Source organism: Gymnoscopelus braueri (genome assembly GCF_963280865.1).
Source record: "Gymnoscopelus braueri genome assembly, chromosome: 11".
In the NCBI taxonomy this organism is placed as follows: Eukaryota; Metazoa; Chordata; class Actinopteri; order Myctophiformes; family Myctophidae; genus Gymnoscopelus; species Gymnoscopelus braueri.
This window is the reverse complement of record NC_137613.1, coordinates 51600505-51744683: the sequence shown is the minus strand read 5'-3', so window position 1 is coordinate 51744683 and position 144179 is coordinate 51600505. Positions and strand designations below refer to the sequence as shown.

The 144179-nt window shown below is 40.7% G+C and overlaps 2 protein-coding genes across 5 annotated transcripts; one reads left to right on the top strand and one right to left on the bottom strand.

The window, feature by feature from the left end:
• Positions 1-5964: 5964 nt before the first annotated feature.
• On the top strand, positions 5965-7584 carry LOC308095711 (beta-1,4 N-acetylgalactosaminyltransferase 1-like; the record flags this gene model as incomplete). The annotated part of the gene is made up of 1 exon (XM_080442750.1): positions 5965-7584. The coding sequence occupies one exon, from the start codon at positions 5965-5967 to the stop codon at positions 7582-7584; it is 1620 nt and encodes a 539-aa protein (XP_080298876.1).
• A 15842-nt stretch (positions 7585-23426) lies between these two features.
• phactr4a (phosphatase and actin regulator 4a) lies at positions 23427-118744 on the bottom strand. Of its 4 annotated transcripts, XM_080442827.1 has the most exons (17): positions 118455-118744; positions 96814-96850; positions 59819-59989; positions 59583-59663; positions 57744-58619; positions 56831-57115; positions 52470-52868; positions 45489-45626; positions 42451-42818; positions 39545-39783; positions 38529-38806; positions 35757-35919; positions 35023-35078; positions 31226-31287; positions 29813-29950; positions 26790-26866; positions 23427-24501 (listed from the first exon to the last, which is right to left on the bottom strand). In XM_080442827.1, the coding sequence occupies exons 2-17, from the start codon at positions 96824-96826 to the stop codon at positions 24486-24488; spliced, it is 3360 nt and encodes a 1119-aa protein (XP_080298953.1). In that variant the 5' UTR covers positions 96827-96850; positions 118455-118744; the 3' UTR covers positions 23427-24485. The 4 variants fall into 4 exon arrangements, with proteins under 4 accessions (XP_080298953.1, XP_080298952.1, XP_080298951.1 ...); XM_080442826.1 differs by lacking the exons at positions 96814-96850; positions 118455-118744 and adding an exon at positions 93972-94098; XM_080442825.1 differs by lacking the exons at positions 96814-96850; positions 118455-118744 and adding an exon at positions 81856-82214.
• Between the last annotated feature and the right edge of the window lie 25435 nt (positions 118745-144179).

Below are 144179 nucleotides of genomic sequence, written 5' to 3'. Positions count from 1 at the left end.
CTCTAATGCCGGACTTTTACTTATAACAGAGTATTTCTACTTTGCAGTAGCGCTAATTTTATGTAAAAAAATAAAAATAAAACTGTTGTACTTCTTCCATGGCACGGCATGCCTTCACTTAGTTCTTGTCGTAGAAAAAAGAGCCAAAATAAATTTGAAAAAAGCGAGGGGGAAAAAAAAGGGAGAAACCGATTAATCTACAGCACATATACTTTAATAGATGTGATGGATTCTCTCTTGTGCTTTTAGAAAATCTTTAACCATCTGTTTTTTATGGATTCTGGATTCTCTTCAGTGCTTTTTCTCAAAATTGATATAATATCAACTTTCCCCCCAATTGTATGCTAATATCGTCTCTGTCGGGTGGAAACCTCATACGTCCAAAACTGTTACTTTTCAGGATTCAAATTTTAAAATTGCATAAGTAGCAGATCTACAAGTTCAAAACACGTCGCTTCGCACCACATTTCGAGCTTGTAGATCTGCTACTTTTGATACTTTTGTGTGACACTGTAGTAGGGCGTTAATTTAATTTAATTTACAAAAAAAACTAAAAAAAAGTTAGATTATGAAAATAAGAGGTTCTGGCCAACAGCAATAATATAACAGATGTAATGGATTCCCCTGCATTTCTCAAAAATGTATAATATAATATCAACTTTCTTCCCAATTGTATGCTAATGCATGTTGACTGCCTTCCTTTTTTTTTTACTCTCTATCAGTGGTGGAAAAAGTAGTCATGCTTCTTACATAAGTGAAAGTATCAATACTGCAATGTAGAAATACTCTGTTACAAGTAAAAGTCCGGAATTCAAAATGCACTTGAATAAAACAACAGTATTGGTATCAAAATGTACTTAAAGTATCAAAGTCAAAGTACTCATTATGCAGAATATCCCATTTCACAAGTTTTCAAATTCTTTTGAAAATAGCAGATCTACAAGCTCACAATGTGAGCTTGTAGATCGGCTATTGTGGTTAATGTTGTGTTAATGTGTGTATGTTTTGTAATAATTATTATTTGCCTCTGAGATGTAGTGGATAAGTAAAAGTATTGAAAATTGGAAATAATCCAGTAAAGTAAAAATTACCTACAAAAAAGTACAGTACTTGAGTAAATGTACTTAGATACTTTACCACTGCTCTCTACCCATGAACCCCTTGTGTCTGCTAATTGTATTTTCCACCTCCAGTAAAGAGCTGAGCTGTGCTTAACAATGCATGTTGTGAACTGTGGTGCTTATCAGAGGATTCCATGGCACGCTTGGCAATCTACACTAACTAGCAAAGGCTGTGTTGCCGACCTTGTTAATATTAGACATTAAAAGGATCCCTGGCTATTAAGCCGTAAATGCCTTATATACATTATAATTGCCCTCTATAACTAAACATTAAGAACACCTTACATATTATATTTATTTTAGAAATAGTTCATCTTTTACTCAAGGGGGACAATGCCCTGTCGCGAGTTGATGATGTAATTTGTCCATGTGGTGCATAAGGCATTAGAGATGCACGGATCGCGGTTTTAGCCGCGGTTGCAGCAGTTAACCGCAGTTTGGGTGGATTCAGGTCAATCAAATATAATTATTAATTAATATCGGATAAACCGCGGGTGAAATATTGCGGTAAATAAATTAATGACATCTAATATATCTATCCATAAAATAGCTAAATCTCTGCGTGCTTGTGTCTGTGTGAGTGTGTAGAGCAGCCTCTGTGCGATGCGATCACAAAATGCATTGATTTAGCCTATGGAATGTCGGTGCGTCTTTTTTTAAAACCGGTGCTGCGCAGCTGCGCTGAACATACAGACTCAGCGCAGCAGAGCAGCACCGATCGCATCGCACAACTAATACTAAAACTAACGGGAATACCAGAAAATAATAATATTTTGACATACGGGAAAAACGGTTGGTGCGGATGCGGATAATTAAATTGGATAATATAATTATTGCGGTTGGATAACGGGCGGATAATTAATTTGTACATGCGGATTCGGGTGACGTGAGAGGCCATCCGCGCATCTCTATAAGGCATACAAGTGTTCAACCACTGCATTAAGGCATACAAGGCTTATTAGCCAGGGATCCTTTTAACAAAAATGAGGAGTGTTATTTCCAGCACGTGGACTATATTTTCTCTCTTACAGTATATGTTTTCAGAACGGCCCAGGAGGATCGATATCCCAAAAGGTTGCACAAAGATGGACTCCTTGCAGGGAAAAGGAGTCAAGGGTCGGCTCAAAACAAGCCGGTGATGAACCGTGGACTGTGTCTGCTGAGCTTAACCCATTAAGACCGGGAACGCATCTGTGTCATTTTAAGATGTCTTTGGCTATTAAAAAATAGCAGATATACAAGCTATAGATATACAAGCTATAGATATACAAGACATACATACATACATTTTCCAATAATCGTGGAAAATGTGTGCACATTTTTGAATATGTATTTTTAAAGCGAACATTTTAACTGAAATCTTTGCTTTTGGGGGTCCCTGGAACAAAATATTTTGAGATGGGGGGGGGTCCGCGGCCATCCTTTTGGGGGCCCTTGACATGGAAAAGTTTGAGAGCCACTGATTATAGCAACGTTTTTTTTTCTCCAAAAGGTTTTAGCGGACATTTGTAGAATCCCCCAGAAGCAAAGATTTGAGTTGAAAAATGTTCGCTTTAAAAAATATATATATTCAAAGATCTGCACAAATGTTCTAGATTTTAAAAAAAATTGCAGATCTACAAGCTCATAGCGCGGCACTCGGTGCCGCGCTATGAGCTTGTAGATCTGCTATTTTTTGAACAGCCCAAAGAAATCTGTAGCTCCTCTCACGACATTGAAGACACAGGTCGGGTTCTTTATAAACGGGCATTTATTGCTTCAGGCATTCTCCTCATCCCTCAGTCATGCCGTGAGAACTATATGTTCACACACAAAATAATAAGCATAATCAAAAACGTGCACAGTAAATAACAACATAGATAGCCCAAAGCATACATAAATGAAAATACAAGGACCTGTAGAAACGCGCAGGTTAACCACAACGGTAATCTCTCAAGAACAGATTCTGCTCTGCGTTGGAATCTGTCGTGAAGGTTCGTCATAACGTGTACACACTGTGTGGGCGTGGGCGTGCCTTCAGATCAGGAAGCAGGCCGCGCTTTACCCAATCAAATGTCGTGTCCGCTGATCCTTCCCTACTCGAAACAAGCCGAAACTAATTTAACAATGGCGTCCGCGGAGCAGACAAAACCACGGAAAGATATTCACATTTTAACTTGCTCTTTCATCATAGAAACAAGTGGGCTTATAACCAAAACGATCCATGTTCTCTGGGAGAAGTGGTGTTAGTGTTCCGTGTAGAAATATTGTTAGTGGGAATGAAAACATAGTCGCACCACCCGGAAAAGGAGCGTGAAGGCAGACTAAAACCCCGGTTTCCTTTGCGCACAGGTGCTGCGTCGTCTTTAGCCCAGAGCCAACATGAGATAGTACAAACAGCAGAGGGCGCTGTTTTTCATTCTCATTTGGCTTTGGGTTCCCAGATTGCCACAACGGTAACATCAAAGCGAGATCAAACATAAAATACCTCGTTGGCCGCTTGTTGTGGAAAAGAGGTTCTTCGTTCTTTGGTTTGTTAAAGTCCTTAGAAAGTCCTTTTGACCGTCTGTCCTTGGTTTCAGACGTCTTTAGTAACTTTAGCAGCACGATTTCACATAAACTGCAAGTTTACTGAGCTTAGTCAACCAGGTTTGTTTGCACCACCTGTCAGCAATGACATGCAATCATGCGTCAATCAATAATGGTCCGGGGGGTGCTACTGACAGACAGGGAACTTTTGTTCCGCCCCAGAAGTTTTAATCACATCATGTTTTTACATTTTTAACTTTACATGAAATCAATTATGACCCAAATATGTATTTATATCATGAAATGATAATGAATTATGCTTTATGAACTTAATGACCATTCATTTTCTGCATTTAGCAATTTTAGTATTTTTATAGTTTGCATTTTAATAGCAACACTTACAAAATCTATAAAAGGACACAGATGCGTTCCCGGATTGAATGGTTTAAAAAGATGAACGTTGGACCGAGAGGCGAAGCACAGCGTCAGCATGCCTCGCAGTGGAGGCAGATCTAGCAGCATCATGGCCCACTTGGTACAAAGAGGTTTTACCACTTAATCCCAGTATACGTCGTTGACCGGGGTCCCCCAGGGGTCTAATACTACTTTCCCTCCTCATTTTTACAGGAGGAAAAATAAAAGAGAGAAACAATATAATTATGACTTTGTAGATGGGCTATTTTCACGGAATGTTTGCCGCAAACTATGGACTCACGGTTTCATGTGTTTAAGTTGTACAGTGGTTCTCAACCTTTCCAGGCCGCGACCCCCCAAAATAATCATATTTGAAGTGAGGACCCCCCAAAATAATCATATTTGAACTGAGGACCCCCCCAAAATAATCATATTTGAACTGAGGACCCCCCCAAAATAATCATATTTGAGTTGAGGCATTACACTTAGTTTGACTCGGTTCCACAGATAAACAATGTGAAAATAGCCGATCTACAAGCACACAACGCCTCGCAAGAAGGTGTGTGCTTGTAGATCAGCTATTTTTTTTTCATTACTTTTGATGCAGGAATGTATTTTATTTAATTGTTTGTCCAGTCCTTAAATTGTCACAGTAATGTCATCTGGGGACCCCCCAAATATCATGTATAGGGACCCCCCTGGGGGTCCCGACCCACAGGTTTAGAACCACTGAAGTAGTATACTGTAGATACTACTCACATCTGGGAAAACAAACGATGGTATAGCTTTAAGCAAAGCTAATCTCGCAAACCGCTGGACCCGATGATGTCTTCACACAATCCTATAATACATTGGAAAGATGAAAAGCCATAATTTCCCCATGTCATTGTTTCGCAGTAAACACAACAACATATCACATGTCACTAACAACACAAGCCACAACGCGCGCAATTAATTTACGGGTGGCGTAGGCTACTTTTCATTGCTCACCACACATTTGCCTCCTCGGAGCATAATTAATTGCGGCCAGCACAAACTCACAACATTACGGGTAGACCACTTTGTTCCCTTTAGCGTGAGCACCGCCACCGACCACCGCCGAGCGAAACCGAACGCAACACCACGCAGTCGCTATTGAAATCTCCCCACAACAACAACACACGCGACGCAACCACTTCACATCAACCCCCGCCGTTGCTTTCACTTTGCTCATGTCTCTCTATCACACCACACTCACGCTAATATGTCATGCACATCCTACACAAAACATTAAAACACGCCAGTGTCTCAACGCAGCCGCTCGGCAGTCTGGGTTGCCACGTTGGGAAAAGACAAGCAGACAGGTCAGTGTTGCCAGATGTGCGCCAGAAACAAGCAACCACCTTCATGAAAAAAAAAAAACAGCCGAAGGGGTCCGCGATGTTTCACGGGGGTCTGCGGGGGTCCCAACACTCCCAGGGGGTCCACGGACCTCCAGGGGGTACCCCATGTATTTTTTTTTGTTGTAATACTTTTTATTTTTTTACTTTTTTTTGGGACATTTTTCTACCACGATTTTGGTACCCCAAAATAAGCGAGCCCTCGCTAGAGCCCCGTGCGCGGCTAGCGGGCCGGGCGACCATAGGGTGCCCGGACCTCTAGTGTTATATATTATTGAAACACTTAACTTTCATTTTACAATGGATGGTCAACGGGGCTCAAATCATGACGAAACCCTGCCCAAATTTGGAGATGAATGACGTCATCAATATCGCATCATCCATAGAGAAATAGATTATTAAAGGGCATGCGACTGTCGCTGCATGCAGTAGTGACTACAGTTTAGAGTGATGTTCTTTATGCGTTGGTGGTAATCTATGTAAGAAGAGTTACTGTTTCAACCCGCCCTATTGTTACACTGCATTGCATCTGTTGTTCAAACATGCGATTGCGTAATCCCCTAAAGAAGGCCCTTGCATTCAGCGTGGTCAGCGGAGTGCTGCTGTTTGTCCTCTTCCACTGGTGGGCCCCTGGAGGCCAGTCCACAGTGGACATCGGGATAAGACAGAGGGCCGCCATGGAGGAGCTTCTGAGGACGCTCGCGGAGAAGACCTATAACGACACTGTCACCGGCTACGGTAATATTTCCTATCACATAAAGGACAACGTGGCGGGTCAATTGTCACAGGAGACGTGTGAGTGTCTGGCAGACGAGGGGACCGTCTTACCGTTCTCCCACCTACTCTTTCCGCGCGTGTGGGCCAACAACCTACGACGCTCCTTGGGCAACCGCAAAGACCCAGCGGGGGTGGACGGTCGCAGGTCACGGGAGTACGAGGATCTCAAAAGGAGAAGCTACACTTCAGCGGACTTGCTCGTCATCGCCGAGGCCAACAGTCCTCTTCAGTACCCCACGCAGGGGGTGGAGGTGCGCCCGCTCAGAACCATCGTCGTTCCGGGTTTGGGACTTAAAGGAAACCCCGGATCTGGACACGCGGTCACGTTGACAGCAGCGCTGGGCGTCTTTGACGTGGCCGCCACGGTGGACGGAGTCACCATCACGGGGGCCGGAGAGAAGTCCATGGTGATATCGAGTCCCGTTCTCTCCGGTCTGAACAGGCAGCTGCAGTTCGTCACCTACACGAACACCCAGTACCATCCCAGGACGGCGGACACGGTGATGTTCGCGACCGACGACGGACACCGGGCCGTTTTCACCATCAAAGTCGGACACGGCGTTGTCCCGAAGCTTTACGACTCCGGAGCCGCCGGCGGCGGAGACGGAGAGTACAACATCAGCGCCCTCGTCACCATCGCCACCAAAACCTTCCTACGCTACGACAAACTGCGAGATCTCATCGACAGCGTACGGGCGTACTACCCCACCATCACCATAGTGGTGGCAGACGACAACGAGCACCCCCAACCCGTCACCGGGCCCCACGTCGAACATTACACCATGCCGTTTGGAAAGGGCTGGTTCGCCGGGAGGAACCTGGCCGTGTCGCAGGTGAGCACAAAGTACGTGCTATGGGTGGACGACGACTTCATCTTCTCTGCCAGCACCAAGCTGGAGAAGATGGTGGACGTCCTGGAGAAGACCACCCTGGACCTGGTGGCCGGCGCGGTGAGTGAGGCGACAGGCTTCACGGCCACGTTCCGCCACACCATCGCGGTGGAAGAGGGCGGAGATGAAGGCGACTGTCTCCGCATCAGGAATGGCCACCATCACGTCATCGACGGCTTCCCCAACTGTGTGGTGGCCGACGGGGTCATCAACTTCTTCATGGCGAGGACGGACAAGGTGCGGGAGGTGGGGTTTGACCCCTGCCTGGCGCGGGGGGGGCATTTGGAGTTCTTTGTGGACGGGCTGGGCTCCCTCCACGTCGGCTCCTGCGATAACGTCGTCGTGGGGCACGCCTCGAAGTTCCGACTTCCCTGGAGGAAAATGTCAAGTGATGAAAAGGCTTATAGGAAATCCCGCTACGCCACCTCTAACTCCAAGACCCAAGATGAACTGTTCTACTTCAAGAACAGATTCAAGTGCAAGTCATCCAACTGAAATATGAAATGACATGGCTTATTATGACAACATTCAAGATGTTTGCCAGTGCACATGGATGTTTAGAGGACCATGTCTACTGTATGGTTGACAGTTCATGATGGTGTTTCATGGTATGAAGTAGAAATTTAATAATATTGTTGTTATCGTGACACTGTGATAACACAAATGTTGCAATGTTGTCGGAGTTCCACGGCGGTATCTACAGTATTGTTTCCCCCTTTCCCCCCCTTTTTTTTGGGTGGCAATCATCGTGATTTGTTGATCTTTAGAACACCTCTCCTGTACAACACAACGCCTCGCCACAATTCCAATCAGTGCAAAGCAAGGACGAACGGACGGACGGACGGACAGAGATCTCCACAAACAGAGATCACAGACAGACAGACAGACAGACAAGACAAAACCGGTTCAAACATGGATACTGTCTTGTCTGGTGGTCAGGTGTATGTAGTGCATTGCATATTTCCCATCTTACTTCTCAAATGTTTTCAGATACTGAACATATTTTAACCACTTAAACCCCTAATATGGGTAGACAATGGGGTAGACAATCTACAAGCTCAAAACGTGTCGCATTGCGACATACAGTATTTTTACTTTGCTGGAGTATTTCCAATTTTCAGTACTTTTACTCCCTACATCTCAGAGGCAAATATAATCCACTACAATTATTTGAAATCTTTAGCTACTAGTTACTTTGTAGATTTTGATTATTGTTGTGTTATGAGGTTTCGTGTGTCACTGATGCAGCACCGCCGCCTAGCGGATATAATGGGAAATGACATGTATGTAAGCAGATGGAAATAAAGCCAGCATTGGAATAGCACGTCGTCGTACCGAGCTCTCATTGTTACTACTATTATAAGTATAGCCAGCACAACCTAACAATTATTATTACAAAACACACATTAACCACTATATCTCTGCTGTCCGGCCGGAACCAGCTAAATCCAAAATGGTAATTGTTCAGGAAAGGAAAAACAAAATATCAATTTTTCCGAAAATGATGAAAACCTTATATTTTTAAAACAAAGCAATACTGCCTCACCAAACTTGGTATTGTGACTTTATATATTATCAGATACTTGCATGTGTCATTATATTATCACCACTTTACCCAAATCCAGCTCAAGTGGAGTTAGGAGTTTTGTCCAAACACAAATCCAGCGCAAGTGGAGTTAGGAGGTTTTGTCCATCATTGATAAGAACAGCTGGCAATGGATCTCAAAGCTCACAACACATCACAACGCATTGTGAGCTTGGAGATCAGCTATTTATGGTGAGCGCCATCCTCATATACTAAGTATAGATCAAGCTGAATTCTGTACTTAAACAACTTTTATTTTAACATGCAACCATGGATCTAACTGTTACCACTGTTGTTCTTCTACAGTTGAGTGCAACAAACAATTCTGCCTCAATACTCAATCATGTATTTAACAAAAGCAATCATGGCACACCAACAATAAATAAATGGCATATAAATACAAAATACATTCATGAAAAATAGAATCTGTAGCCTATCAAATCTGTAGCCTACTGCACTAACAATAACAACCACAGTTGAATTTACCTATCATATACCTATCAACATTTTATTATCACACTGTGTGTTGTGTGTTGCGTGTGTGTGGTGGGTGTTTCTTAGTGCTTTAGATTGTCATAAAAGCTGTGAAAGTCTTTTGGCATGATCTCCTTGAGCTCTTGGAGATGTTTGAAACAAACTCCTGCACACACTCATTCTCTGTCCATTAATATTTAAAAAGAAAACACGAGCAGATGACCTTTGTGAAGACACCCTTCTCTTCTTTACTGGGGTGACATCTATCAAACCTTGCACATACATTCTCTTCTCTTCCCAGTTTATGTTCTCCCAAAAGCATTGAAAAATCTTCTCCCTGTCTGCCTCATACAGAGCTTCTCTGAGAGCCTGAGAGGAGGGGGGAGTTGTTGGTTTTTGACGGACAGTTTGAGGGTCCAATGGAGTTAGGAGTTTTTGTCAGAGGCGCTTTTTAATACTTTTCATATGTTATTATTATTTAAAAAAATCACACCTTGTGTGAAGTGGGCGGTGTCTTGCTAGCTAATCACAATACTGAATGGAGTCAACCAATCATGTACAAAAAATAAATACATTTATTGAAAAACACTCTTTATGATGGAAGAAACCATAACTTTAAGTTATGGTTTCTTATATAGAGCTATGCACATGTGTCATGTGACACTGGCCAATCACAGTCCTGAATAGACTGTGATTGGCCAATCACGGTGCACATTTTTGTACATTTCTTTTTTACATTTTTGGCCAATCACAGCGCAGGATTTGTTGTACAAATATCCAAACCTCACTTATAGGGGCGGTTTCACCGCCCAAAAATTAAGAAAAAAAGTATTTCTACATTGCAGTATTGATACTTTTACTTGAGTAAACAATTTGAGTACTTTTTCCACCACTGACTGCAGGTGGGATGACTGAAATGAGGAGTTACTGTAGATGAGGAATTACGTCAAATAACCTTTTCATTTCTCCAGTGAGATCATGAATATTCAACGCACGTACACCCACATTAACCCATTGAGACCAGGGACGCATCTGTGTAATTTTAAGATGTATTTGGCTATTCAAAAATAGCAGACCTACAAGCTCATAGCGCGGCACCGAGTGCCGCGCTATGAGCTTGTAGATCTGCTATTTTGTGAAAAATCATGAGCATTTGTGCAAACCTTTGAATATATATATTTTTAAAGCGGACATTTGTAACTCAAATCTTTGCTTCTGGGGGATTCTACAAAATGTATTTTTGTCAGTTTTTTTTTTAATCGTGTTTGCTATAATATCAGTGGTTTTCAAAAATGATATGTATTTGGCCGTGGACCCCCATCTCACAATATTTTGTTCCAGGGACCCCCCAGAAGTTGTAACAGAGAAAAAAAAAAATATAATATTCAAAGATTGGCACACATTGTCACGATTTTTAAAAGATTGCAGACAATTGCTATGTTTGCTATGTTTTAATAGCCAAAGAAATCTTGCGTGTGCGCTGCTGGTGCCCTAAAGCTGGTTATCAAAATGGGGTAAAAATGGGATCAACCCCCTCAAGGACCCCAGGGGTTTAATATAGCATTAAAATCAGTTTGCTCACTTTAGCCATACCTGCCAACCTCAGACAGTAAGATTCAAGGAGATTTGTTCTGGGGGGTCTGAGGGTTAGTTAATTCCCCCACCAGAACATTTTTTAACAGTATTTCCCGTATGCTGGTGCATTTTGGGAGTTTGATACTTTATCAGGCTTTACTAACGTAGGATCCATGAAAAAGCTAAAAGCAGTCTTACAGAAATTGATTTTATGACTGAAGCAAAAAAAGGGCCATATTTAGCTAATAAGAATTACTTAAAAGTGACTATCTCGATTGCATCCAATTACAATGTATTGCTGCTTAGATACACGGAGTGTATGTGTAGACTGTATGTGGGACTTGAGTTTATCCAGACATAATATACACAAGTAAGACGCGCGAACGCTGGAAGCGAACACAGCTCGAAAATATTGTGTATTTACGGACTTGTAATCCGTGTTATTTCACCGTGATGGGGAGAGAACATTGACATTGTGGTGTGTGTGTGTGTGTGTGTGTGTGTGTGTGTGTGTGTGTGTGTGTGTGTTTTGCAGGCTGTGCATTGTAATGAGAGCATTGTCTAAATTCCTGCACTCTGGCGCACTCCGGCGGCTGCTTACAGGCAGTGCACGCATGTGAGTCACATGGGGGCGCGAGCCAATGAGAGCATGAACACAGACACACAGACACACAGACACACAGACACACACACAACCCGAGCACGGTTACATAGTAAGCTCCACTTGGTCGGAGGCTTCCGCGTTCGCAATAAAACGACAGTAAACTAGAAGGTCTCCGCCAGGTCAGGTAGGTTATTGTGGCCTCCTGGTGGCGCTATAATAGGCCAATATCAAAAGGGTGGCATTTATTCTTAGGCCTTTCACGGCAATCGGACACTGCATTCATGATTTGAGGCATTTTGTTCCAAAAATGTGTTTTGCAAAATTAGACCTGCTGGTTTGTTCAAAACAGACCAATCCTACAAACTTTGGAAGCCAATCTTAGGCAATCAGGCTGGAATATGGGAAATGGGACAGATCCGTGTTGATCACATGACTATGATACTGTGTACCGATTTGTGTGATGTTTGGACAAAATCTGTAGGAGTAATATAAAAAAATGTGTTTTGCAAAAATCGGCCTCCTGGTGGCGCTATAACAGGCCAATCTGAAAAATTTGGGCCAGAGGTTCTGAATTGGCATCCAGGGAGTGTGTCAACGGTGCTGGAGATTAGCTGTGTTATAGAAATATTAATAATACAAATATTCCATTCAGGTGAAGTTTTAGATAATTTATTAGGAAGATTTCAGCAGAGCAAACAGCATACAGATCATGAGAAACAGGGCTCCGGTCCTGCTCCAGCAGCCTCTCCTGCAGCCCCTCGGGGCACAAGCTTCCTGAATTGTCATATGCGATACACAAAGATCTCTCCCCTAAATGTAGATACATATAAACAGGCTATACTAAGTAACAGTACCATAGAGCTGACTGGTTAAATTAGCAATGACCATGTATAGTATCACAGGACAAATTATTTGCTGACACAGAGCATAATGTGGAAATAAACCTTTGTATCAGTTGTTGAATGACAGGAACAGAAGCTGTGAAAAGATCCCTGCTGTGTGGCTACAATTCTAAGGCCCAAATGAAGATAGATACATAAATGTTTTAGAATAGGTTGGCATTGTAAAATCTCCATTACAGCTGGGCACGGACAGAGGGACGACGGACGGACACACGGACAGGGTGCAAAACATACTCTCTCGCCATGCCTTTTGGCCTGGCGGAGACAAAGAGTAACATTCCCACTCTCTCATTGAGACAGAGAGAGAGAGAGAGAGATAATCTATCTATCTATCTATCTATCTATCTATCTATCTATCTATCTATCTATCTAGATAGATAGATAGATAGATAGATAGATAGATAGATAGATAGATAGATAGATAGATAGATAGATAGATAGGAACTACGCAAATGAACAGTGCACTGCATATCAGTGGGGTGTGTGAGCCACGCAAAAAGGCTGAAAGCGCCCAAAACAGGAGAAATTATTTATTTATAAATGGCCGTCAAGGAGTCATCACGGTAGGAATGGTCAAATAACAGGACTCTCCCTGCCAACTCTCCTGCATCCTCAAGATGCAGGAGAGTTGGCAGGTATGCTTTAACTCTATTGGCTATTTGAAAATTGCCGATCTACAAGCTACAAGCTTGGAGATCTGCTACTTCCGAGCAGCAGATCTCAGATTTATACGTAGGATATAAAGGCTTTAAGAAAATAAATGTCTATCTGTCGGTCCATCCGGCAGCTTTATTTATCCACCAGTGAGAATGAATTAATCAAATCAGACTCTATTGATCGGCAGTCTGCGTGATGTTCCCTGTAGGTTTAGCACTGAGATTCTCTCTGATTGCTGACACTAATACTCGCTCCAGGATTAAACGATCTGTTCCATCAATATGTCTACCGCTGGTCTGCTCCATGTCTGTGTTCTGAACCAGTGGTGGAAAAAGTACTCACATTCTTTACTTGAGTAAAAGTATCAATACTGCAATTGTAGAAATACTCTGTTACAAGTGAAAGTCCGGAATTCTAAATTTACTTGAGTAAAAGTACAAACGTATTGGTATCAAAATGTACTAGAAAGTACTCAATATGCAGAATGTCCCATTTCACAAGTTTTTAAATGTATAAAACCTTTCGAAAATAGCCGAAATGTATGAAGGGTTGAAGTGGATCATGTATGTTTGGTAATAATAATCAAAATCTACAAAGTAACTAGTAACTAAAGTCTTCAAATAATTGTAGTGGACTAGAAGTACAATATTTGCCTCTGAGATGTAGTGCAGTAGAAGTAGAAGTACTGAAAATTGGAAATACTCCAGTAATGTAAAAAAAATACCTCAAAATTGTACGTAAGTACAGTACTTGAGTAAATGCACTTAGTTACTTTACACCGCTGTTCTGAACAAGCTGTGGTGGAAGAAGTACTTTTACTTAAGTGTATTCAAAACTACACTTCAGTAAAAGTACAAAATTATTGGCATCAAAATAATTCTTACATTACTCATTATGCAGAATCAATGGTCCATTTCATTAGTGTTCATCACTTTAATGCTGCAGCTCGTAAACTGATTTGAAAGACTGTGCTGCTGCAGGGTATTGACCTGTAGGCTAACAACACATTTTTTTTCCCTTAATGTATGTTTTTCATCAATAATCTGAATGAAATTAATCTGTCAAATAATTGTAGTGGAGTAAAAAAAAATTACAATATTTGCCTCAATACAATATAAGCAGTGGAGTGGAAGTATAAAAGTGTAAAGAAATACTCAAGTAAAGTATTTGATTGCCTCAAAACTCTCCAGACCACGTCACAAGAAGAAGACAAGACATCTGAACTAGCTCGTTAGTCAATGTGCCGTGGCTAATTGGTTTCAGCTGATTGAAAGGGGGGCTTTGTAGATATATCTATAAAATGTTAGATTTTAATCAGCAGTTCACACAGGCTACTAAATCTACAGGACAAGTTTTAGCAGAAGCAAAACAAAAATAAAGTTCACCATTAACCTTGAACTGTGTTTTTAGTGTGAATTCTACTGGCTCTCCCTCCATTTTACTTTGTTCCAGTGGTTCTCAAAGTGGGGTCAGGGGACCCCCTAGGGGTCCTTGAGGAGGTTCCAGTGGGTCCCCAACAAAATGAGTTAGAGAACGGACTGCCCCGCCCCCACCTATTCATTTCAATGAAGTTCCTCACGCGCGATCACCCAGTGCATGAAGCAATGGAAGGACATTCTATGTCTGCATATTTGGTGTCCAAATGTGGAACATTGGCGCACCAGGCAGGAGCAGTAGGGTTTCAGAAGATAGAAGCATGCGCCGTAGCGGTTTAAATTAGGAAGTCTTGCAATACCAGATTTGACCACCAGGCTATCTATTGTTTCAATAATTCTCACGGTCCTGGGGACTTGGTTCATCCGCTTATAAGTTGGCGATTTGAAAAGCAGAAACCGTGTATCTCCATGTTTTAAATCAATGCCCTACTTCATCACACACAAGTAGTGAAGATAGATGATCTACAAATGAATGCCCTTCTTCATCATACAAGAGTCTCACACAAAAGTTGTGAAAATAGCTGATCTACAAACACAGTTTTGAGCTTGTAGATCTGCTATTTTCACTACTTTTTTAATGTTTTTTATTTATTTATTAAAATAGTAATAAAAAAAGGAACAGTTTTGGACATACACGGTTTCCACCTGACAGCAACGGTATGCTATTTTCGAAAAATCTTGAAAGTTGTGAAAGAAGAAACATAATCTCCCCTTTACCTTGGGCCTGGTGTTGATAATAACAGGCACTTCATGCAGAGGCTCTGGCTCAGGTCAGGGTCCCTGGGGTCTTGGACCCCCATCTTCAAACCAGCCCAGTCACTCTGATTGGTGCAGGGCTGAGCATTTATGAACCTTTGAACTCAGGATTTTAAAAAAATCTACAAGCTTGTAGAGCTTGTAGATCGGCTATTTTTAGGGATGTCCGATATTATCGGCCGATTTTAGCATGCAAATGTAATAACGGAAGCATTTTTTTAAATAAGTTACAGGAGTTCTTACTGTATGGTGTGTGTGTGATATGAAATGTGAGCTTACCATACTCACAGTAATCATTATCATATTCCATCATATTCAAGGGCTTTTGCAGAAAAATTAGACAGATTCCAGACACTTTCAAATTAGATCACTGCAGAGGGTGTGTGTGTCTGTGTCCAGCTGACGCCCGTTGACGCTCGTTAATGTTATAGGCATCAAAGTAATTATGCTTTTTGCACTGTCAAATAAGACATCTAAAACATCTAATCTAAGATTAGTGGGACTCATTCAAATGACCACCAGTGAGTCCCGGGACTCACTTTATTGAAAACCTAACAAACATCACTGGATTATATTAGATTTATTAGACATGATATTGACATTATAGCTATTTTATTTTATTAGATATGTGATGTTGTTACCTGACAATTATCTGACTTTTGGTGAAAAATGATATATCAGTATCGGAAATTAGGAGTTGGACAAAATCGGTATATCGGATATCGGTAAAAAAGTCAATATCGATTGTTTTACTTTAATAATGAGAGAATTATTTTAAAAGTAAGACTGTTCATACTGTTCATAAAAGCACAAAACATTATGTATTCAATTTGAGCAATATATGTTCTTACTGTATAAATGATCAAAAATACATAATTATAAACTGTATAAATTATAAAGATTATACATACATTATTATAAACTATAATAATGATTATAAATACATTATCATCAACTGTATGAATTGTTATAAATACATTATAGACTGTATCAATTATTATAAATACAGTATGTGACTGTTCTTACTTTTTATTTTTGACCCCAAAATAATATGTTTTTAAGTCGTTGACCACGGAAAGATTTGTGTTGGGGACCCTCTGGAACCCTCTCAGGGACTCCTGGGGTCCCTGGACCCCACTTTGAGAACCACTGTTATAAGAGATGTGGAAGCAGTTTGCACAACATGTGTTTTAATTGAAATGCAAAAACAAGCAGAGATCTGATGCAACTTGTTGACATTCAAAGATCATACAACAACATGTCATGAACACACTGAAGCAGTTTACAAAAAAATACAAATAAAGATGTATTCATGTATTTATCACTATACATTTTCAAAAAAATCTAAAACATGCAAGCATAAACACTTGATTGAAAAATAATGTAGAAAAAAATTAAGAGAAATACAAAAAGCCAAAAAAATACATTATTTCTTTGAGATTAATGAAAGTAGCTTTCAGACAGCAGGTCAAAATCTGAATAAACATTAAGAGTTTAATTAAGTAAAAATATAGTTATCTCCAATTCAAATGTCATCAACTACTTAATCCACAGACATTACATTATATTAAAAATGGGACTGGTCTTCAAAATTGTAAATGCAAATTTGCCCGATATGCCCCCTATTCCCGCATATCTGAGTAAATGCCTCCAAAAAGTTAGCGACACCCAGTCACAATACCAGAGGGAGCGTTAACAACAATTTGGTACCACCCACCCATAAAACAAACATGGGCAAATTCTCCTTCTACAGCACTGCCACAGTATAGTATTGGAATAGTCTACTCTAACTAATTTAAAACAGCCTTAAAAACTCACCTTTCAGGAGGCCAAAAGAGGAGGTAGTACCATTTTCCCGTTAGACAGACCTTTTAGACAAATATTATAAATGTAATTGTGCTGTTTACATGTTTTGCCTAATAAAATATTCAATCAATATTCAATCAATCAATTACATATTACAATGACAAATAGCATGATTTTTTGTAAATGATCATTATTATTACTTTGTCATACAAGATTGTCAAACAATGTGTGCAACATGTTGTGAGTTTGTAGATCAGCCATTTTCACTATTTAAATTAAAAATAATTTGTAATTCAAAGAGAAGGCTTTTGGACAGGTTTCCACCCGACAATATGACAAACAGCTGATGTGATGTGACCCGTTGTGAGCTTATCAGCTATTGCTTGCCATAACTAATATATTTCAAAAATGTAGAAATGTGCTCAAAATAGAGATGAATGTGGGGTGAATGTGGATAAAATAGTTTAACAAAACACATCTCTGTATACAATCAATATCATTAAAGCAGGTCAAAAGTTATGGCAGAAGAATTTACAAATATCAACCAATCAGAAAAGGGGGTGGAGCTAAGTTACTCCAGTGAAAGACAAGAACATTTAAATATAAATTTAGAGTAGCCAATGATACTCTTTTCCTCCCCAATTTAGTCGTTATGCCAATTAATTCCTCCCCACACACGTCTGTGTTGTCACTGCTGTTGTATCATACTTACTCACCTGCCAGTGAGGAGCCCCAACCTCCAGCCCAACACTCCCCACTGATAGGTGCCGCCCCAGCCCGTAGGAGTACATGTAGTGACCGATAACACGGGCCAGTTGTGTTTGTGTAGACGCTCGACAAAGCCGGATGCACCACGGTGGATTTGAACCCACAACCTCCGTAGTGGTGGGCAGTGACTTAAGCACTGCGCCACCCGAGCGCCCGAAGGACAAGAACTCTGATCTGTCATTGGACTCAATCGCCCTTGAGTCCAATGACATCACCCACTCTGTATGGCAATCAACTTAAAAGTTACAAAGAAAAAAAGGAAAAACTTGACCTTGTAGATCAGCTTTTTACACTTCCTGTTTGGGGGTGAAACATGGAAGTTTGACGCTTCGCCACGTTCATGCCGTTTTTACGAAAACCCATGTTTTTGATAACTTTTTATCATTACGGTCTTTTGTGTACGCTGAGTGAGTTTGAGGTGGATCTGACAATCCTCCTAGAAGGAGTTTGTTTAAGTACGACCCATAAAACGCCACAATAAATTCAAAATGGCTGACTTCCTGTTGGGTTTATGTCATGGCTCCAAGAGACTTGTCGGGACATGATACAGGTGTGTACCAATTTTCATACATTTAGGTGAAACCGTATAATGGGGCTTCAACTTAAACATTTTGTAGGGGGCGCTATTGAGCCATTAGGCCACAACCCTTTTTTTGAGACCAATACATTATTTAATAGGACCTTGCACTGGTGCAGTGCTCGGGCCCTAAATATCCAGGTAGGACAAAGTCACTGTTTTACAAGTACTGTAAGTGAAATAGTAATACCACATTATAGAATATGTAATATAGGGTAGGTACGTACACTACAGTATACGGCTTGTATTACTTGAGTAAAGGAACAAATGGGTTGGTGTCAGACAGTCAGCACATACTTACAGTAGTAGGACAGTTAATGTATTTTAAGGTTTGTCAAACTGGTCATAAATGGCAGATCTACAAGCGCACAGTTTTCCATATTGTAGATCGGCTGTTTTCAAATTGTAGTCGTATAGATGAAGTGAAATTATATAATCATATTGCTTAGCACTGATCAGTCTGTTTCCACTAGAATCTTTAGAACTGTGAAGCAGAAATGTCTGCTATCTGCTTAGATAAGTCTGGAATGTAAGGAGGTTACGACTATATGCATTCATGGGAGAATGGTGCAATGTTTTACTTTAGAGTAATTATGAACTGACTGTCAGAGCAGGGCTAGTGATATCTATCTATGTAGGGGGAGACTGGGGTCAGAAGTAACACTTTTAACATTTTCCTTCATAATTCACAGAATACTTAAAATATACTAGTCATCTTTTGTTTTAAGAAACATATATATGTGCCCTAATTACTAGTACCATTTATAAGCTTTCACTTTTAAGGACAAGACTAAAATATGACTTTTAATTCAATTACTCAGAGTGTTACAATTGCCCCCGTGACGGGGGCAATTGTAACAGTGGTTGGGGGCAATTGTAACAAAAAATAAGTCATATTAACACACTATATCTCAAACAAAAGCACATCACTAAGTAATATATATTTTTTATAATTCAATATTTACTAAAGAATGTTTTATATATGTAATTACAATTATTACTTTTTTATTCAAATTATTTTATTTTTCAATTTAGTTTTTTCAAATGTATGTCTATTTTTTTAATGTATTTTTAAATGTATTTTTTACACCTATACTAGCATAGGCTGCTGACGTTAATTTGTGACCAATAACAGAGATACAATTCATCAACATTTAATTAGCTGTCATCTTAACTTTAGACAGCAGAAGGAGAATACTGTTTAGTTTACATGAATTCACTACTGCCTACAGTGTCCCTGACGGAGAGCACTGCTTCTTTCGTAGAGGCAGCAATAGGCTATAAGACATAACTTTGCTCTCAAGCATGAAGTCATGCAGTTCCCCCTTTGATCAGCAGATTGGGCGAACTGATGGTTTGGGTCCATGGACTGATTATGGCTAATGGGGCTAGCTAGTGTCCAGGGTTGCAAGGGCAATTAACAATTTATGAAAATGTGTAACATTTGTACCAATTGTGGCGACCATCTTGAAAAACATGGTCGCCATCTTGGATTTTTGAGTGGCCAGCGGCGTTTTCCATAACAGTGGCCCTTAACTCATTCAGTGCCACTCGACGTCTAAGACGTCCGTTGTATCATAAGCCCTGTGCCACTGGACGTCTAAGACGTAAAAAAAAATATCATGACTTGAAACTGCCAGAAATAAGTCAGGCTCTCTTAACTCAAGTCACTGAATGAGTTAAGAGAGTATATGTGCCAAATTTCATGCTTGCATCACAAAGTGAACGTAGTGAAAGTGAAGTACATTTACTCAACTACAATTTTGAGGTATTTGTACTTTAGTGGAGTATTTCCAATTTTCAGTACTTTTACTTCTACTCCATTACATCTCAGAGGCAAATATTGTACTTTTACTACACTACAATTATTTGAACACTTTAGTTACTAGTTACTTTGCAGATATACATTTTTACATAATAAACACACATTAACCACTTTAGCCCTATTTTATACATAGGCAATTTGAAAATGGCCGATCTACATCGCGACACGTTGTGAGCTTGTAGATCGGCTATTTTCAAACATTTTAGTACTTTTACTTTTGGTACTTTAAGCCTATTTTGGCTTACTCAAGTAACATTTTTAATTCTGGACTTTTACTTGTAACATAGTATTTCTATATTGCAGTATTGGTACTTTTACTTCAGTAAAGAATTTGAGTACTTTTTCCACCACTGATTCACAGGCTACACAAAGGAGACGGAACACAGAGGCTACTGTATACTGGTGGATTTTAGTTCATATCAAATTAATCTGCATTGGATTATTCCATTAGAAAAGAATAAAGCATACAGTAGTCCTCTCAAAAGAGGGATTCAATTATTTATTTGTATTGTTGGCTTTGAATCACTTAATTGGATTTAGGACAAAGTATATTGCTCACATCTCTCTCAAAAAAGAAGAAAAAAAACCTGAAATTCAATTCTTTGTATTGTTGGCTTGGAGGAAGTTAATGGGTGTTTGGGTGCTGATGGCAGTGTCATGAATCTACACATTTTAGTAGACACACTGCCCCCTTCTGGGCGTTTTAAAAGGCCACATATTCCCACTGAAGACTTGAACAGAGACCAATGGAAAGACAACAGGGAGAGGAACAAGTAGACAACAATGATGAGTCATTTCTACAAAGCTGCTGCTGCCCTAAAGCTGTGCTTCTCAAAGTGGGGTCCAGGGACCCCCTGGGGTCCTTGAGGGGGTTCCGATCAAAATGGATCAATAAAGCATAAAAAATCGGTTTGGCCACATTAACAAATTGCCTATTTGAAAATAGCCAAGCTTGGAGATCTGCTACTTTCAGAAGATCTTGAAAGAAATGTTAAACATTTGGAATATTTTTTAAACATTTTATCAACACAAATCTTGTATGGGGGTCGCTGGCACAAAATATTTTCAGATGGGGGACCGTGGTAATAATAATAGCATAAATTTGGGGGTCCTTGACGTGAAAACGTTTGAGAACCATTGGCCTAAAGCTAAAAGTTTGATTCATAAAAAGAAATCCAAATTGCAGCTTTAAATGAGTAGTTCACCCCCATAAAATCTTATTTTCTATCAATTCTATCACACCCCATATGAAGCCTTGAATTCATGGAGATTGTTTTTGTTTTTGTCGCATTCCTGAGCCAATAATCTGATGACCGGCAGAGTCTCCGGTACTGAGCAGCCACCCAGTCATCACATTATTGGCTTACGAATCAGTGATGATTTTAGTTTTAGTCATATTTTAGTCATCTGAAATGTTAGTCTGTAGTTTTAGTCGACTAAATACCATACGATTTTAGTCGACTAAATCTACAGTTGATTTAGTCGACTAAAATGTATTTTTGGCGGGCCGTGATGCCATCGTAATGGCGGATTTTCACTTAGCTGCATGCCGAAAATAGCCGATCTACAAGCTCACAACGCGTGAGCTTGTAGATCAGCTATTTTCGGTCTGTGACACCCATGATGTTTAGTTCTACTGGATCTCTTCTCCACTAGTCCCTCCCAAACAGTTTAGTCTAGTTTCAGTCATCAGAGCTTAGTTTTTATTTAGTTTTCGTCAGTGAAAAAAGGTAGTCAAAGAACATTTTTCGTCATAGTTTTAGTCGACGAAATCAACACCGTTAGGAATGCGACCGAAACAAAACAAACTACTCCTTTAATGACTGAACTGGATCAGAATAAAGCAATTAATGACTGAGCGGCTGATTATTTCTTTCTTTTTTTTTAAAATAACTGCAACATACATTCCCATGAAAATCAAAAAGGTTATGTTTAATTTGAATAGTTTAATTTGAAAAGTGAACAGCTCATTTTGTACAGTGGGTTGCAAGTCAGCCTTAAAGATCTTCTGTATTATATTAAAAAAGAAAGAAAAAAACAGAAAAACATCTATACATCTTCAAAGTGAAGTAATTTCTTTTCTGCAGCTATTTTCGTGTAACATTGGTAAAACTAGAAAATACCACGGTGAACTTAAATTACAATTAAAACATTTTTGTCAGTGTTAAGAGGATGTACAATATAAAGTTGATTCATCTATACAGTGGCGGCCGGCCAGGGGAGGCTCGCTTTTACAAATTACCTTAAAATTATGAAAAATAAAAACATAACATTTTTCCTGCCGCAATATTTTAATGACAACATAAATCGTAGACTTTGTAGTTATTAAATGAATTTCAAAGCTGCGGAAATTCTAACGTTTCTGCACTCCCACGTAAATTAAAGTAAGGTGCCTTGTTACAGATTAATAAACCAAAAATTTGTGCTGCAAGAAAAATCATTTAAATAAGGACAAAATACAGTAAAAATGCACGCACAAAAAGGGGGCGACGGGGTGCAAATCAACGCTCTGTTGTCGGGTCTATGCACAGAGCTGAACACTTGATCCAGAACGGGCTACAACTTTTAGTTAAAGGTGCTGTGAGTGATATTATTTTGTCAAAATACAAGTTAAATTGCTCTATAGTCTGCTAATAATCATTGCTGTGATAGAGTGGCTGTTCCGTAACAGGGATCTCCCAGTCTCTCCGGCTCTTTATGTGTTTTCTGTTTACTGAAGAGCTGGAGAGACGGGGAGATCTGAACAAACACTCTATTGCAATGATTCAGAATGTCAAGATATATCAGAATATGAAACTTTAACTTGTTAACAAAGACAATTTTTGTTTTAACAAGGAAATATCACAGCTGTAAATGTTGTGCTACAAACCAATTTCACATTTACTTATATGAAAATATTCGCTCTCATCAGAATTAAGGCTGGCACCAGCGATCGCCCACTGATAAATGTTCAGACGCAGTACCGATATTTATAAATCGCCTATAAACAGTGTGAAATATGCAGTACCAATATGATCACATATAAACAATGTGAAATAACAGTAATATGGTCTCATTTCAGAGAAGTCGTGTCCGATATTAACCACGCGAGCCCTATATACTCCCATCGAACGACGAACGGCGAAAGCAGCCTGAAAACAAGCTCACAAGCTTGTAGATCGGCTGTTTTTCTCTCGCTCGCTCGCCATTTCCGAAAGCTTTCTAAAAGGCCTTAACGCGGTTCGAGTACCACCGATGCTAAACCGAAGAATTACCTCAACCAATATCTCGTGCATGATCCGATTCTCGAGTGTACAAAAATATATTTATATATGGTATATCCTGTTAAAACAGAAAAACAAAAAAAAGGCAGGGAAAGGCCTCGTCTGAACGTTTGTTTTTTTCTTTCGTCCTCGGTGAGAAGACAGAAGAACGAGAAGAAAGAAGACATAACTGAGGAGGACAGCGTCTGAGCCATCAATCTCCATCACATTGATTATAGGCTCTGTGCACAGCAACCATATTGGAAAAACGTTGGGCCCCTTCCTTACTTCCTTCACAGGTGTTAATAATGGTACTAATGAAGGCTCCGTTCCATTTAGTGTGGCGCAGCGGTTCTCAAAACTTAATTTCAAGGACCTCCATAACTCTGAGTGTACAAATGGAACCTTACGGGTCCATTTGGTTCCATTTGTACACTCTCAGAGTTACACCCCCGTAAGGGGCCATTTGGAACCCCTTCAAGGAACCCTGAGAGTGTTTCCAGTGAGCCAACGTGCACGATACCAGCACCCTGACTCTGTTTGACCAGAATGGAACAGAGCCTTCATTAGTATCATTGGTAACACCTGTGAAGGAAGTTAAGGAAGAGGCCCAATTTCTTTCCAATATGGCTGCTGTGCATAGAGCCTATTGCCCTGGCGGTCTTGTCCATTCCGTCTCTCTCTCGCGACAAAAACGGGGACATTTTCAGAGGACCGTGGAATCAATGCCTCCCCACCCTCACAGTGTGTTGGCACAGGACAGGACACACCCCCCTCCAGTTATGGCCAAAGGTCAAAAATACAGTGTTTACAACCAACAGAAAAAACACCCTCCAACGTTTTTTTGGCCTACAGTCTGGAACTCGTATACAGTGCAGTACCGCAAGCCGGACGGGATTTTGTTTTTCTTAAATATTATTAGCCGACATGTTGGGTCCGTTGCAGTGGTTCCACATTCAGTGTTTTCAGCAGTAGTTATTTTCGCCCCTCGGCTAGAGTCAGTCAGGTTGCAGGCCATGATGCAGTAGTGGGACTGTCAGTACCTGGTTCTCTCTATCTCTCTCTCACTCTCTCTCTCTCTCTCTCTGTCATATTGAAGAGATATTCCCCTCCTCGGCGCCCCTGTTTCGTCATCAACTGTTGCTCTCCAGTGTTTTAAGTGCTGCTTCTGTGAGTTCTGTGTCCACAGCTACGGTCTGTGAAATCTGGTAGCAAAAGACAATGGAGAAAAAAGAAAAAAAAAGTGAAAAGTTGTTAACCCATTAAGACTGGGAAACTTTGGCTATTCAAAAAAATAGCAGATATACAAGCTCATAGCTTCTGCTATTTTTAGAAAAATCTGGAAAATTTGTGCAAATCTTTGTATATATATTTTTTTAAAGCGAGCATTTGTAACTCAAATCTTTGCTTCTGGGGGATTCTACAAATGTCTTCTAAATCCTAACAGTTTTTTGAAAAAAACGTATGTTGCTATAATCAGTGGTTCTCAAGGACCACCCAAAATGATATGTATTTGGCCGCGGACCCCCCCATCTCAAATTATTTTGTTCCAGGGACCCCCCAGAAGCAAAGATTTGAGTTAAAAATGTTCGCTTTAAAAAATACATATTCAAAGATTTGCACAAATTCGCACGATTAAAACAAAAAAAAAGCAGATCTACAAGCTCATAGCGCGGCACCCGGTGCCGCGCTATGAGCTTGTAGATCTGCTATTTTTTAATAGCCAAAGCATAAAATAGCCAAAGCATAAAATAATGGTTAAAGTGGTTACGCAGCTGCGTTCCTGGTTTTAATGGGATAGTCTGGCCTTGGCAGACAGGCTTTGCGTCATCCACACAGCGAGACGCAGCGAGGCCTCGCAAGGACTGATACTTTAACGTACTGAAAACAAAACAAACAATAAAGCATGGCTGACAAGGCCTGAACGTCGTCAATCGTGGAACTTTATTTAATGTTTTAGGGGTGAAATGAATCATGAAATACAGAAACTTAATAATACATAAATAAAACACTTTAGGGAATCAAATAATGGGTTTTAGAAACATGGCCATGTGATAAAATAAAACAAGTATTCCCTGTGACTGCACGTACAAACAAGGAAGTTGTGGTACAAATGAACAACCCCTAAAAGGTACAAAAACTAAAACAAACATTTTTGCTTAAAAGGATCCCTGGCTAATAAGCCAAATATGCCTTAATACATTATAATTGCCTTCTATAATTAATATAAAAAAAATAAAACACCTTAAATATTTTAGAAACAGCTAATCTGTCACTCAATAGGGCCAATGCCCGTCGCAAGTTGACGATGTCATTTGTCCATGTGTGGTCGCGAACAGCGTTTTCCCAGTGACTTGCAGGCAAGGGGGCGCAGTCAGGGCGCAGTCAGGGCACAGAAGTCAAGGCACAGACGGCTTGTTGACGGACAACGGATGGCCACGCCAGCTACTATGCATCCCAGAAATATATAGCTTATAAGGATTTGTAATGTAAGGAATTTGTAGTTTGTAAGGAAGTGTAAATATGGCAACTCATTTAGATGTAGGCCTACGTAGGTTTATGGTTTCCCAAGGACTATAGCCGTTTCACTCATGAAACAATTTCTCTTTCATAATCATACCAGATAATCCCCTACAACAAAACACAAAGAGAGTAAAAAAACAAAACGTTTCAGTCATTCAGTCCGACTTCACTGTAGCCTATAGTAGCCTTTTCATAAATGATATTTGTACTTCGTGAAAAGTTTTGTCGTGAAAGTTTATAATATTTAGAGAAGTTTCAAATACAAAAGTAGTAGTAGTAGTTGTGAATCAGCAAACTTGACAGTTTAGACTGAATGTTTCCTTTATCCTCATCTTGCGCTAATGCACGCAACTGTTTCGCCAGGTTTTATTTTTGTTGTTTCTCATAAGCGTGCATCCGTTGTCCGTCAACAACACAGCCGTCTGAGCCTTGACTTCTGTAACCTGACTGCTCCCCACCCGGCCCCCCGCCCCCCTTGCCTGCAAGTCACTGGGAAAACGCTGTTCGCTGTGTGGTCTAGCCCTATGGAATTTATGGAAAAAAAAACATATTTAAAATATTGAATTTGATGCTCATATTAACCTTAGGAAGTATTACGTTATTTTTTTTTGCACATGCATTCCATAAATTCCATAGGGCTAGACCATACATGGACAAATGAAGACGGGCATTGCCCCTAATAGGGGCATTGCCCCTATTGAGTGAAAGATAACTGTTTCTAAAATATAAAAAAAATAGTCGATCTACAAGCTTGCAATTAGTCTTAATGCAACGACTTAGAACGTTCTGGGTTCCTAGAATTCGGGGTTAGAACTACCTCTTGAGCAGGGACCAAATTAGGTTCTGAAAGCCTTATGTGAAACCCAGCCGTAGCGTATGGAAACACATCCAGAAGCTGTGAAATACGTGAACACAAACAACACGGTTCAACTTAAGTTCTTTCGGTGTAAAAGAGCCATACGACACTGACCTGGTGTAGATCCTGCTCTCCTCGTGAACCTCCATCTCCGAACTCTTGAACTCGTTCAGCTCCTTGCGGATGGCAGCCTGACAGAGGACATTAATAAGGCATTGAATTTAATTCAGTGTGAATTAATGATTCATCAACAATTTGAATTGATGCGACTTTACATGGGCATAAACAAATATATTACGCCCAAAATAAAAAGTATGGGCCAGTGTGTGTAGGCGAAGGGTGAAGGGCTTTTGGCTCTGTGTTGTTAAGAGTTTGATAGATTTAATACTTTATTAGTCAAACATGGAAACAGCACGTGGTACAGTAAGACATTAAGGCTAAAAGGATAACACAAAAAAAAACGTCCTGGGGACTTGTTTTCAGAGGCCCTTTGATGTGTGTTACAAATTTGTGACACTCACTGTCATTACCAAAGCAATCCTTTTCCTGAAAAGCAATTGTTTCGGTTTCTGGCCGACAGCCACGATTTGCAACCTTAACCTCTCCCTCTCTCTCTCTCTCTCTCTCTCTTAACCCATTTAGACCGGGAACGCATCTGTGTCATTTCAAGATTTTAACCACTTTAACCATTTTCTTATACTTTGGCTATTTTTAGAAAAAATATGAAGTTTTGCAATTCTTTGAAAAGTGACCAAAAAAGGCAGGGAAAGGCCTCGTCTGAACTTTTTTTTTCACCCTCGGTGGTAAGACAGAAGAACGAGAAGAAAGAAGACATAACTGAGGAGGACAGCGTCTGAGCCGTCAATCTCCATCACATTGATTATAGGCTCTATGCATAGCAGCCATATTGAAAAAATGTTGGGCCCCTTCCTTTCTTCCTTCACAGGTGTTAACAATGGTACTAATGAAGGCTCTGTTCCATTTAGTGTAGCGCAGCGGTTCTCAAAACCTAATTTCAAGGACCTCCATAACTCTGAGTGTACAAATGGAACTGAGAGTGAACATTAGTAACTCAAATCTTCTGAATCGCTTTCTAAATCCAGTTTTTTCATATCAAGGACCCCCAAAGTGATATGTATTTGGCCGCGGACCCCCATCTCAAAATATTTTGTTCCAGGGACCCCCAGAATTAAAGATTTGAGTTACAAATGTTCGCTTTAAAAATATATATTCAACGCTTTTCACGATTTTTCAAGTTTTTTCAAAAATAGCAGATCTACAAGTTCATAGCGCGGCATTTGGTGCCGCGCTATGAGCATGTATACTGTATCTGCTATTTTTGAATAGCCAAAGAAATAAAAATAATGCTTTCCCGCTCTTATTGGGTTAAACAAACAAGTGGAAATAAGAGCTCTCACAGAAGCAGTTCTTTCAAAACCTCTTATCAGTAAATCCAGCATACCAGAGCCTATAATATTATCGCTGTCGGGCAGACACCTCGTATCTCCATATTTCAACTTTTACAACTTTCGTTAATTAATGCCCTACTTCAGCATACACGAGTGTCGCACAAAAAGTAAAAAAAATAGTGAAAATAGCCGATCTAAAAGCTCACACGCCTGTGAGCTTGTAGATCGGCTATTTTCACCATTTTAAAATGTTTTTAAAATAATAATAAATGAGGAACGGTTCTGGACATACAAGGTTTCCATAATTTGTGTCGTGTTTCAACATTATAGTCCAACAGGCTTCAGTGGAGCAGGTAATGCCACGGTGTAGAACTCAACAGAGCCATTATTATGCTGCGTTCATTTGACATTCCTGGGATTCTTCATGCCGGCAAAACAACCGCTTAAATCGCATATTTAGTCAGCCTGTGGGCCATGTTTTCCCATTGTAGCCGAACCGGGAGCAGCACTGGCACCTGACGTAGGGGGTTTCTTCCGGGTTGAATGGGAACCATGGCCACGGGCTGACTAATGAGTGATTTAAGCGGCCTTTCACCCCGGAGCTGTATAGCGGAGGAGGGAGAGGTTCGTGATGGGGCTTACTGTCCGACCTGATGGCAAGACACCATTGGACAGTGCACTTTAGTTATGTTTTATGTTGTGTGTATGTCATTGGTTCTCATTGACCCCCAGGGGTCCTTGGGGGGGTTCCAGGGGGTCCCCAGCAAAAATGTGTCAATATAGCATCACAATAACTTTAACCACTTTAACCTTTTATACATTGGCTATTCAAAAATAGCAGATCTACAAGCTTGTAGATCTGCTATTTTTTTGGAAAAATCGTGAACGTTGTGCAAACCTTTGAATGTATATATTTTTTAACACATTGACCGCCGGGCCCGTAGTTCTACGGGCCGTTAAATCCAACGGTTAAGCGCCGATCCCGTAGCCTACGGGCTGTGGTGCTTTTTCCTTTTTTTCGAAAAAACTTTTTTTTTTCAATTTTCTAGGGGGACCATTTTCAGTGTAACACCACCCGAAGTCAACCGGAAGTGCGATCCCGTTTTTTGTTTTCCGTCTGCCTCCATTCTAAGTCGTACACAAAAACCCCTGTAAACCTATGTAGTTTTTCATCCTCGCATTTCCCATGTTAACACAAACGGTCAGAACTCAAACATGGCGGCTCCGTTTGACACGTGGTTTGGACTGGTACACGCAGGGAGATGTCGCCGATGTAAACAGACCGTGTACAGCTCAATCTTAAGGATTTTAACAAGATCTATGGCGACGTGAAAAAAACAAAAAACAACAATAAAACGTTGGCACTGGTGAGTACATTATGAGATTAACGTGTTAAAGCGAACAGTTGTAACTCAGATCTTTGCTTCTGGGGGGTCCCTGGAACAACATATTTTGAGATGGGGGTCCACGGCCAAAAACATATTATTTTGGGGGTCCTTGACATGAAAAAGTTTGAGCACCACTGGTGTACGTTTGCAACTTATCCTGCTGCTTGTCTTGGTTGAGAATCACCACCCTGTGTGTGTGTGTGTGTGTGTGTGTGTGTGTGTGTGTGTGTGTGTGTGTGTGTGTGTGTGTGTGTGTGTGTGTGTGTGTGTGTGTGTGTGTGTGTGTGTGTGTGTGTGTGTGTGTGTGTGTGTGTGTGTGTAGTGGTGTGAGTGGTCTCACCTTGTCGGCGGGTGTGAGCTTGGTCCAGGGCTTGTCGGCGCGTCGGTCGTAGTCGTGAGCGTGGGTGGACTCGACGTACTCGTGGAAACGCAGGATCTTCCTGGCCTGGAGCTCAGCCACCGTCGGCCTTTGAGACAACTGAGGATGAAGATGATAGACGGGACACATTGTTAGAGCTTTAACATAATCGTCGCTTTCGGGCAGAAACCTCTTATCTCCATATTCAAACTTTGTGTTTTTTTTGTAAATTAACGCCCTACTTGATCATACTACAGCGTCACACAAAAGCATCAAAAGTAGCAGATCTACAAGCTCGAAACGCGGCCGAAGCGACGCGTTTCGAGCTTGTGGATCTGCTACTTTTGACGCTTTTGAATTTGATTCCTGAGAAGTTACAGTTTTGGACATACCACAGACAGAGACGATATAAACCAGAATCTAAACCTTTTTTTTAATGCAAAGCAGCCTAACTGAGGCTAGAGTCTCATTCACCCAGGTACGTGTGTGTGTGTGTGTGTGTGTGTGTGTGTGTGTGTGTGTGTGTGTGTGTGTGTGTGTGTATGTATGTGTATTACTATACTTGTGAGGGCAAATTCTCCCTAAGGTATGGTAGCATTTGAGAGATAGACTTTGTAACATTCTGGTCCGGACAAGAGAAATGGCTTTTTTACGGTTAAAAATAAAGATGTGGGGAGTTAAGCGCAATGCTCCACTAGGAGAGCTGGAAAAAATCACACCCAGTGTGAAGTGAGTGGTGCCTTTGATGAGTTCATTATGCGCATGTGCTGCACTCCTGTTTGTGTTTAATTAGTGTAACTGGTTGCATCTTTGTGTTACAACCAGCTGCAGCTGTTGAGGCCAGACACAAACATGTTGAGGCCGTCCGCAAACATACGGACACACACACAAAGTCAGTCCTTGTGAGTGGTTGGCACCGCTCCAAAAAACAACAATATGACGTCATTCAGAGATTCGGTTAGACGGGACCCGATCTAAAATTCTAAAGCTGTTGTAACTATCCGAACCCAGTTCGGCTGTTCCGCATCGTTTCCTCATTTATTCACCCCAGCTTCAAGTTCATTCTGTCAGCACTAGCAGGTGAAAAGCGGTGGTAGTTTGGAAGAGACACGGGCCGACTTCCAGGAGGTACAAACACCTCTGAAAATAGCAGACGTACAAGCTCGTAGAGCTTGTAGATCTGCTATTTTTGAATAGCCAAAGAAATCTAAAATGACACGTTCCCGGTTGGTGGGTTAAGGGTAAAAATGGCAAACAGAAGGGTAAAATGGCATTCATTAACTGTCCTCACGAGTACAGTAAACACGTGTGTGAGAGCATGCGTGCACATGCATTTGTGTGTGTGTGTGTGTGTGTGTGTGTGTGTGTGTGTGTGTGTGTGTGTGTAATCCTGACCTTTCTGGTGAGTCTGCGTTTGATCTCGCATCTCTCCATTCGTCGGTCGTCTTCGTTTTTGGCTGGAGGAGAGAGAAGACATTCCATGAGAGAGAGAAAAAACACACTGCACAGCTTAGTCAGGTTTCTGATGCTCGCATACCAGTGGAGGACAGCAACTAAGTATATTTACTTGAGTACGGTATATTGTGTTAGTATTTTTATTTCATTTGCAAGCTTTCACTTTCACTACAAAAAAATGTTGACTGCACTACATTTCGAAGAAGGGGCACTTAGGACCTAAACTTACAAAAATCTATTATGAAATAACCACTTAAGCCCCATTTCAAATATACTGTAGTGATCAACAAGCTCACAATATTTCACGTGCAACACGTTGTGAGGTTGTAGATATTTAACTATTTTTTATCATTTCTGAACATCTGACTTTTTTTTTGTTGCATTGATATTAAAAAAGAAAACGTAATTTGCACTTTTGCACACGAGTATTTACTCGAGTATATACTTTGTCCACCACTGTTGCATACCATGGTGGCGTAGTAACATGAGTGCTTTTAAATCAGCCTGTGTTCTCTCTCTCTCTCTCTCCCACAAGGCCTTGCTTTGTCTCAACGCATCGCACCGGCGTTTTGACCCAGTGCTTTGAGGACAACGTGAGACAGCACAGTGATAAAATGGTGAAGATGGAATTTTTGCTTTTATTATTTTGATGATCGACTCCCAACTCGGCATCGAAAACTTCATGACCTGTAGTCTAACTACATAAAGTGACAGTAACACTCTATAAAGTGATATATCATCGCTCTCGAGCAAAAACCTTGAATTTCCAAAACTGTTATTTTTCTGGAAATGTTGGAAAAAAGTTAAGTGTTAATCCTCCTATAAAGCTCTGTGAGCGAGTCCCCAAAAACTCTTCTGCCCGGTTCTCCTCAGTGGCTGGAGCAATTGATCTGCATTTGCACACAGCCATTGACCATTACCATGTGCACGGAACACCGAAGCCCGTTTTTCGCTATCACCAAATGTCAGCTGTTTATTAGCCTTTTTGTGTTCGCTGGGTCCCGGGTTGCCAAATCATGGGTGTGACACAAGCGCCGGTGTTGCCACATCCGTGAAACAAGCGGACCATCCATGAAACAAGCGGACCATGACGCACTTTGGGTGCTCATATCCCCCGACGGGTATGGTCTAGTACTTATAATTGACCACTTTCATGTTTAATTATTTTCAAAAATACCAATAATAGCAAACACACTAAAGGTGTAGTCGCTATTTTGGAAGTGGTAACTTATTTTTGACACCCTCTATTCTTTTCTGAAATGAGGCCTCTGTTCAATGGTTCACAGAATGACTGCGTACCAAGCAACACCTTCCATGTTCTCAACTGTTCTGAAACAGACCACAAGGGGGCATAATGGAGTCCACATGAACCACTTTCAACTTGTCATCCCTATTTTGGTCATCATAGGCACAAATATAAAGTTTTAAACAGCAAAAATAGCCAATCAACAAGCTCACAACGCAATGTGTAGCCTGTAGAATCTGATTTTTTTGTTGTTGTTTTTTAAATAGGGCTTAAGTGGTTAATATTATTCCTGTAAGACACACTAAAGCTTGGCTCACACTACACGGATTGTAATATCTTTAATTATTTTTGAAATCTTGGTGCATCACACACTACTGAAGACTATCATATTATCTTCTCTCTAGATTAGTAAATTATTCTTCTGCAGTTTTTTTACATTGTATTCTGATGTACTTTTAATGTGTTTCCTTAAGACCTGGAACACATCTGTGTCATTTTTAGATTTCTTTAGGCTATTCAAACATATAATATATATAAAAAATATATAAACGCTCGTAGCGCGGCACCGAGTGCCGCGCTAAGAGCTTGTAGGTCTGCTATTTTTGAAAAATCGTGATCATTTTTGCAAATCTTTGAATATATATGTATTTTTTAAAGCGTTAGGATTTAGAAAACATTTCTTTCATCGGCCTCAGGTCTTAATGGGTTAATATATTATGTGGCGCAATTAACAGGGTGTTTCAATCGGTCCTCACGTCAAAACTCCTCTCTTTCACTGAACGTCTGTCTACTTGTACACTCGTCTCTCTCTCTCTCTCTCTCGGTTCCACTAAGTCAGTAGTGACATAATCATCCAGATAAGCGCGGCCCCCCATCATGTGAGTAGATCTGGGGGTTCGAGATTGGATGCTTGAACCGCTCACTATAAAAGGATCATTCTGGGCAGATCATCGCTTACGATCAGCCTCGGAATGGGGAAAGACCCGCCTCCACACTGTCAGGAGGGGTGTTTCCGAACCTAAAAATCTCCCCGATTCTGCTGTTGTGTGAGCGCAGCTTAAAGGGATAGTTCACCCCCAAAATGGCTTTTTTTCTATCGATTAGTCACCCCATGGAGCCTTGAATTAATGTATGTTTTTTAGTTTTGATCACATTCCTAAGCCAATAATTTGATGATGGCAGCTGTTCCGGTAGGAGACACAAAGAGTCTCCTTTGTGTCTCCTACTGGAACCGCTGCCTACCGGTCCGATGGTCATGAAATTATTGGCTTATAAATGCGACAAAAACAAAACAAATATCCATGAATTCAAGTCTCCATGGGGTGACTAATCGATAGAAAAAAAGTTTCGTTTTGGGTGAACTATCCCTTCACAATTTGAAATAAACAAAAACATGACGTGGTTTGTAACATAACGAGAAAAAAGAAAAGAAAATAAATCTAACCAAAGCACTGAAATAAATGATGAGATTGTGATTCCAGTGAGCTTTCAAAAGTGTTTGGCCTTGCTGTGCAGAGGAATCCAAACTCAAAAATAGACAAGACATGAAATGACTTAGGTGCCGTTTACACGAGGACCGTCTCTACAGAAAACGGCAAAATAAAGTATCAGATGTGCCGTCCGTTTAGACTACAACGGTGTTATCAGGGGTTGAAAACGCAACAAAGTGAAACCACCTTCCAGGGTGGAGAACTTTGAAAACGCTGCGCCTCGCGTCTCCGTGTAAACATGCAAAAACGGTGTTAACCAGTGTTGCCAGATTCTGCGAGAGAAATAAGCAACCAAGTTTATGAAAACTCAAAAGAAGCGACTTGGCTACGGCTATTTTAAAATAGCAGATCTACGAGCTCACAACGCATTGCGATGCAACGTGGTGTGAGCTTGTAGATCTGCTATTTTCAAAAAAGAAAGAAGAAAAAATAATCTTGAGAAAATAAAAAGAGGTCATTCTGGAACATTTTTGAAACATGTTAACAATATTAACAACACAAATCTTGTATGGGGGTCCCTGACACAAAATATTTGCAGAAGGGGGGGGGGTTTGTGGTCAAATACATAATTTGACATTAAGATGTTTAAGAACCACTGGTTTAAACAACATTAGGAAACAAGTCCAAATAAGCAACTACACTTTAGAAACAAGCCTAAAGTCGCTTATAATAAGTGGACATGGCATCCAAACAAACAGCTGATAGAAAGAAGACACGTCACCGCCACCTAGCCACCTGGCATGCACACTACAGCGTTAGAACTCAGTGGAGCGTCTCCATGTAGATGCAAAATAAAAAGTGAAGACGCTACGGCACTTTGTCGTTTTCTGTTCTGATCGTCCTCGTCTAAACGTAGCCTTAGTAAGCCAGGGGAGAGAGAGGAGACCAATATATATCGGCTCAACCAATGTATCAGCATTTGCATCAGCAAATATGTACTTCACCACCGATATTGATAAATGGGTTCTAGTAAGACATGGAGGGTTGATAGAAGCTCTTACATGGAATGATGTTTCTCTGCTCCAACTCTTGTGTCGTCGGTCTCTGACTCAACCTCCTTAAAAACACAAGGAACACACACACACACACAAAGTTCAGCATCACAACCAACCAGCGGTGTAAAGTAACTACGTAAATTTACTCAAGTACTGTACTTAAGTACAATTTTGAGGTGTTTTTACTTTACTGGAGTATTTCCAATTTTCTGTACTTTTACTTCTACTCCACTACATTTCAGAGGCAAATATTTTACTTTTGCTTCACTACAATTATTTGAAAACTTTAGGTATTAGTTATTATTACAAAACATACACTACAGCCCTATAAACATTTAGACTTGTAGATCTGCCATTTTCAATAGATTTTATACATTTGAAAACTTGTGAAATGGGACAATCTGCACAATGAGTACATTCTACTTTTTTTTTTTAACTCAAGTAAATTTTGAATTCCGGACTTTTACTTGTAACAGAGTATTTCTGCATTGCAGTATTGATCCTTTTACTTAAATAAAACATTTGACAACTTTTTCCACCACTACAAACCAACGTTAAATTAACAGAACAAAATTAACTAAATTAGATTACATTCGGCCTGGTATTATGGGTGGTTGTGACGTCACCGCCAAAGAACTCTGACAACTAAAAAAACGAATTCAAACTAAACGGAAATAGACACAAAGTGAGAAACCCCAGACAGGATGTTGGGTTAACACTCAGGATGTGTTTTTTTTTACCGTGACAGTGCGGTGCCAATCTTGCTCCTGACGGCCAGCCACTGCTCTCTGCTCTGCCAGCTCGTGCCTTCCTCCTGGCTGTCGTGGTCACGCTGTTCCCGCTCCTCTCGCTCCAGCTTCAGTGCCAACGTGTCCTTCCTCTTTATACGGCTGGCGAGACCACCTGTCACACACACAATTTACAATTTAAGCATTTAGCTAGCGGACACTCTTTAACCGGAGCGACTTACAGTAAGCAAGGTAAACGCATACATCAAATGCAGAGAGACAGTGTTGTAAGAGCCATAACGAGCTTAGGTCATGATGACCTGATTCTGCTTTGTTTGTTTGTGATTGGTGCTCTTTTGTTTGCCGCTTAGTCATTTGTGCTGTTCTGTTTGAGTTGTGTCAGAAGAAGCTAAAGTTGAAACTAGGTATCACAGGAAAACCAAGAGCCTCGCATCAGTCTAAATCTTTAGCCTTTTCTTAGTGTTTTTCCTAATAAAGTAGATTTTCTTTTGTTTTCTACCCACACCCCCCATGTAAAGCATCTTTGGGTACTTGCCCAGATGGACAAACTCGCACCTTGACATGAACACAAAATTACACACATTTATTGATAGCCCAAGTGCAGGACATGGAACCCCATGCTAAGTAATTAAACCCCTCTTTCTTGTCTTAACATTGCTGAATGTAACGTGCAAGTTCTTAGCGTCCATACAATCGATTATTTGCATTGCAAAACGATTTTACATCGATACAAGTCACGCAACACGATATGTTGCTTTTTACACGTCGTTGTAGTAAATCGGGGCCTCTTCCTTACTTCCTTCACAGGTCTTACCAATCCTACATATAATTTGAGTAACCTCTGTCGGTCTGTCTTGGTGTCTTGGTGTCTTGGGTCGTCTGTGCCCCAAACTGCGCATGTGTCGTTGCCAGGTTTCGCGCGCGAAACAAGCAGCAAGGTCTATGAAAACAAGGCCAAACGAAACCTACAAGCAACAAGGTCTATGAAAAGAAGGCCAAACGCAGCGCTTTCACACATATACCTTGCCTCTTGGAAAACAGCCGACCGACAAGCTCACAACGCGTCCCCACACCCACCTGCACTTTCACAACCAACGCCAAAACACACTACCACCAATATGGCCCCTAAACCGCTTACAATAGAACAACATGGCAACACCGTGCTTCTACACCATAGACCCCACCCACTCTCGCCAGAGAGCCACATTTCGTGGCTGCCTCCGTGGTGTGTGTGTGGGTGGGGGGGAGATGATCGCACCACAACTTCGGTCCGCGGCCGTGTATGCGTGGACACGCACGTGCGCATGCACGTTGGGGAGGCACGTGTCATAATGTACATTATTTGTGTTTGCGCGACGCCCGTGTGTGTGTGTTGGCGACGGCCGACGGGGAACGGCTCCGCCTGTTAGATCTTTATATGCGCGGGTGTTTGTGGGTCTTCTGTTCCTCCACGACGGGATGTGCGTGTGTGTGTGTACACACTACACCATTGGTTCTCAAAGTGGGGTCCGGGGTTCCATTTGTACACTCTCACAGTTAAATTAACATACATTTTACCATATAAACTGGGGTCCAAGGGATAGAAATGCCATTAAATGGGGGTCCGTAGCCCTAATGCATGTCAAACTGGGGGTCCTTCAAATTAAAATGGTTGACATTCACTGCTAGAGCCGTAAAAAAATCTTCTCTTATGGGGGTCCCTCGCATATCTTTTCAAATGGGGGTCCGCGGGCTAACAACTGTCTATTTGGGGGTCCTTGCCATGAAAAAGTTTGAGAACCACTGCACTACACAGTACTAACTCACTTTCGATCCCTGATAAACTGTCTGTTCTCACCGCATAAGCCAAACTGCACACTTTGGGTGCTCATATCCCCCTACGGGTATGGTCTAGTGACACTAATTAAGGGTCTGTTCTGTTTAATGTAGCACAGCGGTTCTCAAACTTTTTTTTTATTTCAAGGACCCCCATAACTCAAGAGTTATACACCCATAAGGGGCCATTTGGAACCCCCTCAAGGAACAAAGAGGGGTCCCTGGACCACACTTTGAGACCCACTGGTGTAGCAGAGTGTTTCCAGTGAGCCAACATGCACAATAATCAGCACCCGGACTCTGTTTGACCAGAATGGAACAGAGCCTTCATTAGCATCATTGGTAACACCTGTGAAGGAAGGAAGTAAGGAAGCTGCCTAATTTCTTTCCAATATGGCTGCTGTGCATAGAGCCTATTCAAAATCGATACAATGGCTGTATCGTTACCTTTAACACTACCACCGCCAAGCCCGTAGCCTAATTTTCTATACGGAACATTTCATTGTAACACCACCGGAAACGGAATTATTCTGGATCACGTTTTGCCGATCCCGTTCGCCTCCATTCTAAAGCGCACACTGAAACGCCATTTTCTTCGATTGTAGTTTTTCTCCTCGCTGATCACTGTTTAACATAAACCGTTCTAACTACAACATGGCGGCTCCGTTTGACACGTGGTTTGGACTGGTAGACGCAGGGAGATCTCCGCGATGTATACAAACAGTGCACAGCTCAATCTTAAGGACTTTAACGAGGTCTATGGCGACGTGAAAAAAACTAAAAACAACAATAAAACGTTGGCACTGGTGAGTACATTATGAGATTAACCTCTGGCGGTCAATGTGTTAACTGTTCCAAATTACGGTTTTGTAACTCTGAGAGCGTACAAATGGAACCAAATGGACCCGGAAGGGTCCAGAGTTATGGGGGTCCTTGACATCGACTTACTGGTGGGTACATCCTCCTCCTCGTCTTCATCATCATCGTCTCTGTACAGGATGGGTCCGTCGGAGTCGGTCTCCTCCCCTTCCTCCTCGTCGTCTTCCTCGCTGTCCCCGGGCCCCCCGTGGCCCTCTGGGATGACGCTGACCCGGGGGTCCTCCGCCAGACCCCTGCGGCTGCGCGGCTCCAGCGGACCCCCGCCTCGGTACGGCGCCTCGGCCCTGGGCGGGTGGGGGTGGAGCTTCCGTAACTCCTCCTCCATGTCAAAGTCGTCGTCTTCTTGCCTGGAGGAGAGAGAGGCACACATATTATTAAACTATTAAAGGAATATTAATCAAGTGTTATTTACTGCAGGGGTTCTTAAAGGTTTTATGACATACATTTTCTTTTTTTGGTTTTGTTTTATGACCTCAATCACACCCAAAAAACCTGAGCTTTGAACATTCAGTGGACTTTCTGTGGTCTGGGGTTTTCAGAATAATTAGGCTAAAAAAGTGCTGGGATTGGCGGCTGGACTTTGACGTCATAGCCCATTAATCAATTTTTTTTACTTTACTTGAGTATTTCCAATACCTTTACTTCTACTCCGTCTCCACTACATCTCAGAGGCAAATATTGTACTTTTACTCCACTATAATTATTTGAAAACTTTAGTTACTAGTTACTTTGTAGATTTTGATCATTATTACAACACATACATTAACCACTTCAGCCCTACCCTGTACATTTCAGCCATTTGAAAATAGCTGATCTACAAGCTCACAATGTGTCGCATTTCATTGTGAGCTTGTAGATCTGCTATTTTCAAAAGTTTTTTTTTTGTACTTTTACTTTTACTTTTAGTCAATTCTGAATTGAATTCAAGTCAATTCCGGACTTTTACTTGTAACAGAGTATTTCTACATTGCAGTATTGATACTTTTACTTATAGTATTTCTACATTGCAGTATCGATACTTTTACTTGAGTAAAGCATTCGAGTAGTTTTTTTCCACCACTGATAATAATCACGTCACAGCTTACAGTCTGAGAGGTTCGATGGTGATGGGCAGGGAGTAGCGGGAGCCTCCTTCGGCCGCCGCCAGGATCTCGATGGGGGACTCGAACAGCATGGAGTGAGCCCTCTGGGAGCCGTCCGGGTTGGGCACGGCCGGGCCGGGGCTGGCCAGGGCCCTCTGGATCCGGATGTGGAGGGGGATGGCGCTGGGGGGCGCGCCGGGGGGCTCCGTGGTCGGGGTGGGGGGGTCCACTTGGACCGAGGCCTGTACACCAAATCAGGAGATTTAGTTTTAGTTGACGATAAGATAATTTGCGATTAATATGATTTAAATTGTGTTTTTGGGGCATTTAACACTAGCATGACTAAGGTTTCATTATCCTCCACACTGCCTGAAAAACGATCATTTTGATCCCCAAATCAGGCTATCCTATTGGCCACTGTCTCCCCTCTGTGCTCCAGACTAGTTCACACTTTCTCCCCCAAACAGTGGGGGGTTCCATTGTCTTCTAAATAGCCATTAACATCTCAATTGCACTCTGCTGAGTCAGTGAGCCCACATAATGTTGTTGTTGTAGGCAGGCAGAAACATTATAAAATAGTAATGTAGTATATATATATATAAAATAGTATTATAAAATGTAATGGTAACTGCAGATTCTGTATGTAAAATCTTTATTAAAAAAAGCGTATAAAACAGCGCAATCTGTAGCGTCACATTAAACTCTTCAGTGAAACATGGAGCCTATATGAACGCTGAAGCCACTGTCTAATTACGTGACTATCTCCATTGTCCAAAACACATGGATACCTCTTGACAAACCAATATTATTATTATTCATAATAATAATATTCACATTATTGTCTGAGCGTAAAGCTCTCATTCTATCAGCTGTCCACGTCGCTGACAAACGCGTCTCCTCTCCTCCTCCCTGTCAGCGCAACAAGTGAACACATCGCTATGTTCCACAAATGTGCTCAATCCTGCGCAAAATATCTGATCTTCAAGCATAAAACAGTTGCTCCGTGACAAGCTGTATGCTTTGTAGATCCTATCTTTTTCCACCGCTTTGCAGTGAAAGGGAAAGTGGAAAATGGGTCGCCAAATTTTGCGAGAGAAGTAAGCAGTCAGGTCTATGAAAATGTTACTGCATGCGTCGTTGTGCCCTGAGAAAACAGTGAGGCATGAATGGGGTTTATAGCCGAGGCTAATTTGCAACCCCAGTCCCTGGTTAGACCTTTCTATATAAATATTTACCTAATAAAAAAACATTTACAAAAGGACATGCATGAAGCTCTGATCTAAAAAAGTATGAAAAGATATTTATATCTGCAAAGTAACTAGTAACTAAAGTTTTCAAATAATTGTAGTGGAGTAAAAGTACAAGATTTGCCTCTGAGCTGTAGTGGAGTAGAAAATTATTACCATTATGATGTAATTATATATATAATTATAATAATAATAATAATAATAATAATAATAATAGAAAGACGTGAAAAACAAGCCCCAAAGTCGCTTATAATAAGCAGACATGGCAACATAGACTCGCTGCTGCGCAGCGAGTCTATGTTGCCTGCGGGGGGTCTGGAGGTGTGAACTGCTCTTCCCTGGGGGAGAGGGGGTGAGAGCGGTCAATTTAGCCGAAATATAACGGCTGGGATGGTATATATGGTATATATTTCATATTTATAATACGTTTCAGAAAAGAAAAAAAAACGGAGAGGATTTGAAACAAATATTTAGGAAAAGTCATGAAAGGGGAACTTTCTCAGAGCTTCATGAGAGCAGATAATCCACTTTAAATTCTCAAAATCGGTCATATTGATGGCTTAGTCACGCAAGTGTTAAAAGGATAGTTCACCCAAAAAATGAATCTATCGATTAGTCACCACATGGACACTTGAATTATTATTATTTAATTTTTTTGTTGCATTCCTAAGCCAATAATTTGATGACCAGCGGACCGGTAGGCATGCGGTTCCGGTAGGAGACACAAAGGAGACTCTTTGTGTCTCCTACCGGAACCGCTGCCGGTCATCAAATTATTGACTTGAGGAATGCGACAAAAACTAAAAAAATATCCATAAATTCAAGTCTCCATGGGGTGACTAATTGATAGAAAAAAAGTCATTTTGGGGGTGAACTATCCCTTTAACGTTGGAACATAATAACAATAACATTTCTGATTTCTGTTTTGACTTTTAGGCTTTGTAAACACAAAATGACAAATGAATGACAAACTGAAATATACAAAAAATAAATGACAATGACCAGTACCTGTAATCCAAATACGTAAGGCCATACGTGTATACATAATTGTATATATATTTTTCCTTTATAGCAGAAAATAGGTGATCTACAAGCTCACAAAGCATCATATCTCAACAATTTGTGAGCTTGTAGATCGTCTGTTAGATGAATTTATACAGACGAATGGAACCAAATCCGAAGATTATGCAAAAGAATGAGTGATTATCTCACATAATAGGCTCTATGCACAGCAGCCATATTGGAAAAACTTTGGGCCCCTTCCTTACTTCCTTCACAGGTGTTAATATTGGTACTAATGAAGGCTCTGTTCCATTTAGTGTAGGAGAGTGGTTCTCAACACTTAATTTCAAGGACCTCCATAACTCTGAGAGTGTAATGGAATCCCGTAAGGGTCCATTTGGTTCCATTTGTACACTCTCAGAGTTACACCCGCGTAAGGGGCCATTTTTGAACCCCCTCAAGGAACCCTGAGAGTGTTTCCAGTGAGCCAACGTGCATAATATCAGCACCCTGACTCTGTTTGACCAGAATAGAACAGAGCCTTCATTAGTATCATTGTTAACACCTGTGAAGGAAATACGGAAGAGGCCCAATTTCTTTCCAATATGGCTGCTGTGCATAGAGCCTATTGCGATTACGTAATAACGGCGACAGACTTACTTGCGCGGCATCAGAGGAGGGGGGGAGGGGCTGAGTCAGCGACTGACCCCTGGGGGGGGACGGGGGGATGTGGGACGGGGGCGAAGGTGAAAGGTCGACGGCCGAGGGGGGAGGCTGGAGGAGGAGTTCGGGTTTCTTCTCCGGCGCTTGTTGGGTCAGAGACGGTAGCGGGGCGGGGGCGTGGTCAGACGACGACGACGACGACGACGACGTGGAGGATTCTGGGGGCGGAGCCACAGCAGACGGGTCCGCGGCGGAGGCGTGGCGCTTCGTGACGGGGGTCATCCTCTTGGGCGGGGTGGGCGGCGAGCGCTTGGCGGGCGCCGCCACCACGATGATGCCACCGCTGCCAGGCTGGGACAGCTCCGCTGTGAAGATCAGGGTTGACATAGTTAATTAAAACTTAATACAATGTTAAATAGTTCTGAGCCTCTCCCTAGGCTGGCAGACAGAGAGTAGTGCCCAGGATTACATAGGCAATTGGCACTGGGTGAAAAAATAGGTCACAAAAATCGTGAAAGAAAACAAAAAGCACTTAATAAAATAACAAGAATTGGATAAAATATATGTATTTAAGCTACACACCAAAAAACACTGTTTATAAAATAAACTAAAACAAACTAAAATCTTAAAGGAAATGTCCTTTGTTTTGGCCTGTCAAAAACTTTCGAGAACATTTTTGCTATGTTTCTGGCCTTGTTCAATCTCGCCCTGGCCCTGACTACCCCATATTACAATAAAAACTAAAACACAAAAAACTAAACTAAAACTTTGCCTTTTCATAAAATACAAAATAAACCAACCTAGCAAAACCGCTTTAAAAAAGTCCCAAAACCAAACTGAAATTGACAACAAAAAGTTAAAAAAAAAAAGAAAAATACATGTTAAAACACAATCTAGTCTATAGAGTACAGAAGTCCTGACGTCACTCGTTCATTCCCTGGGTCGTGGAAGTATTTTCTCTAAGGAGAACAACATTGGGTCATCATCAGAATAGTCTCATACAAGAATTGTGGTCCAAAAATAAACAAACTCTGCGATATTGTCAGGGAAGTGGTTCTGTATCGTTTATGATAGTCAGTCACTCATATTTGATACAGTCTGTTTCTGGGGAAAATGTAACTAATTCGGCGGAAGTAACATTAGCGCTTTCTCACCGTCGGTTGATGCTTCATATCCATATGATGATCATTTGTTTATTTTTGGAACACAGTTCTTATTTGACGCGATATAAAACACGTCAGAATTCAGAATGGGGGGAAAAAATGCGATCGAGGTAGGATGCGTAAATTACGTCAGACTTCAGTGCTCTATAATAACCTTGCTTGTAAAAGATGACCACAAAGCAATAATCAAACCCTTATATTAGATGAAATCTGATTCACTACAAGCAGCAATTACATCAAATGATGAGATAGTGTACAGTATGGACGTTCCAAGATGCTGGAGCTGCAAGAGCGTCAGTAAACATTAGTTAAAAGAGTCACAGTTTGTTGTGGTTTTTAGTTTGAACAAAGCTGAAATGCATGTCATCGTTGTCGTTATCGGGTGGAAACCGTGTATGTCCAAAACTGTTACTAAAAGAATAACCTGTTTTCCAATGGATCCAATGTAGTTATTATTTAATCAGAAGCTCTTTATACTTTTCATTGGTTCAATATGTATGAAACCCACCCAAACACGTAACCACTTTCACTTAACCCCTTAAGACCGGGAACCGAGTGCCGCGCTACGAGCTTGTAGATCTGCTATTTTTTGAAAATGTGTGCAAATTAAAAAATGACTTTAAAAAAAATATATTCAAAGATTTCCACAAATGTTTACTAGCAGCATGTTAAATAGCAGATAAAAAGAAATTGCAGATATACAAGCTCATAGAGCTATGAGCTTGTACATCTGCAATTTATTTTTATATCTGCAAATGTATTTTTTTAATAGCCAAATAAATCTGAAAATGCGTTAATGTTATCAAAAAGAGCAAAAGATGGCAGCTACAAGCTCTTACAAGCTTGTAGAGCTGCTATTTTTGCTCACAAGAGCTTGTAAATCTTCCATTTTGCTTACTTTTGCACATCTTAGGGCATTAATTTATGGAAAACAGAAAACAAAAAGTTGAAATGTGGAAACACAAGATTTCTGTCCAACAGCAAAGATGTTTCAGTGTGTGAATTAGATGGAAAGTTAAGGGTTGGAACGAGAACAAACAAAACAAGCTTCAAACTTATGCAATATTCACAACATATTGTCAACAAGCAAACACCTCTATCGCTCAATGTTGGCAATAATGGCATGTTGACATTAAGAGTGTGGCAGACGTTGTATTATTGAGCAACTGAACTTCTTCTTCCATTAGTTCTTGTACTGTTAAGTGACATGACATGCTCGCTCTAAGCCGTCATGCAACATTGGCGCATTAGTCATTTACAAAATTACACAAAAGCAAACGCACTATTTTGAAATGATAATTAGTCTATGGAAAGCCTTTCTCTGCCAATCCAATGAGGACCGACAAACCGACAAACCAAACCAGACGGACAGGGTCTGTCAAAATGGATGTTAATTCCCATGCAACGTTTTGCAAGTTAGTGGTGTTGCATCATCTTTCTGTGTCATACTCTTATGACATGCAATGCACAAGTATGGGGGGGATGGGGGGCAAAAAATGGAAGCCCCATTCAATCTGGGAACGCATCTGTGTCATTTTAGATTTGTAGCTATAGCCTATAATAACCATTATTTTTATTTTATACCTTGGCTATTAAAAAATAGCAGATCCATAAGCTCATAGCGCGGTACCGAGTGCCGCGCTATGAGCTTGTAGATCTTCTATTTATTATTTAATCGTGAAGATTTTGAATTGAAAGTTTTTGAATAGCCCAAAGTATAAAAAAAATAACGGTTAAAGTGGTTACACAGATGCGTTCCGGGTCTTAATGGTGGTTGATGGTGGTTTGAGGTTGTTAGGTTTGGGTGCGGGACTGCGGGGTGGCACAAACGAGGCACCATGCCGTCTCTCTCTCTCTCTCTCTGGGTGGTACCTGGGCAGGGCTGTGTTGTCGTGTGCCTGTGTCGAAGGTAGACGGGTAGGGACAGGTAGAGGCCCAGTTCGCCTTGGCGACGCCAGCTGGTCCAGTGGCCGGGCTGTCGGCCCTTACAGGCCCTGTTCAGTGTGGAAGCTGCCCAGAGATGAGTTCACAACACTGTCAGGGGTGGGGAGGGAAGGGGAAGGGGAGGGGGTACTGGTGTTGGCTGGGGACGTTACCAGCTATAGGACATGAAGACCACAGGATACTCTCGGGGAAATAGAGTTTGTCTTACATTGTACGCAGTGGTGGGAAAAGTACTCAAATTTTTTACATTTTGGGCGGGAACCCCTATTTGTAACTATACCTTTCAGGACGGGAACCCCTTTTGGGGTTCTTTGTTGCTATGTACAGTATATAGCAACATACATTTTTACAGATTTCTTTTAGGTCAGGATTTAGAAGGCGTTATTAGAATCGGCCTCAGGTCTAAATGGGTTAAGTAAAAGTATCAATACTGCAATGTAGAAATACTCCGTTACAAGTAAAAGTCCGGAATTCAAAAGATTACTTGAGTAAAAGTACAAAAGTATTGGTATCAAAAAGTATATAAAGTACCACCAGTAGAAAGTAGCCCACTCATTTTGCAGAATGTTTCAGTTTAGTGTAAAATATTAAAATGGCAGATCTACAAGCTCACGGCGCATTGTGAGCTTGTAGATCGGCTATTTTCAAATGGCCAAAATGTATATAGGGCTGAAGTGGTTTATGTATGTTTTGTGATAATCAAAATCTACAAAGTAACTAAAGTTTTCACCAAAAAAAAGGACAATAGTTGCCTCTGAGATGTAGTGTAGTAGTAAAAAATAAAGTAAACATTTTGAAAATTGGAAATACTCCAGTAAAGTAAAAGTAAATACAGTACTTGAGTAAATGTACTTAGTTACTTTACACCACTGGTGCCCTGAAGCAGTAACCAAGTTGCAGAGCTAATAGATGCAACTTTTAACTAGTTTGTTCTACATAAAAAAATCCACAGGGTTTTAGCCCTTGGGCTGCAGAACCTCAACCCTCCTTTACATTCTAATGTGGTGTGAACACAACCAGCGGCATACAGTATGTAGACGATTGGAAAACACTTCAAAAACTAAACGTAATCAAATACTGCCCTGCAGAGTCAATACATATTAAACACAGACACATCAGGCTCGGTCGATACGAGCCGAGAGACCAAGGCAGCTGAGGTTCCACAGCTTGCTGCTGAGATTGCAGTGTAACGACACAGAGTGTGTGTGTGTGTGTGTGTGTGTACTGTGTTTGTGTGTCTCTCAGTGGTGGAAGAAGTACTCAAATGTTTTACTTAAGTAAAAGTATCAATACCATCATGTAAAAATACTCTGTTACAACTAAAAGGTCCAGTGTTCAAAATTTACTTGAGTAAAAGTACAAAAGTATTGGCATCAAAATATACTTGAAGTAAAAGTACTACCGCTATAATATTTGAAAATAGCCTAGGTATAAAATAGGGCTTAAGTGGTTAATGTATGTTTTATAAAGTATATTTATATCGGCAAGTAACTAGTAACTACAATTTTCAAATAATTGTAGTGGAGTAAAAGTACAATATTTGCCTCTGAGATGTAGTGGAGTAGAAGTAAAAGTACCTCAAAAAGTACTTGAGTAGATGTACTTAGTTACTTTACACCACTGGGGGGGTGTGTGTGTGTGTGTGTGTGTGTGTGTGTGTGTGTGTGTGTGTGTGTGTGTGTGTGTGTGTGTGTGTGTGTGTGTGTGTGTGTGTGTGTGTGTGTGTAGTCCTAGGAGACCATTACACAAGGCAGAAAAACACAGGTCCTTCCCTGTGGCATCGACAGCATCTCCGAGGCAGTCAGGGAGCCAATGAGCTGCAGAGCTCTCAAGCCAGAGATTTATACGAAGTTGCGCGCCGAAAATAGCCGATCTACAAGCTCGCGACGCGTTGGCGACGCGTTGTGAGCTTGTAGATCGGCTATTTTCAAATTGCCTAGGTATAAAATAGGGCTAAAGTGGTTAATGTATGTTTTATAATAATAATAATAATGTTATAATAATTTATATCTGCAAAGTAACTAAAGCTTTCAAACAATTGTAGTGGAATAAAAATACAATATTTTCTGAGATATAGTGGAGTAAAAGTACAAGTATTGATAATTGGAAATACTCCAGTAAAGTAAAAGTACCAAAACATTTTACAAGTACAGCACTTGAGTAAATGTACTTAGTTACTTTACACCACTGACAGCCTACATATACACATGGGACTGCTGACTGTATCTATGGGAAGGGCACCTGATGACAAATGCTATGGAAATATATGAGCGGCAACAGGAACTGTGTGTGTGGGTGTGTGGGTGTGTGTGTGTGTGTGTGTGTGTGTGTGTGTGTGTGTGTGTGTGTGTGTGTGTGTGTGTGTGTGTGTGTGTGTGTGTGTGTGTGTGTGTGTGTGTGTGTGTGTGTGTGTGTGTGTGTGTGTGTGTGTGTGTGTGTGGGGGGGGGGTCGGGTTTCACTGAGCGCGCACGAGGAGAGCGCACAAGGATGTAAACAAGGACACCAGGGAGGGGGGGGGGTTTAAAGGGCACACACACACAACACTGTTTCAGCCAATCACGGTTCATTTCATACGCGGTGAAGTGACTCATGAGCTGGGGCGAGGAGAGGTGCCAACGCTGCACAAAACACTGTTTGAGACAAGCCAGAGCATGTCTGTCTGTCTGTCTGTCTGTCTGTCTGTCTGTCTGTCTGTCCCTCTCTCATTCTCTGCTCTCTCTCCGTCTGTCTGTCTGTCTGTCTGTCTGTCTCTGTATCAGTCTCTCTCTCTCACTCTGACGAATACTTCACCACACAAAATGACTATTTTCCTATCAAGTCCTCACCTCATGAGTTTTTCTTTTTTGTCTCATTCCTGAGCCAATAATGCAATATTTGTGGTGTCTGCTGTGGTAGGAGACCAATGCAAAACTGTATCAAATAATTGTACAAATAATGAGCCTACTGATAATCCAGGCTCAAAGACAATGTTTTACATATGGTTATGCTCCAGTTGAGACTGGTCTCCTATTCATTAGTCAAATATTGGATGATTAGCTCAGGAATGTGACAAAAAAACGAAGAAATCTCCATGAATTCAAGGCGTCATGGGGTGAGCAATTGATAGGAAAAGGTGATGTATTCCGGTGTCATCTGTGTCATTTTAAGATTTCTAGGCACGAGTGCCGCACTATGAGCTTGTAGATCTGCTATTTTTTGAAAAAGCGTGATTTATTTTTTGCAAATCTTTGAATATCTTGAGATGGGGGTCCGCTGCCAAACACATATCATTTTGGCGGTCCTTGACATGGAAAAGTTGGAGCACCACTGATATAGCAACATACTGTTAGGATTTAGAAAACATTTTTAGATATGCATTTGGCCACGGACCCCCATCTCAAAATATTCTGCTCCAGGGACCCCCAGAAGCAAAGATTTGAGTTACAAATGTTCGCCTCAGAATAGGGATGCTAAGTGGTTAATGCAACAAAAAATAAACATCCTATCACAGAAAGATTTGGCGGACCCCGTATAGTAACTCTGAGGACCCCCTAGGGGTCCCGGACCCCAAGTTTAAGACCCCTGTTCTAGAAAACACTCCATGGTGGCTGCGGTGACACTGAAACTTCGGACTAAATAATGCAGATAAAAACAGGCTGCATGACGTGATGATGATGATGAGCTGCCCGCTGACAGCTGCGAGGTTTACAGCGGGAACGAGGATTTAGATGAAGGCTGGCCTAGAATGAAGGTAAAAAAGAGCTACTGTATAAGAATGCATGACTTCTCCTTTTTACTATAGAAATGAAGGTGCCAAATATATGCACAATTATGAATATCCAAAATATATGACTTGTATATGTAAGCAATTATATATTTTCACTCTACTCATATCAAGAAAATTATCCGCATTTTCCTTGTTCTTTCTTCATTCTATTCTCCTTCCTAAAAATGACAAAATAATGGAGCTTGTACGAAAAATTATTTTTTTTATTTTCTTTACACTTGTAAACCTGTGATGTGACGATAAAGTAGATTTTTAACAAAAAGTACTATTTGTTTTAACTTAAGTAAAAGTATCAATACTGCAATATAGAAATACTCTGTTACAAGTAAAAGTCCAGGATTAAAAATGTACTTGAGTAAAAGTACAAAAGTATTGGTATCAAAATGTACTTAAAAGTACCAAAAGTAGAAAGTACTCATTATGCTGTATGTCCCATTTCACAAGTTTTCAAATGTATAAAATGTAAACAATCTTTTGAAAATAGTAGATCTACAAGCTCACAATGCGTCGCGATGCGACACATCGTGAGCTTGTAGATCGGCTATTTTCAAATGGCCAAAATGCATATAGGGCTGAAGTGGTTAATGTATGTTTTGTCAAATCTACAAAGTAACTAGTAACTAAAGTTTTCATATAATTGTAGCGGAGTAAAAGTACAATATTTGCCTCTGAGATGTAGTGGAGTAGAAGTAAAAGTAATGAAAATTGGAAATACTCCAGTAAATAAAAAAATACCTCAAATTGGTACTTAAGTACAGTATGTACTTAGTTACTTTCCACCACTGTCTATCAGCCAACCACCACATTTTTCTTCAATCAAGGCTGAAAACAGAACAACCTCAAAATCAGTGTTTATACTTCCCTTTTTCTTACAATATTTGGGGTTGGAGCTTGATTTGGTGTTGCTGACTGTGCTGTATGTTTGTTTGTGAATAACTGCAGTTTGGTAAGCGTGAGGCATAATTGCACAGATTTAACACCCTGAAGCATGTTGTTTTTCTTCCTTGGAGGGGCTGAGGGTGTAATTGTCATTCTCCGTGCCGTGTGGGGAAAGGCTTGCTGACAGACGCTCTTAAGTAGCTGAAATTACAGCGTTGCAGCGCTTGCATGCGGGTGTGTGCGCACATTTGCCTGCCTTCATTTCTCTGTGCCAGCAGCCAGTGTTGCCATGTCCGCGTATTATAAGCCATTTTGACCTGAGGCCGATTCTACATACAGTACGCCTTCTAAATCCTTACAGTTTTCTGAAAAACTTGCGTTGCTATATATATATATAGCTACAATCTAAAATGACACAGATGCTTTCCAAGATTGAATGGGATAAGTCGCTTGCTATTATCGGTAGAGGGTTGCGTTTTTTTGGGCTAGTTTCTAAAGTGTAGTTGCTTATTTGGGCTTCCTTCGTAAATGTTGTCTAAACCTTTACTTCTACTCCACAACATCTCAAAGGCAAACATTGTGCTTTTACTCCACTACAATTATTTGAAAACTTTAGTTACTAGTTACTTTGCAGATTTTTATTATTACTACAAAACATACAGCCCTATATACATTTGGGCCATTTGAAAATAGCCGATCTACAAGCTCACAATGTGTTGTGATGCGACGCATTGTGAGCTTGTAGATTGCTTTTTTCAAAATAATTTTACATTTCATTCTTTTGAAAACCTGTGAAATGGGTAATCAGCATAATGAGTACTTTCTACTTTTGGTACTTTAAGTACATTTTGATACCAATACTTTTGTAAATTCTGAATTCCGGACTTTTACTTGTAATGGAGCACTTCTACATTGCAGTATTGATACTTTTACTTAAGCAAAGAGTTTGAGTACTTTTTCCACCACTGCATACCGTATACAGGGTTCAAGTGGTACAACAACAACAAACAAATTTAGCTGGGGACCACCCTATCATGCAACCTTGTCGCTTCTGTTGGGCTCGTTCCTTTCGCAAAACCTGGCAACCCACATTTCTGTGTGCCAGCCAGCTGTCTCCTCCGACAAACCGAGCCATACTGCAGAGTGCTGAACACATGTCTGCATTCTGTTAAGTACATTTCTACTGAAGCTTCATTCATAATCCAACATATGCCGGTCCTGAAGCCCTATTTATTTATACACAACCCAGAGCATTATTATGACGACTGTCAAACTTTCATTAACGTGAAGGCCTGTTTATCATTAAACAATACTGTACTAAATAACATGTCTGCGCTCTCAAGGTGGAAACCTTGTATGTCCAAAACCATAACTTTTCAGGAAATGGAAGAAAATAAAAAAAAATAACCTGTGTTCAAATGTAGTTATTATTTAGTCACAAGTTCTTGTTAACAACGTTTCGCTGGTTCAATATTTATAAAACCCACAGACACACTTAAATCCCTTCCAGCCTGGCAAAAGTGTGAGCTTGTAGATCGGCTATTATTGCTACATTTGTGTGGCACCGCCATATACAATTAATTAAAACAGTAAGAGGATTACCGTAATTTATGAAACAACATAAAAAGGTAAATTGAGATACAAGTTTTCTGCCCGACAGAGATGATGTATTAAAAAAGATGGAAAACCATATTGAACTCCTAAAGTGTGCCATTCTTTCTCTTGCCTTCTGACTCTGTTTGCACTCTTAACCCCTCACACCCTACTAGACAGTTAGTTCTGTACTTGGTGTAGTAGCCTCTACACCAAGGCTCTTCGACAACAACTAGCTGATCTACAAGCTCGTACATCGGCTATTTTTGACTAATGTTGCCCTCAGAGTATGGCCAATTGGGTTCAAGTGATTAACCCATTAAGACCGGGAACGCATCTGTGTCATTTAAGATTTCTTTGGCTATTCAAAAATAACAGATATACAAGATATTTTAATATCGTAGCGCTATGAGCTTGTATATCTGCTATGTTTTAATAGCCAAAGAAATAAAAAAATGACACAGATGCTTTCCCGGTTTCAATGGGTCAACTCATTTGAAATGTTTCCATTTTATTTAAATGTTTGTTTATGCTTTGGAAGTCATAACTTTTTGTGCAGCTGCTACCCCAAACAAGGCTGCGTCATAAAAAAGAGATTGTGTATCTTCACCTGCAAAATAAAACTTCACCTGGAAAATAAAACATGTGTTAGATAACACGGCCGACTCACCGAGCACGGCGGGGTTGCTGTTGCGGTTGCTGGGCTTGGGCGGCGGCACGGGGGGCTGCTTGGCGTGGGGCGGCACGGGGGGCGGCGTCTCCGAGCCGGCCGCCGCGGGCCGCGGCGGAGGCGGGGGGTCCTCGCTGATCAGGGAGACCGTCCGCGGGGGCTTGGCCACCGCTATCGGCACCGCCGAGGAGGACGACGTCGAGGACGCGGAGGAGGCGGAGGAGGACGAGGAGGAAGGGGGAAGGTTGCCGTTGGCGGCTGCCAGCTCGGAGGGAGGGCCCGTCATCCACTTTGGGGGCATCATGGCCTGCTTGCCGGGGGGAGGGGGCTCCCTCAGGGAGTCTCGCTGTTGCTGCTGCGGCGAGTCGGGGGTCGGGGCGAAGCGGACGCCGGTGGATTCTGTAGGAGGAGGCACGTGCAGCAGCACACGCACGCACACACACACACACACACGCAAAAACACACAAAGGAGGAGATCACAACAACGCTTAAGGTTTTCACTGGCTCTCTAAGGTAGTGATTCTGAAACTTTCTGTTTTTCTCTTTATTTTTTTTAGAGTAGCCAATTATTTTTTACCCCTTTTTCTCGCCAATGTAGTCATTATGCCAATAGACCCCTTAACAGACGACGTCACACTGATAAGAACCAGTATGCGTGCAACCAGTATGCACACAAGAGGGGGTTGGAGTGTGCTGAAACCAGCGCACCCCAAAACAACAGGTGGAGAATTGATTGCGTGAAACAATCACCTGTGTGCATCCAGTCTCAATGTTGGTAAACAAATAATTGGTCTATTGATTCCTCCCCACACACATTTCTGTGTTGTCACAGCTGTCATATCCTACTGACTCACCTGCCAGTGAGGAGCCCCCACCGGGAGGACGTAGAGCCTTCGTCCTACTCCTCCCGCCTCACAACATTCCCCTCTGACAGGTGCCGCCCTCACCCTCACCCTCCCAGCTTCCCTCCCCCTTAACAAGGGCCAACTGTGTTCGTGCAGACGCTCGACAAAGACGGACGCACCACGGTGGATTCGAACCCACGACCTCCGTGGTGGTGGGCAGGGCACTTTTACCACTGCGCCACCCGAGCGCTGAAACTTTCTTTCAAGGACCCCTAGTTTCATATGCGTTAGACAAGGAACCCCCCATTCCATACAAGCTTTTTACATCTGCGACTGAGACCTCAATTTACATGGTAAAATCTGAGTTAATTTAACTCTGAGAGTGTACAGATGGAACCAAATAGAACCAAATGGACCCTTACAGGTCCATTTGGTTCTATATGTCCACTCCCAAGAGTTATAGAACTGTAAGGGTCCATTTTGGTTCCTAAATATCAACCATTTAGCTGTGGACCCCCCTTGGAACCAATGCTCTAAGGAGCAAGAAGTACAAACCTTAATGTTTTAAAAGCACAAAGAAATGGAGAACACACAAGAGCACAGAGCTGAGCTTAACCTTGTATGAATAAGCGGCTTTAAAAATAAATAAATAAATATATATAGTCCCGATCCCGACGGCAAAGGCCGTCGGGATCGGGACTCGAACCCGAGACGCGCTGTCAGGCTACGTTGAGCCTTGGTGCCCGGACCGCTACGCCAGCGATCCGGGACGAATAAGCAGCTTTTTTTAAGAGCTTATAAGAAGCCATTCAGTGAAAGTACAGAGAATCATCACACAGGAGCACACACTCTATGATGAAGGTTTTCTCTGCTCTTATCTTCTAGGCGTGTGTTTCTGTCTCCTGCTGCTTTGGCCTGTCAGGCACTCACAGCCTGGGGGCTTCTCTACGCTACGTGACATGAATGCATCTAAAGCAGTTCTCTAGAAGTCTGCAGTTTGAGCTCTTTGACTGAATGGCACTCAACGGCATTTTAAAAGCGGTGGTTCTCAAACCTTTTTCATGTCAAAGGACCCCTAAACTAATATGTATTTGGACCACGGATCACTGCCTAAATATTATATAAACCCGCCCCATATTTGTATACTGGGCCCTGATTGGTCCCTCACTACTTCGGAGGGAGTGAAATCCAATCACAACTGCTTTCGACCAAATCCAAAACTTTTTTTTTGCAATGCAGATTCGTCTGGTTTCGAACGTTTTTCAAATGTTCAAATACACAACGTAGGTTTAAAGTGGTGAAACAGATTTTGATGCTGTTAACTATTCTTTCTGGGGACCCCCTGGAACCCCCTTCGAGGACACCCTGGGGGTCCCTGGACGCCCACTTTTGAGAACGACTGTTCGTTAACAAATCCAAAGGTCATGTCAACCACTTCGGCCCTAATTCAATGTTCAGCTTCTCTCTCTCTCTCTCTCTCTCTCTCTCTCGAAAAGAGCCAATCTACAGTCCAAGCTCACAACGTGTTGCATCATGGCGTGTTGTGACCTTGTAGATCGGGTATTTTAGCTGATCTACATCCCTGTCAGTGATTCAGAAGTTGTGGAGCTTTCACCGCGTGAAATAAATGAATCTAAAAACCCTCTCAGTCTGATCATCTGTCACTTTGGGCCCTGTGACATTTTATTCAAAAGCACTTTGCATGGGAGGGAGTGGTGATTATACCAGCAGCTGAGGCAGTGTTGTGATCAATGACTGTGGCTCAATGCTCATTTCTCCACCATCTCTGACCGACGCAATTAGAGGAGAAACTCATAGAGCTCGGGGACATTTCAGCGGCAGATCTAAATGATGTTTATAGAGTAGGCTATTGACGTGGGTGCTAGGAGATTTAACCCATTAAGACCGGGACAGCATCTGTCATTTTTAACCACTTTAGCCATTATCTCATACGTTGGGCTATTCAAAAATAGCAGATCTACAAGCTCATAGCGCGGGACCGAGTGCCGGGCAATGAGCTTGTAGATCTGCTTTTTTTGAAAAATCTTGAAGATTTGCGCCAAACTTTTTATATATATATATATATATATATATATATATATATATATATATATATATATTTTTTTTTTAAAGCGAACATTTGTAACTCAAATCTTTGCTTCCGGGGATTCTACAAATGTCTAAATCCTAAAAGAAAAAACTAAAAAAAAATTATGCTGCTATAATATCAGTGGTTCTCAAACTTTTTCATGTCAATGACCCCCCAAGATGATATGTATTTGGCCACGGAAAAAAAATATATAAGATTTGCACAAATGTTCAAGATTTTTCAAAAATAGCAGATCTACAAGCTCATAGCGCAGCACTCGGTGCCGAGCTATAAGCTTGTATATCTGCTATTTTTTAAGAGCCAAAAAAAAAAAATGACACAGATGCGTTAATGGGTTAAACAGCATTTAAATTGTATATTTCTGCCGAGGAGGCACAATGGGAGAATTGAAGTAAACATTGTTGGGGGGCAGAGAGATCATTGCTGGCTACTGTACGCGCAAAGGGTTTAATGGTGTAAACAATAACAGCACTGTTCCTGACCGTTGTAACCTTTATAAACTTCCTGTTTATATCCGCTGCTCTGGGAAACAACGTAATCTATCAAGAGAATCAGCTGTTAATTAGCTAACGAGCAAGCCTACAAATCCAAAGGTCATGTCAACCACTTCGGCCCTAATTCAATGTTCAGCTTCTCTCTCTCTCTCTCTCTCTCTCTCTCTCGAAAAGAGCCAATCTACAGTCCAAGCTCACAACGTGTTGCATCATGGCGTGTTGTGACCTTGTAGATCGGGTATTTTAGCTGATCTACAAGCTACACCTTCATGGTATTAAGTGATAAGGTGCATGAGTATAGCAGCTGGTATATACTGTTCATAATATAGACATTAAGGTGCAAGAATAGTTGAGGCCATGTAATAGGCTTTATGCACAGAAGAAGAAGTTGGGCCTCTTCCTTACCAATTATACTAAGGAAAAACATAATTGTGTTCGGGAGGTTGGTTCCTCAAATTGGGCCTCTCCTTTACTTCCTTCACAGGTGTTTCTAATGAAGGCTCTGTTCCATTTCGTGCAGCACAGTGGTTCTCAAACTTTTTAATTTCAAGGACACCCATAACTCTGAGAGTGTACAAATGGAACCAAATGGACCCATTTGTACACTCTCAGAGTTACACACCCGTAAGGGGCCATTAGGAACCCCCTCAAGGGAATCATGAGGGTCCCTGGACCATACTTTGAAGAGTTTTTCCAGTGAGCCAACATGCACGATATCAGCACCGGGACTATGTTGGAACAAAACCTCAATTAGCATCATTGGTAACACCTGTGAAGGAAGGAAGGAAGGAAGAGGCCCAATTTATTTCCAATATGGCTGCTGTGCATAGAGCCTATATTGCGATAACAAGGCGTTCCTAATAACGTGGCCATGTTGAGTGTATCGTCAACCCTTGTGGAGGACCATCTTACCCGCACGTCCTCGGTGCTGCTCCTCGATGGGAGCCGAGTAGCGGGGCAGGGTGGTGCACCGGCGGTCGGCGGCCTCCGAGGCCGGGCGGACCTTCTTGTTGTCCTCCGAGGAGCTCTTCTGCAGGCTGGGCCTCAGATGGTCCATCTCCGAGACGGGCCTGGCCTCCTTCTCTCTCCTGTCGCGCTCGCGCTCCTCCCGCCGGTGCTCCCGGTCGTTCCGCCGGTCCCGCTGCTGCTGCTCCTCTCTCCTCTCCTTGTCTCTGTCCTCGCGCTCTCCTCCTCCTCCTAAACCGAGTCACAATTATTACATAATCGCAATTATTTTGCATAACCGTCAGAATTGTTGTTGAAAATTTTTCATACATTTTCCAAAAATATCAGAAATAGCAGATCTACAAGCTTACATGTCATGCTATTTTAACATGCTATTTTAACTTTTTCTGAAAGTCAAAAAAAATTTGAACCAATGAAAAGCATTAAAAAGCGCTTCTGACAGAACCAGCTAACTCCATTGGATCCTCAAACTTTCTGCTTTCTGCTAAAGTCCAGGGGTGGAGTTAGCTGTTTTTTCTGGCTCCACCCCTTTTTGACCTCCAACCTCATTGTGAGCTTGGAGGTCAATTTAGCTGTTCTTATCAATGATGAACAAAACCTCCTAACTCTTTTTGTTTTGTTTTCGTCATTTCCTGGAAAATGAACATTTTGGAGTTAGCTGGTTTCTGCCGGACGGCAGAGATATTTAAGTTATTTGTCAGCCCTGTGCAATTTGTGATTATGAAGCCTAAAAACACAAAACACAAATTCAAATTGTGTTCATATGCTCCTAACGGCCAAACACACAATTACATCGTTAATCGCAATTATTTGTGACAATTAATCGTCAACTTAAATGTGTAAATCATGACAGCCCTACCTCCTCCTCCTCCTCCTCTCCCGTCTCTCCTCTCGCGGTCGTCCCTCTCGTCTTTCCTCTCCTCCTTCTCCCCTCGGTTTTCCTTCCTCTCTCTGTCCTCCCTCTCTCCTCGGCCGTCCTTCCTCTCCCCCCTGTCCTCTCTCCTCTCCCCCTTGTCCTCTTTCCTCTCCTCTCTGTCCCGCTCCTCTTTGTCTCCCCGGTTGTCTCTCCTGTCCGTCCTCCTCTCCTCCCTCTCCTCTCTGTCTCTGTCCCCCCGCCTCTCCCTGTCCTCTCTGTCCCTCCGCTCCCTGTCGTCCCGCTCCCTCCGCTCCCTGTCCTCTCTGTCCGTCCTATCCTCTCTCTTCTCCTCCCTCCTCTCCCTCCTCTCCCTGAGCTCTCGGTTGTCCTCCCTCTCACCGCGGTCGTCTCGCCTCTGCTCCCTCCTCTCGCCGGCGTCTTCCCGCTCGTCCCTCCTCCCTCCTCCCCGGTCCTCCCTGTCGTCCCTCCTCTCGTCCCCTCCTCTCCGCGGCGGCGGCGGCCTGCCCTCGTCGGGGGCCTGCTGCTGTCCCCTGGGTAAACTCCCTCCCCTCACGTCCGAGGGCAGGCGGCTCCGCCTGTCGGCCTCCACGGCGAGCCGGGCGTGCGAGTCCACGTCCAGCGGGGCCCGGTTGCGGCCCGAGGCGTCGGAGGGCGCCCGGGTCCGGCGGGCGTCCGACGGCTCCGGCGGGGGTCCGCTGCTGCCCCGGCGCTCGTCTCCCCCGTGGTGGTGCGGTTGGGGCAGCCAGGCGGGGTTGGCCCGGATGTCCACCCGCACGCCCGACTGAGAGACCCTGTCCCCGTCCATGGGCACCGGGTGGCCATTCTTCACCGGTTTGGCGTGGTTCGCCTCGTGGCTTTCTGTCAGCCCCCCCCGTCGAACAGAAACAAGCGGTCAGTGGTGGACGATTGCAATTTAGGCATTTTAGCAGCAGCGGTGTAAAGAAAGAAACTAAGCACATTTACTCAAGTACTGTACTTAAAAAAAATAAAATAGGTATTTTTACTTAAAATTGTCAATACTTTTACTTCTACTCCACTACATCTCAGAGGCAAATATTGCACTTTTACTCCACTACAATTATTTGAAAACTTTAGTTACTAGTTACTTTGCAGATATAAATTATTACATTATAAAACCTACATTAACCACTTTAGCCCTATTTAAATACCTACAGTAGGCTATTTGAAAAAAGCACATCTACAAGCTCACAACGCATCGCATCGCGACGCATTGTGAGCTTGTAGATCTGCTATTTTCAAACATTTTAGTACTTATACTTTTGGTACTTTAAGTACATTTTCATACCAATACTTTTGTACTTTTACTCACTTTTGAATTTCGGACTTTTACTTGTAACAGAGTACCGTACTTCTACATTGCAGTATTGATACTTTTACTCAAGTAAAATATTTGAGTACCGGTACTTTTCCCACCACTGTTTTATCTAGAGCGACTTACAGTAAGCAAGGTAAAAACATACATCAATCTCTAGGTACATCAATAACCTAGCATCAGTCTAAAAAATATTATATCAAACATAATAATCTGCACGTTGAAACTATAGGATGCCAGGTAAACAATGGAAACTGTCTAAATAACATTCTATCTAAGTTACATTTTAACCTTTGCACAAGACTGCGTCTGTATGGTCGTCAAGGCAGTGTTACGGCTAAGGTGGAGTCTGAAGAGGTGAGTCTTCAGATTGCGGCGGAAAATTGGGAGTGAGTCAGCAGTTCTAACTGCAATGTACATTTACTTGAGTACTGTACTTAAGTAAATGTTTTGAGTATCTGTACTTTGCATTATTAATATATACCCACCATTCTCAGGGATTTCTTTCAGCACCCCTCTTTCGATTAGCTCTTTACGGCTTTTGCGCACAGAGATCTTTCTCTCTAAAGCTGCAAGAGATAAATTACATAAGATAAGGATTAAAAGAAAACGCACACACACACACAAAACCGGTCTCCCTGTTGAAAAAATAATAATAATACAGTACTAATAATTACAGTTGATACAAATGACGAGAATGAATTATTTCCCAGATAGACGTTACCTATAGACGTTTCGGCGAACTTGTCGCTGGGCTTCTTCTTCCTCCATTTCCAGGGCTTGAAGATGCGTCCCAGGCTGGAGAACTTGCCTTTGCGTTTGGACGGCGGCGTCCCGTCTCCCGAGTGGCCCCCCTCGCTGCCTGTAGAGATACGCTGCAGGTCCACCTCATCATCTGGATAACACACAGACAAGCACAACATAAGAGAGATGGAGTTAGATCTGGTTCTCAAACCTTTTCATGTCAAGGACCCCCAAATTAATATACTGTATATTTGGCCAGGGAACCCCATCTGAAAAGGTTTTGTGCCAGGGACCCCCATACAAGATTTGTGTTGTTGAAATGTTTCAAATATATTTCAAATGTTTCAATGTTTACAAACTTTATTTCGGTCAATTATTTCTCCCCTTCAATAATACCAATTGGTATTGTATTTTATGTCGTTAGAAAGACCTTTACCATGAGGTATAACTTGTAAGGATGGTGCATTCGTGGAATGAGCAACACAGCTAACCGTAATTTGCCAAACTCCCCCGCAAAAATTCTACTGCTGGTATTCACTCTCCTTATGAGCTTCAAGTGCTGGCAGGTGTGAGCAATTAGAAAAATCAAAAAGGTAAAGAAAAACATGTCAAAGGAGAAGCAAAATCTAAGATACCTAATACTATATATATATATATGCACATAAACCAGCAGGTACAGTATGTACATGAGGTTAGGCCTAAGGTGCGAGGTGGGGACACTTCGGTACGCCCACATAGAAGCATGAATGTACAGATTAGACATTAAGGTTCACACAGAACGGTAGTCCACAAGCTCACAACGTTGTCGCAACGCCACGCGCTGTGGATCGGCTATTTCCGGCAAATCTCCGCCCCAAAACAGGGGTGCTATAGGGGTTCAAGTGGTTAACCCATTAACACCTGAGGCCGATTCTACAAATGTCTTCTAAATCCTAACAGTTTTCTGAAAAACCTATGTTGCTATAATATCAGTGGTGCTCAAACATTTTCATGTCAAGGGCCACCCGAAATTACATGTATTTGGTCGCTGACCCCATCTTAAGTTAACATATTTTGTTCCAGGGACCCCATGAGCAAAGATTTGAGTTAAAGATGTTCGCTTGATAAAATATATATATTCAAAGATTTGCAAACATTTTCACGATTTTTCAAAAATAGCAGATCTACAAGCTCGTAGCTTGTATATCTGCTATTTTTGAATAGCCCAAAGAAATCTAAAATGACACAGATGCGCTCGCGGTCTAAATGGATAAAGGACGCTTTGAGGTAACAAAAACAAAGCGGTTCCTCTTCCCCACAACAACAACAACACAGCGTACAGTTGTACGACAAAAAACAAAATGTAGCCACTTGTTGCCGTTGACCCCTCTCCCCAGGGATTTAGGCCTCTTTGAAATAATAGTGGTTATGTGTGTCCAGTAGGCCCATGATGTGGACACATGCACGGTACAACGGGGCCGCGGTGCTACGTTTCTCCTGGAAGCAAAGGGGTGAAGGTTGCTCCGAATTCCTGTTCTTATTGCGCTCCCTGAGCCTCGCCAGCTGTCAGACATGACACACACACACACACACACACACACACACACGTTTTGTTTGTATTACTATACTTATAAGGACATCAACATTTTAAGACGGTGATGTTATGAATACCATTTTTTTGGTTGCCATTTTTAACCATAATCCTAAAGCCGAAAAATAGCAGATCTACAAGCCCAGTGAGCTTGTAGATCAGCATGTTTTTGGTGCACGACACCAGCGCGCAACTAAGTGTAAATCAGGCATAACTCCTACTGTATGTATTTTTTTTTTTATAAAACAATTTTGCTCGTTAAAAATGGTCCTAACAACGCCCATTTCTCATATTCTACTATACTTGTAGGTCCTCAAACTATAGTAATGCAAACACACACACGAGCATTACCATTACTTGTGAGGACATCAACATTTGGCGATCTTGTGAATGCCATGTTCACAATTGTCTGCCATTTTCAGCCTCAAGACCAAAATAGCCGATCTGCAAGCTCACATCACGTCGTGCAAATCTTTTCCCACTCGTAAACCTGACTCAAAAAATTATCGTTTTAACCATAAAGCAAGCATTTCACTCGTCACATGAAAAACGTGTCCTAACAACACCCATTTCTCAAATTCTACTACACTTTGTGGGGACCCTCACAAGTATAGTCACACACACACACACACACTCCATCTGAGACGCGGGCACAGACCTCTGGCGAGGTTAACAATCCTCCATCGGAGCATAAACAGCCCTCTCTGCTCCTCCTAACAGCTCATATAGTCACTGTCAGGAGGAAACCTTGTATATGTCCATAATTGATGCTTTTCAGGAAATGTAAAACAAAAAAGGAGCTGTGATTCAATGTAGTTATTATTAGGCACAAGCTCTTTTAATACAAGCTCACAACGCGCTGTGAGCTTGTAGATCGGCAATTTCTGCTACGTTTGCGTGACACTGTAGTGTAGTCTGACGGAGTTATTAATATACGAACGATACATAAAAAGTAGAAATATGGAGATAGGAGGTTTCTGCCTGACAGCTTCATATTCAGCAGAGGGTGTTAGTTCTAACACACACACACACACACACACACACACGGTTTCACTGGCTGACTCACTTTATCTCCATCACAAACGCAACAAAACACAACACTGGGTGATGCCATGCTACATTCAACACTCCATCACTAATAGAATAACAATAACCTTCAACTAGCTTTTTTTATACTGTATTTAACCACCGTCTTAAACCCCCTTGACCAGTGGTTCTCAAACGTTTTCATGTTAAGGACCCCCATATTGACACATATAGTATTAGCCTACGGACCCCCATTTAAAAAGATACGCCAGGGACCCCCCCATAAGAGATTTTTTACAGCTATAGCAGTGATTCTGAACCATTTTAATTTCAAGGACCCCCCCCCAGTTTGCATATATAGGAATATGCATGAATTCAAACCAATATCACCAATACATAAATTAATGAATGGATACACACATATGTACAGACTATTCAACGGTGAATATGAGAGGCTAAAAGGCCAACATAAATGTAATGTTCATTATATATGTTGCCATGTTCAAAACACAATCAAGCCATTAACACTCGCATGACTGAGGTTTCATACTCCTCCACCAAGCCTGAAAAATGATCATTTTGATCCCCAAATCAGGCTATCCTATTGGCCACTGTCTCCCTCTGTTCTCCAGACTAGTTCACACTTTCTCCCCCAAACAGTGGGGGGTTCCATTGTCTTCTAAAAAGCAGAGAGTTGAAAATGGGTTGCCAAATTTTGAGAGCGAAATAAGCAGGCATGTCTATGAAAGTGTAGGCAGTAGGCTAGTGTGTATTTCTATCTGTCTCCTATATGTCATCATGATTTGTGATTTGTGTATGTGGGGATCTCATTTTTACTTCCATGCAGTGTTGATTTCGTTAACGAAAACGAAACGAAATATGTTCGTCAACGCACATTTGGACGAAGACGAGACCACCACCCATGAATAAACAATAACTGGGACTAAATCATTATGCAATTTCGTTGACTAATAAAGACGAGACGAAAATGTAATTCACTAAATAAAGACTGGACTAAACTCTATGGTCATTTTAGTTCACGAACAAAGACGAGACAAAATATTATATCATATATTTATTATATGATTTTGTCACTCCCTGTCTCCTTTGATGCACAGCGCAGGCATGCTGTTCCTCACTCACACACACACCCCCTTTTAAAGTTGCAGCCGCGCACGCGCACACACACACACACACACACACACACACAGAGTCACACCACCGTCAAATGAATGGCAGGAGGATTTTGTAAGGAACTTTACAAAATAAAACGGTAAAATGCTTTGCACGGGGCTCGGGAGAAAGAGAAGAGGTGATATGGACACATTTTCGCTACATCGATGTGGAGAACAAAACACAATGCTTGATTTTATCCGAAGGCAAGCAATGTGGGAAAAACAACAACTTGAAGAGACACAAGCGTTCACCACAAAGAGATCGAGTTATAAGTTAACAAAAGGTTTGGTGGTGGTTGTTTACAACGTAACATTAAACGTGGTGTTGCGTGTCGGCTTAATGTTCCAACAAAAACACTAATCCGACCCCAAAGTGCCCAAACTAATGCTGACGAACTTACGTTAGGGAGGAGGAGAGGAGTAGCGATAAACTTACACCTGGTGTTTGCACTTTCTCCATTTACAGCCCGTACATCTACACAAACGTTCAGATTTCAAATATAAAGTGCTTACCTCATGGCCAGGGATGTTACAATTCTATTCGGGTAACCCATAAGTACCCATATTCTCCGTATTGTCCAATAAAAAACATTAAAATCCGATCGGTGGCCATTTTCTCCGTATTTTCTCCATGCTTTCAACTACGTGACCCTATCGTTTGGGAGGTGTAATTGCACTCTGATACACTATAACTCTATGAGAAAATGACCGCCAATCGGATTAAAATGCTTTTCATTGAACAATACAGAAGTTACGGGTACTTATACCCACCCGAAGTAAATTGTAACATCCGTGGCCACGGAATAAAAACTTTATATTTGAAATCCGAACGTTTATGTAGATGTACGGGCTGTAAATGGAGAAAGTGCAAAAAACAGGTTGAAGTTTCGTCATCACTGTCATAATATGACCGTGATGTAATGCTGCTCTAAATTTAGTAGCAGCAAGCGAACTATAGTAACTTGTAAACAACCCAGTGACAAACCTATATTATTATTATTCATAATAATAATATTCACATTATTGTCTGAGCGTAAAGCTCTCATTCTATCAGCTGTCCAGTCGCTGACAAACGCGTCTCCTCTCCTCCTCCCTCCCTCCCAAGTGAACACAATGCTATGTTCCACAAATGTGCTCAATCCTGCGCAAAATATCTGATCTTCAAGCATAAAACAGTTGCTGCGTGACAAGCTGTATGCTTGTAGATCCTATCTTTTTCCACCGCTTTGCAGTGAAAGGGAAACTGGAAAATGGGTCGCCAAATTTTGCGAGAGAAATAAGTCAGGTCTATGAAAATGTTACTGCATGCGTCGTTGTGCCCTGAGAAAACAGGCATGAATGGGGTAATAGCCGAGGCTAATTTGCAACACCAGTCCCTGGTTAGACCTTTCTATATAAATATATACCTAATAAAAATGCATGAAGCTCTAATCTAAACAAGTATGAAAATATATTTATATCTGCAAAGTAACTAGTAACTAAAGTTTTCAAATAATTGTAGTGAAGTAAAAGTACAAGATTTGCCTCTGAGCTGTAGTGGAGTAGAAAAGTATTACCATTATAATGTAATTATATATATAATTATTATATTAATAATAATAGAAAGACGCGAAAAACAAGCCCAAAGTCGCTTATAATAAGCAGACATGGCAACATGGACTCGCTGCTGCGTAGGGAGTCTGCTCGTCTACGGGCCGCTCTGCGGGGGGTCTAGAGGTGTCAACTGCTCTTGCCTGGGGGAGAGAGGGGGAGAGCGGTCAATTTAGCCGAAATATAACGGTTGGGATGGTATATATGGTATGTATTTCATATTTATAATACGTTTCAGAAGAAAAAAAAAACGGAGATGATTTGAAACAAATATTTAGGAAAAGTCATGAAAGGGGAACTTTCTCAGAGCTTCATGAGAAGATAATCCACTTTAAATTCTCAAAATCGGTCATATTGATAGCTTAGTCATGCAAGTGTTAAAGGGATAGTTCACCCAAAACATTGCTTTTTTTCTAACGATTAGTCACCCCATAGACTTGAATTCATGGATTTAAAGCCAATAATTTGATGACCAGCGGGCCCGGTAGGAGACACAAAGGAGACTCTTTGAGTCTCCTACCGGAACCGCTGCCGGTCATCAAATGATTGACTTAGGAATGCGACAAAAACAAAAAGATATCCATGAATTCAAGTCTCCATGGTGTGACTAATCGATAGGAAAAAAACTCATTTTGATTGATCAACACCTAAAATGTCATGATCATGACAGGCCTAGGATCAGTCATATTTCACAGTGACCATGGTGTATAATATTATGTACAGTATCAGTCAGATGTCAACAGTGACTATGTGGATAACATATGTACAGTGTATCACTGTATCATGGTGACGGCAGCTTACTGTATCTGCCAGAAACCATGAGTCACCTCTTCCCAGGTGGGGTCCATGCTACTCTGTTGTGAAGCCCATCAAAAGCGACTGTGTGCACTGTGGGTGTGAAACCTACGCTACAATTCTTCGCCGATGAGTCGCGGGGCGAACGGTTACGTCACTCCTCTGTGTGTGTGTGTGTGTGTGTGTGTGTGTGTGTGTGTGTGTGTGTGTGTGTGTGTGTGTGTGTGTGTGTGTGTGTGTGTGTGTGTGTGTGTGTGTGTGTGTGTGTGTGTGTGTGTGTGTGTTTTAACTCGGAGGAAAAGACACAAGCTGACATAACCGGTCCGCTGCACAATGACATGTACAGGTCGACACGAGAGTTGACTGAACTGTACTCATTAAATTAATATTGTCAATGTTTGCATGCATGCATGCATGCCAGTGGCTGCCTGCATCCAGTGGTGGGAAAAGTACTCAAATGTTTTACTTAAGTAAAAGTATCAATACTGCAATGCAGAAATACTCTGTTGCAAGTAAAATTACGGAATAAAAAAATTACTTGAGTAAAAGTACAAAAGTATTGGTATCAAAATGCACTTAAAGTACCAAAAGTAGAAAGTAGTCATTATGCAGAATGTCTGCAAATGTCTAAAAAATATTGTATGTTTTGTAATAATAATCAAAATCTACAAAGTAACTAAAGTTTGTAAAAGTACAATATTTGCCTCTGAGATGTAGTGGAGTAGAAGTAAAATACTGAAAATTGGAAATACTCAAGTAAAGTAAGAATACCTCAAAATTGTACTTAAGTATAATACTTGAAAACTTTACACCACTGCCTGCATCTCATGCACAACGTGCTGACACTCCGCCGCACCTTAATGTCTAATCTCATGTATATACATAGCTGCTGCTTTGTTGACCAACCAAGTGCTACCACCTTTGAGTCTAACCTTATGCACCGTATGTCTAACTAACCTCATGTACATACTGTTCAGGTGGATTATGCTATGTGTATGTAGTAGATATCTTTCTTTCCTTTACTCCTTGCTCTACCTGCCTCCTCCCCCTCGCCTCCCGAAAACAACAAAAGCGATGGAGCTTGCACAAAAACAAATTCTCACCCAACTTTTTGATTACAAAGCCTACAAGCCAAACAGAAATGTAATGTTTTATCGTGTTCCCATGTTCAATACACATTCTATACACTGTCCGGGAAGCAAACATTCGTAGAAAAGCATCTTGGAAGCAGTTAACTAGTAAGATGATCTTTCTGACAGTCAGTTACATAGTATAGTATGTGCCTTCTGTTTACATAACATAACAATAAGTACATTTTTAACCTATTATTTTCCCTCTACACCAGCAGAAATCAGCCACGGGAGTAGTGTGGTGGTGTTAATCTGCAGAAACACATTGTCATTTTACATTTTAACCACTTTAACCATTATCTTATACTTTGGCTATTCAAAAATAGCAGATCTACAAGCTCATAGTGCGGCACCGAGTGAGCTGCTATTTTTGGAGAAATCATGAAAATTAGTGCAAATCTTTGAATATATGTTTTAAAGTGAACATTTGTAACTCAAATCTTTGATTCTACAAATGTCTTCTAAATACTAAAGGTGTTTTGAAAAAAACGTATGTTGCTATAATTAGTGGTTCTCAAACCTTTTCATGTCAAGGACCCCCAAAATGATATGTATTTGGGTCACGGACCCCCATCTCAAAATATGTTTGAAGCAATGAAGCAAAGATTTGACTTACAAATGTCCCCTTTTAAAAATATATTGAAAGATTTGCACACATGAGCTTGTAAGATCTGCTATTTTTGAATAGCCAAAGTATAAAATTATGGTTTAAGTAGTTACACAGATGCGTTCCCGGTTTAAATGGGTTAACTAGTGAGTGAGCTAGTGAGAGGACCTGACCTGCAGCCAGCACGTCTACTTTGAGGTCAGCTAAGTCTCACCGCACCAAACATTCCATTCTCAAGTTATCTCGCAAACAAACAAGAACCAGGAGTATGTGTTGCGACAGGTACAGGTACTGTACAAGCAGCAACAATGCCAGTGTGGCAAGGTCCACAATACTGTGCTGCTGCTGACAGCAACACAACAAGAAGAACAAGCTTAGTGTCTGGAGAATGTGCAATGAGGCATAACCAAGTGTGCAGATACATTTGTATACATCTCATATGTACCTCATGTGTTCAAAACTGTTACTTTTCAGGATTCAAAATTAAAACATGTTATGCTTTTGTGCAGTGGCGGAAAAAGTACTCTTAAGTAAAAGTATCAATACTGCAATTATAGAAATACTCTGTTACAAGTAAAAGTCCGGAATTCAAAATGTAGTCGAGTTAAAGTACAGAAGTATTGGCATCAAAATGTACTTCAAGTACCAAAAGTAAAAGTAGTCATTAAGCAGAGTTTTCAAGTTTTCCAGTGTATATAAAACTTTTGAAAATAGCCGATCTACAAGCTCACAATGCGACGCATTGTGAGCTTGTAGATCTGCTATTTTCAAATGGCCAAAATGTATATAGGGCTGAAGTGGTTAATGTATGTTTTGTAATAATAATCTAAATCTACAAAGTAACAAGTAACTAAAGTTTTCAAATAATTGTAGTGGAGTAAAAGTACAATATTTGGATCTGAGCTGTAGTGGAGTAGAAGCAGAAGAATTGGAAATTGGAAATACTCCAGTAAAGTAAAAAATACCTCAAAATTGTACTTAAGTACTGTACTTAAGTAAATGTACTTAGTTACTTTACACCACTGCTTTTGTGTGACGCTGTAGTATGATCAAGTAGGGGGTTAATTTACGAAAAAACACAAAAAGTCGGAATATGGAGACAAGAGCTCTCTGCCTGACAGCAACGACATGCATTGTGCAGTACACACACACACACACACACACACATTACAATATCCAGCCAGGTATTACCGTGGGCAGGGTAATTAAAATGCCATTTGGCAATATGTTGGGATGAACAGCAGACGGTACTGTTGTAATGAAAAAATCCAGTGTTTATCCAGGTATGGTGAAAAACCTAGATGATTACATTTGGGTTTGGGAAATAATGTGTCATTGAGAAACAGCTGCCAGCTGTGTCCCATTTTGGCAATGTTTTTTTTTCTCCATACCTTTCATTTGAATGAAACGAGACAAAATGAGAAGAGGACATTTTCTCAATTCCATTTACTTCACAAAAAGGTGTTGAAATAACAAGAAAGGCAAGAAATAAAAGATCTGGACAAAACTTCAATTTGGAGGAAGCGCGCAACTTACATTGGTAAGAATGTTATGAAAAGGCTGATGCCAATTTCGGAGACGGGGAAAAGAGCTTGAATACAAAAAATTATGGCATATATATGCACTGTTTCAGCTGGAAGTGAAATTTACCATTCTAGTGAATGAGGCAGCCTAGAGGGGCGGAGCTAAAGAGTACACCTTCCGTATGTCACTGATCACATGACCCCAACAATCAATTATCCAGTTCTAGGTGACATAGAAGGAACTTTTTTCTTATTTCCACACAACAGCTCTAAAAGGTATATTATGACATAGTTCAATGTTGAAAATGAGTGGCATTCCCCTTTAAGGAACTTTGGGAACCATTGATCTACAGTATAATATATATTGTATCGAACCTCCTTTTAGAAATACAGAGAGAGAGAGTAAAGCGTGAAATAGCAGCTGTCACCACAGGACATGACGGACTTCCTACGTCGCAGTCATCATGCAAATCCACAGCACTGCAGTTTAATGTTCTATAAAAACGCTACAACCGCTTCCCGCTATCTGCATGTTCTCCCCGTTCCCTCTGACAGTCACATTAATCACTGTGTGTGTGTGTGTGTGTGTGTGTGTGTGTGTGTGTGTGTGTGTGTGTGTGTGTGTGTGTGTGTGTGTGTGTGTGTGTGTGTGTGTGTGTGTGTGTCTATACTTGTGAGGACCAAATGTCCCCATCAAGTACAGTGGTGGAAAGTAACCAAGTACATGTACTCAAGTACTGTACTTAGGTACAATTTTGAGCTACGTATTTCCAATTTGCAATAAGTTTACTTCTATTCCGTTACATCTCAGAGGTAAATATTGTACTTTTACTGGAACAAAAAATATTTGAAAACTTTAGTTACTACTTACTGCAGATATAAATTATATTATAAAACATACATTAACCACTTTAGCCCTATTTTATACCTAGGCTATTTGAAAATAGCAGATCTACAAGCTCACAACGCATTGCTATGCTACGCGTTGTGAGCTTATAGATCTGCTATTACCCAAAAATGGGTAAAACATAACATTTAAATAATCGCCGTCCTAAAATGTTGGTGTCCTTTCAAGTGTAGTAATTACAAACGTGTGTGTGTGTGTGTGTGTGTGTGTGTGTGTGTGTGTGTGTGTGGGGGGTGATAAGTGGCGGGTACTAGCTCTATTGTGACAGCTACATGTGAGATGACAGGGCCCCGTTTGCCAGCGTAAATCTGTCCAGTAGCAGTAATAAAAAGTAATTTGTGGCTACTGTTTATCATTATTATAATTATTGCCAAATTAATTCGATTATTATCCCTCCTTTGAGCTATACCCGCTGGGCTGCATTTCTTTCTCTGTCTCTTGTATGGTATTGTACAGTGGTTCTCAGAAGCCAGCGCAAAAAAAATAAAACGACACAGCCGCTTTCCCGGTTGTAATGGGTTAACAACATATTACGATGAAATTGGTGTAGAGGGAAATACCAGCAGACCTAGTATACAGCCCTGGGGGACCCCGTTCAATTAAGTATATAGTTTAAAGCTGCACTACGTAACTTTCCACTTAGAGCCCGGATTTGAACCCCGGGTCTTCTGCACACGTGCCGACATGTTTTACCACTGAGTTAATAGAGCCTGACTACTAGCTCTGGGGATAAATTTAATTTTGACCTTCAGGTCAAAATGCGACCTTAGAGCTTGTTTCAAACCAGACACAGTATCTAAATGTCTCAATATAAGAGCAGGGAGACCAAATACAACCACCCCATGTATAAGTTATATTGTATTATACAGAATGGACAAAATCACATTTTATTCAGTTAACCCATTAAAAGGATATTTCACTTTCAAAAAAACTTTTGGTGATTTTATCATCTACTCAAGCCTTTGTGAGCCCCCCAGACAGTTTTTAAGTTGCTCGATTCAGTATTTAGATATTTGATATTCATTTTATCAGACACGCCCTCTCCCTAGGACGAGGACGGGTGTTTTTGATGAATCTAACATGTTAAAAATGGAGTTTGAAGTTACAATGGGTTTGTATAGGAAGGGGGCGTGTCTGATAAAATGAACATCTAATATCTAAATATTGAATCAAGCAACTTAAAAACTGTCTGTGGTGTTCACAAAAGCCTGAGTAGACGATAAAATCACCAAACGTTTTTTTGAAAGTGAAATATCCCTTTAACACATTGACCGCCAGAGGTTAATCTCATAATGTACTCACCAGTGCCAACGTTTTATTGTTGTTTTTTGTTTTTTTCACGTCGCCATAGACCTCGTTAAAATCCTTAAGATTGAGCTGTGCACTGTTTGTAAACATCGCGGACATCTCCCTGCGGCTACCAGTCCAAACCACGTGTCAAACGGAGCCGCCATGTTGTAGTTAGAACGGTTTATGTTAAACAGTGATCAGCGAGGAGAAAAACTACAATCGAAGAAAATGGCGTTTCAGTGTGCGCTTTAGAATGGAGGGCAACGGGATCGGCAAAACGTGATCCAGAATAATTCCGTTTCCGGTGGTGTTACAATGAAATGTTCCGTATAGAAAATTGAAAAAAAAAAAATTCCCGTAGGCTACGGGATCGGCGCTGTACGGTTGGATTTATCGGCTCGTAGGCTACGGGCCTGGCGGTGAGAGTGTTAAGGCCTGAGGTTCCGATTCTACAAAATGTCTTCTAAATCCTAACAGTTTTTTGAAAAAAACTTATGTTGCTATGTCAGTGGTTCTCAAACTTTTTCATGTCAAGGACCCCCAAAATGATATGTATCCATCTCAAATATTTTGTTCCAGGGACCCCCCAGAAGCAAAGATTTGAGTTAAAAATGTTCGCTTTAAAACAATGTATATTCAAAGATTTGCACACATTTTCACGATTTTTCAAAAATAGCAGATCTACAAGCTCGTAGGTGCCGCGCTACGAGCTTGTAGATCTGCAATTTTTGAATAGCCAAAGTGTAAAATAATGCTTTTTTTGCTCAAATCAAAAAGTGACACAGATGCGTTCCAGGTCTTAATGGGTTAAAAAAAAAAGAGTTACATAATACAGCTATAAGTGGTTATGTAAAATGCCCAAACCGCATGAGTTTAGATATGAACTAGCATAAACTGATTATATTTAAAAGTAGTCGATAAGTCTGCTGTTAGTAAACTGAAATACAAATCACTGTTGAACCAAAGCTCAGATGCAATCAGCTGGTTGTGCTTCGCCCTGTGGCAAAGTCTTTGTGCGACTAAATCAAGTTGCTAAAGTACTGTCTTAACCCTGTAAGACCGGGAAAGCATCATCCGTGTCATTTTAGATTTCTTTGGCTATTCAAAAAATAGCAGATCTACAAGCTCATAGTGCAGCACCGAGTGCCGCGCTACGAGCTTGTAGATCTGCTATTTTTGAAAAATCGTGAACATTTTTGCAAATCTTTGAATACGTGTATATATTTTTTAAAGCGAACATTTGTAACTGAAATCTTTGCTTCTGGGGGGGGGGGGTCCCTGGAACAACATATTTTGAGATGGGGGTCCGTGGCCAAAATACATATCATTGTGGGGGTCCTTGACATGAAAAGGTTTGAGCACCACTGATTATAGCAACATAAGTATTTTTTTTTTAACTGTTAGGATTTTGAAGACATTTGTAGAATCCGAAAGCAGAAGCAAAGATTTGAGTTAAAAATGTAACTCAAATCTATTTGAATAGCTAAACTATTTTTGAATAGCCAAATAAATCTAAAAATGACAGATGCGTTCCCGGTCTTAATGGGTTAAAAAAGGCAGCAGCACTGCCAGTCTGCAGTGTAAAATATTAAGTCTGGGAGCCCAGAGATATCACTTCTCTGGCATCTTGACAAGATAGAACCATAAAATACTGCCTGTTGTGCCCTTAAGCAAGGCAATTCCTCTTTGACCATTTCTCACAGTTTAATGAGTAAGCGGCGCGCCCCAAAGAATCCAAAACGCGAGCAATTAAAACGACTAAAGCGTCGGCGTGCGTTAAGTGGCAGAGAGGGCTCTAGCCTGCGGACGTGCCGTCTCGCACGGCAAATTAATAATGTAAACGAGAGTAGAGAAAACGAGAGGGAGAGAGAGTGGAGAGAGGAGGCAGAGCAGGTTAGGAGATACAAGACGGGGCAAAGCTGTGCAAGACGAGGCCAAGGGAAGATGGGAGCGCTGATATCGCCCCTTGGGCAAGCGCCATGACCACACCGCTACCAGCTCTCCTCAACGAGGGAGAGAGAGAGAGAAAGACCAGCCACACACGGAAATCACATAAAGGTATGAAAATTTGAGACCGATTCTAAAAAATGTCTTCTAAAGTTTCCTGAAAAACGTATGTTGCTGTATCAGTGGTGCTCAAAAATGATATGTATTTGGACGCGGACCCCCCACCCATCTCCAGGATATTTTATTCCAAGGACCCCCAGATTTTAGTTATTAGTTAGTGGTGGGGGGAAGGGGGTTGAGCGCCACTGATATTACAGCAACACACATTTTTCCGAAAACTGTTCGGATTCAGAAGATAATTTTAAGAATTCCCAGAAGCAAAGATTTCCTTTTTTTTACATTAACCACTTGAACCCTAGCATCTCTATTCTGAGGAACATTAGCCCGAAAATAGCAGATCTACAAGCTCACTTGAACCCTAGCATCTCTACTCAGAGGAACATTAGCCCGAAAATAGCAGATATACAAGCTCACTTGAACCCTAGTATCTATTCAGAGGAACATTAGCCCGAAAATAGCAGATCTACGTTGTGAGCTTGTAGATCGGCTATTTTCGGCAAAGGTTTGGCGTAGCAGCAAATCAAGTACTACGTATTGAAGGTTTAAGTGGTTGAATGTCTGAAATGAACAAAACACATGCATTTACACAACACTGATAACACTGACGATAATCAACGAAGCCATCTATGAAATCTATTAAAAAGTTGAATCTGCATCACAATTGTATGCAATGTAGAGGGGAGGGGGGTCCCTGCTTCATCTCTCTCTGAGCTAAGGGGGTCTTTAACATTGAAGAGCCCTGGCATACGCGGTAAAGCTCCTGTTGATTTAACTCTCGCGTGTACAGATGTAAGGGTCCATTTGGTTACGTGGCATGTGTACATCTGTCATTTTTAGATTTCTTTGGCTATTCAAAAATAGCAGATCTACAAGCTCATAGCGCTGCACCGAGTGCCGCGCTATGAGCTTGTAGATCTGCTATTTTTGAAAAATCGTGAAAATGTGTGCAAGTCTTTGAATATATATATATTTTTAAAGCGATTTTTTTTTACTCAAATCTTTGCTTCTGGGGGGTCCCAGGCCAAATACATATCATTTTGGGGGTCCTTGACATGAAAAAGTTTGAGCACCACTGATATAGAAACATACGTTTTTCAGTTTTGTTGGGATTTAGAAGACATTTTGTAGAATCGGCCTCAGGTCTCAATGGGTTAAAGAGTTAATTCAACACTAGAGGATTTTACAGCGTACTTCACGGTTGAACAAACAGTTCCGTCTTTGACGTAACAAAAGCGTCACGAGTCTTGTGATAGAATGTGGTAAAATGTGTAAACGATGTCTTGCCCCAAGCGTAAAAAAGTTAAAAACATGAAGAGGTAAAATACATAGTTTCACTACCTTCAAATATGCATAATTTCCAGCGTTTTCCAAGGCGCACGAACACGCAAAAGGCTTTAACCCATTAAGGCCGGGAAAGCATCCGTGTCATTTTAAGATTTCTTTGGGCTATTCAAAAAGATACATAAGCTTTGAGCTTGTAGATCTGCATTTTTTTGTTATTGAAAAAAAATCATGAAAATGTGTGGAAATCATATATATATATAATTTTTTAACTCAAATCTTTACTTCTGGGGGTCCCTGGAACAACATATTTTCAGATAGGGGCGAAATACATTTTGGGTGGTCATTGACATGAAAACGTTTGAGCACCACTCTCTCTCCCCGTCAGTCTCTCTCTGCCCGGTGTTCCTTTTTTTTCAATGGCCCTTGTTCTTCACGCCTTCCTGCTCGCCCCATTCATCTCAGAGAGGTAAATAAGATCCTCATTGATCCTCCTCTCTGCCCCCACACCGCTGCTGACTGACTGACTGACTGACTGACTGACTGACTGACTGACTGACTGACTGACTGCTGCCATGCAAGAAGGAGAGCGGATGGGGGGGGGGGGGGGCGCGCCCCGGCCCGGTGAACCTCTGCGTGAAGCACGCCGACCTCGCAGCTGTTCAGACACTTAACCCCTTCACCACCTAACCACCTTAGCCGATATACAAGCTCGTAGATCTGCTATTTCTTTAAGAAAAATCATGAAAATGTGTGCAAATTCTTGCATATATACATTTTTTCAAGTGAACATTGTGTAACTCAAATATTTGCTTCTGGGGGATTCTACAAATGTCTTCTAAATCCTAACAGTTTTATTTTTTTTTATAAATTATGTTGCTATAATATCAGTAGTTCTCAAACTTGTTTCATGTCAAGGACCACCCAAAATGATAAGCATTTGTCTGCGGAAACCCCCATCATCTCAAAATACGTAGTTCCAGGGACCCCCCCAGAATCAAAGATTTGAGTTAAAAATGTAAACTATACATATGTATTCAAATATATTCAGCTTGTATATCTGCTACTTTTGAATAGCCAAAGAAATCTTAAAGTGGCACAGATGCGTTGACCGGATTGAAGTGGGAGGTCGTGGTGGACTGACACTGAACTTGGGGGGGGGCAGTGTGTGGTCATGGTGGTGTTGTAGTCACCTCGTGGTACAATAGTGCCTCTTACTTTTCAAAGCCGAGTCCTTCAGGGTGTCCCAGGGGGGGGTTCCCAAATAAAATGAGGAACAGTTTGACGACTTAAGCCCCATTTAAAAAATAGACGGCATCTACAAGATTGTGAGCTTGTAGCTTGGCTGTGTGAGTGCCGTTGTGAGCTTGTAGATCGGCTATTTTTGAAAAAAAAAATATTGCCTATGGCATGACCAAAATATGGACATCAGGTCACTATAATCTCACCATCTAGAAGGTAAGGATAAGGATAATTCCTTTTAACAGGACGTTCATGAAAGTCCTTGCGGGCTTGTTTCCAATGAGGGCCTGTGAGCAATTAGGGGTTAAGAGTCTTGCTCAGGGACAAATTTCATTTCATCGACACATTTGCTGGCGTGGCCTGGAATCGTACCTGGGGCAACCAGGGCCTCTGGCTCCCTAAGCTGGCTCACTAACCACTCAGCTATGGCCGCCCCTCTCAGGTAATCCAATGAGAGAATATATGAGAATGACTATTCAAATCATAGGTTTCTCTCTCCCCACCTTAAAGGGGGAATTTTGGACCACGGTTTTCTTACCTTTTCTATGATGTTATGATATCTTAGGATGAATGGTACAGTAAAAAAATAAATCATAACTCCATCCCGAATTGAACACTATGCAAAAAAAATATAAAAAAATAAACGGAAGTCTCGCTAGACGAGATTGAAATCTCGAGATTGAAATCTCGAGATTGAAATCTCGTCTAGCGAGACTTCCGTTTTTTTTCTTAATTTTTTTCCGGTTGCATAGTGTTCTGTCACTATGAACGTCAGATCTCTCTCTCAAAAAAAATAAGCTATTAACTCTCTCAGTGCCAAGCCACGAGTTATCCCAAGTTTTTTCTGATTGCCCTCAGTGCCAGAACGAGTTATCGCGAGTAAAAAAAATAAATGTATTATTATTATTAAATATTTTTTGTTTTTTTGAAAAAGATGTTCAGAACCCAAGATATCATTATCTGAAGATTTGCAGCTTCATCCACTCCTTGTTTAACTTAAAAAGGCTGTATCTCGCTTCCTAAGCACTTTTTTTTTTACTTTGAAAAAAAAAAAAATGCTGGCAAAGTATGAACGTATTTTTTTATTGCATTGGCACTGAGAGAGTTAAAATACGAAATCTAACGCAAGGCCTATTGGCACACGTTTTAAGCTGTGGTGGACCCGGGATGGAGTTATGAAATGTTTCTACTGTACCATTCATCCTAAGATATCATAACATCATAGAAAGGGTAAGAACACAGTGGTCCAAAATTCCCCTTTAAGTAGACAGTTGTAGAAATACCGTACTTCTACTAACATCCTCTCTTATATAGGGGTCCCGGGCAGTGGCGTAAAGTAACTAAGTACATTTACTCAAGTACTGTACTTAAGTGCCATTTTGAGGTACTTTTACTTCACCGGAGGATTTCCAATTGTCTATACTTTTACTTAACTCCACTACATCTCAGAGGCAACCCAGGCAAGCACTATGGCTTGTTTGTTTCCATTGGGGTCCTTTGTACTCAATTCAATAGCGCACGACCATCTTGAGGGTGTGTATCAAAGCTACTGTGGGATAGGAAGAAAAAAAACCGCATCGAGCTTGTGAAAGACAAAGTGAGACAGACATCAAAGGGCTTGGAGAGCTTTGTAGAGACATAGGGCTAAGAGGCAGCAACACACCAGGCCACAAGACAAGGTTCAAACACCCATTCTTCAACCTACAGACAGCCTGTTTGAATATCGTCCCTGTCGGGCAGAAACCTTGCAGCTCCACATTTACTGTGTGACGTTTTCTCGTCATTTAATGCCCTACTTCGTCATACAAGAGACCAGTGGTGGAAAAAGTACTCACATTGTTTACTTTAACTGAAAGTATCAATACTGCAATGTAGAAAAGTACTAGTTATGCAGAATGTCTAAAATGTGTAATAGGCTTTTGAAAATATATCAACAAACGCGTCGCCATGTGACACGTTTTGAGCTTGTAGATCTGCTATTTTCAAATAGCCAATGTTTACATAGGGCTGAAGTGGTTAATGTACGTTTTGTGATAATAATCAAAATATACAAAGTAACTAAAGTTTTCAAATAATTGTAGTGGAGTAAAAGTACCTCTGAGATGTAGTGGAGTAGAAGTAAAAGTATAGAAAAATGGAAATACTCCAGTTAAGTAAAGATTCCTCAAAATTGTACAGTATTTGTATTAGTTGTACTTAGTTACAGTCAAGCAAAAGTAGTGAAAATAGCAGATCTACAAGCTCACAATGTGACGCATTGTGAGCTTGTAGATCTGCTATTTTCACTGCTTTTGGACGTGTTCCGTTCCGTTTCACGAAAAGGGGCGGTTTTAGACATACAAGGTCTCCACCCAACAGACAACGATATAAAGCTAGCAGCACTTTAAATAGGGCTAAAACAATGGCACCACACTGTTGACATGACAGGCTCCAGCAGGTCCTCACCAATCGCAATCAAACAATGCAACAATATGGTTTCCATTGCAGGCTGCAACAAGTCCTCGGAAATCGAAATCAAAAAGGGCAAAGAAAATAATGAGACAACAGTGTTACTATTACCTCCTCATAATAGGTCCTCAGAAAGGTCCTCAGAAATCTAAAATCAATAAGTAGGGCTGCCATTGCTTTGTCGATTAAGCGAATAAATCAAGATAGTTTTTGTTTGTTTATACATCAGTGGATCGATTAATCACTTAATTCGTCACACAATGGTGTCGTGCAAAATGTGCAAAAATAGCCGATCTACAAGCTCACAACGCCACGCCACTATTTTCACTATTCTTGATTTTTTGTAAAATATCTTATTTATATAAAATCAAAATTACTAAAAAGTAAAAAAATTAAATGAAAATAGCCGATCTACAAGCTCACAACACGTTGCGATGCGACGCGTTGTGAGCTTGTAGATCGGCTATTTTCAAATAGCCCAGGTATAAAATAGGGCTAAAGTGGTTAATGTATGTTTTATAATGTAATCATTTATATCTGCAAAGTAACTAGTAACTAAAGTTTTCAAATAATTGTAGTGGAGTAAAAGTACAATATTTGCCTCTGAGCAATGCCACTACTTTCATTATTCTTGAATAGTTTTAAATATCGTATGTATGTATGTATGTATGTATGTATTTATAAAATATGTTTTAATAAATCGTTGCACTGTTACACCCTTAAACGAGCCCTCAGAAACTGAAACCAAAAGCGGCCACAGGGGTCAGAGAGTACTTCTTTTTTTTTGTGTTGCTTTAATGTACTCTGTGGCAGTGAGTGCACACGTGACCCATGCCAAACATGAGCCATGCCAATGGCATGCGCTAAGCATGTCAACACGGCAACGCTGCGAGCCGCGCAAGCCCCCTCTCTGACACCAGCTGCAAGGTGCGAGAGGGGGGCAAAAATACATTCTGCGTTCAGAGCATAACATGTGGCCGAGTCAAGTGAAACCCCCTTAGTGCTGCTATGTTGAAAGAAGGCAGTGTGGGTAGACATTTAAAAGTAGGTTAAGGGATTTTCTTTGGTTAAAATATGTGGTTAACCCATTCAATCTGGAAACGCATCTGTGTCATTTTAGATTTGAGCTATAACCATTATTTTATACTTTGGGCTATTCAAAAATCGTGAGAATTTTTGCAAATCTTTGAATATGCTGCTTATAGTTTTGAAAGTTTTGCTTCTGGAGGTCCCTGCAACAAAATATTTTACAAATGTTAAAAAATATATACATTCAAAGATTTGCGCACATTTTCACTATTTTTTAAAAATAGCAGATCTACAAGCTCATAGTGCGGCAGTTGGTGCCACGCAATGAGCTTGTATATCTGCTATTTTTTAATAGCCGAAAGAAATCTAAAAATGACACAGATGCGTTCCCGGATTCAATGGGTTAAAAAACCGAAGAATTGGAAATGACTGACATATTGAATGAACTTTATACTTTCAAAACAAGATTAATAGTGGAAATAGCCGAAATACAAGCTTGTGAGCTTGTAGATCTGCCATTTTCACTATTTTGGACAATGTTTGAAAATATTATGAAAATGTTTCAAAATGGAAACGATTACGACGATTATGCAAAGATAATTGCAATTATCTAAAGTAATTGTGAGTAATAATAGGCTCTATGCACAGCAGTCATATTGTGAAGACATTCACAGGTGTTACCAATGATACTAATGAAGGCTCTGTTCCATTCTGCTCAAACAGAGTCAGGGTGCTGATATTATGCATGTTGGCTCCCTGGAAACACTCACATTTGGGTCCAGGGACCCTCATGGTTCCTTAAGGGGTTTCCAAATGGTCCCTTACGGATGTGTAACTGACTCTGAGAGTGTACAAATGGAACCAAATGGACCCTTACGGGTCCATTTGGTTCCATTTGTACACTCTCAGAGTTATAAGGGGTCGTTGAAAAAGAAAAATCTGAGAATCACTGTGCTACACCAAATGGAACAGAGCCTTCATTAGTATCATTGGTAACACCTGTGAAGGAAGTGAAAATATGGCTGCTGTAAATGGTAAATGGTGCATTTATATAGCTGATGTGTCTATGTGTATATGGCTGCTGTGCATAGATCCTATTGTGACAGGCCGTAGTGGGACCCCAATCAAACACACTGTAAAATCCTCAGTCTTTATTTACAGTTAGAGACCCGCAAGGGGGTCCCATTTGTAACGCCTGGTGGTCCCAGAACCCGAAGTTGACAAGCGGCTCTGGCACTGAAAAGACGAAGCGCTCAAAAGTTATACAGAAGATTACAGCTTAACCAAGCTTGTGTTGCTGCTAAACTCTAACAAGCGAAGGCGAAGTCCATTACAAGACGCCGCCAACAAATCAAAGTCCATAAGATTCTGCTGTAAATGGCAAGCGTGTCATGTGGCTTAGCATTTCTTTTTTTTTTACAGGGTATAAACCAAGCAGGGACAAAGCTGAGCGTTGCAGAGCTTGGCGGATTGCAAACCTCATTAATCCATAAATCCACTGCTATGCTGTCTTTTGTTTGTTAAGCATTTCACATAAGCAGCATGTAGGTGTGTATGTGTGTATGTATGTGTGTGCGTGTCTAAACACAACGTTTACGCACGCACACCTAAAAACAGGTTTCTAAGTTTGTTCTGTCTGTTAGACTAAAGGTAAGACAGACAGCCAGGGGCTTCGGTAAACAACCAACAAACCGATACGACCTCATCATAGTACTCCCAAGTACCATACGATAAAAGAATAAATAAAACGCACAAACCCACAGGCAAATGCGAGCTATGGTGCCAGGCACCCACAGCTCTCTCCCCCTACAGAACAGGGGGAGGGAGGGTTAAGAGGTATGTGCTAACATACACAGAGAGTCAGTAATATGTGGGGCTACGTGGGGTAGAGACGTTTCGCAATCGCCACATTCCATCGGCCCGGACGCATTCCTTCTTCCTTTTCCACCTGTCTGTGCCTGCCACCTTCTTCTTCCCAACCCGCCTCTCTCTCTCTCTCTCTTTCATATGAATGACACCTGCTCAGGTATCCCGCCGCAAAAGCACCCGGGCTCGCACCGCCCCGACACTCACTTCAAAAGACAACAACATAGGACGACACAGGCATGGCTGACTGTTCATGTTTTAACAACACAGGCATGGCTGACCGTTCGCTTCTAATGCTAGCAAACACAGGCATGTGTCGTATACCTGTGTTGGTTCGCGTATAGTCAGCTGACAGGTCCACTCCCTGCCGCGAAACAACACAGGTATGACTCGAGTCACCAAATAACCTGTCTTTCCCTGCCCCTCCCATTAAAAAGCGTCCGAGCCCCTGTGGAGCATAGACAGACTCACCCGTGGTGGTGTTGTTGTGGTGTCGGTGGTGTAGTTCAGGGCGCTGGACCGAGGGCTCAGCACTGACGTTTTGTCCCATGCTACTACTACTGCTACTACTGCCCCTGTCCCCGCTGTCAGCCCCAGCCTGCCCTCTGCCCCAGGCCCCTGCCTCTCCTGAGGGGAGGAAGGAGGCCCCGCGGCGGGGGGAAATGCAAGGCTATACGGGGGAGAGAGGAAGGAGAACTGAAGAAGCCGTAACTCCTTCTCCTCTCTCTCTCTCAGCCTTAAAGCTCCTGTAACCCAACACTGAACTGCCTGCTCACTGTGTGCGTCGTTCGTTCGGTCTCTCCCCGTTTCGCTGTACTCTCGCCCTCTCACCCCCCCTCCCTGCCTTCAGCTTGTGTGTTTTGGTCTCTCTCTCTCTCTCTCTCTCTCTCTCTCTCTCTCTCTAACATATTCACTCACTCGCTCGCTAAGTCCCACCCTTCCTGCATGTCTGTCTGTCTGTCTGTCTGTCTCTCTGTCTGTCTGTCTGTCTTCATAAATAAGGTATGGCAATAAGTCTCACAGATGCCTGTCATTCCTCCAGGGGCAAAGTTCACAGCCGGTGAGGAGAGCTGCTGCAAGTGTCTATGGTTCTGGTCATCCAGTGTTTTTAGCCAATGGCGTGCGTCCGTGCTGTGCTCCTGGCTTCACACAGGCCCCACAGGCCTACTCCCTCCCCAGACGGGCAAGGGGGAGGGGTCTAAGCGGAGAGAGAGAGAGAGGTAACTCGAGACGCAGGGGGCAAGGTGAGCCGGTGGCTGGGCGGAGCGCAAATGCAACCGAGGGGGAAGAGGAAGTGAGGTCACGGGAGGTGTCCGGTGACACTGCCAGGAACCATATAGCTTCTTGGTACATGCATGAGTAAAGTGACTGCAGTGTTAGCGTGTAAGCTTTGTTTACATACTTGGGCCATACAGGTTTTAAAGTGCCGGCGAGCAGATATCGTTCTGTGAGACAGGTTTTTGTTTGTTTTTACAACCAAGTGCTGAGATGACACCTTTAACAACTTAAACCCTATACTACTATTCCCTAGAGGTCTATACTAGGCCCCCTAATTTTTTCCCTCTGCACCAAATATCTTCGGCAAAAATAGCCCATCAACAAGCTAGAATTGTGAGCTTGTAGATCTGCCATTTTCACCAAATGTTCGCCCGCAGAATAGGGACTCTATATAAAAGGTCTTTAGTGTAGTTTAGTTTATTCGAAAATAATTGAAAAAACACAATAAAGTCCAGGACTTATTTGCATCGTGGTCCTCACACACACACAATATATGCCCGACAGACAGATTTAGTGATATTACATAAACATGATAAACATTCCCACGTTTATATCTGCTTGTATATGTATGCTGTATATTTCACTGCACTCATATCAGTAATATGTGAATATCTGTCCTGTTATCTTGTTCTTTCTTTCCATCTCCATCCTCCTTTTCGGAGAAATGATGGAGCTTGTACAAAAAAGCATTTCACCCACCGTTTTTAGTGTTAGTGTATGTTTTGTAATAATAATCTAAATCTACAAAGTAACTAGTAACTAAAGTATTCAAATAATTGTAGTGGAGTAAAAGTACAATATTTGCCTCCGAGATGTATTGGAGTAGAAGTAAAAGTACTGAAAACTGGCAATACTCCAGTAAAGTAAAAATACCTCAACATTTTACATAAGTACAGTACTTGAGTATATGTACTTAGTTACTTTACACCACTGGTTTGAACAAGTTTCAGTAACAGCCCAGCGAACACACACACACACTATTTCAGTGACTTCTCCATAACAAACGGTCCTCAGAAGGCTTATGGTCTTTCATCCTGGGCATTAGCAGTACTGTAGAGTGCATACTGAAACTGACACAGAGCAGAACCTCGGGCTGAATGTTTAATCTTGCAGAAAATCCCAGTGGATCGCACAGCACACAGACAGGGGGGCCATGGAAGGCTGCAGTGGAAAAGGCTGCGATACACGCGTCCCGACTTTTCCTCGTCAGTATCAACTGCAGTGGTGTAAATTACTCAAGTGCATTTACTCAAGTACTGTACTTAAGTACAGTTTTGAGGTATTTTTCACTTTACTGAAGTATTTCCAATTTTCAGTACTTTTACTCCACTACATCTCAGGGGCAAATATTGTACTTTTACTCCACTACAATTATTTGAGAACTTTAGTTACTAGTTACTTTGTAGATTTTGATTATTATTATAAAAAACATGCATTAATCACTTCAGCCATAAATACATTTCGGCCATTTGAAAATAGCCGATCTACAAGCTCAGATGCGACGCATTGTGAGCTTGTAGATCTGCTATTTTCGAAAGATGGGACATTCTGCACAATGAGTACTTTTACTTTTGGTACTTTAAGTACATTTTGATTTCCGGACTTTTACTTGTAACAGAGTATTTCTACAATGTAGTATTGATACTTTTACTTAAGTAAGAACACTGATCGACAGACGATATGATGAGATACAAGGCAATAACTCCAACTCAAATGTATTTTTTGTCAAATTTGTCAAATTAAAGTTACTTTAACTGTATTTCACTTTTCAACAGAAAAGTGAAATGTCAACATTGAAAAATGCCCGACATTGCTTGTTGACATTGATACTAAAACGGATAATATCAGGGCCTTAACACTGCAGCCTGTTTGCAAGTCACACCACAAAAACATGCAGTAATCCTGGTCTCTATACCGCCTCCCCCTGGTCAGCCGGGGCGCCTGATGGAGGGGAAAAGGAACTGGTTGGAATAACGTGTTCCTTCCACGCGCTACGTCCTACCGGGGAAACTCCCCCCTGTCAGGTGATAAGAGGGCTTGTTAGCTCTCAGGCATGAGCTCGGCTGTGGGCTCTCCCTAGGCTGGCAGAGGGAGTGGTAGCGCCAAGGATTACCTAGACAATTGGCACTGGGTGAAAAAAAATTGGGCTGCAAAATCGTGGGATAAAAAATAAATAATAATAAAAACAGCAGCCTGGGTGTGTGTTAGTGCAAAATGTTTTCTGCTTCAGACCCAAAAAGAGAAATTTGGAGTCTCTCTGGGGACCCAAACGTAAAAAAATACATTAGGAATTAATCACTTAAGCCCTCTTTAAAATATACATATATATATAAAAAATGTCTACAAGATTGTATTGTGATTTATATCTCAAAAGTCTAATCTTTTGAATAAAACAAAAGTCGTAGGGGGGAAACGGGGATGTGTACTGTGTGGCGACCCAAACAAGGGTCGGGAGCCATAGCTTGTGAAGCAGTGTGTTTGGGTGTAATCAGTGTGTGGGAGTAAAGTGGCCTTCTCTCCTGCATGGTGTGACAGATAAGGAGGAGAAACAGGAAAGGAGAGAATGCACACACACTGTGGGTTCCCATGCCACTCAGGGACAGAGTGAGGCCAGCTAGTGGCTAGCAGCAGTGGTTCTCAAACTTTTTCGTGCCAAGGACCCCCAAATTGACACTTGATCAGCCCACGGACCCCCCATTTGAAAAGATAAGCCAGGGACCCCAATAAGAGAAGGTTTTTACGGCTCTCTAGCAGTGATTCTCAACCGTTTTAATTTCAAGGACCCCCAGTTTGACATGCATTAGGCTACGGACCCCCATTTAACACATCCACTGCCAAGGGCTAATCTCATAATGTACTCACCAGTGCCAAGGTGTTTTTGTTGTTTTTTTGTTTTTTTCATGTCGCCATAGATCTTGTTAAAATCCTTAAGATTGAGCGCTACACAGTCTGTTTACATCCGCGAGATCTCCCTGTATCTCCCAGTGAAAACCACGTGTCAAACGGGGCATCCATGTTTGAGTTAGAGCGGATTACGTTAAACAGTGAAATGCGAGGAGAAAAAACTACAGGAAGAGAATTGAGTTTCAGTTTCGTCTGTAGAATGGGAGCGGGCGTGATCGTGAAAACCGGATCCCAAATAATTCTATTTCCTGTCATCAAACCGGAAACGGAAGTGGATCAAAAAAAATCCGAAAGTGCACCCGGACCGCGCATGCGCGAAAAGACCGCAGCCCGTAGGGCTACGGTCTCGGCGCTTAACAGTTGGATTTAACGGCCCGTAGGACTACGGTCTTGGCAGTTAATGTGTTAATGGCATTTCCATCCCTGAGACCCCAATTTATATTGTAAAATCAATGTTAATTTAACTCTGAGAGTGTACAATTGGAACGGGTCCATTTGGTTCCAATTGTACACTCTCAGAGTTACACACCCATAAGGGTCCATTTGGTTCCTGTCCATCATTTAGCTGGGGACCCCCTGGAACCCCCTCAAGTACCCCTGGGGGTCCCCGGACTCCACTTTGAGAACCAATGGGCTAGCGGACCCGTAAGGGTCAATTTGGTTCCAATTTGTACACTCTCATAGAGTTATGGGGGGGGGGGGGGTCCTCTGCGTGGCCTAATCCATATCGAGTGGAAGACTTCACTTCAAGTGTGGATTTATTTGATAACTGACTAAACACCTTTACTGCCTGAACGTTTCTGTTAAAGTTGCCCCTTAAAATGTCTTGCCAAAACAGTTTTTTGAAAAAACCTATGTTTCTATATCAGTGGTGCTCAAACTTTTTCATGTCAAGGACCCCCAAAATGATATGTATTTGGCACCGGACCCCCATCTCAAAATATTGTGTTCCAGGGGGTCCCAGAAGCAAAGATTTGAGTAAAAAAAATCGCATTAAAATAATATATATTCAAAGATTTGCACACATTTTCACGATTTTTCAAAAATAGCAGATCTACAAGCTATATCGGAGTGTAAAATAATGCTTTTTTAGCTCAAATCCAAAAATGACACAGATGCGTTCCAGGTCTTAATGGGTTTAAGGAAGGTTAAAACATCCCCCACTGGTTTAAACTTATAAGCTCCCAAACTGTTTTATTTATGCCATTAATAAAACCGTTTGGGAGCTTTAAACCAGTGTGCGGATGTTTTAATTCCTCCATTTGATTCTTGCCTTGATGTCCTTGCACCTGGCCTAAATATAATTATGTACAAGATATAATCTCCTCTTTGAAAAGTTGCCTTGTCAGCAGATGGGCTTCAGACAAACTATATCCCATAGGAAAATGTAAAATGTATATTTTCTGGACGCCTATATAGTCCCGGAATCATTACACTTTTCTTGTGCAAATAGCTTCTATTTAGAATGGACAGTGAGTGTACAATGCTTTTTTGCCTGGCCTTAGAACCTTTACTATCTATCTATCTCTCTCTCTTCTCTCTCTCTCTCTCTCTCATATTAGGGTTTTTGCAGTATTTTGTTTCTTGTTCTTGCGTTTAGATATAGGCTTATCTTATCTCTGGATCATATTCTTCTTCCTGTTCTACTTCCTGTTTTCAAACTAAGGGCCAAGAAATGAACAGCTTTAAAACCACACGTTTGCACAACAGAACCGCTCAGATTTGATCTCTTCCTTATTTGCCTATTTAGCAATAAACAAGCTTAAACAACACCGGCCCCCGTGAGCTCTACGAGCATGAAGCAATCACCAGTGGGGGGAAAAACGTAGAAATACTCCATTACAAGTAAAAGTCCGGAATTCAAAATGTACTTGAGTAAAAGTACAAAGGTATTGGGATCAAAATATACTTAAAGTACCGAAAGTAGAAGTACTCATTATGCAGAATGTCCCATTTCAAGTTTTCTAAATGTATACAAATATTTTGAAAATAGCAGATCTACAAGCTCACAACGCGCATTGTGAGCTTGTAGATCGGCTATTTTCAAATAGCCGGAATATATAGAGAGCTTAAGTGGTTGTATGTTTAGTAATAATAATCTAAATCTACAAAGTAACTAGTAACTAAAGTTGTCATATAATTGTAGTGGAGTACAAGTACAATATGTGTCTCTGAGATGTAGTGGAGTGGAAGTAAAAGTACAGAAAATGGGGAATACTCCAGTAAAGTAAAAATACCTCAAAATTGTACATAGTTACTTTCCACCACTGGCACTTACTAGGACGAATTGAACAGGAAGTTGTCTTTAGATAAGGAGCGTTTGAACGCTCACTCACAGGATGTTATTGCATAAATCTCTGGTGTGTCTCGTCACGTCATTCAAAGCATTCTTTCAAACATTTACCGGACAGTAATTGACCTTAATAAAAGCTGCTTGACAAAGACACACACCTGCAGTCTAACAACACCACAGTGCCCTCTAGTGTGCAATCAGGGCTAAGGCATGCAGTGGTGGAAAAAAGTACTCAAATGTTTTACTCAAGTAAAATTATCAATACTGCAATGTAGAAGTACTCTGTCCGGAATTCAAAATGTACTTGCGTAAAAGGACAAAAGTGTCGATATCAAAATGTACTTAAAAGTACCAAAAGTAAAAGTACTTATTACATAATGTCCCGTTTCAAGTTTTCAAATGTATAAAATCTTTTGAAAATAGCAGATCTACAAGCTCGCGACGCGTTGTGAGCTTGTAGATCTGCTATTTTCAAATGGCCGAAGTGCATATAGGGCTGAAATGGTTAAAGTAAGTTTTGTAATAATAATCAAAATCTACAAAGTAACTAAAGCTTTCATATAATTATAGTGGAGTAAAAGTATAACATTTGCCTCTGAGATGTAGTGTATTAGAAGTACTGTAAATTGGAAATCCTCAAGTAAAGTACGAATGCCTCAAAATTGTACTTAAGTACAGTACTTGTACTTAGTTACTTTCCACCACTGATGACATGACAGCGAAACCTCAAGCAGGTCGACTGTGATGTATGGGAAATAATTAGAACAACCGCTGTCACATAGATGGATGTTTGGCTGCTCTTTAGAAGTAAACAAAACCCCTGACAGAGAGCTCACAATTTTAACCCATTAAGACCAGGAACGCATCCGTGTCATTTTAGATTTGAGCTGTAACCATTATGTCATACTTTGGGCTATTCAAAAATAGCTACGAGCTTGTAGATCTGCTATTTTTGAACAATCTTGAACATTGGTGCAAATCTGTGAATACATGTATGTTTTTGAAACAACATTTGTGACTCAAATCTTTGCTTCTGGAGGTCCCTGGAACTAAATATTTTACAAATGTTCGCTTTAAATATATATTGAAAGCTTTGCACACATTTGCACGATTTAACACATTTTGGGGCGGGAACCCCTATTTGTAACTATACCTTTCAGAACGGGAACCCCTTTTGGGGTTCTTGTTGCTATGTACAGTATATAGCAACATAGATTTGTTGTCATTTTTTAAAGGGCAAGACCGCTTTGGTAGAGGTTTGGTTTGTGTAGTTACCTCGCCATGATGTAACTCCAAAGGTGGGCAAGAAATCAAAAATAATTGCTCCATTAATTAGAAATTGATAATTAAAAATATGCTCCCCATTGACTTACATTGTACACTGAAACAGCTCTCAAAGTCACTCTTTTAGCCCATAAACGAACACAAACAAAGCTGATTATTCAGACAATATAGAGCATCACCAAACCCAGTACCGTTTATTTTTTTAATAAAAATGTCAACTTCCTGTTGATTTTACCATTTGAAGATCCGGATCCGGATCCGCCGATCCAGTCCAGGTTCTTTTTAATAAAAATAGCTAAATCAACAGTAAGTTAACATTTTTATAAAAAGAAAAAACAGTACTGGGTTTGGTGATGTTCTATATTGTCTGAATCAACTTTGTTTACATTAGTTTACATGCTAAAAGAGCGACTTTGAGAGCTGTTTTACTGTACAAAGTCAATGGGGAGCATATTCTGAATTATCAATTTCTAATCAATGCAGCAATTATTTTTTATTTCTTGACCACCTTTGGAGTTACATCATGGCGAGGTAACTACACAACCCAAACCTCTACCAAAGTGGTCTTGCCCTTTAATAAATATTTGAAGTTTTTCAGAAAACATAGGTCAGGATTTAGAAGGTGTTTTTTTAGAATCGGCCTCAGGTCTAATTGGGTTTTTTTTTTTTTTTGCAGATCTACAAGCACTATGAGCTTGTAGATCTGCTATTTTTTAATAGCCAAAGAAATCTTAAAATGACACAGATGCTCGGATTGAGTGGGTTAGATTCCTTTCCTTTGTGGAAACACTGACAGCTTCATTATAAATCATGGCTGGCAAAGGTTAAAAAAAAAACGAGTGCCAACGCGTTTCAGCTGAGAAAGCCTTCATCAGGGTCCACTGAATATATGACAGGTAAGGTACAGTATGTCATTATAATGGTGACCACCGGCTGTCAAACATCAGCAGATGATGATGACAATACTGTGGTACAAGTTACACATAGACCGCACATAGATCTATATCCCAGAACACATCAGTCCAGTAAGACCGGGAACGCATCTGTCATTTTCTTGTGTCAAGTCTTATTTTATAGTCACTTTGGCTATTACAAAATAGCAGATATACAAGCTCATAGCCACGCTACGAGCTTGTAGAGCTTATAGCCGTGCTACGAGCTTGTAGATCTGCAATTTTCTTTTTAAATCTTGAACATTTTGTGCAAATCTTTGAATAATTATATTTTTTTAAAACAACATTTGTAACTCAAATCTTTGCTTCTAGGCGGGGGGGTCCCTGGAGCAACATATTTTGATGGGGGTTGGCGGCCAAAAACATATTTTTGACATGAAAAGGTTTTGCTCCAGGGACCCCCACAAGCAAAGATTTGAGTTAAAAATATAGTTTCAAAAATATATTTATTCAAAGATTTGCACAAATGTTCCAAGATTTTTCTAAAAATTGCAGATCTACAAGCTCATAGCGCGGCACTCGGTGCTCTAACGCTGTTCTAACACTACATCGGGCGGCAAGTGGCTCAGGAGGTAGAGCGGCCCGCTTTGGGAAACGGAAAGGTTCCCAGTTCGATTCCCGATCTCCCCCCAGAGTTAAGTGTCAAAGTGTCCTTGAGCAAGATGCTGAACCTCTCCCCGATGAGCAGGTTGGTGCCTTGCATGGTTTCCTCCGCCGTCAGGTGTGTGAATGTGTGTGAATGTGTGTGTGTGTGTGTGTGTGTGTGTGTGTGTGTGTGTGTGTGTGTGTGTGTGTGTGTGTGTGTGTGTGTGTGTGTGTGTGTGTGAATGGGTGTGTGAATGGGTGGATGTAATGCACATTGTAAAGTGCTTTGGGTAAAGGCGTTACATAAATGCAACATTTATATCAGTATGTTGTAGATAAGACAGTACAGTGCAGTATGCAGCAGATAGAGAAACTTAACCCATTCAATGCGGGAACGCGTCGGTGTCATTTTAGATGTCTTTGGCTATTCAAAAATAGCAGATCTACAAGCTCATAGCGTGGCACCGAGTGCCGCGCTATGAGCTTGTAAATCTGCTATTTTTCATGAAAAATCGTGAAAATGTGTGCAAATCTTTGAATATATGTATTTTTTAAAGTGAATATTTTCATCCAGGGACCTCCAGAAGCAAAGATTTGAGTTAAGTCCCGGACGGCTGGCGTAGCCGTATGAGCACCGAGGCTGCTAATGCCAGCCTGACAAGCGTGTCGCGGGTTCGATTCTCGATCCCGATGACCTTTTGCTGCGTGTCATTCCCCCATCTCTCTCTCCCCATTTCCTGTCAGTCTACTGTACCTATCAATAAATGCAGATAAAAGCCCCCCAAAAAAACAATGTTTAAAAAAAAAAAAAGTGATGTATTTAAAGAATTGCATATTATGTTCAAGATTATTATTTTTTTAAGCAGATTTGTAGATCTGCTTTTTTGTTGCGTATATTGCTATATAATATCAGTAGTTCTCTAATTCCCCCCCCCCTAAATTACATCCATTTGGCCGCGGACCCCGTCTCAAAATATTTTGTTCCAGGGACCCCTAGAACCCAAGATTTGAGTTACAAATGTTCACTTTCAAAAAATATATATAATTCGATTTAAAGATTTGCACAAATGTACATGATTTTTAAAAAAATAGCAGATCTACAAGCTCGTAGCGCGGCACTCGGTGCCGAGCTACGAGCTTGTCGATCTGCTATTTTTTTTATAGCCATAGTAAAAAAATAATGGGTTATAGCTCAAACCTAAAATGACACAGATGCGTCCCCGGAGTGAATGGCTTAAAATGCGCCTCAGAACTTTGTCGCACAGTTTCCTTCCGTCGTATCAAGTCTTCTGCTTAATTGGGCAAACATGTGTGGCTGTCACGATGTATAAATAACCTGCTGACTCAGAGCAAAATACCACAGCGCTGGCCTCATCAAAAATGACAGCCCTCCCCCGTGATATAGAAAAAGCATCATGAATGACTTTAAGCCCACCTAGTTGGAAGAACCAAAATAAAACACACTAAAAGCCTTGGTGGAAGTGGTGCATCGAGTGTACTCGAATGTTTTACTTAAGTAAAAGTATCAAAAGTACTCTGTTACAAGTAAAAGTCAGGAAATAAACATTTATTTAAGGACAAAAGTATTGGTATCAAAATGTACGAAAAAGTACCAAAAGTAAAAGTACAAAAATGTTTGAAAATAGCAGATCTACAACGCGTTGCGATGCGACGCATTGTAGAGCTTGTAGATCTGCTATTTTCAAATAGCCTATGTATAAAATAGGGATAAAGTGGTTCATGTATGTTTTACAATGTAATATATTTATATCTGCAAAGTAACTAAAGTTTTCAAATAATTGTAGTGGAGTAAAAAGTACAATATTTACATTTGAGATGTAGTGGAGTAGAAGTAAAAGTATAGACAATTGGAAATACTCCGGGAAAGTAAAAGTACCTCAAAATGTTACTTAAGTACAGTACTTGAGTAAATGTACTTAAGTTACTTTAGACCACTGGCTTTGAGTGACTCAAACGTATGGGTTTAAAGGCATAAATCCTAGGGAGGAAGTGACAGTTTATTTTTAAAGCGTGCTGCTTGTCTGTCCACACTGGGGCCAGACAGGGATGAGAAGATCAAGCAATCTAATCTGTTTGAACTAAGGCCTGCTTGTTTAGAAAAAGCACTGTGTCGGTTCATCCTATTGTAGGCCTGTCTGTACAGGGGTGTAAATGTCAATAGAATTAACCGATTTAACTGACTTTTTTTTTTTTTTAATCAATTTTAACCCATTAAAACTGTCATTTTAGATTTTAGCGTTGGCCATTAGAAAAGAGCAGACATACAAGCTCACAGAGAGCTTGTATGTCTGCGCTACAAGCTTGTACATCTGCTATTTTGGGATTTTTATTTATTTTTTCTTGAAAGTGTTTTTTTTATAATTTTGAATAACGAATAAGTTTGAGAACTACTTATTTAGAAGGCAGTTCTAGAATTGTTCTCGGGTCTTAATGGGTTAATGAAATTAATGCGATCCATTCAGTGGATTATAACAAAATATATATTTTATTCGCTTAGATTTGTTGACAAAAAAAAACACCACTTTTTACTTATTAATCGTTAAAGTAAAAATCGACAAGAAAAATGATCGATAGTCCTTCCACGTACATTAATCAAGTCTTTGAGACCTAAGACTGGTTTTAAAGACACAGTACAACTTCTGGGCACTAATCAATCACCATCTCACTTCAGTTCACACAGTGTGTACTAGATTACAAACAAATTATGTTTCACTAGTAGTCAGTCATATATAGTCAATTAACCAGTTGTGTAAAGTAACTAAGTACATTTACTCAAGTACTACACTGTGTACAGTACACTTTTGAGGATTTCTTTACTTCACTGGAGTGTTTCCCATGTTCAATACTTTTACTCCATATATTATACTTTTACTCCACTACAATTATTTGAAAACTTTAGTTACTAGTTACTTCGCAGATATAAATGATTATTATACAACACAAATTAACCACTTTAGCCCTATTATATACATAGCCGATCTACAAGCTCGATGTGATGCGTTGTGAGCTTGTAGATCTGCTATTTTGAAACATTTTAGCACTTTTACTTTGGTACTTTAAGTATATTTTGATGCCAATACTTTTGTACATTAACTCAAGCAACATTTTGAACACAGGCCTTTTTACTTGTAACAGACTACTTCTACAATGCAGGATTGATACTTTTACTTAAGGAAAACATTTGAGTACTTTTTCCACAACTGGTTATGTCTTTAAAATAGCCTAAAAAAACTACCCAACAACAGGGAGAAAACGGTTCCTTTACTCACTCATATGTTCAGACTGTACGGCCATTGCAGGTCTTTTTTTAATCCACAGATAGTCACCAGGAGACCAACTTGAACCGGTAACAGCATCCAGTGAGTGAGTGAGCCACGTGAGTCGAGTGAGGTCCGGTGTTCCCTATCTACTGTGTTGAAATGAGACTGGAGGCCGTGAGGCAGTGTGCGTGTGTGTGTGTGTGTGTGTGTGTGTGTGTGTGTGTGTGTGTGTGTGTGTGTGTGTGTGTGTGTGTGTGTGTGTGTGTGTGTGTGACAGAGGGGAACAGAACACCAGGAGGCCTCGCTCACTAACCTACAGGTGTGTCCTCTGGGAGAGGCCCAATCAGATAGCACCTGTGCTGTGTCAACAGCGCGACGCGTCACGGGAAGCCCTCTTTCTCTTGGTGTTTCGCTTCGGTGGGCGGGGTTGTATTCCTTATACCTACTGTATAACACAAACTATGCCTACTAGCAGTGGTGGAAAAAGCACTCAGATGTTTCACTTAAGTAAAAGTATCAATACTGCAATGTAGAAGTACTCTGTTACAAGTTAAAGTCCGGAATTCTAAATTTACTTGAGTAAAGGTACAAAAGTACTGGTATCAAAATGTACTTAAAGTACCAAAAGTAAAAGTACAAAAATGTTTGAAAATAGCAGATCTACAAGCTCACAACGCGTCGATGCGACGTGTTGTGAGCTTGTAGATCGTCTGTTTTCAAATAGCCTATGTATAAAATAAGGCTAAAGTGGTTAAAGTATGTTTTATAATGTAATAATTTATATCTGCAAAGTAACTAAAGTTTTCAAATAATTGTAGTGGAGTAAAAGTACAACATGCATTGCCTCTGAGATGTAGTGGAGTAGAAGTAAAATTGGAAAATTGGAAACACTTAAGTAAAGTACAAATACCTCAGAATTGTACTTAGGTACATAACTTGAGTAAATGTACGGTACTTAGTTACTTTCCACCACTGCCTGAACCCAACCTCAAAACCACGCCCTCTTGGGGGCGAAACACCGGGGAAAGAGATGTTCTCCACACGTCACACACAGCCAAACCCCTTACAATACAGCTCCATGATTTCAACACTGGGCCAAACCCCTAGGAACAAAACCAGCTCCATAACATCAACACTGAGACTGACTCACCGCTCTCTGCTCTCATGATACTATGACTGGTAGCTCATTAGATCTCTAAATAGCCCCCCATAAAGACTAACAAAACGTCACCTTGATAAAAGAAAAGAATACTGAAAAAACTGTGATATTGCTTAATCATTTCAAAAGGTTTATAACAATGTATGACTATTGATATTACGTTGACGCTGTCTGTCAGTTATGTAACATGAGAGGATTATATGACTTAGGCCAATTTATGTTTTGACTTAGACAATTGTAAACCTGACTTAGGCCACATTATTTCTGGAGTGACTTACTCCAGACTACGTTTTCTTTCTTTTTTTCCCTTCTTTTTCAAGTCACACTGTCTTTGACTTAGGCAATAAATAATTAGCCTGGCATGACCAGACTAATATCACTGCAGAGATATTAGTCTGGAATCTCTGCGTGGAACCTATATTTCCAAGGGGCGGATAAAAAAGAAAACCACTTCGGGGGCAGTTAAATCCAATCACAACTGAGCGGTACCAGACTAATCTGTGGAGGGCTTGTATTCGTTTTTTGCACTGGTAGATTTGTCTGGTTTCCAGGCTAATATAAAATGACCTAGGTCACACTCTTGACATAGGCCATTATACTACTGGGAGTGGGAACAACATGATCTTTTCAATAAGGATATGTAGGTACAATTTGCATAAGTACTATGTGAAGTACTATTTTGCTCATTCTTGCCATATTTGGCTTGCTTTAACCACTTTAACCCTACTGTACGTTAACCAGTTTAATTTGAAAGAAATATATGGGGGTCCCTGGCACAAAATCGATCAAAGGGGGGTCCGCGACCAAAAACATATCAATATTGGGGTCTTTGACATGAGAACGTTTCCCCTACACTGCAGAGGGATAGCATTCTGTCAAACCACTTCAGAATCCACTCTGTGCTCTAATCTGCTCCGTAATGCATCAAGCTAAATTGCCTCATCGTTAATGAGGACTGTTGGCATCATGCCAGTTGAAGTTTATCAGGCAGGCTGAGTTTAATTAATTCCTCTCTTAACGAGTTGGGAGCCTGCAGCACTGGGTTGCACACAATTGTCCGATAACTGCTCGGAGAATCAGATTTGTGTATTTTTGCCATATAAGAACGTACAATGAATGTCACAAAGTAAGACATTTGTGTTAAATAGCTCTATATTCCCATAACAATCATTGCTATATAGAGTCTTCTCCCTGTCTCTCCATTTAACTCATTCCCTGCCTAGAACGACTAAAACGACTTTTGTCCTTTAAGCCCCCTCTGCCAAGAACGACTAAATTTTATTTTATTTTTTCTTATTTATTTATTTATTTTTTAACCCAAAGACCAAGGAGATATGATTTGTTGAAGATCTAGACTCCCATCCACTTCCTTGTTAACTTAAAACTTAAACATTTTGTATCTCGGCTCCTGAGTACTTTTTTTTTTAAATAAAAAATATCTGGCAGTGGGCAAACGCAAAAAAAAAAAGTTCTGGCAGTGAATGAGTTAATAGACAAAAAATATATTTTCAGGTGAAGATAATTTGTAACCCACCTGAAAATGTGTTTTCTATACACTACAGCTGGAGAGACGGGGAGATCCATGTTACTGAACAAACTATAGTAATTTATCACAATATAGAGCCTTTTGCTTTACCAAAGAATTATCATTTGCAGAACTTTTGAACTCTGAAAAAAAAACATCTCTCTTACCACGATTTTCCATCCCAGGGTCCAGTCCAGTCAGCTCCTGAATGAAACAAACAAATGGAACACATTAGTCTCAATGAAACCATGACAAAGGCACATGTAATTGTATAGTATATTTTATGAATCCAAAGTGCTATTAATGGGCCATAAAAAAAGTCTTAAAAACTTGTATAAAATATCATATGTTATAATTGTCCGATCTACTGTGTTGAAATGAGACTGGAGGCCGTGTTTATATTAGAAAGTGGGCCTATGTATTCATTAATCCATCTCTGTATTATCTGTAGCAAAGTGACACTGTTCGATTTTATTGTGTATAATTATCAATACGGAATCATGGAAACTATGGTCTACGTAACACTGCCAGTGGATATGGACCCCCGCCCCCCTAAAAGGATAACACAAAAAAGTCCTTGGGACTTGTTTCCATTGTGGTCCTACTGTATTCAATTAATCAACAAGCGCATAGAATGTTAACCCATTCAATCCGGGAACGCATCTACAAATGTCTTCTATATCCTAACAGTTTTGTGAAAAAACGTATGTTGCTATATCAGTGGTTCTCAAACGTTTTCATGTTAAGGATCCCCAAAATGATATGTATTTGGCCCCCAACCCCGATCTCAAAATATTTTGTTCCAGGGACCCCCCAGAAGCAAAGATTTGAATTTGTTTTGCACACATGTTCACGATTTTTCAAAAAATAGCAGATCTATAAGCTCATAGCGCTTGTAGGTCTGCTATTTTTGAATAGCCAAGTATATGAATGAGGATCTATCCAGGCCAATCACACACAGTCTAGTCCATATCCAACACAGAGCTCAGGGAGCTGCAAGACTAACTGATTGTGTCTGCTTACTCAGCTATGATAGAATTGTGCATTGATTAATCTAAAAGCTATTTGCACATCAGCTCTGTCCTATTTAGCATAGTGCAAAAATAACTCATACAATTTAGAGCTATTTTGCTGGGCCATGGATGGGAAACAACTTTCATGATCAAAATTGATCATCCAGTTAGGACCCCCAGGGGTCCTTGAGGGGGCTTCCAGGGGGTCCCCAGCTAAAATGATTGATAGTTAGGAACCAAATGGACCCTTGCGGGTCGGTAACGAGTTAGAATCAGAATCAACTTTACTGTCAAATGACTAGTTTACAGGTGTAAAGGAGTGGCTGAAATGTGTTTCTGCGTAAGCTCCATCGATTTGTTTTTTTGTTTCCAAGAGAGGGAGAATAAAAAGGAGGGATGGGGAGGGATAAGGGAGAGGGTTAAGGGGTTAAATTAACACTGATTTTACAGTGTATATTGGGGTCCCAGAGATAAAAACGTTATTAAATGGGGGTCCGTGGTCGTTGCCAGTCAGGTGGAAACCTTGAATGTCCAAAACCAAAATAGTGATAATAGCAGATCTACAAGCTCACAACAGGTCGCATCGCATCCTGAAAAGATGAAATATGGAGATACGAGGTTTCTGCCCGACGCCAACGACATCAAAAAAGGTTGAGCAACACGTTTCTACTACAGTGCCATGTTGTAAGACCCCCTGACCTATCAGACGCCAGGTGATACACCTGAGAGAACAAGCAGTCAGTTGAAAGGCTTCAGGAAACCGTGTCCCTGTCTTGACATACTGGGGGTCAGGAGGTCAAGGATGGGTTCAGCTGTAATTACTGGGTTTCCTGGTTTAACCCATTAAGGCCTGAGGGGGATTCTACAAAATGTCTTCTAAATCCTTCTAAACCTTTTCATGTCAAGGACCACCCAAAGTTATATGTATTTGGCCGCGGACCCCCATCTCAAAATATGTTGTTCGAGGGACCCCCAGAAGCAAAGATTTGAGTTAAGATTTGCACACATTTTCATGATTTTTCAAAAATAGCAGATCTACAAGCTCAGCTTGTATATATGCTATTTTTGAATAGCCAGTGAGGACAAAGCCATCAGAAGTATTTCTTGATATATCGTTATACTATTTTTGCTACTTTTTTTTTGGCACTGCAGTATAATGATGACGTAGGGCATTCATTTACAACAAAAACAACATATAAAGTTAAAATAATATGGAGATTTCTGCCCGACAGCAATGACAAAATAAACATATCGAGGGGGGGAAAATGCTTCTCAAAGATTCTATTAATCGAAAAAAATATCGATAGGACAATCGCTAAGAAAAATAATCAACACAGCTCTACTTTACAGGTAAAGATAGCCTTGTTGAGTAAAGTCTAGGGTGGGACTCAAGAGCTCAAAGAGTTCAGTGGTGAAAAAAGTACTCACACGTTTTACTTAAGTAAAAGTATCAATATTGCAATGTAGATATACCCTGTTACAAGTAAAAGTCTGGAATTCAAAATGTACTTGAGTAAAAGTACAAAAGTTTAAATGTACTTAAAGTACCAAAAGTAAAAGTACTCAGTATGCAGAATGTCCCATTACAAGTTTCAAATGTATAACAATCTTTGGAAAATAGCAGATCTACAAGCTCACAATGCGTCGCATTGTGAGCTTGTAGATCTGCTATTTTCAAATGGCCGAAATGTATATAGTGTAGGGCTGAAGTGGGTAATGTATGTTTTGTAATAATAGTTTCCAAATAATTGTAGTGGAGTAAAAAGTACAATATTTGCCACTGAGATGTAGTGGAGTAGAAGTATTGGAAATTGGAAAATACTCAAGTAAAGAACAAATACCTAAAAATTGTACTCAAGTACAGTACTTGAGTACATGTACTTAGTTACTTTCCACCACAGAGAGTTCATGGTACCCAAACTAAATCAGTGTCACTGACTCAGCACAGTGATAAGCATAAACGGACGCTACACGTGTTGCTCCCAGAGCTTACTAGGATTTCAAAAGATACCACCGTCTGCTATTGGCTGTGCTACAGTAACTGTAGGTGTGGTTTAAGCCAGGGGTTTTCAACTGATTTTGACCCAGGGACCACCATCCTGACTAAGAGCAACCTGGGGACCACCACTATTGTGCGTGGTGGGTCCATCATAGACCCACCCCACACAATAGTGGTGGGGGGTTCATGCACCACAGGGAGCTGGAGAAAATAGCTATAATATCAATATAATATCTAATAAAATACAGTGATTTTGTTTGAATATGATGGAATATGATTAAGTATTACTGTGCTTATGGTAAGCTCACATGTCATATCACACACACACACACACACCATACAGTAAGAACTACTGTAAGTTATTAACACATTCCCTGCCAGAGGGTTTTTTTTATTTTACTTCCCCCAGTGCCAGTGTTTAATTTTTTTTTACACAGGAGCCGAGATACAGGATTGGATGGATTTTTTTGGCAGTAAACGGGTGTATTTTTCATCAACGGTTATACTCGTGATTGGCAGGTAAAGTGTTAAAAGTAAAAAATAAAAAGTTTTATTTATTTTATGCATGGCCAGGGACCACCTGCAATACCTCCGCGGACCACCAGTGGGGTTGAAAACCCCTGGTTTAAGCCATTCAATCCGGGAACATATACTGTGTCATTTTAGTTTTTTTTTTAGCTATAACCATTATTTTATACTTTTGGCTATTAAAAAATAGATATACAAGCTTGGGTGCCGCGCCACGAGCTTGTAGATCTGCATTTTTTTTTAAATATCGTGAATTGGTGCAAATCTTTGAATATATATATTTTTTAAGCAAACATTTGTAACTCAATTTGGGATTCAACTAATGTCTTCAGAATTCTAACAGTTTCTCTTTTTTTTTTACTTATTTTGCTATAATATCAGTGGTTCTCAGACTTTTTTCATGTAAAGGACCCCCAAAATGATATTTGTCCGCGGACCCCCCTATATATATATATAATATATCTGCTATTTTTGAATAGCCCAAAGAAACCTAAAGTGACACAGATATGCGTTCCCGGGATTGAATGGGTTAAAACGCAGGATGATGCAATAAGGGGGCGGAGCATCATAGCAGTCCGGTATCGGGCCGCACTTTGTATGGTTTGGTCTGATCAAAGGTCCTCTTACAACTGTTTGCATTGCAGTGGCAGCTGGAAATGCAGTTTTTAATTCACCCCCATGTATCAGGAAGACTGGGCAAAACCTTAGCATAGTGCCCATAAGATCTGAAAGATCACACAATGGATTAATATTATTACAATAATTGCTCTGCATATTAGGTCTATCTCTGAATGAGGCCAGGTTACAATGAATTAGGTTAGGAATTAGGTTAACACGGCATGCATTATGTAAAAAAAAGATTTTGCCGATATGACACACATGACCAAAATGCAGTGGTGGAAAGTAACTAGGTACATGTACTCAAGTACTGTACTTAAGTACAATTTTGAGTTACTTTTTTACTTAACTAGAGTATTTCCAATTTGCAATACTTTTTTTTTTTTTTTTTTTCAGAAAAAAATATATCAATGCTCAAATGCATTGATATAATGCTCAAATGTTTTCAGGCAGTATATTTTCCTAAATCTGGAGACAATTCATATGTAAACTATACAGATTATTTAGTGTTTGAGCATAAATATGCATTTTGAGAACCCAAAACCCCCCAAAAAAAATCTCGTACGAGCTTGTAGATCTGTCATTTTGGAAAAAAAAGTGAAAAATGTGTGCAAATCTTTGAATATATATATTTTTAAAGTGAACATTTGTCAATATGTTGTTCCAGGGACCCCCAGAAGCAAAAGGTTTGAGTTACAAATGTTCACTTTAAAAAATATATATTCAAAGATGTGCACATTCTTCACGATTTTTCAAGATAAATAGCACATCTACAAGCTCAAAGCGCGGCAGTTGGTGCCACACTATGAGCTTGTAGATCTGCTACTTTTGAATAGCCCAAAGACATCTTAAAATGACACGGATGCGTTCCCGGATTGCATGGGTTAAAACGAGAGAGGCGAGGTTGAGATGGTTTAGACATGACGAGCAGAGGAGGTGATGTGAGGGGTAACGTTGGGAGAAGGATACTGAAGATGGACGCAAGGTAAGAATGAGTTCTCCTTAACGCTATGGGACTTTCGAGCCTTTGCGCACGTAACACAGGCTGCACAGTCTTCCGTCTTTAGTAGAAAAAAATTAAATACACTTTTGCTACTCGCCAAAACAACGACGGTTTTATGGAGAAAGCCTACTCTACTTAGTGGGAACACTCACACACACACTCACCTCATGTCTAAAATACACTTTTTGACAAGAAAAGAAAATATTTCACCGGAAGGAAAAATTCGGTCAATAGAAAAATTCCATTGACCAGATCTGTAGAGGCAGGGCGCAGTGGAGTAACCAAAAACATTTTATTTTCTGGCCGAAAAGTGTATTTTAGACGTGAGGTGGGGGGCTCAGAGTGTTCCCACTAAGTAGAGTAGGCTCTCAACTCCATAAAACCGTCTTTGTTTTGGTGAGCAGCGAAAGTCTATTTTTTTTATTTTACTAAAGACGAGAGGCTGCGCATGCAGCCTGCGCTACCGCGGGTGTGAGGGGAAAGGATCCAAAGTACCATAGCGCTAACTCTCTCAGTGCCGAAAACGAGTAATCCCGAGTTTTTTCTGAATGCCCTCAGTGGCAAGAACGAGTTATCCCGAGTTTTAAAAAAAGAAATTGGGGGGGGGAAGAATTTTCAGAACCCAAGATATCGTGATCCGAAGATGTGCTGCTCCATTCACTTCTTGTTTAACTTATTATTATTATTTTGCTTTACTTTAAAAAAATTGCTGGCACAGTATGAACATATTTTTTTATTGCATTGAGAGAGTTAAGTAGAACTCCTTCTAACGCTATGGACCAGAGCTAATGACCTGCTTATGGCGACCCCGGATGGGAATTAGCAGATAAGAGGTAAAAAAAGCCTATCGATAGGATACGATACAATACGACACGTTATGGGCTTCGCAGAGACAACGTATCCCCATATTCCGTATGTTGAGCACAGCCCTGCAATGCATACCACTGAGCTCCAGTCAATTTTTCCCATGGCAACACTGACACAGGTGAGCTGTGTGGTTTGCACCTGGACAGTGTGAAAGGCTACACAGAACAACATTAGACAAATACAACTTCCTCTTAAGCACAAAGAGAATGTAGGCAGTGGTGAATAAATACCTGTCCAGTAGGCAAGAGTAAGTCACTCTGTTACTACTACTAAAACTACCAAATAGTGAGAGCCTGAAAAGTTAACTCGTTCAATCTGGGAACCCATCAGTGTCATTTTAGATGTTAGCTATAACCATTATTTTATACTTTGGCTATTAAAAAATAGCAGATCTACAAGTTCATAGCTATGAGCTTGTAGATCTGCTTATTATTTAATTTTTTTTGAAAATGTGTGCAAATCTTTGAATATATACTTTTCAAAGCGAACATTTGTAACTCAAATCTTTGCTTCTGGAGGATCCTGGAGCTAAATATTTTACAAATGTTCGCTTTAAAAAAATATATATATATGCAAAGATTTGCACACATTTTTTCAAAAATAGCAGATCTACAAGCTCATAGCGCGGTTTTGAATAGCCAAAGAAATCTAAAATGGCACAGATGCGTTCCCAGATTGAATGGGTTAAGCAAAGCTGGCTGAAGTTGTACAGCAGAGAAAATAGAAGTGTGAGTGTCAGCTGTGAGTCTGTCTGACCGGTTTGACAAGTCTGAACATAGTGTGTATGACACAGCTGTAAACACTACATGTATATGTGTGTACATGTATCACAGCTGCATGCAACACTGCGGTACATGTAGCCTACTGTTATGTGCAACACATAAACGGGACCATAAAGGCAGTGATCCTCAACCCTTTATTCATTTCACAGACCCTTAGTTTGATATGCATCTCTGGGACCCCGACACTGTAACATCCTCAAGGCTAAAGACCAATCGGGGTTCCTTTGGTTCCTTACCAGCAGTTATTTAGCTGAGGTCGAGGAGTGGGGATCCCCTGAAAGCCAGTCGAGGACCCCATAGGGGTCGCCGAACCCCAAGTTGACAACCAGTGATCTTAAGGCTGTGGTTCACAATATACTTTTTCACATCAAGCTCACAATTGCATTGTGAGCTTGTAGATCGGCTATTTTCAGCGAAGATATTTAATGTAGAGCAAAAACTGAAAGGACATAGTATAGAAGCCCTGAGGGACTCTGGTCAACCATATAGGGTAACCCATTTAAACCGGGAAATAATCGGTGTCATTTTTAGATGTCTTTGGCTATTAAAAAATAGCAGATCTACAAGCTCATAGTGCGGCACGAGCTTCTAGATCAGCTATTTTAGGAAAAAAACTGGAAAGTTTGCGCAAATCTTACGAATATATATATTTTAAAAGCGAACATTTTTAAAGGTTTAATGACATTCACTTTTACACCACATTCAAAGTCTTTGTCCTGGTCCTTCAAAAGTGTACAAAAAGTTTCAAGTGAAAATTCCATTCCAGTGATCCATGGCAGGTGTTTTTCTCTCACATTTCTAAAGCCTTTTCAACTGCAATGAAAAAATAAATCTTTGCCTGCGGGTGTCGCTGGTGAGGGATTTTGCCTTTCAATCATCGCCTCTGCTCCGCCCCCCCCAAAGGAAAGGATAGGGGAGGGGAGGGGCGAGGAGGAGAGTGGGTGGGATTAATCGACTGTGACCTCACTGTCGAAGGGCCAAGCTCAGATTACTTTTCAGCCTAATTATTCAGAAAACCCCAGACCACAGAAAATCCACTGAATGTTCTAAGTTCAGGTTTTTGGGGTGTAATTGAGGTCATAAAACCCCAAATAAAACATTGAAAATAAAAAAAGTGAAAATGAATGTCATGATACCTTTAACTAAAATCTTTGCTTCTGGGGGATTCTACAAATGTCTTCTAAATCCTAACATTTATTTTTTTAAACTGCGTTTCTATATCAGTGATGCTCAAACTTTTTCATGTCAAGGACCCCCAAAATGATATGTATTTGGCCGCGGACCCCCATCTCAAAATATTGTGTAAAAGGAACCCCCAGAAGCAAAGATTCGAGACAAAAATGTTCCCTTTAAAAATATATTTTCAAATATTTGCAAAAATGTTCACGATTTTTTCAAAAATAGCAGATCTACAAGCTCATAGCGGGGCACTCAGTGCCGCGCTATGAGCTTGTATATCTGCTATTTTTGAATAGCCAAATATAGTATCTAAAATAACAGAGATGCCTCCCCGGATAGAATGGATTAAGTGTTAAAGTGACAGTCACCCATTTTTGAACCCCTTGTAAAATCAGTAGCTAAACTGATTGTAAAGATTCAGATGGATCACGCGACGTGTTGAATTTCCGCGTGTATATCACGTTACGCTAACATTTTGGAAAAGATAGCCGATCTACAAGAATCACACACGGCGTCGCGTTGGTTGTTGACGCGATGGCGAGCTTGTAGATCTGCTATTTTTTTCACCCCCGGAATGTGGGTGAAAAATGAGGTTGATGTGGTTAAATTATTCACTAGATAAAAGGTGAGCTCCGGTGTGACCGGGCTCACTTCTCGGATGTCTTTGCTCTTCTTGCAGGAGGCAAAGGGAGGCTGAAGGACAACAACACACCAGGGCTGCAACATTAATCTAACTAAGCAATTTCATTGATTATTAAATATTTTAAAAAAAGAAAATGTTATGAAATAATCAGTGGTGGAAAAAGTACTAAAATGTTTTACTAAGTAAAAGTCCGGAATTCAACGTTTACTCGATTAAAAGTACAAAAATATTGGTATCAAAATGTACTTCAAGTACAGCAGGGCCCATTGCAAAAGTTTTCAAGTTGTATAATCAAAATGTGTACAAATCTTTTGAAAATACAAGCGACGCATTGTGAGCTTGTAGATCGGCTATTTTCAAATGGCCGAAATGTATATACTGGGCTGAAGTGGTTAATGTATGTTTTGTAATAATAATCAAAATCTACAAAGTAACTAGTAACTAAAGTTTCAAAATAATAGTACTAGGAGTAAAAGTATAATATTTGCCTCTGAGATGTAGTGGAGTAGAAGTAAAAGTACTGAAAACTGGAAATACTCCAGTAAAGTAAAACTACTTCAATATTGCACTTAAGTACAGTACTTGAGTAAATGTACTTAGTTACTTTACACCACTGGGAATAATCGATTAATAATTCATCCATATTTCTGGCACGTCTTAGGCCATTTTTTTTTTAAATATTCAAAAATAGTGAAAAACAGCAGACGCGTTGTGAGCTTGTAGATCGTAGATTTTTTTTCACAACACCATTGTTTGACGAAGAATAAAATAACGCTTAAATATGGTTAATCGATTTGTTGACGTACACATTTAAAAAAAAAAAAAAACATATATTGACTATTTGATGAATTAACACCTTTACCGCCGGGCCCGTAGTTCTACGGGCCGTTAAATCCAACGGTTAAGCGCCGAGCCCGTAGTCCTACGGGCTGCGGTCTTTTCGCGCATGCGCGGTCCGGGTGCACTTTCGGAATTTTTTTGATCCACTTCCGTTTCCGGTTTGATGACAGGAAATAGAATTATTTGGGATCCGGTTTCGACGATCACGCCCGCTCCCATTCTACAGACGAAACTGAAACTCAATTCTCTTCCTGTAGTTTTTTCTCCTCGCATTTCACTGTTTAACGTAATCCGCTCTAACTACAGTCATGGAAGTCCGTTTGACATGCGGTCTTCACTGGGAGATACAGGGAGATCTCGCGGATGTAAACAGACCGTTCACGGCTCAATCTTAAGGATTTTAACAAGATCTATGGCGACTTGAAAAAAACAAAAAAACAACAAAAACACCTTGGCACTGGTGAGTACATTATGAGATTAACCTCTGGCGGTGGATGTGTTAAAAGTCGAATCGATAGAATAATCGCAAAAAAAAACTATTGATATTTGCAGCCCTGTTGCATTCTGTGAAACAACATACAGCAACAAGGCCACTGGCTGTGGCGTCCACTGGCCAGCCATGAGAGCACACACAGAGCACGGTTAATGTACACCCCACAAACACACACACAAAAGAGTAAACTGGAGCAGCCAAGACAGCCCCCACAATGCAACGTTTATGCCCTGAGGACACCACGTCAACAAGCTATGTGTACAACACACACACACACACACACACACACGTGTATTACTTCCATACTACGGTACATCAACATTTTGGGCCGTGATTTTAGGAATGCCGTTTCTTTTGTTGCCCTTTTTAAACATAACCCTAAAGCCAAAAATAGCAGCAGATCTACAAGTTCTCAACACATCACAGCACTATACAGCAATATTGAAGATAACTCCAAACCTCAAACCTAAAACCTAAACCTCAAAAATCTAAACGTCTAATCCCAAGTCTAACCCAAACCTGAATATTTGTCAGAATTGTTAACACTACAAATCTTGTTTTAGCCATAAAACAAACATTCATCTTGTGAGGAACAGGAAGATTGTACCATTTCTCAAATTCTACTAAGGTTGTGGGTAGGGATGGCCAAATGGAGACATTTTATTAACCGGTTACCGTTAGGCCTTAACGGTTAATTAATCGATAACCGTTAAGAAAAAAAATAGTGTAAAAAAAAAAAAAATCCACTCTAACACTAACAATACCAATACAAAGACGAGGAAGAAGAATAATAAAGTGGAAGTTACGTGTGGTTGCAGGTGTAGACTTGGCCAAAAAACTATTAGAAACATTTTTTACCCTTAAAAAAAAATGTTTTTTTTTTTTTTAATGGTTAACCATTAACCGTTAGTGTTAACCGGTGGCCAATTTCTTAACGGGTAACGGTTAACGGTTGGCCAACCCTAGTTGTGGGGATATTTGGCCACACACAGGTATAGTAACACACACACACACACACACACACGGTCCTGACACAATTTTACTGAAATGTTCAAAGGCTGAGTCAGCGTCAACTAGCTAGCTCTAGCTACCAGGTCTGGTTTCCATGTTTGCGTTTGACTATCATGCAGTACCCTGACATGCTCTCTCTCTCTCTCTACATAATAACACATTCAATCCGGGAACGCATCTACAAATGTCTTCTAAATCCTTGTGGCAATAATATCAGTGGTTCTCAAACTTTTTCATGACAAGGACCCCCAAAATGTGTATTTAGCCACGTGTATTTATTTCCAGGGACCCCCAGAAGCAAAGATTTGAGTTAGAAACGTTCACTTAAAAAAATATTATTCAAAGATTCGCACAGATTGTCACGATTTAAAAAAAAATGGCAGATCTACAAGCTCATAGCGCGGCACTCGGTGCCGCGCTATGAGCTTGTATATCTGCTATTTTTGAATAGCCAAAGAAATCTAAAACGACAGTGTGTGCGTTTTCCGGAGTGAATGTTATAAGAGCAGAGTGCAGCACAAAGAAGACATACGCGGCCAGGAGGAAGCCAGATATTCAGGTTTGGTAAGGTGATCCCGGCCATGACATTTATGTACTTTCATTACAATGCAAGTGAATGGGACGCGGCACGCCTTTCATGTACATTGGTGCGTTGGTTCTCAAAGTGTGGGTCCGGGGACCCCCCAGGGGGCTCTTGAGGGGGTTCCCAACTAAATGATGGATAGTTGGGGAACCAAATTGGACCCTTATGGGTCTGTAACTCTGACAGTGTACAAATGGAACCAAATTTGTACACTGTCAAGAGTTAAATTAACATTGATTTTACAATATGAATTGGGGTCCCAGAGATAGAAATAACATTAAATGGGGGTCCGTAGCCTAATGCATGTCAAACTGGGGGTCATTGACATTAAAATGGTTGAGAATCACTGCTAGAGCCGTAAAAATCTTCTACTATGGGGGTCCCTGGGATATCTTTTCAAATGGGGGTCCGCAAGCTAATAAGTGTCAATTTGGGGGGTCCTTGACATGAACAAGTTTGAGAACCACTGCATTAGTGTTTATCTAAAATAGTAATTTATGCAAAGCGCTTTACAACATGCATCAGACACACACACACACACACACACACACACACACACACACACACACACACACACACACACACACACACACACACACACACACACACACACACACACACACACACACACACACACACACACACACACACACACACACACACACACACACACACACACACACACAAAGGGGTTCAAGTGTCTTGCTCAAGGATACTTCGGCACGAAGCCAGGAGGAGCCGGGGATCGAACCTGGAACGTTCCGTTTCCCCCAAGCGGCCGCTCTACCTCAAGCCACTGCAGCACCCGGTCAACGTATAGGGTTTAAGTGGTTAAGCAAATACACTGAAAATAGCCAATCGGTAAGCTCACAACCCATTGTGAGCTTGCAGATAGGCTATTTTCTGTGAATGATCGACTTTTATGACATGGTGCCCAGAATACGGATGCTAGGGTTCATGTGGCAGTGGTGTAAAGTAACTGAGTACAGTGTACTTAAGTACAAGTACTGTACTTAAGTACAGTTTTGAGGATTTTTTTTCTTTACTGGAGTATTTCCCATTTTCAGTACATCTCAGAGGCAGATATTGTACTTTTACTCCACTACAATTATTTGAAAACTTACTTTTCAGATATAAAATTACTATTTTATACATTTTCTTTGCTATTTCCAAACATTTTAGTACTTTTACTTTTGGTACTTTAAGTACATTTTGATGCCAATACTTTTGTACTTTCATAAGAAAAAATGTATTCTGGACTTTTACTTACTACATTGCATTATTGATACTTCATTTGAGTACTTTTTCCACCACTGTCATGCGGTTAAAGCTACACCTTTTTTATAAGACTACAGCTGAAGTTCTAACACATCCCTGCAATGATTTACCATATCGTTGCTGTCGGGTGGAAACCTCATACTGCATGTCCCAAAAGTGCTACTTTTCACGATTCAAATTCAAAAATAGCGTCAAAACTTGTAGATCTGCTATTCTTGCCAATTGTGTGTGACACTGTAGTAAGACAAAGTAGACATTCATTTATGAAAAGGGGGGTTAAAAGATTATGGAGATAAGAGGTTTGCCCGACAGCAGTGGTGGAAAAAGCAATCATTTTACTTAAGTAAAAGTATCAATACTTTAATTTAGAAATACTCTGTTACAAGTAAAAGTCTGGAATTCAAAATTTACTTCAGTAAAAGTACAAAAGTATTGGCATCAAAATGTACTCAAAGTACCAAAAGTAAAAGTACTAAATGTTTGAAGATATCAGATCTACAAGCTCACAACGCGTCGCAATGCCACGCGTTGTGAATCGTTGTAGATCGGCTATTTTCAAATAGCCTAGGTATAAAATAGGGCTAAAGTGGTTAATGTATGTTTTATGATATAATCATTTATATCTACAAACTAACTAGTAACTAAAGTTTTCAAATAATTGCAGTGGAGGAAAAGTATAATATTTGCCTCTGAGATGTAGTGGAGTAGAAGTAAAAGTACTGGAAATTGGAAATAGTCAAGTAAAGTACAAATACCTCGAAATTGGACTTAAGTAAATGTACTTAGTTACTTTACACCACTGCCCGACAGCAACAATATGAAGCCCGGCTGTCTTTTGTCAATGGGGTGATTACAGGAACATACAGTAGATGACAGCTGATGCAAATACACACCCCTGTGGGCATGTCATGGTTTACAGTAAAGCTTACAGTAGTTGTCAAATGGAATCTCAGTTACTGATGGGCTATGCTTGCAGTGAAGCTAGCCGCTAGCTAGCACACTGAGAGAAAAACGACATCTTTCACAGACCACACATTGCCATGGCCTATATTCTTTGAATTTACAAATATGTTAATCAGGAGGAGGGCTTATTTGCATAAATCTGCCACTGTGACAAATTGACCCCAGCAGGCCCCTCTCTAATGCAGTGGTTCCCAAACTGTGGGTCAGACTCAGGGACAGGACCCATTTTCCGGTTGTACTGCGGGCCCATTTTGATGGGTCGCGACTGGAGTATTTTACATGTTTTGTTTGTTTACTAAAAGAAAATATTCATTTTTTTATTAAAAAAATAAATAAAAATTAAACAGGAAAATGTCTCAATAAAAAAAAAAAAAGTTTTCCAAAAGCATCCCATGAATGAAATAAAGAAATCAAAGAAATTCAATAAGTGAAAAAAGAAAAATAAAGACGTGAAATTAGCAGATCTCCCAGCTCACAACGCATCGCGATGCAATGCATTGTGAGCTTTCAGATCAACCATTTTTGAATCTCGAGCTAAAAAGGTTTGTGAACCACAGCTCTATTATATTTTTGAGAAATAAAGAAAGGTCTGCACAAATACCTGGATACTCCAAATAGTTTTTACTATGGTAACAAACAAATAGCATTAGTAAACAACAACATCTTGACCAAACTTTAGCCTTCCTCTGTTTTTGTTATTGTATTTGTTTAGTTTTTTCACCCGAGGAGTTGAAACTATGTTATTTAGCTGTTTGCTTGTTTGCAAAGTAAAACATTATTCGGAGCATCAAACTTTTTCACACGCCCGTTTCTTCTCATCATGTGGTCTTTGTCCTGAACATATACCTTTTGAATTAGCCCTCTAATCTACTCCCCAGTTTTAGATTTGCTCAGAAAAGCTTCAAACCTCACAATCGCGCCCTTAACCTGAACTCACTATATAACGCATAGGATCACAGCGGTGCACCAGCTGGAAAGAGTGCACGCCTATATCAGACATGACAGGACAAGACTTCCACCCTGCATTACTGGCATAGCACTGGTAGCTCGTATGCATAAGACTAGTGCAGTGGTTTTCAACCTTTTTCATGCCAAGGACCTCTAAATTTGATATTTGGCCGTGGACCCTCATCTGAAAATGTTTTGAGCCAGGGACCCCCAGAAGCAAAGACTTCAGTTAAAAAAAGTTTGCTATAAAAATATATATATATATATATTCAAAGATATGCACACAATTTTAGGATTTAAAAAAAATAGCAGATCTGAAAGCTCATAGTGCGGCACCGATGAGTTTGTATATCTGTTATTTTTGAATAGCCAAAGCTAAAGGGCTAAAACGCTATGTTAACTAATTTCGCTGGGGACCCCCTGGTACCCCCCCCCCCCCCCAAGGACCACTGGTGGTCCCCGGACCACTGGTTGAGAACGCATTTGGTTGTCAAACCTTTACATTTCAAGGTGACTCCCGTAACTCTTGAGAGCGTGCAAATGGAACCAAATGGACCTGTAAGGGACCATTTGGTTCCATTTGCACGCTCTCAGAGTTACAGACCCGTAAAGGCTCCATGTGGAAGCCAATCAAGGAACGTTGACCACACCTTGGCCCCTTTTCCATCGGGTTGAAACCGGTTCCGTTCATTTTTCCGGTCAAATTTTGAACCAGTTCAGAGTGTTTCCACTGAAAGTGAATTGGTTCAGAACTCCCTTTTTTCTATCGATTAGTCACCCCATGGAGACTTGAAGTCATGGATATGTTTTAGTTTTTGTCACAAAAACAAAAAAATATCCATGACTTCAAGTCTCCATGGGGTGACTAATCGATAGAAAACAAGTCATTTCAGGGGTGAACTATCCCTTTAAGTTTTTCGTGCACTGAACTGGGAACCAAAGTAGGCGTGTCAGAATTCGACAGGTTGGACTTGGAAGATGCAGATATAAACAATGGCAAAAGCAAGTGAAAAATCAATAAGAAAGGAAGAAGAGATAAGAAGTGTTCTTGCCTGACGGCAAAGATACAGTAAATGGCTTAAGTGGTTGTCTGATGTAGGTTGAGATAAGACAATTATTTAGATAACATGTACACAAGCAGGCATAGCACTGGCAGCTCATTATCAGTGGTGTAAAGTAACTAAATACATGTACTAAAGTACTGTACTTAAGTAAAGTTTTTAGGTACTTTTACTTTACTGGAGCATTTCCAATTGTCTATAATTTTACTTCTACTGCACTAGATCTGCTATTTTCAAACATTTTTGTACTTTTACTTTTGGCACTTTAATTACATTTTGACACCAATACTTTTGCACTTTCACGCGCGTACATTTGTAATTCCGGACTTTCACTTGTAACCGAGTACTTCTACGTTGCAATATCGATACTTTTACTCAAGTAAAACATTAAGAGTACTTTTTCCACCACTGCTCATTATGCATACAAACAACCAGCCCCCTGCTTAATTCATTCAGTGTACACACACCAAAGAGCTCATTAAGAGAGCTCAATACACTATCCCGGGACAAAAAGACCAGAGAGTACTGCAGGATAGGGATGGGATGGAATGGGGGTGGTGGATACAATCATCCATTGTGCGGGCCTCATTCTGCAGGCCTGGCATTCTCTAAACAAAGAGGCAAGTTGGGGTTTGTTTTGGGAAAATAGCAGCATCTGAGGTCTCTCAATGAGCCCGCTGTCATCGTCATCGCCACCAGGCCTGTGATGGCACGGTGACAACACAGCCTCTCTACGTTCTCTGGGATCTGAAGACCCACATAGACTGCATTCAGATGTGGTTCACGCCATAAGTTGATCTACTGTAAATCAGTGGTTCTCAAACGTGTTCGTGTCAAGGATATACATTGATACGCATTTGGCCGTGGACTCCCTCCTGAAAATATTTTGTGTGCCAGGGACACCCATACACAATTTCTGTTGTTGAAATCAAAATGTTTCAAAACATTTTTCAATGTTGTTTTAGTTTTTAAACAGCAGATCTACAAGCTCAAAAACGCATCACGACGCGTTGCGAGCTTGTAGATCACCTACTTTCAAAGAGCCAATGTATATAAGGTTACGTGTTTGAACAGATTTTGATGCTATATCAGCAAATTTAGCTGGGGACCCCCCCATCCCCTCCAGGACCCCTCACTTTGAGAACCACTGATCTAAATGCAGAGGGGAAAAAAAGTTGAATCAAGAAAGCAAAAATCTACTGTAGCTATCGCTAATGCTTGCCATGAATATCTGCAATATCTGACCCGTTTGTATACAGTATGCATTTTTCACTCTACTCATATCAGGAGTCCTTGTTTTCCTTGTTCTCTCTTTCCATCAAGAGGGTTTTATTTGTCACTAACTTATATGAGCGTACGCAGCACAAATGTTGACGGGACTTGTTCCGCAATCTTGTTCTTCTATCTCCATACTTCTTCCCTTTCCTGTGACGACTACAAATAATGGCCAATTTCGCCCACTCCTGTACACCAGTAAACCTGACAACAAAGTTGATTCATCATTCATGGTTGGCTGCATCCGTTTTGAATGTATCTTAAACATACCCCATAAAAGGCCCGGACCACTGGCGTAGTGGTCCGGGCACCTAGGCTACAATGTAGCCTCTGCCGACAGCGCGTCGCGAGTTCGAGTCCCGATCCCAACGGCTTTTGCAGCGTGTCACTCCCCATTTCCTGTCGGCCTACTTGCCTATCCATAATAAAGGCATAAAAAGCGCAAAATAAAATAAATCTAACACTCTGAAGAGTATACTATAAAACCTGGAAGAGTAGATCGTCTCTGTCGGGTGGCAAGCTCATTATGTCCAAGTCTGTTACATTTCAGGATTCAAATTCAAAAATAGCAAAAGCAGCAGATCTACAAGCTCGAAACGCGGCACAAACGAGCTTGTGTCTGCCACTTTTGATGCTTTTGTGTGACGCTGTAGTATGAACGAGCTAATTTACGAAAGAAAACACAAAAAGTAAAAATATGGAGATAAGAGGTTTCTGCCCGACAACAACGCTTTGTAATATAGATCAGAATAGATCAATTCCACCCCGTCACTGTAGCACTGTGACGCTGGACTAGACACGGTCATAGAAACACTGACACCAGTTCTAAGGAAGGCATCTGAGGAATGTAAGTTCATCTGTGTATAAAGCACAATAAAACTACTGAGCTGATTTAGATGGGCGTCTATCTAGAGTCAATACAATAAAGCAGCAGTTGTGTTTGACTTTCGTCTGCTACACACACACACACACACACACACACACACACACACACACACACACACACTTTTGTATTGCTAGGTTTGTGAGGACATCGACGTTGTAGGCAATTTCATGAATGACATTTTTAACCCTGACCCGAAAACAGCAGATCTACACCCTCGCAACGTGTCGCAGCGTGACGTGTTGTGGGTTTGCAGATCTGCTATTTTTGGTGAAGGACACCAGCATGCAACTGAAGTATAAATCAGGCATAACATTAGACCCAACCCCCTAAATCTAACCTCTAATTCAGGGGTCTTCAAGGTTTTTCCAGGCAAAGGACCCCCAAGCTGAGAGAGAGATGAAGCAGGGACCCCCCACTACATGTTGTGTAGAATTGTGTTTCAGATGAAACTTTTTTTTTTTACTGTTTGCTCTTTTTTCCCTCTACACCTAAACTTGTTTGCCAAAAATAGATCTACAAGATCACAACGCCTTGCAGCGCGAGGCGTTGTGAGCTTGTAGATCTGCCATTTCTGGCTTAAGTTCTCCTCAGAAAAGGAATGCTAGGGTTCAAGTGGTTAATGTAAAAGAAGAAATCCTATCAAACTAAGATTTGGCGGCCGCCCTGTAGTAACACGGAGGACCCCCTAGGGGTCCCGGATCCCCTGTTGAAAACCCCTGATCTAAATGTCTAATCCTATCCTGAATCTTTTCCTAAATGTAATCCCAACTAAATAAAATGTCCTTTAGCATAAAACGGCCATTTTGTGAGGACCATGTAGGAAAAGTGTGTCCTTACAATGTCTATTTCTCAAATTCTACTATACTTCTGGGGACATTTGGCCCTCACAGGTAGTCACACACACACACCCACACACACACACACACACACCTCAGTCCGTGTTGTTCTACGGGGCGTACCTCCACTAAATAGCAGTGCTAAATGGCACCGCGGTACCTGCTGAAACAAGTAGCTGCAAAGTGCGTTGGAATGCGTGGGGGAATTCGCTTTTGCCTCGGAGGCAAATTAAAATGCCAAACAACAAAACCTAAAAGCAAAACCTTAACTGCTCGAACTAATCTCTGCCGCAAACCCAAAGGCAGGCTGACTTACTCAAAGAAGTGCAAAAAAGAAAACCCACAATACAATCACATTAACCCATTTAGACCCGGGAACGCATCTGTGTCATTTTTTAGATTTCTTTGGCTATTCAAAAATAGCAGATCTACAAGCTCGTAGCGCGGCACTATTTTTTGAAAAATCGTGAAAATGTGTGCAAATCTTTGAATATATATATTTTTTAAGCCAACATTTGTCAAATATTCTGTTCCAGGGACCTCCAGAAGCAAGTGAGTGAAGTTAAGTGTCGTTTCAAAAATATATATGTATTGCACAAATGTTCAAGATTTTTCAAAAATAGCAGATATACAAGCTCATAGCACGACACTACGAGCTTGTATATTTGCTATTTAAAAAAGAAATAATGGTTATTGCTAAAACAAAATCTAAAATGACACAGTATGCGATGTGTTCCCAGTCTTAATGGGTTAAAAAAAAAAAAATCCTATTACCCTGAAGTTCAAACATTCCGGCCCGTCTCACAGTGTTCTCAAAACAATGCATGACCAAAAGCAGGATTGTCCATGTTCCCACGCCCCACATAAAGATGTTTTCCCCACTTTATTCAATTTGACTCGTCTTTTTTTTTTTCCCCCAGACAAGTTGTGAATGAAACCAGATTAGATGGGGGGAAACTATTCAACTTGAAACAAGGACCACTGTTTCAAGTTGAATAGTTTCCCCATCTAAAACTGGTTTCTTGTGATCTTATGTCATGTCACTATACACTGACCTAGATCTATTTACATGTGTGAGAGTTACAGACGAACAGGTTCCGGTTCATGTGTGTGTAAGTACATTAATCAATTAATTAATAAATCAATGGGTTAGTCATCGTATTGCTCAGAGTTGATTGGTCTAAAACTGGTTTCTTGTGATCTCATGTCACTATACACTGACCTAGATCTTATCAACATGCAGTGGTGGAAAAAGTACTCACATTTTATACTTCAAGTAAAAGTATCAATACTGCAATATAGAAATACTCTGTTACGAGCAAAAGTCTGAAATAAAAAATGTACTTGAGTAAAAGTACAAAAGTATTGGTATCAAAATGAACTTAAAGTACTTAAAGTACCAAAGTACCAAAAGTAAAAGCAGCAGTAAAAACAGCAGATGCGATGCATTGTGAGCTTGTAGATCTGCTGTTTTCAAATAGCCTAGGTATAGAATAGGGTTATAGGGCTAAAGTGGTTAATGTATGTTTTATAATGTAATAACTTATATCTGCAAAGTAACTAGTAACTATAAGTTTTCAAATAATTGTAGTGGAGAAAAAGTACAATATTTGCCTCTGAGATGTAGTGGAGTAGAAGCAAAAATATAGACAATTGGAAATATTCCAGTAAAGTAAAAGCGCCTCAAAATTGTACTTAAGTCCAGTACTTGAGTAAATGTACTTAATTACTTTACAGCACTGTCTACATGTGCAAGTTACAGACGAACAGGTTCAGGTTCATGTGTGTACATAAAGTACACGAATTAATTGATTCATGAATAAATCAATGGGTTAGTGGTGGTATTGCTCCGAGTTGAACTGTTTCCTAAAGACCTGGAACGCATCTGTGTCACTTTAGATTTCTTTGGCTATTCAAAAATAGCAGATATACAAGCTCATAGCGCGCACCGAGTGCCACGCTATGAGCTTGTAGATCTGCTATTTTTGTAAAATCTTTGCATTTTTTTTAATTTATTTTTTTCAAAAAACTGTTAGGATTTAGAAAACGTTTTTAAGAATTGCCTCAAGTCTTAATGGGCTAATCTAAAAACTGCTTCCCTGTGATCTGGTCTCACTGCATTGACCTACTTCCAACATAGGTGAGATAGTTGGGAACGACAGGTTCAGGTTGAATGTGTAAATAAATAAACAAAACACTCCATAGACATAGGCTTTGGAGGTTGTAGTAGCTGAACAGCAGTTTGGTTCCCTGTCACGAATGACACTGCATTTGACATTGACGTGATCACTTTTATGTGCTTTATTACTTCAATTTGAACATCATTCATCAACCGTGGTAGCATTGTAGCTGTAGCAAGACCGAAATGTCAATGACATGGGACTACTACAGAGTCACAACGCGTTGCGTGAGCTTGTAGATCAGCTATTTTCCCTGGCCAGAGCTTGTAGATCAGCTATTTTCCCTGGCCAATAGCTTGTAGATCAGCTATTTTCCCTGGCCAGAGCTTGTAGATCAGCTATTTTCCCTGGCCAAAGAGCTTGCAGATCAGCTATTTTCCCTGGCTAGAGCTTGTAAATCAGCTATTCCCTGGCTAGAGCTTGTAGATCAGCTATTTTCCTGGCCTTGAGCTTGTATATCAGCTATTTTCCCTGACGAGAGAGCTTGTAGATCAGCTATTCTCCCTGGCTAGAGCTTGTCGATCAGCTATTTTCCCTGGCTATGAGCTTGTAGATCAGCCATTTCCCCAGGCCAGAGTGAGAGCTTGCAAATCAGCTATATTTCCCCTGACCAGAAAGCTTGTAGATCAGCTATTTTCCCTGGCCAGATCTGCTCTAATCCTAGATAGCTGCTAACATGGAGCGCAGCAACAGGTGGCTAACCATCGCAACAAGTACAGTCAGTGCATGGGTTCTTTTACTTTAGCCTTCAATTTATCCAGATCAGAACCATTCATAACAGTAGTTTAACTGTAAATAAACGACAAAACACATTGAACTTACTGGTATTGTTGTTGACAGCAGATCTCAGGTCAGATTTTAGACACACAGTTGCTTCTTTGACACTTGAACGTCGCTCCTCTTCTCTCCCAATCACAACCCACGTATAGTTTTAAACCGCTTTTAACGTCCAAATAACGTCTCTAAACTAACTCTACACCAACGAGCGAGGACTAATGTTTCGATAAAGAGTTGGTGAAACGTTGAAAAATTGGCGAAACGGCCGTTAAAAGCGGTATTTCGGTGAATAAACTTGGTAAACAGACTGTGTGTGTTACAGCGGCAGGTTTTAGTTCGGCTCTGCTTCACTCACTGGGATTAAAGTGCTGCTCCTCGGTGTTGCCAGGTTTTGGGAGAGAGATAAGCAACCAGGTCTAGGAAAACAAGCCAAAAATAAGCAATTTTTTTGGAAGCAAGCCTAAATAAGCATCTACACCAGTGGTTCTCAAACTTTTTCATGCCAAGGACCCCCAAAATGATATGTATTTGGCCGCGGACCACCATCTAAAATATTTTGTTCCAGGGATCCCCAGAAGCAAAGATTTGAGTTAAAAATGTTTGCTTAAAAATATGTATATATTCAAGGTTTGCAAAAATGTTCACGATCTACAAGCTCATAGCGCTCCACTCGGTGCCAAGCTATGAGCTTGTAGATCTGCTATTTTTGAATAGCCAAAGTATAAAAGGTAAAAGTTATTGTGAAGCTATATTAACACATTTTGCTGGGGACCACCTGGAACCCCCCCCCCCCCCCAGGACCCCTGGGGGTCCCCGGACCCCACTTTGAGAACCAATGATCTACACGTTAGAAACAAGCCCCAAAAAAACTCAACCCGCAACTTACCAATACTCAGAAGCAACTTTACAGAAAAACAAGCCCAAAGTCGCTTATAATAAGCGGACTTGGCAACGCTGCTGCTGCTACTGCGCGTGCGCTCTGTCCACACCTGAATGCTGGAACACTGGAATGTAGGTAAAACGTACATCCCATGGCCTGGAGGGACGGTCCACGCTGTGATTGGCTTGTTTGGTTGTCATGCCAACTACCAGAGTGAGAAGTATGTTTTTTTTTGTCAGATGTTTTTACTTAAGTAAATGTAGCAACTACCACAATGTAAGAAATACTTTGTTACAGGTAAAAGCAATCTAAATGTGCAAGTAGCTAAGTATGTACTGTCAAATAATTGTAGAAGGGTAAATACAAAATTACCCTGAGATGTGGGTAGAAGACAATTATTCATTCATTAATTCATTAATAATACATTCCATACATATATAATTCTCCTAGAGGAATGGGCATTAGAAAGGTGTAAATTAGTTTAGGTAATGCATTTTACTGAGCCACTGACGCAGAAATTAAATGAAAGTGCTGAATGTCATTGGAGCAGTGGTGGAAAAAGTACTCACAATTCTTACTTAAGTAAAAGTATCAATACTGCATTGTAGAAATACTCTGTTACAAGTAAAAGTCCAGTAATCAAAACGGTGCTTGAGTAAAAGTGTTGGTATCAAAATGTACTTAAAAGTACCAAAGGTAGAAAGTACTCATTATGCAGAATGTCCCATTTCACAAGTTATCAACAAATCTTTTGAAAATATCAGATCTATAAGCTCACAGACACAATGCGTCGCAAGCTTGTAGATCAGCTATTTTCAAATGGCCGTATATAGGGCTGAAGTAGTTAATGTATGTTTTGTAGTAATAATCAAAATCTACAAAGTAACTAATAACTCAAGTTTTCAAATAATTGTATTGGAGTAAAAGTATAATATTTGCCTCTGAGATGTAGTGGAGTAAAGGTAATTAAGAACTGAAAATTGGAAATACTCCAGTAAAGTTAAAAAAAAACTCAAAAGTATACTTAAGTACAGTACTTGAGTTAATGTACTTAGTTACTTTCCAACACTGGAAGGAACTGCCTGAAAAGCCCTCTTTCCTAAAGTAGAATGCCTGCAAAAGTTTACAAAAGCTCGACTACTGTGAACTCTGCTGGTCACTTTGGTGAACTACATGTTCGTACAGATAGTGATAGTAACAGTGGAAATGTGAGTAGGCCTACTTTGTCCTCCATTGATTTGAAATATTGGATGTGCTACTTTTTAGGATTTTTTCAATTCCTACTTTTGATGTGCATACTGGATTTTGGGTCTAACACTCGACTGAAAAAAACAACTCATTGTTGATGTGCAACCTCTTTTTCTTAAGTAAATATATGGTTTGAGTATCTATCTGTTCTGTACTCGAGTATTAATATACATAGCCTATATGTGTGTGTGTGTGTGTGTGTGTGTGTGTGTGTGTGTGTGTGTGTGTGTGTGTGTGTGTGTGTGTGTGTGTGTGTGTGTGTGTGTGTGTGTGTGTGTGTGTGTGTGTGGAGAGAGAGAGAGAGAGAGAGAGAGAGAGAGAGAGAGAGAGAGAGAGAGAGAGAGAGAGAGAGAGAGAGAGAGACAGAATATAGCTAAAACCTGTTTATGCCTGATTAAATTATGTTTTTGTGTCTAATCTGATGGAGATGAAAACGATCTTGGACACAACTTTAAAGGACAAAAACTTTTACAAAAAAACACAGTTTGTATTTGCCAGTGCGCTCAGTGATATATTTCCGAATGCACTTGTACATTCTTGCACCTATGTTATCAATACACATGGTTAGTTTTTGTAATGCTTTTAAAGGTAGGGTAAGTGATATTGTTTTTGTTCAAATAAGAGTTAAATAGCTCTATAATCATTGCTATAGAGTGTTTGTTCAGTCACAGGAGTCTCCATGTCACGAAACTAGAGGGAGAGTAAACAACAATCTGGTACCACCCACCCATAAAACAAACATGGGTAAATTCTCCTTCTACAGCACAGCCACCAAGGTATGGAATAGTCTAACCATCCCTCAAAAAATGCAGTTCGCTGGGCCCATTCAAAACAGCCCTAAAAACTCATCTTTCTGGAGGCCAAAAGAGGAGCTAGTACCAGTTTCCCTGTAGACAGACGACCCCCCCCCCTCCCCTTTTTTTGTATATATTCTTTTATGTTTCATGCTTTTTTTGTACATAGTGGTATTTTTTCTCTGTATTTTAATGTTGATTTTTGAACTGTTTGGTTGCTACTATATATGTCTATGAAATTAATTCAAGGACCCCAATGGAAACAAGTCCGCAAGGACTTTTTTTGGTCGGACCTTTTAGACAAAAGTATTATAAATGTAACTGTGTTGTTTTACATTCTTTTGCCTAATACAAATTTCAATCAATTTCAATCAATCATGTCTCTCCAGCTCTTTAGAAAACAGAAAATGCATTTTCAGATTGGGATGCCAATCCCAATCTTTTAGAATTCTGGACATTTACTTGTAACAGAGTATTTCTACATTGCAGCATTGATACTTTCACTTAAAGGGGAATTTTGGACCACGGTTTTCTTACCTTTTCTATGATGTTATCTTAGGCTGAATGGTACAGTAGCAAAATGTCATAACTCCATCACAAAAAAAACATGCATGTTTGGAATTGTAACAGCTGAAATCAATATCAGTATTCTGATATTAACCTAAGGGCCGCATTAAGTGAAGGTGGGGGCCGCATGTGGCCCCCGGGCCGCCAGCTGCCCATGTATGCACTGCACTGTCTCTGCGTTCTATGTATTGTGTTTACCTTACTTATTGTACAGTAAGTCGCTCTGGATAAAGAACGTCTGCTAAATGCCTAAATTGTAAATTGTACTTTATGTTCCAATGCCCAAAAACGGAAGGAAATGGTTAATAATGGTCATCTAAAATGTGGTGATGGTGACACAGGCCCTGGTAGAGGACTCAACAACGGCGGCGTGCTGAAGAGCGACGGCAGGACCAACGCCACCAAGCCCCCCAGTAAAGCAAAACACAAACACAAAGAAATTGCTGTCCACTTAAAAATTCTCATCAAATATTATTTTCCAGCACTTTATGGTGAATACCACTGCCTCACTTGTGTATATAGAAAACCTCCCATGACCCTAAGCTTCAATTTGAGCCCAAGATGACCTTTGTATCTTGAAAACTACTCTTTCTGTAGCCAAGATTCCGCACTATACCTCAAATCGGAGAAAATTTTACATTCAGTCAGTAGCTTTCCAGAAGCCTAGAATCTAACAATAGGTTCAGGTTCATATGTACTTCTAATGTTATCTTAAGTTTGAAATATGAAATTGAAAAACAAATTTTCTCCATTATGCTTTCAACTACGCGCCCCTATTGGTTGGAAGGTGTATTGCACTCTTGATACATTTTTTTTTTTTAAATATAGAAAATGGCCAGCGATCGGATTAAAAAGCATTTAATTGAACAATACGGAAGATACGGGTACTTAGACCCAGGCGCTTTAACTTGTAACATCCCTGGCTGGGTCAGCACTTTATATTTGAAATCTAAACGTTTATGTAGATGTACTGCTTGTAAATGAATTAAAAAAAACAGGAACAAGTGACAGACGAGCGTCATGTGAACTATGTGAGCGTAAGTGATACTAAAGTTGAGTATTCTGATTCCTGCCTCCAGACTAAATTATTCTAGCCTGGTAAAGCCCCTCCCTCCGGAATTCTCATTTCCATTTGATTTCACTCCTGAAATAAAATACAAATGAGATTTCTGGAGGGAGGGTTTACCAGGCTAAAATTCTTCCACACATCCAAAATATAATAGTATGTTAATAGATCATAGCTTATGTTTCACCTTCCTGATAATAATACAATACATATAAACTTAATATATGTTAAAGCATAATAATGAAACATATTGCATGTGTGTCCATAGGCTTTAATTCGCTATCACAATAATAATGTAATACAACTAAATAATGATCATAACCATCCCATTAGTTGTAATCATTACTGGCATACCGTAACTCATAAAACAATACATGCAAAGTATGATTCCCTCAGTTAACTGATATTTAATAATTAAAAGTGAAATAGTGGCCCACAAAACAGTTCTACCTTATACAATTGATATGGTTTTACATGGTCATTTATAGTAATAACACCAAAATAATTTACAATACCTCTAGGTAAAAGTTACCGTTATCATACACTGATTGTGGTAAAGTTTTAAAAGAAAACAAAAGAGCAGAGTCCTAATGAAAATGACATGAGCAGTATAAATATTCATGGTATGTGTGCCTCTCTAGCCAGCTCCCTGAAAACACACAGCTATTTAATTTGAGCCTCCCAGTGAGGTGATTTATATTGAAACGTTTTTTTTCTCCCCCCCCCCCCCCCCCTTTTCTCCAGTGTGGACAAGCTGGTGTCTTTTCAGGTCAGATGACTTAATGAAACTTGTGTCACAATGTTCACAGTGGAAAGGTTTAGTTCCAGCGTGGTTACGCTCGTGTTCCTTCAGATTAAATGACTCACTGAAACTCTTGTCAGAATGTTTACAGTGGAAATGTCTTTCTAGTGTGGATATACTGGTGTGTCTTGAGGGAATGTGACAGTCTGAAAGTCTTATCACAATGTTTACAGTGGAAAGGTTTTTCTCCAGTGTGAACACGCTGGTGTGTCTTCAGGTCAGATGACTGAATGAAACTTTTGTCACACTGTTTACAGTGGAAAGGTTTTTCTCCAGTGTGGATACGCTGGTGTGTCTTCAGGTGACATGACTGAATGAAACTCTTGTCACAATGTTTACAGTGGAAAGGTTTTTCTCCAGTGTGGATACGCAGGTGTATCTTCAGGTGATATGAGATATTGAATCCCTTGTTACAATGTTTACATTTGAAAGGTTTTTCTCCATCTGGTTGAGTTGAAGTCTTGGTAAACTGTTGATGACTGTAAGATCCTGGTTGATCAGTTCCTCCTTGTTCCTGGCTGGTTGTAGAGCTGGTGTTTTGCTGACAGGCTGATGAGGTGATCTGTCCATTCCTCAGTTTTTGGCAGTAGAGGTCATTGTGTCTACTCCTGATGTGTTTGTGTGATGTGAAGGAGTATGAACACTCAGAACAGGAGAAGAACTGAGTCTGGGAAGACTGGGACCTCACTCCTGCGAGGGGGGGGGGGAGGGGGTGGGGAGAAGGCAGGTTTAAAATGGTGAGTACAAATACAGCTTCAAAGCTTCCATCATCAAACAAGTCTGTTGTTTAGGAGCATTACGGCTTCCCTGTTAAAATGTCTGATTTAATTGTATTTTTCATCGACACTCCCAGTTTTCCCCACACATGTAAGTTCTGTCCCTGTGTTTAACACTGACTGACCTCCACTGGTCTCCTCCCAATCATCACGAACTCGGTGTTCGGCGTGTTTGTGCAATGTATTAGTCCATATTCATTAACAAAGAAGTGTTTTAATCCCGTTTGTGGCCGAACGTCATTTTCTCCACCTCGTTTACTTTTTGTTTACACCAAGTGTAATTCCGGCTTTCACCAGATGCGCCCCCTCAATAAAGCCCATTGGTAACTTCCGACGGAATCGTCCACAAACGGGATTAAAACACTTCTTTGTTAAAGAATATGGAATAATACATTGCAAAAACACGCCGGACACCGAGTTAACATTTCGGGCAAGCGGTAATCACCTTATATTGTGCATTTGTACATGTTTGGAGAAATACGGGCTTTACTGGTGACATTTCAGGGCAATCTGCATAGAGATAAAAACATGTCAACATTGATAAAATACAGTTATCTAAGACTAAGGCTACTATAATGGAGCTATTGTTTGTGTTTATGATCACTTTATAACAACCTAACAGCCAAGAGTAATTAGATTTATGTTCCAACTTAAATGATGTTAATAAAGACAAATTAAAACAAGACACGATCCGTTCATCTCAAATGATAAACAGATGAAACATGAATGAGTTGATCTTTACCTGCTGTGTTTCAGTGGTTGAGCTGCTAAACGTCCTCCTGCTGCTTAACGACGACACTGTTTAGAAACGACACGTTTTTAGTTGTCTTTGTATTTGACTTTTATATAAATCTATGGTATTTTAAAACAGTCAGTCAACAACACACCATGTTGTTTTCACTGCTGCATTGTGGGTATGTTCTTCTGACGACCACTTTGTCTAGACGCCAGTTGGTGTATTGCTGCCCCCTACTGTTGGTCTCGGGTAGTGTCCATAGTTTCTATACAGTAACAGTACTATGTGACCTTCCTGACCTGTAGACTAGAGAACATCCATCTAGGAGTGCAACAGTTAATCACACTAATACATTTAATTTAAACAAATTGATAATCAATAATTTAATACATTTATCAATCCCTATTTTGGGGGTGTCATTATTTGCAAACAAAAAACAAAAAACTTCCAGAGCTTAAAGAATAGTGAAGAGAGACGATCTACAAGCTCACGTGTCACGATGCCATGGATTTTGAGCTTATAGATCAGCTACTTTCACTAGTCTTGCATGACACTGTTGTGCAGCATGTGTAAAATAAGGCTAAAGTCATTGATTGATTTGTTGATATATATATATATATATATATATATATATATATATATATATATATATATATATATATATATATATATATATATATATATATATATATATATAGGTAATTGTGTCTACTCCTGATGTATTTGTGGAGGAAGACCTGAGATGTGAAGGAGTATGAACACTCAGAACAGGAGAAGAACTGAGTCTGGGAAGACTGGGACCTCACTCCTGTGAGGGGGGGAGGGGAGAAGGCAGGTTAAAAATGGTGAGTACAAATACAGCTTCCATCATCAAACAAGTCCTGTCCCTGTGTTTAACAAAAGAAAAATGTTTTTAATGTTTGAAGTTGTGAATCCTTCTCTTAGACAATGGTGTTTTCTGGTGGAGGAGTGCAAATTTAGATAAAAAAAAGTAACAAAAAAAAAAAGGAAAACAGACCAAAATTTTGTATAAATCTTATCTAATTCATATATAAATTATTTTAGCATATATTTTCACCAACGTTTTTTTAAAACAGGTCAGGGATGCCATTGTATTATTATACTGTTAAACCTCCTCCATGGCATCACCTCCAAAGCCCTAAATAAACTCCAACATGTTCCAAACTCAGCTGCCCGCCTGCTCACCAGTAGGCCCACCCGCTCCAGAGACCATATCACACACCAGTCCTCCAAGACCTCCACTGGCTGGTGTAAGGGTGTAACGGTTCAAATCCACAATTCTGTTTGGGGGGGTTCAAGTTCTTTTTTTTTTAAAACATCAACATGTCTGGGATTTATTAAATGACAGTTTGCAAGATGCACTATAAAGCTCAGTAAAGGAGTTATCAAGAATCTGAACCATAAGCATAAAGGTCACTCAGCTTGATTGGCAGCGGCTGTGGCTGGGTCTTGTCTGGGGCACTACACAAGGATTTGTATAGGAAGGGGGCGTGTCTGATAAAATGAATATCAAATATCCAAATACTGAATCAAGCAACTTAAAAACGGTCTGGGGGGCTCACAAAAGCCTGAGTAGACGATAAAATGACCCAACGATTTTTTGAAAGTGAAATATCCCTTTAAATGCTGTTGTTTCTTACCTGCACCAGCACCAGTGCCATTACCGATATCAATGTCTCAGTGATGTCTTCGGATATGCGCTTGCATATTTGAAGTGCTGTCGGACCCCCCCACTGCTAGCTTCATGAAACGCTTGTGACAGACTGTGAGTTTTGTCAACCACTCGACTACCATCCTCTTGAAGGACGACTTCACCCATTTTCAACCTATCTTCATATAATTGGTCTTCACTAATACTCATGATAAAATAGTAAAAAAAAATCTACTTGTGTCTCATAGGAGGGCTGTGGACAGTCCAGAAACCCGTCTACCAGTGACATCATCGTTAAGCAGGATTTTTTTCCCAACAAGATTTCATATTTTGTATTTATTAACGCGAGAACAGTGGCTTCTATTATTGCATTGCAACTTTCCAGGAATAGAAAGCCTACAGTTTCTATTAGCTTGGATTCCCCATCGATGATGTCACTGGTAGACGGGATTCTGAACTGTCCACAGCCCTCCTCTGAGACACAGACCAAGTAGAAAAAAATGATACCATTTTATCATGAGCATTAGTGAGGACCAATTATATGAAGATAGGTTGAAAATGGGTGAAGTCGTCCTTTAATGCTCCACTGGGAAACCAAAATTTGCCCACATGGCTGATTTAAATGTGGCCGGTGGATCTGCAATCTCAGGTCTGTTGCTTGCCATCTTGAAAATTAAACTAACTAACCTGCTGTAGTCTGCTTCTAGCTGTGAGGCGACAGCGCTACCGACTGTGCCTGTGACTGTGACTGTTGAGGGGCACCGACCGTGCCCCTCAATCAATTTATCAGGATTTACACAAGGATGGTGTGTTTCAGTGGCATTATCATTGAAACTGTTGGCAGCTGTTCAGTGCTCTAATGCAGTGGTTCTCAAACCTTTTCATGTCAAGGACCCCCAAATTGCAAAATGTTCAAAAGAATTTCAAGATTTAAAAAAAAAAATCAAAAATAGCAGATCTACAAGCTTGCAGTGTGGCACGAAGTGACGCACTGTGAGCTTGTATATCTGCTATTTTTGAATAGCCAACTTATACATGGATAAAGTGGTTAACTACTTTTGTTGGGGACCCCCTGGAACCACCCCAAGGACCCCTGGGGGTCGCCGGACCCCACTTTGAGAACCAAGGCTCTAATGAGCATTGTCACTTTTTTCAGTGAGTCTGAATCACCTGATCGGCAATTCTAGTGTCAGCTTCAGACAGAGTAACAACATCAGTTACATTTCTCTTAACACTCTGGTCTGTAAGCGCTGAGAAAATAGCAACCTGCTGCTCAAGGTTAGCGCTCCAGCATGTCACATGGCTTGAGTGCCACCTTGTGTGGGGACATCCTGAATCAGCCGGTGCGTTGGAAGTTGAAGCATCACCTGCTTATCTGGCAGTTCTCACTCTGCCGAGAGGCCGTGACATTTTGGTTAAAGCCCAGCCCTCTATGTGATGCTAATGTTTGGAGAAAATACACACAAGTAAACAGCATTAACAGTGTTTCCGGCATTGTCCGTTTGTCACGGTCCCTGCCAGTGTCCTGTGTGTGTCTATGTGTAAGTCTAAGTCTGTCTACAGTATCTGTCCGTGTGTGGGCGTAGGCTTGGTTCCTGGCTTTCCAGATTGGCGCACCTGTCTCTGGTCATCTCGTCTCACTCACCTCCACAGTATAAAAGCCCCTCGCCACACGCTGCTACATAGTTTTCACAGTCTCCGTGCATGGGGTAACGCTTCTAGACAGTTTTTGAGTGCATTCCTGTTTTACAGTGTTCCTGATATGCTCCCAGCCTCCCAATGTTTTTACTCCTTTTCTCCTCTGCTTCAGTTGCCTGCCTGCTTGCCTGCTGACCGCCTGTTTGCCTTCAACATCAGCCTGCCAACCACCTTCTCTCCAGCCGACAACCCCCTACCCCCCTAATTCCTCCTTTGTGAATAAATAATAAATAATAAAGTTTAGGGAACACATTTTGGCTGAAACGCGGTCGACTGAGCACGTCATGAAATGAAAACACTGATAGTGTTTGTGATTGCCTTTGCACTTTACACGCTCAGCTAGTTTCATTTGAAAGGCATCGGGAAGCGTTAAAGGGATATTTCACTTTCAAAATAAAATTGGGTCGTTTTATCGTCTACTCAGGCTTTTGTGAGCCCCCCAGACCGTTTTTAAGTTGCTTGATTCAGTATTTAAGTTGCTTGATACATATATACATATATATAAGTTGCTTGATACATATATATCCTAATACGCGAGGGGGCTGTGTTTTTTCGATTACTTTTTTCATTAATAAAAATAAAAAAATTGGAAATGAAAACAAATTTATACAATAAAAAAAGCAATAAAAAAAAACACGCCCCTCCTATTAGGAGGGCAGGGTGAGTCACCAGAACCAAGGACGGGTGTTTTTGATTAATCTAACATGTAAAAAATGGAGTTGGAAGTTATAATGGGTTTGTATAGGAAGGGGGCGTGTCTGATAAAATGAATATCAAATATCCAAATACTGAATCAAGCAACTTAAAAACGGTCTGGGGGGCTCACAAAAGCCTGAGTAGACGATAAAATGACCCAACGATTTTTTGAAAGTGAAATATCCCTTTAAATGCTGTTGTTTCTTACCTGCACCAGCACCAGTGCCATTACCGATATCAATGTCTCAGTGATGTCTTCGGATATGCGCTTGCATATTTGAAGTGCTGTCGGACCCCCCCACTGCTAGCTTCATGAAACGCTTGTGACAGACTGTGAGTTTTGTCAACCACTCGACTACCATCCTCTTGAAGGACGACTTCACCCATTTTCAACCTATCTTCATATAATTGGTCTTCACTAATACTCATGATAAAATAGTAAAAAAAAATCTACTTGTGTCTCATAGGAGGGCTGTGGACAGTCCAGAAACCCGTCTACCAGTGACATCATCGTTAAGCAGGATTTTTTTCCCAACAAGATTTCATATTTTGTATTTATTAACGCGAGAACAGTGGCTTCTATTATTGCATTGCAACTTTCCAGGAATAGAAAGCCTACAGTTTCTATTAGCTTGGATTCCCCATCGATGATGTCACTGGTAGACGGGATTCTGAACTGTCCACAGCCCTCCTCTGAGACACAGACCAAGTAGAAAAAAATGATACCATTTTATCATGAGCATTAGTGAGGACCAATTATATGAAGATAGGTTGAAAATGGGTGAAGTCGTCCTTTAATTCTCCACTGGGAAACCAAAATTTGCCCACATGGCTGATTTAAATGTGGCCGGTGGATCTGCAATCTCAGGTCTGTTGCTTGCCATCTTGAAAATTAAACTAACTAACCTGCTGTAGCCTGCTTCTAGCTGTGAGGCGACAGCGCTACCGACTGCGCCACCGTGCCCCTCAATCAATTTATCAGATGAATGTTGATCTCCTAATATGGCAAATTGAATCCACCTTGCGCCACACAGCAGAAAACTAAACACTGTTCGGCAGTTTTTCTGCAAATTATTTTCAAAGGAGATTACAGGCAGCTGGATTTGTTGGTAAAAGTTGTTTATTTGACGAGTCATTTTAAAGGACCGGGTTGTGACGGCTTTGTGATGTCGTTGCATGATGATCCTATTATAATGCCATTATGTACAGTAGGATATACGATGACCAACCTGCCTCTCGCCTGTAATATGTCAAACAGTACATCAACACGTCATTAAACAACATTAACTCTGACGTCTATTTTGGACATGTCATTATAGGCAGAAACCAGCCGCGAACCCCCATCCTTGGCTTAACGGAAGGGCTTTAGGTGCTGAAGCACAGGGCACCAACCTTGGGGGGGGCACCAAACGGTGTCGAGAAAGTGAAAGAAGACAGAACTATCGCCGAAAAGCGCCGAAATTTAGAAGCAGCGGCTGCTGAAGGAGAGCTAAAACAGTGAAACGCCATTTTCCCGCGCTGCGGACCTCATCACTAGTTGATGAGGTCAAAATGTTGTGTTGTGAGCTTGTAGCTCAGCTAAAGCTGCTATTTTTTTGGAAAATGTTGAAAGTATAAAATAGTGCTTAAGTGGTTAATTTATAGGGAGCACAGCTATTAGCGTGCGTGTACAGGTCACACTTCAGGTGGGAAACATACTAAATACTAGTTTAATTCAGTGGTTCTCTAACAATTAGTGCCAGCCCCGGACAGACAGACAGACAGACAGACAGACAGACAGACAGACAGACAGACAGACAGACAGACAGACAGACAGACAGACAGACAGACAGACAGACAGACAGACAGACAGACAGACAGACAGACAGACAGACAGACAGACAGACAGACAGACAGACAGACGCGTGCGCGCACGCACGCACACACACACACACACACACACACACACACACACACACACACACACACACACACACACACACACACACACACACACACACACACACACACACACACACACACACACACACACACACACACACACACACACACACACACACACACACACACACACACACACACACGGCATTCTGCCAGGCATTTGCCACTACTGTCGTCTGAAAACTTAGCATTGATGCCAGAGCTGATAAGCAGGCGCTTCAAGTCATCTTACTGCAATAAGTTTAATGTTTCCTTTGTTTAACTTTCATTATAGGCAGTAAAACACACTCACACACACACGCACGCACGCACGCACGCACGCACGCACACACACGCCACACAACACTGGTGCTGTGAGAACTAGCTGCTCCCTGATTCACTCCCTCTCTAAAGGGCACAACTCTGCTAACATGCTAAACTCCTCAGTGTTAAGTTATCCATAATGTAACTCTTAGAGCGTACGAATGGAACCAAATGGACCCGTAAGGGTCCATTTGGTTCCATTTGTACACTCTAAGAGTTAGATAAACACCCGGGTGTTTAACACTGTGGTGATTGTATTGTAACCATACAGGAGCTCATAAAAGCTACAGTCTCACACTGTCTGACCTTTCCATGCACCCATGTCTGCTCACAGTCATAATAAACGAGGTTCTCACCCTATAATCTAATAATAGCTACAGTATCTGTCACCTCTCGACGGCAAAGCCTTTCAAAACTGCATTGATTGATGTTTTTCTATTGACAAATGCACGTGAACATTAGATTTGTACATCATCTGTCAAAAGGATCAAACATAATTGTGCTCTCTTGAGTGCAAATGTGTGTGTGTGTGTAAACCAGTGGTTCTCAAGGTCCGGGGACCCCCAGGGGTCCTTGAGGGGGTTACAGGCGGTCCCTGCGCCGCGCTTGTAGATCTGCTACTTTTGATGATTTCATGTGACGCTGTAGTATGATCAAGTAGGGCATTGATTTACAAAAACATACAAAGTTAGAATATGGAGATAAGAGGTTTCTGCCCGACAGCAACGATATATAGATTACTTTACTGGTAATAATCAGTTGGATGTATTATTGTAGTATGCATGGTGTCATGTGTGTGTCATTTCATTTGGAGCTGGTGTTGTGGTGTGTTGAGGAGACGGTCTCAGCTCTCAGTGCACAGAGGGTCTTCTGACAAGGCTGGGAATGTGGAATGGATGTGACAGTGATGGAGGAAATCTCTGACAACCAGGAGGAACCACATCCAAGCCCCCAGAACCGAGAGGGAGCAGTGGAGCGCATTGGAAATGGTGGCCAATCATGGGTACTGCAGCTTATTACGGCTTGGGCCAGACACATGAACGAGCGAAAGCGGTTTCGACCAATGGGCTCGACTCACGAGCTTGCGCACGGGGTTGCGCACGGAGGTGACGCTACTGCGCATGCGAGACGACGTGCAGAGTGGCGCAAAACACGTCACATAGGCCCCAAATATGCCCCGTCCGTCACATTTTCCAACCCGGAAGAAGAGGTGAAAAGGTATGCGCTGGGTGAGCAACTTCATACATTTTTAACTCTATGACGACAGCTGGTTGGAAGTATCTCTGCTGTTCTATTCAACCTGATGAACCAGCTGGAGGGATTCGTGCATTCAACAACGAACAAAGACATATGATAGCGTCTGTCTCTTTCCCTTTCCTAGAACCCCAAATAATTCCCTCAAGATACAAACTTTTGCCGGGCCTACCCGTGGATCACCAGGGACAGTGACTTGGACTTCCTAAATGGACCTGCCTGTGGATTATTATACCAGTGTCAGTTTTTAACTGTACCATTTACGGTTCAAGAGTTAAAGGCCAAAAGGTGAAGCAGCCTGTCATAGCGCCACCATGAGGCTGATCTGAAAAATTGGCATGGAGATTCTTCCTTGGCCTACTGGGAGTGTGTGTGCAAAGTTTCACGCCGATCGGTGCAGCTATGCCGGAAAATAACTGTTCACAGACACACAAACAGACAGGCAATCAAACTGACAGGGACGAAAACATAATCTCCGGCCTGGTGTAGATGACAAAGTATTGCCTTGAAGAAACTTGGATACCAAGTAAAGAATGAAGCTAGCATCTGTCTAAACAATATGCTATCTAGATCTACATAAATCACATTCTTAACAAATCTAAAACAGATCTACAAAACAAACCATGAGAACAAGTGATCAAGATATATCTGCATAGTAAACTAGCATCAACATGGGATACAAGGAGAGGTGAGTGCTATGCAAAGGTGTAAAGTAACTAAGTGTAACCTAAGTACAATGTTGAGGTATTTTTTACTTTAATGGGGCATTTCCATTTTTCAATACTTTTACTTCTACTCCACTACATCTCAGAGGCAAATATTGTACTTTTACTCCACTACAATTATTTGAAAACTTTAGTTACTAGTCATTTTTTAGTTTTTGATTATTATTACAAAACACACATTAACTACTTCAGCCCTATATACGTACATGTCGGCCATTTGAAAATAGCCGTCATTTGAAAATAGGTCACAATGCGTCACGATGCAACGCATTGTGAGCTTGTAGATCGGCTATTTTCAAAAGATTTTGATACATTTGAAATCTTTTCCACAAGGCGATTTCTATTTCATGAAGTATAATACCCCAGGCATTCCATGTACATTTCCTCTGTGAGCGTCTGTTCCATACAAGATGATGATTGGTAAAGTATGATTGAACCGCTTAATATTGTGATCCTGTATGGAACAATCGGAACAACCTCGTCCAAAGCGTAGAAACAACGGACAAAGGAGGGGAAACAGAAAAGCCTGAAAAGGCCATACTGTTGTTCTATAAATAATGATATTCAACCCCTTCATGCCGTTCTATAAATAAAGCTTGATATGACAAACCTTTAGTTTACACACAATATGTCTAATGTGTGATGGACCACACCCAGGCCTTCACCTCTATGAATAGTTCAGCTGTCTGACAGACGCTTCCTGTTACTGATGTAGTAGTTTGGACTCATAAATGCCACAAAGTAATACATGTACATTACACAGACAGACAGACAGACAGACAGACAGACAGATAGACAGATTGAATCACTGACATGCAGACAGACTGACTCTGACTGACTGACTGACTGGTGGACGGACGGACGGACGGACGGACGGACGGACGGACGGACGGACGGACGGACGGACGGGAAAGGGAAGGAAAGGTGAATTTCTGATTAACAAATGATTAAAGTCAGCTCAGCTTCAATCGGTGACTTTAAAAACCACGACCAGAAATACTTGATTTAGTCTGAATTTCAACAGCCACGTTAAAAGAATTACAGTACAAGGTCAGCCCACTATCCTGTTTAACTGAAGATTTTTTTTAGATTTCTCATGATCATGACTTCTAATGGCCACAGTTAAGACTAATTTAAAACGCTTGACACGATTAGACCTCCATTTTCCCATAGTTTAGGGATTAAAGGAGTAGTTCACCCTATTATACACCCCACGAAGCCTTGAATTCACTGAAATGTTTTAGTTTTCTTCGCATTCCTAAGCCAACAATTTGATGACCGGCAATTGACTTGCATTTCTATCTCCTATACCGCAGACGTTGATGTCCGCCGGTCATCAAATTATTTGCGTAGGAATGCGACAACTAAAAAATCTCCATAAATTCAAGGCTTCATGGGGTGTGTAATTGATAGAAAATAAGACATTTTTGGGGCCAACTACTCCTTTAAACTGTATTTGAAAATACACAATTTGAACAACTAAGGGGGAAACTAGACGTCAATGAGCATTGATGATGTCAATGCCGAGGCAAAATAGCTACATTTCGTATCAGGGAAAACCCTGCAGATAAAGATATACTATGAGCGCCCTCGTCAGTGTGGACCTCAGACAGACAGATGGGGAAAAAACAATACACTCATGTCATGGTTGTGGACTGAACGGTGGTTTATGTGACCATTATCGTACCCAGTTCCATTGAAACTTTAGATAAGCCTTTACCATGGCCTCCACAATAACCTGACACTGCGTGACTCACTCACAATATCAGTGACCTTCATGGAGCCAAATGACAATACTATTCCATGTAAGAGCAGATTAAATGCAATGGAAGGAGTACTCAATGTTTTTTTTACTTAAAGGTAGGGTAAGTGATATTTTTGGGTTAAAACAAAAAGTATTTTGTTAAAAGGTTAAAGCACTATATTCTGATAGTAATCATTGCTATAGAGTGTTTGTTCAGTAACAGGAGTCTCCCCGTCTCTCCAGCTCTTTAATAAACAGAAAATGCATTTTCCGGTAGGTGTCAAAATCTCAGCCAATCAGGAGAAAGTACCCATTTTTAAGCTTCATTTTTATAGTGTTCCAGTTCCAATTTTGCCTGCTCATTTCTTAGTGTCATCACTTCCAATTTCACTTGTTTAATCTATATCCTGATTGATTTCTCTATCCTGATTGGATAAAATTGGAAATGAAACTGAAACTGAAACGAAAATGCATTTTCTGTTTTATAAAGAGCTGGAGAGACATGGAGACTCCTTATATGGACAGGACACTCTATAGTAACGAGCACTATCAGAACATAGACCCATTTTGCAATTATTTGAATAATTGCAAATCACTTACCCTACCTTTAAGTAAAAGTTTCAATACTGCAATGTAGAAATACTCTGTTACCAAAAATAAAAGTACTCATTATGCATAATGTCCCATTTCAAGTTTTCAAATGTATAGAAATCTTTTGGAAAAAGTACTGCAACTTTTTACTTAAGTAAAAGTATCAATACCACAATGTAGAAGTAGTCTGTTACAAGTAAAAGGCCTGTGTTCAAAATGTTACTTGAGTGTAAAAGAACAAAAGTATTGGCATCGAAATATACTTAGGCCTATATAAAGTACCAAAAGTAAAAATAGTACAATTTTTTTTGAAAATAGCAGATCTACAAGCTCACAACGCGTGACGCATTGTGAGCTTGTAAATCTTCTATTTTCAAATAGCCCATGTATAAAATAGGGCTAAAGTGGTTAATGTGTGTTTTATAATATAACAATATATATCTGCAAAGTAACTAGTAACTAAAGTTTTCAAATAATTGTAGTGGAGTAAAAGTACAATATTTGCCTCTGAGATGTAGTGGAGTAGAAAAATGGGATATACTCCAGTGACACCTCAAACACCTCAAAATTGTACTTAAGTACAGCACTTGAGTACATGTACTTAGTTACTTTCCACCACTGATTACCATGCCCTTAAAAAAAAAAGAACCTGACGGTGCATGACTCACTCAGTGACCTTACAGAGCCAAATGACAATAGCATCCGAGTGTGAGCGGATTAGACTACAGCGAAGTCACACACAATAGAGCCACTGTCCACTGCTTGACATTCAGAAGGCTCTTATCTCTACAGGTGGTGCCGTGATGCAACTAAAGTGTTGTTGCACTGGGATTGTCTTTGGTTCCCATTTGACTAATAGGCTCTATGCACAGCAGCCATATTGTGAAGACATTCATAGGTGTTACCAATCATACTAATGAAGGCTCTGTTCCATTCTGGTCAAACAGAGTCAGGGTGTCAGATATTATGCATGTTGGCTCACTGGAAACACTCAAATTTGGGTCCAGGGACCCTCATGGCTCCTTAAGGGGTTTCCAAATGGTCCCTTATGGGTGTGTAACTGACTCTGAGAGTGTACAAATGGAACCAAATGGACCCGTAAGGGTCCATTTGGTTCCATTTGTACACTCTCAGAGTTATAAGGGGTCGTTGAAATTGAAAAATCTGAGAATCACTGTGCTACACGAAATGGAACAGAGCCTTCATTAGTATCATTGGTGAGACCTGTGAAGGAAGTGAAAATATGGCTGCTGTGCATAGAGCCTATTATACTGTAGCAGTCTATTAAGGCTGGCTGTTTGAGCTCTGGTAATGATAAGTGTATGATTAATGTATTGGACCTTTGACTCCACCACTTATTTCTAGGAAGGGGACAATAAGTACGTTATGCATTAACTACCAGCGGTGTGAAGTAACTTAAGTATATTTACTCAAGTACTGTGCTTAAGTGCAGTTTTGAGGTACTTGAACTTTATTGGAGTATTTCCAATTTTCAGTACTTTTACTTCTCCACTACATCTCAGAGGCAAATATTGTACTTTTACTCCACTACATTTATTTGAAAACTTTAGTTACTAGTTACTTTGCACATAGAACATACATACATACATTAACCACTTTAGCCCTATTTTATACCTAGGCTATTTGAAAATAGACGATCTACAAGCTCACAACACGTCGCATCGCGCTGCGTTGTGAGCTTGTAGATCAGCTATTTTAAAAACATTTGACACATTTTGAAAAAAATATATAAGCCACTGTCCACAACCTGACATTCAAAAGCCTTATCTGTGCAGGTGGTGCCACGATGTAACTATTGTTTTTGTAGTGGGATTGTCTTTTGATTCCAATTTGACTAACAATAACATACAATACAGCAGTCTATTTGGCTGGCTGTTTCAGCTCCGGAGATGACAGGATTAATCTGTATTGTTGTGAGTGAAGTGGGCACTATTGAAATACATTCAGCCACTTTTCGTCCCCAAGGCACGACAAAGGACAAGTCAAAATGACACCTGTCTTCATATCCATGCAAAATAAGTATATATAACATGTGCTATCACTCTGTAAACATTATTTTATTTATTTACTACTGCTGCTGCTGCACTTCTGCTACTTTATTGTAAACTGACATTGTATTGTATATTTACAGACGTCGCTTTTTATGTTTGTCTAATTATTCTATTGTATATGCTGCTACAATGTCTGAGGAGCCCAATTTTTTTTTGTATACACAAGGGAGAACTAACCTTGAACTTGAACTTCACCTTGTTTATCAAGGCACACCGTTTGTCGAGTTATCATGTAAAATATAACTGAGTTTAGTTTAGTTTAATAGTAAACCACAAATCAACAAGGTTAAAAAGCATTTTAGGATGAAACAAAACAGCATTTATTTCCGTTGTGGAGCTCTCGCAAAGAACAACAATATGACAATGTGTGTGGCGATCAGATAGCATAAATCTAACTGTTTTTTTAAAAACATGACAACACGTCATACAATAAAATGGAATAAATCAAGACACAACAAGATAAAGGTATAATCTTCCTCATCGGTTCAACAAAAACCTCATTTAATCCAAACAAAACAAGGTATTACAATATGTGTAGTTCACTGCCCACATACCCTCACTGCCTCTTAAACCTCTAGATTACAAAGAGAGAGAGAGCCTGCGTGCGTGCGTGCGTGCGTGCGTGCGTGCGTGCGTGCGTGCGTGCGTGCGTGCGTGCGTGCGTGCGTGCGTGCGTGCGTGCGTGCGTGCAGTGGTGGAAAGTAACTAAGTTAATTTACTTAAGTAATGTACTGAAGTACAATTTTGAGGTTTTTGTACTTTACTGGAGTATTTAAAATGTTCAACACTTTTACTTCTACTCCACTACATCTCAGAGGCAAATATTGTACTTTTACTCCACTACAATTATTTGAAAACTTTAGTTGCTAGTTAGTAGATTTTGATTATAATTACAAAACATACAATAACCACTTCAGCCCTATATACATTTTGGCTATTTGAAAATAGCAGATCTACAAGCTCACAATGTGTCGCAATATGACGCATTGTGAGCTTGTAGATCTGTTATTTTCAAAAGATGTTTATACATTTGAAAACATGAAATGAGACATGAGTGTGTGTGCGTGTGCGTGTGCGTGTGCGTGTGCGTGTGCGTGTGCGTGTGCGTGTGCGTGTGCGTGTGTGTGTGTGTGTGTGTGTGTGCGTGTGCGTGTGCGTGTGTGTGTGTGTGTGTGTGTGTGTGTGTGGGCGGGTGGGTGGGGATGGGGCTCTTTGTTAAAAGAAACAGCCATTTTTATCCCTATGTGATATTTCGGGACACAAAGCCACTACTATACCACTGCACTGGTACAATGCACAAGGAGGAACCCAGACTGATTGAGGGACTGTCCTGCACTGAACTCTATAAAAAGTAACAGAAATTCCCCCTTTGAGTTGAATGAGTTCCCTACCAAATTATGACTATTTATGATGAACCCTAGTCTCCTTATTCTGGGGTGAACATTGGGCGAAAATAGACGATCTACAAGCTCAAAACGCGTCGCAACTCGCAACGCAACGCATTGTGAGCTTGTAGATTGCCTATTTTTGGTGAAGATATTAAGGGTAGAGGGCAAACAGGAGGGGGCCTAGTATAAAGTCCCACAGGATTCGGGTCAATGAAGAATCGTCTCTGTCGGGTGGAAACCTCATATGTCCAAAACAGATACTTTTCAGGATTCAAATTCAAAAATAGCAAAAGTAGCAGAACTACAAGCTCAAACCATGTTGCTTTGGGCTGCATTTCGAGCTTGTAGATCTGCTACTGTTAATGCTCAAGTAAGGCGTTAATTTACAAAAAAACACAAAGAGTTACAATATGGAGATAAGAGGTTTCTAGTGGTTTAACCACTTGAAACCCCTCATCGATATTCTGAGGGGAACATTAGCCAAAAATAGCCAGCAATGCGTCGTAATGTGACTTGTTGTGAGCTTGTAGATCGGCTATTATTTGGCTAAGAGATTTAATTGAGTGTAGATGGAAAAAAATCTACAGTATACAGTTTACAGTTTATTAACCCATTAAGACCTGAGGCGATAATTAAAAATGTTTTCTAAATCCGTTTTTTTTCAAAAATAGCAGATCTACAAGCTTGTAGCGCGGCACGAGTGCCGCGCTATGAGCTTGTACATCTGCTATTTTTGAATAGCCAAAGAAATCTAAAGTGCCCCCTTTTTACGGAGGACGACACACTTGATTTATAATGCAATTTTGCATAAAAATATTCAAAATATCCCCTGAAGCAGACATGCTCTATTAGCTCAATGGTAAAAAATGTCTTGTGCAGGAAACCAGGTTCAAATCCGGGGTAGAAGAGGAAAGCTTTAACCTAAACTCTGTGGGGTTTATGACCTGGTGGGTCAACAGTAGACTTTACTGCAAGTACAGTTGTATCTATAATACACTTGTTAAAGGTTTGAGGAAAAGTACAAAGCCAAGTGTGAGTGAAACACGTTAGGGTGAGGTCATGTCCGTCACATACATACAGTTCTTATAAAGTAGCAATATCACAATGTAGAAATACTCTGTTTACAAGCAAAAGTCCTGTATTCAACATTTTACTTGAGTGTTGGCATCAAATGAGTACTTACAGTTCCAAGTAATAGTACTCATTTAGACTATTTCACAACTTTATTCTTAATGGCTTTTATTTATTTTAGGCTTTTAGATCGTCTATTTTTGGATATGGTTAACGTATGTTTTGTAATCAAAATCTGCAATTGGTCCAATTTTATAAGTTTAAAGTATAAAGAAATTGAAATAATCAAGTATTTACCTCAACATTTTACATAACCCATTAAGACCTGAGGCCGATTCTATACAAATGCCTTCTAAATCAGTAGTTCCAAACTTTTTCGTGCCAAGGACCCCCAAAATGATTTGGCTGCGGACCCCACATTGTGCCAGGGACCCCCTGAAGAGAAGATTTGTGTTAAAATTATTCAAACATTTTCAAACACTTTCAAGATTTTTCAAAAATGTCGCATCACGGCGCGTTGTGAGCTTGTAGATTGGCTATTTTCAAAAGATTTTTATACATTTTGAAAACTTGAAATGGGACATTCTGCATAATGAGACTTCTACTTGAATTGAATTTCCAACTTTTTCTTGTAATGGAGTATTTAGGTACACAATTTGAGTACTTTTTCCACCACTGCTTACTATGAGTACAGTCGGTATGTTTTCCAAATCCTGTAAAAGGTTTGGGGAAAAGTACCAAGCCATATGTGGTAAACACCAGTGGTATAAAGGTCACGTGTTTCACATACAGTAGTGTTTGCCCTCTGCACGGTGTCAGTGGAATCCTGCAGTTACTGTAATTATGACACATGGTCTGAACATGGACTTATAGACAAGACTGTCAGACTGGAATATGATCTAGTCAGTGTGTCGGTGTGTGTGTGTGTGGGATCCAGGAATGAGTGGGTGCTTAACAAACACTCTCTGACGATGAGGGATAGACAGGTTGACACAACGTCTACACACCTGTGAGATTTATTATAGAAGCGATAATTTTTTACAGCACGTGTAGTGACGTCTGATTCATCTTCACACAGTAGCAGACAGACACAGAGTCGCGGCGGATCACTGCTTAAGTGTTCCATTCAAATGCAGCTAGTACTGTGCCCATTTAGTCAGGTGACTGTAGTCAGTTTTGAACGTGGCTCCCACGTGTGTGGAAGTTCTGTGTGAATGGGTACATTTAAAGCTCATTAAAGCACTCACCCATTATAACTAACCCAATCTCTAACCCTAACCCAGGGTTCAACATTTTTGTCTATATTCCATTTTTGCCACATACATACAAAATGAGTGGACAACTAGAAAAAGTGCTCCTCGGAGCACAGGTCTCCGCCAGGTCAGGTAGGCTATTGTGGCCTCCTGGTGGCGCTATAATAGGCCAACGTGAAAAGGGTGCCATGTCTTCTTAGGCCTTGCACGACAATCGGACACTGACGGCATTCATGATTTGAGGCATTTTGTTAAAAACATGTGTTTTGCCAAATTAGACCTGTTGGTGGCGCTATAACAGGCCAATGTTAAAAGGGTGGCATTTGTTCCTCAACATAGTGTGAATGTGCGTGCAAAGTTTGAGCGCAATTGGACGGTGCGTTCATGATTTGCGGAATTTTGTTCAAAACAAGCCAATAATGCAAACTTTAGATGTCAATCTTAGCCAATCAGTATGGAATATGAGAAATTAAACACATCCGTCGTGATCACATGACTATAGAGATCATGTGTACCGATTTGCGTGAAATTTGGATAAAATTGGAAGGAGTAGTATAAAATAATGTGTTTTACATAAGTCGGCCTCCTGGTGGCGCCATAAAAGGCAGATGTGAAAAATGCAGGGCAAAGGTTTTTCCTTGACCTCTAGGGAGTGTGCATACAAAGTTTTACACAGATCGGTGCAATTATAGGTAAAAACACGAATCGGCCTGTTATAGCGCCACCATGAGGCTGATTTGAACATTTTCAAATGGTAGTTCTTCCTTGGCCTAATGGGAATGTGCGCGCAAAATTTCACGGAAATTGCATGCTGTGTTCATGATTTGAGGCATTTTGTTCAAAACGGAGCACTCCTGCAAACAGACATGTTTAGCCAATCAGGATGGAATATGAGAAATCTGAATGACTCGTTTCGTTTAATGACTATAGAGATACTGTGTACCGATTTGCGTGATTTTTGGACAAAATCTGTAGGAGTACTGTCAAAAAGTATGTTTTGCACAAATCGGTCTCCTGGTGGCGCTATAACAGGCCCATGTGAAAAATTTGAGTCAGAGGTTCTGAATTGGCATCCAGGGAGTGTGTGTGCACAGTTTTGCAGCGACCGGGCCAACGGTGCCTGAGATTAGCTGTTCACAGACAGATGGACGGACGGACACACAAACAAACGGACACACGGACACACGGACACACGGACGGACAGGGGGTAAAACATACTCTCTCGCCATGCCTTTCGGCCTGGCGGAGACAATAATACCAGAAACACATAAAGAGCTACAGCCCTGAATGACCATAACAGGTCTATAACTCTGAGAGTGCTCAAATGGAACCAAATGGACCCTTACGGGTCCATTTGGTTCCATTTGTGCACTCTCAGAGTTAAAGGGATAGTTCACCCCCAAAATGACTTTCTTTCTATCGATTAGATACCCCATGGAGACTTGAATTCATGGATATTTTTTTGTTTTTGTCGCATGCTTAAGACAATAATTTGATGACCAGCAGCGGTTCCGGTAGGAGACTCAAAGAGTCTCCTTTGCGATGCCTACCGGTCCGCTGGTCATCAAATGATTGGCTTAGGAATGCGACAAAAAAACCCAAAATATCCATGAATTCAAGTCTCCATGGGGTGACTAATCGATAGAAAAAAATCCAATCCAAAAGAGTCCAAAATATTGTTTTGGGTGAACTATCCCTTTAAACTAAACCAGCATTCCAACTAACACCCCCTCACTTTTTGTGAAGTGATGAACACAGGCTGGTGGTCCCGGCTTTTCCTCCTCGATAAAACCTGGAAGGGGTGGGGGGCACCTGTATCCTGTGGCCCCCCAGTAGCATCATGGAAACCTTTGATAAAATGGGTTATTTGAGGCAAAGGGAAGGGCCTTTTGTTTTCAGGGGGATAGATGCTGTAAAAGACTATAAATGGACACCCGAGAGAGTCTGGAGAACGTCAGATAAATCCACGGGGCAAAGACAATAAAACAATGCCTTCTGGAAGCTGTTGAGTATTTGGGTGGCTTTCCTCTCGGCTGCCAAGGAGAGAGAGAGGAGATATTTGGTGTCAGGAGTGAAGGTTGATAATAACCAGTCACCCTCTCTCTCTCTGTCCGTAATGGAATGTTAGTTAAGAGGATAAACATTCTGCAGCAGGCATCAGATAAGTTCACCCTCATGCATCATCAAAGCATTGGCCCATCGAGGCGTCAAGCGGAATCTGTCTCTCTTTTGTTGCGCTGTGATGATCAGCGTCATTCGCGGTGGCGTTCCGCCCAAACCTTTGACATGAGGGTCTGCTAGCTAGGAAGGTGTGAGGCATAGTGGCGGATCGTAATTAAGTACATTTACTCATTACATTACATTACATTACAGTCATTTAGCTTTTATCCAAAGCGACTTACAATAAGTGCATTCAACATAGGTAGGCAGGGAAACTACTAATCACCAGAAGTCTTGAGCGCATTCTCTTCCAAAACAAGCGGCCAAATACAT

What these genes read in the sequence shown, in the direction of transcription:
- phactr4a (XM_080442825.1), bottom strand. Translation starts at nt 81,934, where the DNA reads ATGGGACAAAACGTCAGTGCTGAGCCCTCGGTCCAGCGCCCTGAACTA. An exon ending in GTTCGCCGAAACGTCTATAG is followed by an intron (nt 59,664 to 59,818) that starts GTAACGTCTATC and finishes TATCTCTTGCAG; the next exon opens with CTTTAGAGAGAAAGATCTCT. An exon ending in GAGAGGAGGAGGAGGAGGAG is followed by an intron (nt 57,116 to 57,743) that starts GTAGGGCTGTCA and finishes GACTCGGTTTAG; the next exon opens with GAGGAGGAGGAGAGCGCGAG.